The 105,592-nt window shown below is 38.7% G+C and overlaps 7 protein-coding genes and 2 long non-coding RNA genes across 13 annotated transcripts; 5 read left to right on the plus strand and 4 right to left on the minus strand.

Annotated features, from left to right (window-relative positions):
- Positions 1-582: 582 nt before the first annotated feature.
- LOC141905814 (putative ATP-dependent RNA helicase DDX10) lies at positions 583-13,219 on the plus strand. 5 transcript variants are annotated; one of them, XM_074794858.1, is made up of 21 exons: positions 586-638; positions 1,286-1,397; positions 2,665-2,853; positions 3,635-3,698; positions 3,775-3,905; positions 4,700-4,858; positions 4,964-5,084; positions 6,182-6,296; positions 7,864-7,960; positions 8,261-8,365; positions 8,522-8,684; positions 8,882-8,966; positions 9,100-9,201; positions 9,550-9,637; positions 10,546-10,634; positions 10,701-10,874; positions 11,312-11,444; positions 11,724-11,831; positions 11,917-12,147; positions 12,241-12,344; positions 12,952-13,219. In XM_074794858.1, exons 3-21 carry the CDS (start codon positions 2,698-2,700, stop codon positions 13,166-13,168), a joined length of 2,442 nt encoding a protein of 813 aa, XP_074650959.1. In that variant the 5' UTR covers positions 586-638; positions 1,286-1,397; positions 2,665-2,697; the 3' UTR covers positions 13,169-13,219. The 5 variants fall into 5 exon arrangements, with proteins under 5 accessions (XP_074650961.1, XP_074650959.1, XP_074650958.1 ...); XM_074794860.1 differs by lacking the exon at positions 1,286-1,397 and having other exon boundaries at positions 583-638; XM_074794857.1 differs by lacking the exon at positions 586-638 and having other exon boundaries at positions 651-1,397.
- Positions 13,220-14,873: 1,654 nt separating this feature from the next.
- LOC141906213 (chondroitin sulfate proteoglycan 4-like) lies at positions 14,874-27,199 on the minus strand. The gene is made up of 3 exons (XM_074795454.1): positions 27,154-27,199; positions 22,388-27,100; positions 14,874-21,910 (listed from the first exon to the last, which is right to left on the minus strand). The coding sequence occupies exons 1-3, from the start codon at positions 27,197-27,199 to the stop codon at positions 19,401-19,403; spliced, it is 7,269 nt and encodes a 2,422-aa protein (XP_074651555.1). The 3' UTR covers positions 14,874-19,400.
- Positions 27,200-42,229: 15,030 nt separating this feature from the next.
- On the plus strand, positions 42,230-49,073 carry LOC141905268 (ribosome biogenesis protein NSA2 homolog). Its single transcript, XM_074794093.1, has 5 exons — positions 42,230-42,371; positions 46,764-46,951; positions 47,620-47,950; positions 48,418-48,558; positions 48,916-49,073. The coding sequence occupies exons 1-5, from the start codon at positions 42,369-42,371 to the stop codon at positions 49,033-49,035; spliced, it is 783 nt and encodes a 260-aa protein (XP_074650194.1). The 5' UTR covers positions 42,230-42,368; the 3' UTR covers positions 49,036-49,073.
- A 2,261-nt stretch (positions 49,074-51,334) lies between these two features.
- On the minus strand, positions 51,335-54,769 carry LOC141905276 (uncharacterized). Its single transcript, XM_074794103.1, has 3 exons — positions 54,588-54,769; positions 53,548-53,649; positions 51,335-53,062 (listed from the first exon to the last, which is right to left on the minus strand). The coding sequence occupies exons 2-3, from the start codon at positions 53,603-53,605 to the stop codon at positions 51,711-51,713; spliced, it is 1,410 nt and encodes a 469-aa protein (XP_074650204.1). The 5' UTR covers positions 53,606-53,649; positions 54,588-54,769; the 3' UTR covers positions 51,335-51,710.
- Positions 54,770-62,111: 7,342 nt separating this feature from the next.
- On the minus strand, positions 62,112-64,816 carry LOC141905446 (uncharacterized). The gene is made up of 4 exons (XR_012619262.1): positions 64,525-64,816; positions 63,919-64,084; positions 63,632-63,834; positions 62,112-62,189 (listed from the first exon to the last, which is right to left on the minus strand). It is a non-coding gene; the product is annotated as an uncharacterized LOC141905446 (long non-coding RNA).
- A 363-nt stretch (positions 64,817-65,179) lies between these two features.
- LOC141905445 (uncharacterized) lies at positions 65,180-66,637 on the plus strand. Its single transcript, XR_012619261.1, has 3 exons — positions 65,180-65,384; positions 65,907-66,031; positions 66,143-66,637. It is a non-coding gene; the product is annotated as an uncharacterized LOC141905445 (long non-coding RNA).
- Positions 66,638-69,040: 2,403 nt separating this feature from the next.
- On the minus strand, positions 69,041-89,569 carry LOC141905335 (COP9 signalosome complex subunit 2). The gene is made up of 12 exons (XM_074794175.1): positions 89,366-89,569; positions 88,035-88,148; positions 87,831-87,911; positions 85,805-85,930; positions 85,391-85,558; positions 83,595-83,699; positions 82,870-82,939; positions 82,661-82,760; positions 81,161-81,390; positions 80,122-80,204; positions 78,863-78,921; positions 69,041-71,498 (listed from the first exon to the last, which is right to left on the minus strand). Exons 1-12 carry the CDS (start codon positions 89,417-89,419, stop codon positions 71,357-71,359), a joined length of 1,332 nt encoding a protein of 443 aa, XP_074650276.1. The 5' UTR covers positions 89,420-89,569; the 3' UTR covers positions 69,041-71,356.
- Positions 89,570-90,113: 544 nt separating this feature from the next.
- Positions 90,114-96,743, plus strand: LOC141905702 (DET1- and DDB1-associated protein 1-like). Its single transcript, XM_074794676.1, has 5 exons — positions 90,114-90,184; positions 91,632-91,712; positions 92,964-93,015; positions 94,961-95,022; positions 96,607-96,743. The coding sequence occupies exons 1-5, from the start codon at positions 90,182-90,184 to the stop codon at positions 96,712-96,714; spliced, it is 306 nt and encodes a 101-aa protein (XP_074650777.1). The 5' UTR covers positions 90,114-90,181; the 3' UTR covers positions 96,715-96,743.
- A 68-nt stretch (positions 96,744-96,811) lies between these two features.
- Positions 96,812-100,118, plus strand: LOC141905701 (vesicle transport protein USE1-like). The gene has a single exon (XM_074794675.1). It carries the CDS (start codon positions 96,812-96,814, stop codon positions 97,580-97,582), a length of 771 nt encoding a protein of 256 aa, XP_074650776.1. The 3' UTR covers positions 97,583-100,118.
- The last annotated feature ends 5,474 nt before the right edge of the window (positions 100,119-105,592 follow it).

The following is a 105,592-nucleotide window of genomic DNA, read 5'->3' on the forward strand; positions in this document are numbered from 1 at the left end:
TTGATTTAAAATCAGTCTCAATAAAATCAGTCTCTATATTGCATTCGGCTCTTTTACATGTACATCATAAAGACAATGAATATATATAGTGAGACTTCAGGACTTCAGGACAGTGAGGAGTGTTGCCGAACTGTGATAGTGAGCAGATAATTTTCAGTGTCTTATTGCGGAAACGAAATATCAAGACCTCGATTCATCTAGCGAAAATATTCTCTTATAATGTGCTCTTATTTCTACATTAATTAATTCATCTTTGCCTGAAACTTATTTTTTACCTTTAATACAGAAATAAGTCATAGTTTACACATAAATATTTTCTTCTTATAAATCAACCTTTCAAATGAATTATTTGTCAGAACATTTTCCTTATCGTTATTGTTGAATCATTTTCGATATTAACGACGGGTCAGAATATTCATTCAACTCAAAATGTTCTTCCATTCGTCTAACACATGCCTAGATATTTCGCCGTTCCGTCAAATATTGTCATGAGTTTGGGTTTTTTCGGGACCTGACATGACAGGTTCTGGAAACTCTGCAGACAGACATCAATCAAGTGTTTCACGTGTTAGAACTATTAAATCCAATTCAATTAAATCATACACATTTTTTTCACTGAACGTTTTTAATATATTGAGGTTTGAATATCATGGTTTGAACTGGGTTGACTTTAGGCCTGAGCAGCAAATTTATCGTTGTTAATGTTAGGCCTAAAATAAATGACAATCTGTAATTTGTACAAGCGATTTCAAATTGTCTCAATTAAATTTTATTTAGCATTATTTGCACGAATTCCACAGACCTTCCTGATTGATAATGGAAGTGGATATTTTGCCAATCAATACGGCGTTATTCGTGTAAACGCTATTTTGCCAATGCTTGCCATCTGCCTTAGTCAGTAACCTGTCTGTGGTTTAGTTTCACGATCGGATATTTTCACAAACCACATATATATATATAAGCCTACCGATTATAAAAAGCTTACCACCAACGATTAGGTAACTAACTACATCTGCCTATGAACGCAGGGGCCAGGGCAGGGACCTGCGAAAGTGCAATAAAGTGGTTTAAGTGCGCCCATTATTACATAATTAGACCAACATTACAGCCGATGCTGACAGCTTGCAATTGCTTGTTTTTAACGCTATTTTGTTAACGCTATTTTGCCAATGGTGTGTTCTGATTGGCTAATTGACGCTGCGCATGCGCACTGAGGTGCGCGACTTAGAAGCGCTATATAAGAAAATGAATTATTATTATTATAATTATTACGAGTAAATTCAAGGAAAGTGTGGAGAATAGTGCTAGAGAAAATAGGAGCGGGATTCGAACTCGGACCAGCAGATTGCTAGTCTAACGTCTTTCCACTAGACCATCGGGCTCACTGGAATCCAGCTGTAAGTTTTTACTACATAAAGCCTCACCTTACCCTAACCCTCTAGACCCTAACCCTAACAAAACCCTAACCCTAAACCCAATTGACGCTGCGCATGCGCACTGAGGTGCGCGACTTAGAAAATTCAAGGAAAGTGACTGATTTAAACAAAAAATTCTGTAAACTCAACCGCCGATCACATAACTATATCTCAAACCCATAATCAAACCCCCTGTATCGCTCCCGGCAGGTGTGGTGGGTCTGTAAGGGACATTCAATCAAAAAATCAAACGAAATTTACCAACCAAATAAATAACAGGGACAATCCCTACTTTAAGATAAAAAAAACCCAATATAATGATTTTATTGTTATATCTTATTAGTATATCTTATTATACATAGCCATTGGCAAAATAGCGTTTACTAAAATAATGCCGCATTGGCAAAATGTCCAATAATATAAACTAATAAAAGTAACCATTAAATCATTATATTGGGATTAGGGTTAGGGTTTCCAGGGGGTTAGGGTCAAGAGGGTCCATTTTACCCCTAGGGATAGGGTTAGGGTAAGGTGGAGTGCTAATATGTAGTTAAAACTTACAACTGATTTGCAAGGAGTTTGGTGTTCTAGTGGAAAGATGTTACGCTAGCAATACGCTAGCCCAGGTTCGAATCCCTCTGGATCCGCACAATTTCATCAAATTCAAATTTACCGAACTCTGTTCTCCACACTTGCCTTAATTTTTTCTAAGTCATGCACCTCTGAGCGCATGCGCGGCATAAATGAGCGGGTCAGCGACGATGTTCGGTCATGTAGCAGATGTAGCTGATGGGAACTTAGTCTGGAAATATTTATAAAGATCACCCAAAATTTGTACTGAAATATATACAGGGCAGGGCCAGTTTCTTCTATTTGGTATGATGATATTTGCTAAAGCGTACAGATTCCACCAACCTGTTACGAAGGTTCGGCATCACTCTTTACTTGTATCTCATGAAATATGAGTCCCACAATCACAAGTTCCAAAGAGATTTTAAAACATCGAAACTATAAAGAATTTATTAAAACCACAAATTTTCGGTTTTATCCTTAAAACCATTCTCGAGGGTGGTGCCCTTGTATCTCACATCATTGCACCTGCCTCTCAGTATAGATATTTGGTGCCCTTTGTGATGTAGGTACTTTAAGGACCCCTCAGCTTAAATTATTCTTGATGAGGATGTATATATATTAGTAAAGATATCGTCAATTTTTTTATTAGGGTGCCTACATGATTTTTTGCTTTTAGAAATATAAAACGTGGTAGGCGTAGGAGAACATAATGTCTAAACAGCCATCTAGGATGGTAAAACGTCCTGGTAATAAGCAGGGTGGCAGACCCAATCGTCGCGGTAAACATCGTTTTGTCGACAAGCCGAAAAAGAGAAATCTGATGGATGATGAAATTAACAGTTTGAAGGAGAAAATCATATCATTGGTATGTATGCAAGCTGTGTTTTGTCTCCACTACTTATATATTCATCAAGGTAGCACCAATATCAAAAAGTGACCGATTTGAACGAACTATGTGTATATGTACTAGCCCATGAAAATATTTGCTAATGGGATACCAGCAACACCAGATGGCGCAACAAAATAGTTTGTAGTGAAAATCAGTCCATTTACAATAAAACTTTGAACTTTGTTTTTACGCTTTTAAATCCAGAAATTGTCCAATGAGTCATTGGAAAGAAGATATAAGATTCCCTTTCTCACTCAGTGTGTGGTATTGATTTTCAGAAAATTGAATTTGAAATGCGGTAACCCAGTGTCACTAGCTATCCTGGTGGATTATCGCTGAATCCTTGCTTACCATCAGTAGCCTTGCCGGTATCCCATTAAAGAGAAGGCCAGAAAAGTGCAGACAATTTCGAGTCACTTCTTTTTTATTCTAAACCATTCTATGTTCAAACCCTAGTATGAACTGGATCCTGACTCTATAGGGGTTAAAACATCGGAAATAAACTTAACATGGGCAGAACTAGATGAGTCTGGCACATATTTCCATTTGTATTAATTTTGACCCCCTCCCTCTTGAAAAAATCCTAGTGGTGCCCCTGCTAATTCTAACTCAAACTTAACATGTGCGTAACATAGAGCCGTTATCATTTCCCCAGTACTACAATAGACTGATGGAATTAAAGATGTTGTTGCGACTGAGAGAAAGAAGAGAAAGATGCCTATTGAAGAAATGTAAAAATGTATATTTCTTATTATAGAATGGGTCGAATACTGATTTGAAGCATTTCGATGATTTTCCACTTTCGAAAAAGACCAAGGAAGGTAAGTTTGCATGTTTATAGTATGTAATGGTTTCGGCTTTCATTTGATTATTCACAGTTATTTAAAATGATTTCAGGACTAACAGCTGCTGGCTACGTCGAGCCTACTGATATTCAGAGAGAGTCTCTCGGTCTCATTCTTCAAAGCCATGATGTTTTAGGAGCAGCGAAAACTGGATCGGGGAAAACATTAGCATTTTTAATCCCAGTAAGATTCCACTCTGCAATTTTTGAAAACTGATTCACAGTATATCAGGATAATTCGAACTGTCAGTCTTTCCAATGAATTCTTTCTTGAGCACATGTGCTTATTTATTCGTTAGGATGTCGTTAGGGGAACTCATGATCGGTATTTAGCTCCACTGTGACCGAAGGTCAGTGGAGCTAATTGGTTAGGGTATGAGCCGTCTTCGTTTGTTCGTTCGTACGTCTGTCAACTTTTTCTTCAAATCGCTACTAGTCCTACAGTTTTAATCAGATCAATTCCAAATTTGGTATGAATGTTTTATGGACCACTGCCTATGAAGTTACTTAAAGGATTCGTCCTTCAGGGGGTGTCCCTGGAGGTGGAGTTTCTATTTCTTCAAATTCCTACTAGTCCTACAGTTTTCATGAGATCAAATCCAAATTTGGTATAAATGTTCTATGGACCAATACCTACAAAGTACAGAGCCCTTTTTGGATTTGGCCAAAAGGTGGCACCCCTAGGTATGCTGCTTCGATATCTTCAAATCACACAGCAGAGCTATATAAGCTGATAGGCTCCTTGTCTTCAATCCATTCCCCTACCAAAGGGTTACCTGTATTCATGACTACTACTTACCCTTATAATCATTACCTTGGATAAGTCTTCATACCCCCAGGTTGGCAAAGGATCCTTTTGCTTATGCCTCAGAAAGACCATATTATTACCGGTTCACAGGCCATACGAGTAGACAATGTCCAAAATATTTAAGACCTCGGGAACTTAATCGCCGTTTATTATAACTACTGTTAATTTAGGCCTTAGAGATATTATACCGTGAAAAATGGTCAGCACTAGATGGACTGGGTATTTTGATTATTTCACCGACTAGAGAATTGGCATATCAGACATATGACGTCTTGAGAAAAATTGGCAAATTACATGATTTTTCTGCTGGACTAGTCATTGGTGGAAAGGTATGTACATTTGATACACTAAAAGAATCAAGATTAAACCAATGTGGATTGATTATTATTTCTGAATACGTAAGTTTGATATTTCTTCGCAAAATATTATTTCAGCATTTGAGAGAAGAAGTCGCTTCTATAAACAAGACGAATATCGTGATTTGTACCCCCGGTCGACTGCTACAACATATGGACGAAACTGTTAATTTCATAGCTGATAACTTGCAATTGTTAGGTAAGTGCTTCAACTTCATATTCGCTCCTAGGTATTGCATTTCGTTCTATTCCAAGAATACATGTACACTTAATACGGAAACTGTCCACATTGACTAGACTGGAAATCAGCCTTCTTAAGCCTTGCTTACACTAGAGATTGAAAGCGTATTTGGAGTGTAAGTTTGTAAAAACGGGGATACCATGAATCAGCTGTCATTGAATCCACAATTAACGAGAGTTTGAAGACAGCCAGGGGCCAGATGCTCTGCTCTAAGTGTTGGTTAAAGTTGAAATAAAGTAAATTGTTGGATAGATACCATCTTCACCCGTCAAGGGATTCGAACCCACTCTGCTAAAGCCGTTCTCCGAACCCCTTGACCTCACGAGTCGTTGGAGTGGTTACTAGCCGACCAGAATCAGGTCGGGCCAATCACAGCGCTTGTTACAAACGACATTAGGCATCTATGGAATTTCCCGGTAAATGGACCAATCAGCGAACACGTAGCGAATGCGGAAGTATTGTCGCGTGTTGATATATGACGTCATGCGCAACAGCGCCAGTAATGAAATCACGCTTCGTGAGGCCAGGGGGCTTTCTGGAAGCGAGTTCGGGAGTGATACCGGACCCCTGGCAAGCGAGGATGGATAGATACTGTAGTAACAATGGAATTTGAATTTTCACTACATCAACCAGCTGCTGGTTACTTAAGCTATGAGGTAATGTTTGAGCAACTGGCTCCAGGTCTCAATCAATCCACATTGGTTTAATCTTGATTCTTTTAGTGTAGGTGCACAATAATAAGTACAGGTCAAATCAAAACCTTCAAATGACAACAGAAATGGTCATTGTGATTGGAAAAGTTTGCCTGCCAGTGTATGCCAGTCTTGTTAGCAATTGAGTCTAGTGTAGAAACAAATTCATCTGAATCCCAAATTAATTAATGTGGCTCTAGCATAGACTTCACTATAGTGTAACTGAAAATATCAGAAAAGAAAAGATGCTACATTGATCGAAAGCAAATGTGTTAGAAGAGAACGTGAGGAACCATATCAATTTCTACCGGTAATTCCATTTTGTATGGTTTAAAAAAACAACTTTGTTGGTGTAATTTTTAGTGTTGGATGAGGCTGATAGAATACTCGATCTTGGTTTTGCGGACACGATGAATGCCATTATTGCTAATCTACCTCAAAGTAGACAGACTGTCCTATTTTCTGCGACACAAACCAAGTAAGTTGCATGTACATGAAATCATGTTCATTTGGGCGGTAGATGTAGTTACACCCTCCTGTTCATTTTGCTAATGCAGGAAACGTATACGGTTCATACATTTCCAGGAACTTCTTGAAAACTTTCTAGTATTTTAATATAAAAACCCATTATGTACAACAGGGATGAGAATTCCCCGCAATTTCCCACGGATTTCGGTATTGAAAAGTATCAATTTTCCAAATAGTCCAAAAATGATGTAAAAGTATAGGGGGGGGGGTGATCTCACTCAATTGGTCCGGCGCGATTGGTAATCAGGTGAACCGTAAAAGCGTTCAGTGCCTGTTTTACTTATCGTTGCATATCGCATTTCAATGCATATTCATTGCAACACTGATTTTGTATCTACTACGATGAATGTGTATGTATTTTATTGATCGGTTGCAGACACGTGCGCGCGGCCACAGTAGTAATGTATTCATCGGCGCATTTTAACCGCAATAATTCAGGGCTCGACCTGTAATGCGTGAGACGCTGAATGTCATCGAATGAGGATGTGCCACATCGGAACTAGCCATTACCTTCCAAAATATAATAGTCGTTCATGGGTTCAAGATTGCTCTAAGTGCTCAGAAAACGCTTTCAATTTCTAAAATTTTCTTGGGGGAGGACCCCCCCCGAATAGCTACGCGCCTTTGGTGCTCGCGGGTACTGACAGCTACGCCATCAGCTGGTTCGTGATGTAACTCGAGAAAAAAAACCGCGGATTTTATAGGTCGGCGTTCTCATCTCTGGTACAAATTAAAAGAATTCTAAAATCGAAAATTTATTTATTGAAACACTCTAAAATATAAGAACATGGCGCTTCGATCTCACCCTAGATATCATCGTCAGGTGATCATTGTTTCAATAAATAGATTCTCGATTTTAGAATTCTTTTAATTTGTACATAGTGGGTTTTTATCTTATCATCTGTTCACCACGTTTGAGTGCGGTTATCGTACTTTCTAGGATTTGTTACTATTTTGGCCTGTAAAAAAGTTTCAGTTTGTTTGAAAATTGAAAGGTGTTTCTGGGGGTCTTGTCATTGACAATTGATGCTTGAAGCTTGAAAGGTGTCACCAAGGGTCAATAATGATGAATTTGAACATTGAAATCTTTCTGAATGAATTTGACTTAATTACTGAGAACACTTTCGATCGGTAGACCTGCTGCAATTTTTGCACTGACATCGTATCTCCTCCCTCTAATGGGATGATATCAAGAATTCACGATGAAATTTATCTTGTTGCATTCAAAATAGATTTCCTCCTAATTGTACATGATTGCTGGTACATGTATAAATTGTTGTTTTGAAGATATCACTCGCAACATTGGGGTTCCAGTGAACATTTTATCAGACTATACAAATACCACATGCATCATCGAGGGATTTTGATTTTAAATGAAATCTTGTATTCTCTGATAATATTTTGATAAATGAAGTATTTCGGGTTTCTTGTGTAGATACATTTAGTTACTTGATAATTGGATAATCGTGGTCTGTTAATTTGTTGAACTAACACTTATGGGTTTTTTTCTTTTGAAGATCCGTAAAGGACCTGGCTCGCCTGAGTTTGAATGACCCGATGTATATATCAGTGCACGAACATTCACAACACAGTACTCCCACTCAGTTACAACAGGTAAAATGAATTTTGGAAGTCATTGATGCTTTCGCTGCTGACAGTTTCCCATACTATATGCTGCTGGAGAAAGTTCAATCATGCAGTGTGGTATATAATGGTCATACCACTCTATTGCGTCTACACTAGAGTGTTGTGTGGTTTATCTTCAGTCACTAAGATTTTACTATGTTTGACAGGTGCTGCCTGCTGAGATTTTAGTGAGGTGGATGTAGTGAAACGATTGAACCTAGAATAAGGCAACCGTGAGGCAAACGCAAGTTGAGATATATGATGACAGGCGTTCTTTCTTATTTTCAGAGCTATATTGTATGTGAGTTGCATGAAAAAATAAATCTTCTCTGGTCTTTCATCAAAAACCACTTGAAAACGAAGATGCTTGTGTTTTTACAGAGTTGTAAACAGGTACGTGTTACTGCATTCTTGTCAAAACTTATATATGTTTTGATCGATGTCATAAAAGACTAAGCCTACAAAATTGTATGACACTAACAAATTGTGGGAGTTCATGAAGTTTAAGATAAGGTACCGGGTAGTTGGCAAATTGTTTATTCATTTAAGGTGCGTTTCGTTTACGACTCCTTCAAAAAACTGCGCCCTGGTGTCCCTGTACTCGCACTGCACGGTGGAATGCATCAATTGAAACGTGTTGCAACGTACGATCAGTTCTGTCGGAAACAACACGCTGTACTATTCGCAACTGATATTGCTGCGCGGGGATTAGGTACGTACTGGCTAGTTAAGTTTATTGAGTGTATGTACAAATTTATGCTGATTTAGTGTGCTTTTGTAATACCTTCATTGTTCTTGGATCCAACTGTGTGATGACTATATAAATCCTTTTCATTCTGAAAGTGTAGAAAAGGTGTTTTCCTTTTGTATCATTGATAACTATGAACTTCCATGTTTTATTTACACCAGATTTTCCTGCAGTAAGTTGGGTGTTTCAGTACGATTGTCCGGAAGATGCTAATACATATATTCACAGAGCTGGACGAACGGCACGGTAGGAACAATATTCATTTTCCAATAGATTCACAATTGAGCTTGATACCATTTATTGATTACATTTATCTTTAATATATTGTATAACATGTTAAGCTGTTACTTATCAGAGAAGATGTGCATTTATTTAACAGGTATGAAAAAAATGGAGAGGCGCTTTTACTATTGACTCCAAGCGAAGAATCAGCAATGATAGAACAACTGAATAATAAAAAGATTCCCATCGAGAAAATTAGGTTAGTGAGTGTGGTATGTTTGTATTTGAAAATACAGAAGACTGCTTTAAGCCTGCATTATTCTGTAGCATTAGAACTAAATATTTCAAATTGACCGATTTTCAGTTGAGAATCAAGGAAATGGACATTTTTCTGAATAAATTTTGATAAGAGTCCCTGAGTTGATTGCTAGGCTCCCAAATAAGGAGGCGTCTACTGTAGAACCATTCATGGTGGTAGTTTTCATTAATAATTCCAAAAGACCATGTCAGTTACTGTTGAAAACTATGGAACTATTTAATGGTGAAATGACAGGCTTCATCGATGGTCTGTTGTTGTTCTAACCACTGCTTTTTGAAATCTTTTCAGAATAAATCCAAAGAAATTGTGGAGTATACGTCCTAAGTTGGAGAGTTTGTTAGCAGCTGATCGTACGCTGAAAGAATCAGGTCAGCGGGTCAGTATTCAAACTAACATTTAATAAATAACCCTTTCTACATGTACAGGCTAATGGCACGTAGTGTTGCCATCTATCATAAAGACTATAAAGTTTCATACAGTAGTTGATATAGTTTATATGTATAGTTTTCTATAAGCTTTTGAACTTGCCCAATGTGTGTAGCTTAAAGGTCATTGCCGCTTTAAGAAAATTAAATTTAGAATTCAATGCTCAATAGGGTGTTAACGCCGTAAACAAAGCTTGCTAGTTGTGATCAACTGTATCCTCTCTTAATATTTAGCAATCATTTTGACAGCAATATGTAATGGGAGAACCTTCCTTTGATAATGAGGATCAATTTGTACTGCTGTATTTTTATGAACTTATTAAACACATCAGTTACACATTGAACTGAATAGAACATGCTGAGAGTGTAGATCCGTTAATGTATCTACACGCAACTACTCGCTGAACTACTTGCAGTGAAACACAGCGTGCTCCTCATTTCATGAAATCTTTATGTAGATACATTACTGAAATATTGATGGCAAATGCGTCAGTAGATTAACAGGATTGTTTTAAACCGTAAGATACAAATTCGAAAAATTAGTCTTCCATAATTTACCATTGAGGCAACTGCAGCATTGTGTATAAAATGGGCTTAAGTATGTACGGAAGTGTACTAGCTGCTGAAATATCTGGTCTATGGCGAGCTAGGCTTATGCAAAGCAGAAGGATTACTCTGAAATTTGCCTATGTATGATTTATGGGTAATGGATAGGTGTCATCTACTATACAGTCATCTATTTAACCTCAGAACTGGAAAAATATCTGTGCTGTGATAGCGTGTTTTGAATGATAATCATTTGATGATTAATGGAATAATAGCATTATACCAGGCAGTCATGAGTGATTTCTGTTTTTAGGCATTTGTCTCATACCTAAGATCTGTGTTTTTGATGAAAGACAAAGATGTGTTTGATGTCAACAAAATTGACACGGCAAAGTTTTCAAGGTAAATGATGATTAGTCAATTATGAAGGAAAGCAAGAATTTCAACCATGTAATTATTTTCGGTTAGTTCCCTAGGCCTTGCGATACCGCCCAGGATACGATTTCTCCAAAAACACCAAAATCAAATAGAAATGCAGAAAAAACTAATGGTTGATGCTGAGAAAAAGAATGATCAAGAAATTGAAGAAGAGAGTAGTGATGATGACGTTGATGATGAAGATGACGAAGATGATAATGAAAAGTGAGTCCTTTCCTCCTGTAAAAACACAATAACGGTTGCATCATCCTTCCTCACAGCATCACGATACTGCCTCAGTACAAAACCCTGCCCTAGTGAAAATGGATATGTAGCTATTATAAGCATTCAATAAATGTAATTTCTCATTGGCTAATCTTATGCATAAATAGCTGCGCACCTGATCCCATTTCCTCAGTTTTAAGTTTAATTTTCCTCAGTTTTAAGTTTAATTTGACTCTTAAGTTGAAAATGAACTGGTTTTAATGCAAGAGTTAACTCCTGTGTAGAGCAGAAGCAATTGTAAAAGTCATTGAATGCACAAATGAGCTTTGAAATTATTCTGCTGAATGTGATAGTCTTATGGAGTAAAATTGGTTGAAACTTTATGTGACATTTGATGTTCCCCAAGAGCTGCAAATTTGAACTTAATTATTTTGTAGTGACAAAGATGAAGTTCTGAATGGTTTGAATTTCAATGTGGACGGAGAAGATGATGATTTGTTTACAGTCCAAAAAATTGATAACTCGACCGTTGAGGACAGATCAGAAGAAGACGAAGGCTTTGATATTGAGGTACATACAATTACTCCATCAGTTGCTTGGGGATTTAAAATGATTTTCTTGAGTTGACCAGAAACAGCTGAGAATTGGGGAAATACTAGGAGGTTTCCAAATAAATTACCGGTAAGGCCCAGTTAGGAGTAAGGCTCGTCTACTGTGTGACATTCAGTTCACATATTGTTATTACATGACTGAGACAGATATGATATCTCACCAAAAAAATCTGAGAAGTACTTTTTCTGCCATTTTCTTATATAATATAGCCTCTGAAATTTTTTTTACTGAACATAGAATGAGAAAAAGCAAAAGAAGTTACCTTCAAAATACCAGATTGCCAAAAAAATACAGAAAAAGAAGCTGGTGGTGAATACGAAAGTAACTTTCGACGAAGAAGGCCAGGTATGTACATCAAGTGATCAGTTACATATAAATTCTGTTTGTTGGAATATATTTATATATGGGAATTGAATTTTTCATTCTTCAGCGCGTGAAAGATCTATTGAAAGAAAAGGAAGACGATGACAATGAACTGGATGATTACAGCGGCGGTCTCGATATATTCCGAGCGAAAGCACGCATGCAAGAAGAGGATAAACTCGACAAACAAATATTCCGTGACAAAGTCAAGCAAAAGCACAGAGAGGAACGAATTAAAAAGAAGGAGAAGATGAGAGCAAAAAATAAGAAGACGGATGGTGATGATGATGAAGATGAGGTAAATAATGATTGAAATCTATTTCCAATTCATATTGGTGCTCGTTTTCATGTTTAGCCATATTGGTTTAACTTCACTCGTTACTTCCTTCAGGATGAACCAGTAGTAGTTTTAGGATCTAATGAAAATGATAACAATGATGACGTTGATAAAATCGATAGTAATGATGAGGAAAGTGATGCCAGTGATGGTGAAAGGTGGGTGAAATACATGAAATATTTTTGTCAAGTTTTAGGAAGCCTTTTATTTGATTTTCTAGTAATCAATAAATTTGAAATAAGTGATTTAAGCAATTTGTTTTTGCAAAGACAGACCATCCATATAGCCTAGTACATACACATAAATTGGGCATTTTCAACCCCCTCCCCATTTTAGATAGCTGTTCACATGGTTTACCCCCTCTCCATGTATGCATACCGATATGCAATTAAAACTAAACTCCTCCCTAATGTGCGTTCTGTACTAAATGGATGGTCCCCTAGTGGAAATCAATCTTCTGATCACTAATACGGTAATTTGCCAGTAGTTAATGATATAAATAGAAATGCAATACTTTGATAAATATGAATCAACCTTGATTTAAATGGTGTGGCTGAATGTCCAGGGTATAGAGCAAGCCAGGGCCTTTCACTAGTTTTAACCACATGTTAGTTGGCAAACATGTGAAATAAACCACCAATTTAGAGTTGGAAGGAGCTTTATTCGTGAAAATAGAAAATTTGTCGAGGGTGTGAAAAGAACATAGTAAATGAGCATAGACATCTTTATTGCATTTGTGTTTCAATATTTTGGTATCTGTTGTAGGCCAAGTAAACGAGCTAGACATGATAAAAGTGAGGATGAACTTGATAGTCGAAGTGATGAAGACTTGAATGACCAGGAAAGTGAGAATGACCAATCGAGTGATGAGGAAGTGTATTCAGGTAATAAAAGTTCAAGCGATGATAATGAAATTATGGACACTGGGTTATCAATAGACGGTGATGAAGAAATGGCGTTAAGTTTACTAAAACAAATCTAATAAAATGATATACAAACTGTTTACTGGTATTTGTAGAAAATAAATATTGTAAATACGTAAGGCTATGTTCTTGTGTTCCTTTTTGTTTCACAGTCCATGATAATATATTAATCTTCTCCACTTGGAACTTCCCAGCGGGCTATTGCATTCCCTTTTTGTCTGGCGTCTGTCTGTAGATGGACTTCAGTTATTTTGGGAAGTTTTGAAGACGCTTCACACATCTTCAGCAAAAAAACTGGCCCAATCAGACTCACAGCGATTTTTTATCTGTTGCTTGGTGAAACTTAGCTTTCCTGGACCTGGTTTCAGACAAGAACTATGGAAATTACTACAGTAGTACTAAGATTACTAAGACATGTTTGCACCAGTCCATATTTGTAGAGTGATTTAAGAATCGAAGAAAAAGGAAGGTTTTCAAAAGAAATTTTCTGTTGAATAGGTTTCCTAATTTGAGAAGTTTTTTGAGTTAACTGAATTGGAGTATGAAAATTTGGTTCAATAGAACTTTGAAGTCGCGTCTTGGGCCAGGTATCTATTTATGTCTGGTGAAGAGAGCAAATAAAGGATACGTTTTTTTCCAGGGCAAACTGGTTATATGATTCCGAGTTAGTCAACTATTCACAGGGAGGACAATAGGTTTTTCATGAACTGTTAATTTGATGAATCTGGTTGCCACCCACTGCACATCCTCCCCCGGCAGGGATTCGAACCTGATGGCATCGAGATTGCCACGGTACAAAACACACTAGACCACACTGCCACACTAGACCGAGTGCGCAGCTACATGCGCAGCTTAGATGATGTCATTATTAGCCAATCAGATATTCCGTTTTATTAGCCTGGGTTTTCCCATTTATAGTTCCTCTGTGAAATTTACCTCAGTGATTATGCAACGAGCAATCTGCTGATTGGTGCTGCAAGTTTTCATGCAGCAAAGCTGCGCATGTACCTACGCACCCGATCGATTGTGGCAGGGGTTCGTGCTGTGGCTGAGTGTAGTGATGTCATCAGGTTCGAATCCCTGCCGAGGGAGCATGCCTACTGTATGGCAGTTGTAACTTCGGGTCAAAATTTGCCTAGGTATACCCAGTGTAGAGTTCATACATACTCTGGTGGTATCCCCGAGTGTAACACTAACCACTTGGTTCACAATATTTTGCTCTACTTTAGCTAGTAAATATATACTGAAATGGATTAATGGATGGCTAAGTTGGGCCCAGTTCCATGGGCAAGTTGAGATCAAGAAGAACACAATTTGTCCAAATGCTTATGATGGTCTCATTCAATGATAAACTACTAACTTATATAGAGGTACAAATAGTTATTTACTGGCAGTAGTACATTTTCAATATTAATTCTTATTCATCATATTTTAATATATCTCATGGGTTTTTGTATCATAGCTGAATCTTGTTATGTTCATTCAGCTTCAGTCCCTTGAAGGATGTACAATAGACTCCTCATATCTTAGGTGTACCTCAGAATATCCCATTGCTCACACAAGGCCAGAAAAAATCTTAAACTCTATCAATACAAAAATTACCTTGCCGGCTTCAGGAATAGCAAATGGTCCCAAGACATCGGAGATATGCATTGCCTACTGTATGTTTTTGTAAAAACCAACAGCTGTCCATGTGTATAAGGATACCGTAATCAATTCAAACAACAAGAATAACGCAAATAATTCAGAAATTTGTTTCTAAGTTATATTTCAACAGTTTTGATCTCAAACGATGGTACCCAACATGACATGAAAAATTTGCTTTCATTAAAAAAGTCACTATATACTTACAGATAGAGGCACATGTACACTCTACATAGTGGAAAAATAAATGAAGTATGGATAGAAGGAAACGCTTAACAATCCAGTGCTGTATATACACATGGATATACAGCCTAATTCACTCACAATGCCTAGTGTAACATAAAATCTATCGCAGTATCTGTGGTTAAAAATTTGAAAAAATATCTTTTGCCGATCTCTGGACACAGAATTTTATTCAATTTATGTATACTGTTATAAATATACAAACGCGACTAAGAACTTCACTTCACAAATTTTGGAATTTTCGAAAGTACACGGGATGGTTTACGGGGTAAAACCTTACTCAGGTTAGGCCTAATCTTTCATAACGATCAAAACGCAAACATCGGGGAGGGTTTAGCAAAATAAGCAAAATATCGCATACTTAAGGGATACTTTATAAAGGGAGCGTTAAATGTAGCATTGTTCAATAAACCTTTCTCAATTACGAGTACACAATATGAACACATACATATCATTAAAGGCCTAAACATATTGGTACATATTTATATATACATAATGGCAGCCACAGACAAAAATACTTGATATGTAGCTCGCTTTTAAGCAAAGAGTTATACTAAGCAACTAAATCTTCAATACTGAGGAATTGAGTGATCGATTTATGCAGTCAAACCTTCTATAGCGTATGAGTTGAAATGACCCGTAGCTAGCTCTCACCCAAATTGAGGATTTACCCCTAGGGATAACTTTGATACCCAGTCTATGAAACCGGGCCCAGGTTAATATATACTTGCCGACATGAATTAAACTTGACAGTACAGCTCATACACAAATCATCAATCTATGAATACGGGTATCAATCTGCAGCCCTGGACCTACCCCCATCAAATATTCACCAGTAGTGTCAATTGGCCATTGTGAACACTTTGAAAATATGGTCATAAACCACGTACAGGTTAATGGTCCAGTTGGAAATTCATTTTCAATCAAATGTCCAAGGATGGATGATCAACAAGCAGCCAGTTGGCGGATATACCAGTAGCTCTGCTGTTTCATTTACTTCATTATACTTTTTATGCAACTTTGTAGCTGCTGGACCACGCACACAAAATTTGGTAATGATCGGTCCCTAGGTCACAGTGGAGCCAGATTCGGAGAAAGGTCAATGCAGCAGATTGATACCTATAAAAGTACAAATGCGGAAGGGGTCTAGTTAGTATATGCAGAACAATAATAGCAATATGTTTACACAATATTTTTGCCAGTAGGAGTATTATTTTTACCAGAAACTAGTGCGATGTTTAAGTATTTGATGTCTTACGAGTAGCTTCATTCATAACATATGAAATAACATTAGAAATATATATGATTGTTTTTGAAAATTTTGAGATTTCTCTCAAATTTTAGTCGATAGGTCCACATCGGATTGTTGAATACAATAATGCATACAAAAAGTGCATGCAGTATTTAATGGCTGACCAAACCGAAAATCGAATTCAACAATAATTTCAGTAAATATATCAAGGTTAAATATCTAAATTGACTTAAATTCTGGGGCTGGTTTTATAGACTAGTATAAATTTCAACCCGGGGACTAGCTCTAACTATAATTTCTAACCCCCAGATTAATGTTGATACCAGTCTATAAAACTGGCCCCTGGATTCAGTTACACAGTTATGAGTCAAGATTTGATTTTGAGTTAATTCATTGAAAATGAACAAATTGTAACGTACGGTAGATATAACTCTTAACTCACAACTATGGAGCTGGCTCCTGTAAATTTACATGACTAAAATAACTACCTCACAGCACTTAAAATATGTATAAAAATAAGGAAATAATAACAACCAGAATCGCACGGAGCCAGCCTTTTTATTGTCATGAAATACCACGTAATACTTTGTTTACAAATCTCATACGGTTTGACACCGTTAAAAAAAACTATAACAACAAAATACAAATAAATAAATGACTAGACAAAATACTGACAACTGTAAATAAAATACCTTGGATGGATGCAAAACAAACAAAAAACATGGGAGCAAAATATGTAAAATAATACCGGACAGTCTATGCATCATGCAAAGGCAGACAGGTTCTTCCTTCATTCCGAGTTGAGACTTAAAAAAAACTAGCACTGATTCTGTCTTTATACATACCATACATACCTCCAGGCACCTACTGGGATTAAATTGTTCAACAGTAGAGTACGCATAAGTTGGATCAGTTGGGACTGTCATTTTAGTCCGACTATGAGTATTCCATATTACACGTATTTGAAAAATTTGCTTTGTATTTAAGAAGATACCTGTATGCAATAAAATACATACTTAAATGTGATAAACATATACCATATGTTTTCATTTTTGTAGGAATGAAAAGAACATTTTTTGCTTAGACTTATTAATTTACATACAGTGTGACAAAAATCCTAATTCAAACGATCTGTGTGAGCGTTTGCGCGCGAAACTGCCGGCAAAACTGTCAAACCCACGGGTACTACAGCCAACTCATCTGTACCGGAAGGATGCTTGGCACCTGTTATTTTGTTCTCTGCTCTAAGCATATTGAATCAGTCGACAACATTGTCGGCCTACTATTGACTTTGCTTTATAGTCCATGGTACTACCGAGCTAATCGCTTGGCAAAATGAACATGAATCAAATCAGTATAAAGTGACTTGCCTGTTCTACCAACACTAATGATTAACAAAGATATGCTGCCTATGCGTTATTCAGTTAAGACAGATCTTGAAATTTTGGATCCGAGTTAGATATACAAAAATGTAATACAATTTCTCAATTGGACCGAGACATTCTATCCGAATTGGATTTATGAAATCCAACTTAATCGTGCATTTTGTACTATCTTATTCCCAAATGGACTGGGACTTCAGAAATTGACCGACATATGCGTATATCCGAGTAAAGCGTATCCGACTTATGCGTACTCTACTGTATCTTTGTAATTTTTTCAATTTTCCTTCAATAATTTTTCTGCAACTGACCCAGATAATCAAGACCTATCATTTTAGCCCATTTGTGGACTGAACTAAGTTCAAAGCATTTCGAGCTTATGTAAAAACAACAATATTTCCATAGAATATTAATTAATTATGAGTATTGGACAAACATGTGTATGATTACGTACATATTCAGATTTTACGGATACAACATTTGATTTTATGTGCAATACAAAAACATTTGTTCAGATTTGAGACAGTTACACCAACGTTAAAACATACGGCACAATCTACAGTGGAACATCATTATTGTAAACTCGAAAGTTGACACATGGGTCCAAGGACACCATGCCCACCTGAAAATGACAAGAAATGTTCAACAATCTCATAATTTTACACCCCATAGTGAATTTATGATGCAGAAACTTATCACGATAATAATGTCATAAGCAACTACTTTTGCAATTGAATGTGGTTACAAAATATGCATACCAACCAATATATAAATGGAATTCTGTTATTCCTATACACAGAAACCAATGACCTAACTCAGCACAATAATACAACAGAGGCTAAAACTATGCTTCCATGATAAGCAGCTGAAAAATTATGAAATTTGAAACATTGTCTTATTTTGAAGTGCATGTTTTTAAACCAGGACCTAAAAAAATATGGATACTGTAGCCTTCAAATTTGCGCTCAAATTTGAATGTTGCATTGGTAGCAGTCTATGTTTGTAACAATGACGTTCCACTATATAAAATTTATCTCTACACTAAGATTTGAATACGCCAAAACTGCTTGGTATCTACATACATAGTAATCATCAGAAAATCTCAGGTGAGGCATCATTTTTTGATCGATAATCATTTGCTGATTAAGATAAGAATTGTCCATCGATTATGAATTTTGAACGAATAATAATATCAAATATAGCACCATTATATTATTCTACTGTAAGAGACTTGATCACAAAAGATACTTTTGGTTGATTGTTATAAACTACATATTGCTTTTGTAATTTTGATCGATCACACTTCATAAATAACAGTGAAAAAATTACACAGAAAACCCAGTAGGTGAATTTGAATCAATTTTCAAGTACAAAAAACATGTTGGACAGTATTATTGTTACGTGACATTTGGTGGCCAAGTCGGTTAGGCAGATGTAATCCAACCTCCATATTGTTTTTCACTGTAACCATACAATATGGCACTGGATCGAGACTGTGGATATGTGTTTGTGGAGAGAACATTGATTCAAATACACCGATTTAATCCAGACTGTTTGGACTAATGCAATAAATATGGTTTATGTGAAATTCAGACTTAAATCCAAATCTAGAATACATCTATGTATAGGTAGACCATAAATAATGTCTGCAATATATCAAAATTCAGATTAAGCCGATTGTTATAATAATATCGATTATAACAATTTTACTGTTATCATTATCATATTTCCTTTTCGTATAAATTCTGAACGGAGTGTTGATTGATTGATTCATACCCAGTATTTGCTGTCCTTCAAAACGGGATTCGTTGTCCGCACGTGTTGAAGTAAATCGGGGTCGCACGCTTCCCACTCGAACGTAACGTGATCAGTTGGCGACCGATTTGATCGGATGCTGCCGTGACCTATCGGCGTTTTCACCTGCGTCTCCTCCATATCGTAGAGCGGGGTAACGCGTACCGGCGCTTTGCGTATCGTGTCGCCGTACCCAGTGACTTCGGACGGTGTACGCGATCGTTGCGGTGTCACTGAATACGGCGACGGATCGGATGACAAAGAGGGCGGATCATGAGTAACTCTGATTCGCGGAACATCCCGATTGTTATAAGCAGGCGGTGGAAGCGTCAGTGTTCCGGCGCGTGAACCGACCTGCGACGATTCTAATGAATTGGGCTGCTCGAACCCGGTTTGCGGTGCTACTTTCTTGTTATCTTGCACGCGTTTTTTGCGCGGCTTGTGAATACATTTTACTAAAATCAGAATGACCGCCGCGATCAACACCAAACCGACAACGAGAAATATAATAAGTAGTTGATCATGCCCTATTCCAAAGCCTTTCACTTCTTTGATATCTGTAGGTTCGACCGCTGATGGTGATGGCGGCGTGGTCGTACTTATTGAAACAGCTTTCGTCAAATTTGGTTCATCTGGCGGCGGACTGACATTTATGACTAACATCTCGATGGCCGGCTGGGCGAATTCCGCATCGATTTTGAAAGCAAATTTGTCCTGTTTTGCGGCCATATTACTCAATGGTTTTGTCTCATAGAAAATCACATTATTCACTACATCACGGTGCGTGAATGATTTAATCGCGTCGAAATCGTTTGAGTTCGCATCGCGAACCACTCGCTTTCTGCTTCGAACGATGCGTCCAAGACGCGGCAACTTTAATAACTCGTACGTCGGGTCGCTGCCCGTGAGTTTTGCGAGTTCGCTCGCGTCTAAAACGTCGGTCGTAATCGGTAAACTTCGTCCGTACGAAGCGTTCATTGCGTTCATTTTTAACAACGGACGCACGGTGATGTTCATGAACTTATTCTCCAACGAGAAGCGTTGGTTGTAAACGGTCAAGACGAGCGAATCGGACGAGGCTGTCAGATCCGTCTGCACATACAACAACGCGTGTTTATCAACATCAGGCTGCGAGAACTGGTGCACCGGATCATCATGAATGAACAGCTTACCGAATTTCGGCAACTTCGTCACGTTGAATTTGATATTTTCACGCTTATCATTGGTAACCGTGTGAATATTATCGGGCGTTATAAGAACGGCTGATTGGCCTTGCGTGATCACCAAGTTTGACGTTTTCACTTCCAATCGAAGCATCTCGATTTTAAAGTCGAACATTTTGAAAATCGGCATGACATCGTTGACGGACACTCGAAAATACATATTACCCTTCGGCTTATAACTCAATCCGTTGTGTACGAATACAACTCGATTGTTGTTGATATCTTTCTGCGTGAACTGACGAATATGCGTGTCTGGGTAGTCGACATAAACAAGATGACCGACGTTTGGCCTGTTCAGAATCGTGTACGATATTTCAGCCGGTGAAGAATCCTCGTCGCGAACTTCGAGAATCTCTTTCGTAATTATCGCCGATTGACCTTGGATGATTTTCAGCGTCGGAGTTTGGGTGACGAGAATCAACGGTTGATCGTCGACGGGAAGAATTTCGATCGCGAATGCCGTGCCGTCGTGCGTTTTCAATTTCTCTTTCGCGAGATGAGATTCTTCGCGAGCGCCGACGTGTACGATATACTCGAACGTATCGTTCAGCGTGTCGGAGTCGTCGTGTACGTACAACATACGCCCGAGATTGATGTCCTCTTGTAAGAAAACCGTGCCGACCGACACTTCGTGGCCATCGAACATCAAATCTCCGTGTTTCGGCGGATCTTTGATCACGTAACACACGTACGCATTACGACGGCCGCTTTCGTGCAGCTGATCCAACAATTTCGTAATATTCAAATTGTCCCGTGTCAGCGTCGCGTTTCCGCCCTCGGGTATGACTAGTTTCGACGTGCCGATCAAATGCGCCTGGTTTTCGCTGTTCAAACTCTCGTACGAGATATGAATATTAAACTGGATGTGATTCACGCTGTTCGCGTACTCCGTCGATATCTCGAACATGAAACTGTCGATGATCTCCCATGATGTCGACGGCTCGGTGTGCCAGTATTGTATGATTCCGGCGTCGATTTCGTCCTGTCGAAACGTTTCCGTCGGCTGTTGGTCGCGTAGAATTTGTCCGAATTCCGGTTTCGACTGCAACGTGAAAATGATCTCGTTCGTCTGGTTGGCATCGTTGGTCTTCGCGAGCAGATGGCCTTTCGTGATCGTTTGTTTCATCGTCGGGAAAACTTCCAACTGTTTGTTTTTCTTGAGGATCAATTGCAGTTGTCGAGAAACGATTGAGAATCGATGCCGATTACCGGAATTCACTCCGTCTGTAACGTGAAACTGAAAACCACCTCGTTTCTCAGATCCTGAAAATATTAATTAAATATCAAAAGTTAATGAGGAGCCACCAACTATCATCCCGCCAGATTCAACAATAGTACAACTCATTCAAAATGAAGTTCATTTTCATCACTACTATGGCAAGTAAAACACAGTTGACCTAAATACAGGCCTACTTTGATGAACTAACCATCAAAGGCCGAAGTTTCAGGGTGGCCATTTAAAATTCCCTCACTTTTTAAAGAAAAGATTATTCCCTGATTTTTCCTTGATTTCCAGGTAAGTGGCCACCCTGCTACTTAAAAAAGTAGTCAACTTTGGTAAAGCCGGTCATTTCAGAGGTTAATTTGATTGACTTCTAGTAAGTGCTTTCCAGTTGCTGCTTCGATGTTACCTGATCGAATAAGCCAACAGAAATTCAAAGGTAGACTAGAAACCCACTGTTTTACATTCATCAACCGTAAGCACCAAGTAAAACCCTAATCATGCCTAGAAAAACTTACCATCGTGTACGAACGCAACCTGTCCCTCATCGATTTGTGCTTGCGTGAATTTAAACACTCGTCTTTCCGGGCTGGTATTCAACGCAATATAACCGCCACGTATGGTTGATTTGTGCACTTCGTACGTCAGTTTGCTCGGGCCCGTGTCTTTATCGACGGTTAGCAGATGATGTCGTGTTAGAATCATCGTCGAACCGGTCCAGATTTTCAGCTGATCATTAACGACGATTTCGGGATATTCGTCGTTTACCGGCAACACGTCGACGTAAACGGTGTACGGGTAGCTTTGTTTATGCAACGATCGCGATATCGCGACGATCGTGAAGTGATCCGAAAGCGTTTCGTTGTTGTCGTGCGTGTATTGTATCTGCTTTTTCTCGAGTTGCGACGACGTGAAACGCGTGATCATTTCGTTTGGCGTTTTCGCATCTTCGATCCACCCGTGCAGTGGCGCGCGAATCACGACGTACGTGATCAGCTCGTCGGCGACCAACGCGTCCTCGACTCTGATTGCTCTTGAAGACAATCGCAGCGTACCGCCTTCCGTGACTGACGTGTTGCCAACAGTGACAAGAATCGTTTTCGGGATGATCTCAAACACGAAATCGATGCCCTGCAGAACTTTGATTCCGTTCGTAACGTCGAATGTGAACTGGTCGGTCGTTTCATCAGGAACTCTCTGCGCGTAAACGAGAAGTCCGCTGTCGATATCCTCTTGCGTGAACGCCATTATACGCTTGATTACTTTCGAGTCGATATTGCCCGCTCGAGGCTGTAAATACAGATTGCCGTAGGACGGTTGCACTGTTATTTTATATACGATATTTTCCGGTGGCGTATCTTTGTGCGTAACCGTCAGAATATCCGGGCGCAATTTCGTCACGTCGCCTTCGCGGACGACGAGTACTTTATTGTGAACGATCGTCGGCGGATGCACGAAATTCTCCGTGTAGACCTTCACCTTCATCGTTTTCGTCACGGCGACACTACCGATGCGCACGTCGAAGTCGAAACTGTCGTTCATCAGACCGCGCGGATTGTGCTCGTAGAGAATATCGCCGCGCCGCACGTCGGCCATCGTGAATTGGCGCACGAATTCGTTGACTTTGATTAGCTGGCCATATCGCGGCAGTTTCGACACGACGAAAAAAACGCGATGATCAATCGCATCGAGGTTCGTTTCGATGCTCAAGTTCAGCGCCGATATCACTGCGTATTTGCCCTTTTCGACCATGATTCCCGTGTTGTTGGCAAGGTGTATGAACGGCGGCGACGCACGCACCTCGAATATCGCTTGCGTGTAAAACTCTGTGTCCGTCACCGAGATTTCCGTACGCGAATACGAAACGCCGCTGTGACTGAAATACAATTTACCCGTCTCGAGATCTTGCTGCGTAAAGTGATTTATTCGCGCTGAATGATTTTTCGCCAGCACAATTCGTCCGTTCGCTATTCGGTGTATGTTGTATTGCAATTTCGCGGCGTCGAAATTAATATCCGGGTCTTTGAAATTGATATCTTTATTCGTTATCACTCTACCTTGGTTCGTTACGACTTGAAAAACGCGATCGACCACTCGAATTGGAGCGTTATCGTTACGTAACGTGATCTTGATGCGAAACGTATCCATGAATTCAGTGACCTCTTGCTGCGACTCGCCGCGCACCAACATTGCCGTAGCGATGAAATCGAACGAGTCATCCTCGCTTTCCGAATTGTCGTGGTGATAAAAGATGGCGCCGTCACGGATGTCTCGGTTCGTAAACGACGATGCGTTCGGGTTAAGGATGCGATTCGTTCGCGGGTCGATGTGCTCGATGACGCCGTGCTGCGGCGACGTTTCCAGCGAGAACTGATAGTTGCGACCGTCCGACGATTCGACGTACAGCTCCTCGTGCGTGATGCGACCGCGGCGTCCTTCGAGCACGTTTCGCAATCCGTTATTGACGAAAGTCGTATTTTTGTGGTCAGGTTCGTACGCGAAATAGAACGTGATCACGTCCGACTCGACATCATTCGGGCCGACGATCTTAATTCGCATGTCGTCGTCAAACGCGTAGTACGAAACCTGCGACAAACGGTAGATTACGATGTCGCGGTCGATGTCACGTTGGGTGAATTGCGAATTCGCGCGAAGGAAGTCCTCCTGGTTTTCTATCGAAGCAGACGGATTTTTCGCCAAGTACAAACGTCCGTATCGCGGCGGAGTAATGATTTGATATAAAATCAGATCGGCGTCCGCGTTATCGACTGTCTGAGCGGTCAGGTGATCATTAGTTAGTTTCACCTCAATAACGCCGTGTATTTGCAGCTTGTTATTATGCAATATACGAATGCCACCATGTAGATACTCGATGCGAAATACGTATTCCTCGCTGCTTGTGCTCATGCCACGGACGTAAAATCGAAATTCATCCATTTTAGGATGCGTGTACAAGTCGGTTTGTAAGTACCTAATTTTTCCATTTTTCAAATGTCGTTGAGCGAACGAATCGGCTCGTTCCCACGTATTTTCTTCGGCATATTTTCGAATCTGAATCTCGCCGAATCGTGGTGCCTTGGTTATGTGATATTTTAAATCAATTTTACGATTCGGAATGTTCGTTGTGAATGCCAGATTCGCCGCGTCAATAGCCGTCGCTGATCCCGGTTCGTAACTACTCAAGCCGGTATTCTTGACGGGCGTGATTTCCAAATTCGTGCCAATGATCGTCAACGTCTTCTCCTCGCTCGTGATCTCGCCGTCAGAAACTCGCAGACGCACGCGCTGCTGCCTGCTTCCGAGATTCGTGTAAACGATCTGTTGTCGTATGATCTCCTCTTGTGTAAACGACGAAACGGCACTTCCCGAACGCGATAGCTTTTCGAAATACCCACCATTCGTCGAGCCTTCGTATTCGATCAGCAATTTCAAATTCCGCGGATTGTCGTCGCCGTCGAAAACGTTGATGATCTCGGGCGTTATCGGTTGCTTCGTGAACAATATTACGGTCAACGTCGAATCTTTGACCAGCTCGATGACGGGCCGGTCGTTCTTAGGCATGATCGCGATCGCCAGCGTGAAAAATGGCTTTTCGGCGAACAGTTTCTGTCCGAGAATCTCAACGGTGAACTGAAAACTGTCGCTGAGAGTTTCCGAACCGTCGTGTGAGTAGTGCACTTTGTTCGCGTTCAGATCGCTCAACGTGAACACGTTCGGATCGGGTCGCCTCGGCACGTCGACCTCCACGACGCCATGCACCGGCGTCAACACGATTCGGAAAACGATGGCTGACTCGTCGATGTTGTACAGCCAATATTGAAACACGAAGTTCACATGCGTCGTCGTGATGGAAGTGCGCCCGCTTTCGTTTACGTATAATGGCGTTACGTGCACGATTTCGGTTGCTGGCTTCTTCGGCGTTTCCGGACGGAAACACATATCCTGGTCGCAGCGACAGTCGTACGAGTTGTATCCCTTCTCGACGCATTCGGCGCCGCTGACGCACGGGTTACTGATGCACGGATACTTCCACGCGCAGTTTGGTCGCACGTCCTGCGTGATCAGCGCCTCTTTCAGTCCGACGAGCGCGAAATCGTTGTACCGTAAATTACGCACGCAGCCGGTAATCGAACCGGTCGCTCGGCCACGAACCGACGAGAGCCGATTTCGAATTCCGTGCAAACGCGCTTTACTACTCAGTCCTCCCATGAACATATGGCCGCCAAGATCGAGAAACTCTGCACCGTTGAAGTCGGCCCGTAACACCTTATTTATACCATCTATGTTCACCTCCAAGGCATAATTACGAACCATGACCGTAATTCGATGCCAAATACCGTCATTCACGTGTAAATCAGACATCAATTCCTGCGCACCCCGGCCTTTATCAATCGATAACTTCAGCATTCCGTCGTATAGCTCCAATGCCAAGAAGTCGCGTTCGTCCTTTTTACCGTGGTTGTAAACGATCACTCCTCGGTCGCTTCGCGTTTTCAACTCGAAGAAAAACTGACCGCCTTCGGGCATGTCCATAGTTGGAAACGCGACGAACGATTTATCCGACAGAAAACTGAACGGCTGGTCGGACGTGGCGCTGAATTCACCGCTACACTCCCACGAGATGTGGTGCACGTTCAGCGGATTCTGTTGCTGCCGCGCCGCGTAGAACAAGTTCACCGAATTGAAAAGCGCGTAACGCAGACAGCCGCGAAAATATTGGAATGTACGACCGAGTTGCAGCTCGCGTTCGAACGTGCCGAGGCCGCCGAGAAAAATGCCGTGCAAGACGTTCAACTCGAAGAATTGTCCGGGCGCTTTACGCGTTGTCGTGTACTCACCATCGATCGTTAACAACACGTCGGCGTCCAAACGTTGTATCCACAAAAAATGCCAGTTGTTGTCGTCGAAACGAACGCCGGGTGGCTGCCTCGATACAAGCACCGTCCTACCGGAGCCAAGTTCCAGTTCAACATTGATATCGCCGTCGACAAGCTGGATAATCAAATAATCCGTACGCCCCGCCGCCAGTAAAATCAGCCCGTGTGGATGTTGCGTTTTGAACTGGATTTTGATGTTGCTGTTGCTGCTGGCATCTTTAAACGGCTGACGTATGAAACTATTGCCGTAAAACGAGACTGCAATGAAAGAAATGAAAACAACTATCATATCAATTTCTTCTAAAATATTGATTAACCCCTTCAAACAAATACTGATTTGTATACGCAGAACCTCTATCAAATCATACTTGTAAACAATAACAGATCCAAATTAACTCTTTTGTTACGTGGTACACGGTCACCGGTGACTTTCGTACCACGGTTTCGATACATGGTACAGGGCCACCGGTGAACCACATTTTCATTGAGAATATTCATAATACCCATATGCTATCTATCGCAAAACGTTCGAAGTACTTCAGCTACTTCAGCTACGTACAAACAGTCATTTTGAAATATATTTAGTTGATCAATATAAGTTAATACATTTCTCTAATTGTGCATGCCACCTTGCTATACTCTAAAACAGCCATAATTTTTTTATCAAAGGAATTTCACCATCAAATTCTCAGATAATGATCAGAACATACTGCAGAATAGTAAGTATTTGTTTATCAATTGGTAGGATATCCGAATCTTATTGATATTTTTCTGAAAAACTATATTAATTATGCTAATTAGGTCACGTGACGCACAAAATAAGTATATAAATTAATTTTCTATCACCAAAATGTTTGGCCACTACATTGCCCTCTGTGGGTAAAGTACCCCTTTCATAACACTTCATACCCCTTTATACCAGGGGTTTTAGTAAAATCACCAAAAAAAAATTAGATTTCTAGCTCAATACAGTGGGTGGCTCCCACCGGTAACAGGTAAAAATCGCCCCGGTAAATATCCCCCCTAGGTAAAAATCCCCCATATTTGATTTCACTCAAATTTTTCAACAAATTTTTCAACACTTTCAACAGCTCTTATGTTTAAAAAAATATAGATTAAAATTGTATTGCACTTTATTGCTTTATTTAACTTGATTCCTTCCATTAAATGCACAATACATACGGGTTACCAAATGTTTAATAAATAATAATAACTGTAGAAACAAAATACTTACTCTAGGGGTACGAGTCAGTTGATTGAATTCGGTCATTTAAACTAAATTGGCTAATTAGGAGTGGTCACTGTTGAAAATGAATAATTATTCCTTAAGAATTATCTAGTCACAGAGCCAACTTGTTTGATTTACAGTTATTAACCTCTTTGATTTTATGGGCACTGGAGTGATTACCCCTAAGATAATTTAAGGCACTTGAAATAGTTAAACAATAGAAATGACAGAGATGGTGATGTTGAAATTGAGGCATTTCTCCGTGGTGTTGGTCACAATATTCACCTCGGTTAATCTGTGACATTTAACAAGCTACGAGCATAAAAATGACATTATTATGTGAGTTAGCATATACGACATGCAAGCTACATGCATCAAAAATGACACTATCATAATTTTGAAATTTTCTATAAAAACTATGGTTTACAAGTAAAAATGAAATATCTTATGTACTTATGTATTCCTTAATAATGTTGTAAAAAGTTAATTTTTTCTGCTCTAGTTTTCTAGAAAAGTGGATATAGGGGGATTTTTACCAGGGGGGATTTTTACCTATGGGGGATTTTTACCTGGGGGATTTATGCTACGTGCATAAAAATGACATTATTGTGAGTTAGCATATACGACATGCAAGCTACATGCATCAAAAATGACACTATCATAATTTTGAAATTTTCTATAAAAACTATGGTTTAAAAGTAAAAATAAAATATCTTATGTACTTATGTATGTGGATATAGGGGGATTTTTACCTGGGGGGGATTTTTACCTTGAGGGATTTTTACCAGGGGGGATATTTACCGGGGGGGGGTTTTACCTACATTCGCTCCCACCCACTGTACTGAGTACTGTATATGGCCAATACTGAAAGGGTTAATCCTCCCTCGAACAGATTAGGCCCTGATGCCATTGGGATAGATTGCAGCTGGGGCTTAAGTCTCAAGTGTCCTAAAATTGTTTTTACCCTTGATAGGGGCTAAGGGAATAAGGAACTATAAAATATTTGGAATAATCCATCCATCCAGTTGCAAAGGCCATGCTCAAACATAATGCATGGGCACCTTTTAACAGATAAGCATAATGACTTAAAGAAAGTTTTAGCCATACCAGGTCAAGACCAATCTACAGCTTAATTCTCTTAACTTAGGAGTAACGTTGATACGATATCAAGTCTATATATATAATCATGTTCACTGATTCATCGTTCCATTTACCAGCTTGTACATTCTGGGATCACCTTCCTCGTGTAGATCAGGGAAGTGTGATGAGATGGAATACGGACGCTATTGTGCAGCTCTTGCTGAATGTGCGTTGTAATTGCCCTAAAGCCGATAACGGTTCGTAGGCGAGCGCTTTGTTACGTAACGCGCCGATAAGCGATAACCAGCGAGATCGGGAATCTCCGTAATAATTCAGATGTTTCCGAATATCGGTTTTTCATCCCATAATAAACTTATATAAAAATTCCTCTGTAAACTGGTTAAACTCAACACCTGATTTCCCCTCATCAATTTTAGTCGATCAACTTGTATTCACAATTGTCTTAAATTTAAGTGCCCCCTAGTTTGTCTCTTAACTGCTTCTCTTTAATCTGTTTTAGCGTGTAACTGTTTCTACGTTAATTTTCCTTTAGTTAGTATCATCTCTGATTACTTGAATTAGTCTCTTTGTCTCTGGATTGTATATATCTCTCATAATTTCTGTAGTATTCATTATTTCTGAAGATGACTATTAGGACATAGACGAAACGTTGAATAAACTACTAACATTTTTGGACTTTTTCGTTATCATTGTGGGATTCTCTCTACATCGCTTCAGACGGATATAGTGTTTTATCAATCGTGATATCGGTTCTTTCCGCTGTATTAAAATGGCAACGGTTGTCAACGAAATTATAAATGATGACGATTTTGACGATCTATTCTTTGATAGTGACAAATTGGTTCAGATCGATACGGAAATATTACGGGAATCCTCTGGATCAGGATCAACTAATTCGGCCGATTCTAGTGAGTGTTATTCCTTTTGAATCAATGAAATATCGGAATAGTTTCCACCTAATTGCAGGCACTTTATTCTTTCCTTTTCTTTTTCATATAGCTACTTCTCAGGCTCAGCTGACCAGAGACTGCGATCTGAACACGAGAAAACACACATACAGGTATTTTTTACATTTATTTTTATAATCAATACAATCCTTTTAGGTTATAAAATAATAAACGAATACAGAAAATAATATATAAACATAATATAAAAAATCCAGATAAGTACATGTTAGAATAATAATCATTATTATTATTTTCGCAGGAACACTATATATTTGGAAAAGGCTATGACTGAAGTGATTAACCATCGAGTATTTAAATTCAGTTCAAATGGAATGGCAGCAGTACATTATGGAAAATCGATCGATAAAATTTTGACTACAAATACGTCGCCGTCCAGACTTGGAATTAACCAGTGGTTTACAAAAATTCAAGATACATTATGTTCCGCCATTCACATAAGCACTGCGAAAGATTTGGATAAAATGTGGGCAAAGTTTCATGTTGTGATAGTCACAGGGACAGTTTTTTTAACGTTTTTGTTCTTACGCCATTTTTGTAATTTGACACGACACATATTACAGATATATATCGGGTACTGTTCAGTATCATCATCAAAATCAATGTTGAACAACTCCTTCACATGGCTTTTGAAATTATTTTTATCGATAGGACGACGATCCGGAGGTTTCGCATTTTTTCCACACAATTGACAAAGATCCATGACTAAAAACAAGAAAAGGTTAATTAAATGAGATTGCTGATGCTATTTAGGCAACTTGGTTTATATGGGGGACAATAATTTGTAGGCCTAATGTAAGCGTTATTAAGTAACATTATTATGTAGTAAATACACATTTTAAAGATCATACTTCGTGTATATGTTTGTGTCGTAACATAGCAACATGACGTCAGAAACGAAAGCTGCGCGAGTCTGGGCCGAAATATTTGACATCTTCAAGGCCCAAATAACGCTAAACCCGGAATCGGAACGAACTGGCAAAAACATATGTTTAACACATAAAAACAGACTTTAATCACAATATAAATACTTAATGTTCCGATTCCGGGTTTCGGAGATATAGAAGAATAAAAATACATACCTTTTTGGACAAATTTTACGAGAAATTGTTGAATTTCAACCGATTTTCTAAAGAAAAATATGTGTATACACAGCCACTTCCACGTGGTTCAATGAACTGCAGTGCGCATGCGTAGTATCGATCGCAGAACATTTATGGGGCTAAAACTATTGCGGGTTGTTCTGCGACCGAATCAAAGTTGATGTTGACTGGTGTTCAGCTGGTAACACACACTCGATAAGCGTAGCTTACTGCTGTTGCGGTAACCTTTGATGTACGGGCTGAATTGAATAGCCTACATCCGGCAATTAAAAGCGTCGGTATTCCATCTCATCACACTTCCCTGTGTAGATTAAGTAATATCAGCCTGTTGTTCAGACAGAGCTGATAACAGCTAATAACAATCAATTATCTATTAGCTGAATCAAGTCAGGGCATGAAGTGATTAATACATGATCATTGTGGCTGTTAAGGCTGGCTAATGTCGACAAGCAACGCGACGCCTACCGACTCCTACCGATGCAACTGAGAGCAACCGCGATCGCAGCCCAGCTTATGTCGACTGCGCTCCGATTAGCAGCAACTGAGGCCGACTATCGGGATACGAGATCCTCCCAGTTGCTTCCCTGCTTATGTTGGTTACGATTACTGGCAACTGCAACGGCTCAGATGGTCACGTGATAAGCATTTTGAGAATAAATTTGATTTATTTTGAATTATTGGGAAATACATTTCTATTAGAAAATCTATTTCTTTAAGATCTTTATCTTTCTGATTCTGTTTTGAATACAATGAGCTAGCGACATCATATAAAGATGGCCGCTCACACCATAATTCTACCAATTTCGCTTCTAGATCTTCGGTCCAGTCATCTGCCGAGCTGAAACTTTGGTTAACGTTTCGAAATATTTGAATTTGAAAGTTTATGACTAATTATGAATGACGCTAACTAGCGGTCATAATTTGTACTATGTATATGCGGTCTCTTATTGGCTGGAACCCTTGCGCTCAGTTCCGTCGCGTCGCAGATGAGCTTATGTCGGTTGCGATCGAAAGCAACTGTCTGCCTACCGTAGGCCGCAGTAGAACATGGGCAACAAGCCGGATACGGCTTGCGACGAGTCGGTAGGCGTCGGGTTGCCGTCGCAAGCCGGCTTATGTCGAACCGATAGAGCAGCACTTGGCGGCCTCTCATAGGCCGCTAATCGGCGATAAACCCAGTTGCGTCGGTAGGCGTCGTGTTGCTTGTCAACATAAGCCAGCCTTTATAACCTGAGTTTCGTGGTTTACAAAGTACCGTACTAAGAGCCGAATTTGCCAGTGTTTACAGAGCGAGTTGGATTCACACGAGGGGAGTGTTTTCAAGATGGCATATCCATGCTATCTTCATTTTCTTATATTTTGCAAAATGCGAATTATGATCGCATTGTAAAGTGCGCGTCAATACGACTACAACTGCCTATATCATTCTTTTTAATGGCTTCTTATATGAAGGAGAATAAAAAGATGAAATTTGACGTGAAATAGACTTCAGTCATTCCCTGGCTTATTGTAGCATACAGCAATACCAGTCTGTGTTCAAATGCTGCCAGCTCAGTATCATACTGAGATGAGGTTTCTGGTGCGGAATCATGTACCAATTTCACACTTAAATGTTAAATGCTATAAAGATTAAATTCTACAAATGTTAGAAATTCATGTTCAGGTACAATTCTTTTTCCTCGGGGTTTTTTCAAATTTAACACATAAAAACATTGACCGCTTATCTGCATCGATTATCCATAATCATTTTCTCCAGTTTAGACGAATTTTTTTATGATAAGTTCATTTGTTGAACCCATTCTATGACAGTAGAGCCAAAATGTGTTCAAAAGCGCAAAATCAATGTTCATGAGAAATTAAGCCATGGCTTGATATATATTTATTATGTTGATTGCTTTGCTGGAATGATCGCTATTCTTTACATTTTGCTTGTTCATCTATTAGGCCTACCTGAATTAGGCCTATCGCGCAAGACCCTAACGGGTTATTCGCGTTCAATGCTGCTGTTAGATTTAACTTATGCAAAAATTTGTTAATTAAGTAAACCGAATTACTAACGAACCATAGAATATAGGCTCATATTCAAAATACGATTGAAAATTGGAATATCGTATTTGTGGACTTATAATATTGTCAATGAAGTTGGAAATGTACCCGTGTGATAAATCTGACGTCGCTATGGGTATAGATGTATGCTGACATTTTTCTGCACAATTTATATCACTGGCAACTGGCTTTGCATCCTACGTCTACATGTAAATATCATCATATGGCCCGGTGTCATTTCTAATGAACACTTTTTGCATATGTTTCAGTATGAAAAAATGCAAGACTTGCATGAATACACAGTATACGAAAACATCATCAACTAGGTATGAAGATAGGCTATATACTCTCCAAAGTTTTAGGACAAAACGGATGATTAAAAACTATTTCTATTCATTTTCAGTTCAACTTCATCATCAGCTAATAAAACTATATCTCAATCCTAATACCTTCATACTTATCATTGATGATTAATAGAATGAGCTTCAGCTGTATTACTGCCACTCGGACGGTATTTATTGTAATATTCATATGAAAACTAGGGGTCCAGGGACACCATGCCCACTTGGGAAGTGGTTTCAAATGCTCAACAATCTAACAATTTCAACATTCAACGCCCCCTGGTGACCATTTACAAAAACCAATGACATTGAAACTCACCACAATCATAGAACATGTCAGCAGCTACGATTTTGTAATTGATTGTGATAACAAAATATGCCTCGTTACCAATTTAATATGGAAATACTAAGTCATTCTACTATTCAACGCCCCCTGGAGACCATATTCAAAACCCAATGACCTCGAAACTCACCGCAAGCATAGAACATGTCATGAACTACAACTTTGCAATTGATCATGGTAACAAAATATGTTTAGGTACCAATATAATAAGGAAATACTAAGTTATTCTACTATTCAACGCCCCCTGGTGACCATATAGAAAAACTTATGTCCTTAAAACTCGCAACAATCATAGATGATGTCATGAGCTACAACTTTCCAATTGATTGTAGTTACAAAATATGTATAGGTACGAATATAATAAAGAAATGCTAAGATATTGTATTATTCAACACCCCCTGGTGGCCATATACGAAATCCAATTACCTTGAAACTCACCACAATCATAGAACACGTTATGAGCTACAACTTTCTAATTGATTGTGGTAGCAAAATATGCTTAGGTATCAATATAATGTGGAAAAACTTTTTCCCACTTACGAATGAGTACTTGTGACACCAAGATGGCCGCCAATTGCGTCATAATTGGCTAATGAAAAATACATGTCTCAGGTATAAAACATCCCTTTCCAAAGAATACCCATCACAAATTGTAATGAGAAATGGCAAACCAGTAGGAAGCTACAGGACTCAGAATTTGGGCCAAAATTAACATTTTTGGGCACTAAAAAGGTCATAGGACGGCCATCCTGAGTCCGGGTGACCCAATTTTTGTTATGTTGATGGGCCCTGGGGGATTCACATATATCCGAAAGATCAAGGTAATTGATCAAAGCGTCTTCAAAATTTCCCTCAAAAAGTTCAAAAATGTGTAAAAAGTGCTGATTTTGGCGAACAACAATGGCTGCCAGTCGGCCATTTTGATTCTGACAGGGCCAGTTTTTGGGCTGAAGATGTGTCTAGGGTAGATACATGTGTAACCCAAATATCAAGACATTACCTTGAAGCGTCTTCAAAACTTCCCAAAATAACTGGATTCCGTCGACGGACGGACGGACGGACGAAAAGTGAACGCAATAGCCCGCTGGGACTAAAGTCCCAAGTGGGCTAATAAAAATTCTGTGAGTTTTTAAGCCTAGCGTACATCGGAATAGCAACTGATCATTTCCAGTTGCTGGTGAGCGAGTACACCGCGCACATCGAAAATCTAGTAACAACCAGCGACTGCGTTAACCCTTTCAGTGCGTCTACACCGCAATGCGGTGTATAAATCAGTGATAGATTTTGCTAGTACACCGCACTGCAGTGTATTGATGTAATTAGTAATTATCTCTCTTGAAAATGGCAGCACCTGTCAAACATAGTGAAATATTAGTAACTAACGATATACCGCGCCACGGTGTAGATGCACTATAGTGGTATTCCTGTTATTCGACACACTAGGGTGGAATTTCTTTAAATTTTCAAATTATCTCCAGCACTATAGGGTATTAATTAGTCAGCACTGAAAGGGTTAAGCGATTCTTTAGCAATTGATCACTTGGCGTCTCCCGTGTGCTATCAATGGAGACGGAGAGGCGATAATCTTTCCCGGCAAACATCTAGCGACTGGTCAAGATGGCCAGGCTACTGCCTAGACCGTCGCCATATTTGGAGGTATAACATGATGGTCTTCTAGCTGTATATTCTAGCTAGATATTTCTAACTGGAAATTTGGTCCCGTAAAAATTATTTACGGCAACTTACCCACTGTCAGAAGAATACCAGAAATATCTTTTTTCTATAAAAACAAAAAAATTCCCAGCCTACCTGCCCATTTTAGTGATTACCCAGTCTGAGCGCCAAAGTTTTTTTGGTGTGGCCTTAGCAATAAGCATCAAACTAAATCATTTTGACCGTTATTTTCAAGTCTCATGGGTTTTAAGAGTCTATAACCAGTGCCACCGATAATTTGCGCTGAGTAGATTATGAAGACCATGCATGTATTAACACATGAACTAAACGCACATTACAAACTGTGGAAACCTGTAGCTCTGATGCTATAATAGTGATCATCAAAGATGGCTTTTTCATTTCACGTCTCTTGATTTGAGAGTCCATTATCAATATTGCTAATCAGCTATTAATCTATGACGTTGATGGACTTCAGGACCCCGGTTTCATGAAAATTAAATTATTGATAACTAAAATCAATGTTTTAAACTCTTATCCACAACAAACCAAATTTATCTTTTTGCTATCTCCCAGGTTGAATTGAGACGCTTTACAGCAACTACCATAAGCTCTTTTTTGATGCCTTATAAAACGTTACCATTATGAAACCTAAACAATGTTAACCATTCAGCGTCATTTTACAAACAACAACCGTAAATCGATTTGCAAAACGTCACAGGTCTATGTGTACACATACAAGCTATTTGGCAAAATATTATTGACAAAGATGTAGAATGTCTTCCTGTGATTATATAATGAGCTCTATTTGAACGTCGAAACGTTATATTGCATTGAATATCATTAGAAGACGTGCTGTAATAGTAATGGTTGTATGATTATATCAGAAGCGGCAGGCATAAATAGAAATGATAAGTAAATCGGATCATTCGGTCAAAATGGCGGATGTATACACGATGCGGAAGTCTAATATAAAAGAACGGAGTGGCTACTCGTACGGACCTGTATGAATAATTCCATAGGCTATTCGTACACACCCGTATGGATTACTCTGGTTCGTACGGGAAGGGATAGGGTTAGGGTAAGGTGAGGCTATATGTAGTTAAAACATTCGGCTGACTGTCAGCGAGCTCGGTGGTCTAGTGGTATGATGCGCTAGTCATTTACTGGCCCGGGTTTGAGTATCGCTCAGTCCGCTCTATTTTTCTCTAACTCTATTCTCCACACTTTCCTTGAATTTTCTAAGTCGCGCACCTCTGTACGCATGCGTGGCATTAATCAGCCAATCAGCAACAGTTATTAGCGTACAGATCCTAGTTCCGTAGGAATAGCCTCCAGAGTAATCCGTACGGGTCCGTGCGAGTAGCCACAGCGATAAAAGAAAGACCCTGACATGGGGATGCTGGTGGAATGACAAAGCTATCTACGATCTGTGTAGGGCCGGTGTGAATTTTATCGGCGGCTACAAGCGGTCAATATGGATATGTGTAAACATATGATTTCAATATTCAAATGCTTTAGAAAATATGTTCGATATTAGGGTATGCAGGTTTCATGAGAACAATCTTCAATTTGATTAGCAATTTACAATAGCATAGCTGTTGTATACGGCTCCGCGTCCTCTGATGCCATGTGTATCAGGGGACAATTTAATTCAATTCTTTATTGATCCGATTCCCAAATTCAATAAAGTTACAATTCTAAAATAAGAAAATACAATATACAAAACACAAGTTACAAATTTAAGAATAAGAAAATACAACATACAAAACACGTGCGTAATTCGTACAGAATAACATGAACAAGTTATTTCAAATGACAATGTCTCCAGTACAACCCAGGCTCAAGTATTGAGTGATGGCAGCCAAACCGACTGGGCTAGGCCACACGATATGCTCCGAAGTCATGATAAAGCAGACATCAGAAGAACTCTTTCCTCAGCCACGGAAGCAATGAAGTTGCAGACCAGCTTAGAGGCATAAGTGAGAAGTCGGTTGCAAGTTATCGTTATTGACAATTTTTAATAAAAAGATTAAACCACTATTTACAGTCAAAGGCCAGTATCACCTACCCAATCGCCAACTCTCATAATTCCCAAACTTCGATTTCAAATTTGCAATCCCACATTAGCTTATCCCAAAAATTCTACATTTTTTTCGCAGCGTCAAATAATTTATTAAAATTAATTTTCTTGTTCTTGTTTTTATGTCTGTGACTAGTTTAAAAAAAAGAAAAATATGTCTAATGGCTATTACTATTTCAGAAAAATAACCAAATAATATACTTATTCCTAGCTTAAAAAGATAAAAGAATGCCTATGTCTATTCCTAGTTATAACTAAGATTTATAATTAATTATCAATTTTACTTTGAACGTAGGCCTGTAGGCCTATAGAATCTGGGTGGAAATGTCTGAAAATAAACGACAGCATTTTCTAATCATCGTTTGTTCATTCTAAATTGTTGAAAAATCAATGGTGGCATTTTTTCTTGCCATTTTCACAGGTGGCATTTTTAGCATTTTAGCAAGGAACTACACCCAATTGGCAATTCAAACTACCATTCAGAAAGCAGGATAGCAGGTTAAGGATGAATAAGAAAATACAAGAAAACAGAATAGCATGGAAATGCCATCTTGAAAATACTCAGCATAACTCAAGCGGGCTTATCAAGCTCTGATTGACGTGTGAATGCAATATTGGTCTTTATTATCAACCGCAGTATCCTGGCAAATTCAAGACCACATAAATACGGTATAAGAATAACTTCTTTAAACTCAGAATCTTGTGTGAATGTCGCTATTGTTTGTAACCTGCAACTCTGGAATTCTGGCTATTCCCCTGAGGTATAAGCCTAGAGACCTATCTTTCAGGGCATCCTTAAATGTCATATAGATGTGGATTCCACATCATTCGAAAGAAGAAGATTAGGGATATTTCAGTCACTGTAAAAATAAATAGCATTTTATTTGATACTACCCAAGAACGGCTAATATCGTGAAAAATATCTTATAGGTCTGACTTTGAATAACATATTTCTAATAAAAGAAATGATTGACAGCTCTGAAATTAATTGTTATAATGAACATATTTTTGATACCGTAAGATTTCTCAGGTTTGTGATTTGCCATTTGCTTCCTGTGAACTGCTTCCAGCATTTTTACTTCTACCCTTCCAGGTTTTAGATTAGAAAGATTGAAATCAGACAATGTTACTTCATGATTTCCAAACATATTCGCCCATAAAGGCCAAAATCTCGTGATAGGACTTTCTTAATGACCCTTCTTAATGACTTAGAATGAGTAAAATTAAGTACCGGTCCACAAAATATTCAAAATTCATCCTATATAAAGTCTGATGAATGCTGTTGATGCACATTGTTTGTACACAGGTAACAGATTACTGATCAGTGAGGAATTTGAACTGAATCATACTACAGCGCGAGAGAGAGTGTAGGAAAGAGCACGGAGTATAGAAGCAAAACGCTGCTGTTCAGACTTTATGATTGCATATGTTAAGATAACATGTCTTCGCTTACTAGTTGAGCATCCTGTTTCCCACATGAAGAGCGATTTATATTGTGTTACTCACTACAACTCTGAATTCATGGTCTGCACTGCACCAACTACCTGTAGGCCTACCAGAGTGTATTGATCATCATTAGTGGGTGAAAAATCTGTTTTGCAGTCGGTATACCTACTACAGTTGAAACGTTTTACAATCTTAACAAACGCGCATTTGAATCAGGGGTGGAACCGAGAATTTGTGAAAGGGGGGTACCAAAGAAGCAATTTAGAATTATGGCAATGCGGTATAAGGCAGTGCACGACCATGCACCTCAAGGGCGTCTGGAAAATTAGATGCTTTCTGGTGCATTCTGAGCACATTTTGCAAAAAATAAAAATATTACAATGACGAATTTTGTGTCAAATTGTTGAGCAGTGTATCTTTACTTTGACATGCTATTGACTGTTTTTGAAACGTTTGGTAGGCCTAGGCCAAAAAAGGAGACGCAGGCCAGGTGCACATCCCCCCCTGGATCCGCCAATGTGAACTATTGTTAAAAAAAAGTATAAATTGCAAGAATCGATAATTTTCAATCATATCACTTTTTCCTTAAAATGTTAAACTCATTAGATTAGGCCCTATAATGATTGGCGTTGGAAAGATCTAGGATTTTTGAAGGGGCAGGATTCATCTGATGAGAAGTGAGCAGCAATGGCCATCGAACACTGGTAATTGCCTAATCAAATACTATAGGCCCTAGTATAATTTTTTGCACAACTAAAATTTTTACAAAAATACTTTTGCCGACTCTTTTTAGGGATCTTGATTCTCAAGGGTTGGGTCTAACCGTGCCCCAGAGAAAGCCTACCTCTTAGATCCACCCCTTTTAACCTATTTTAGCTATGATTGGATCATTTTTAAAGACTAAGGGAGTTTAAAACCACAAATTTATCAATCAGTTTAATTTCCTTCTTACTTATAGCCAATTCAATCTCAATCTGAATTCACTAGAATCTATATAGAACTGCATACCTTGTAAGTTTAGGAACTTACTAGGAGTGCTATGCAGCCTTGAACCTCAGACATTCACAATTTGTTTTGCATATGGGCATTCAGTTTTAAATGTATAGTGATGGGACTATAGGGTTTAATAGGCCATGTTGTTTGTGAGTTCATTTTCAAGTAACGTCTTGGACGATGTTCCATATAAAACCTGAACAGTGCATGGGCCTAATTTGGAGAACTGTGGTTCTTCAAGGGCCAGTTGCCCAACAGTCGGTTTAATTTAACCTTGCAATAAATGTAACAATAACATAACAATGCAGTTTTTAATTGTCACTACTGTGATGTTTTTGAAACTAGAAGTGTTTTCTGAGCACATGGAGTGTTCTTGAACCAATGAACGAACCATATTTTGGAAGGTTATGGCTATTTTCAATGCGGCACATCAACGTTCGACGACAATCAGGATCTCAAGCTGTACAGGTTTGAGCCCCTAAATCATTGCAGTTAAAAGGCACTGATGAATGCAGTACTACATTACTACTGCTACCACACGCCATGTCTACAGCCGATCGATCAAATACAGTAAACTCTAAGTTTACGTTTTTAAGCCTAAGTCGGATCCGGCAGAGTTGTATAACCGCTCAACTCGGTACAATATTTAAAAAATTTACAGTTTCCTATAGGCTATAAAGTAATGCTTTCGTATTCACCTAAGCCATAGCCGGACAAGTCGGATAATCGCCTATCTGTTAGCAATGTCTCAGTCATATTCGTTACTTACTGCGCCTAAGTCGTATATTCTGAACGACCATTCAATGGGTGTTAAATACATGATACTGGTTAGACCAATCATTGGTCTAACCAGTATCATGTATTTAACACCCAGTGAATTCTGACAATTTATGACCAAACCATTAATGTTCGTAAGGGCCGGCGCTGACAGTTCCAAACAGTAAATGAATTCTGAGGCTGGATTCGAATCCCGGATAAATGACGCTGACAGCAGAACGACTGCTGGCATGCGAGGCCGTACCCGGTATGTGAATGCTGATGAGGGGATTCCCAGGCTACAGATTTAGATAGGGCCAATCAATCGTAAATCACGACAGAAGATACAAGCCGCAAACAACCAAAAACTGAGGTTACTTATTCAAATAGTACACATTTGATTATTTGTTTACGTTTTTTTCTGCATACAACAGTTTTTACAGTGAATAAACCTTTTATTAGCAACCATAGTCCTAATAAATGAGTTCCAAAATATTGGTACAGAAATCCACATTCTCATTCCTGTCCTCTAAAAATCTCTTCCTAACAATTTGTTCCCAATCTCCTATTGATTTTGTGGAGACATTTTTTGAGAGTTTCATTCACAAATTCGTTAACCGGCATGATTGCTTAGCGCCATTGGGCTTTTTTAATCCTTGATAAATAATTCTTCAAACTACAAAAAGAGTTTGCCCTATCATTCCTGCATAAAAGATGTTTGCCTGCCTATTAACAGGATAATTAACAAGAGATATATGCAAACCGTAAAATTTGTCATGATGATAGGTTGTGTTTAATGAGAATACTAGTAGACTATAGTACAATCGTTAAGTCAATTCCAGGGGCCTGACAGGAGGCTAGAAAATGCCGTTTCTATTTTTTACCTGTGCTCCAATTCCCACTTCTACCACTCGCAGAGACTTCATCGACAACCGAACACACAATGACTATCAGCAGTGCTATCCAATATGTTTGACTAACGTCCTCGACGGCCATTCTCCTTGTCTTTATTGGTTCATTAAATGCATTTCTAGAGATATTCCCATCAGTATCGATAGAGCGAACTGTCAAATCGCCATTTCCGGGTTTAAGTACCTTCTAGAGACGGCGGGGATTTAGCGCGATAGATTCAGAGTAGTGTGTCTTCTCGAGATGGCGTGGAACTTGCGTTGCCCTCTCTCCTTTAAATACCAAACCATGCTAAACTTTCCTCTGCTGTGAGTCCTGTAAATATGTTATATTGTCTATTTTAAATCTTATCATGTAATTCTTGTGGATTTTATTTTGCGAATTTCCATGTTTATTTTTTGTCCTGTACCTTTATTGCTTTTTATGCTTATATGTTTTATTGTAACACCGTCCCTAAGTTGCAATAAAGAAAGAATTGAATTGAGTCAAGAATAATGATGGCGCTATTTCCCGTCGCGGCCAATTGCGCGTTCTTTATAATTTCAGCCAGCGCTCCTCATCGTATGGAAAATACGTTTTACTTCCAGTATTCTTCGTAATTCGGCTTGTTCAGTAAACTTCGCACTCGAAAACAAACATGGTAAGTACATTTTGTTACTTTACTATTCGTGGAAACCCAAATAAGTCATGAAAATAGACCAGATCGGCTTCTTTTTTAGGGTTTTAATATGTAATAGATGATATCTAAAGACTAAGCACAGGCACTTGAATATGGGCTTTGATAATGGATAAATATTTGATAATTCACCAGCGATATGTTAATCCTACTTTGATAGATCCGCCATGTTTTATAATAAATTTACCCATGATGCAACGCGCGGCCGTCGTTTAGCTATACTATACAGAAAGGCTGGAAACGATCCTATCTCCGTAATGCTTTAATCTACCCGCAGTTATCGGGACAGCCGAACACTGCCGATGATTGCCGAAGTACGTCCTTAGTGTCAATTTTAATCCTGATATATAAGGAGCGCCCATTATTTCAATTGTAGATGATTTTTTTGGAAGCATTGACACTGTTTTAGCTCCATCAAAGATTTTAAATGGCAACAAAATTGATTTTTGAAAATTTGCGATGCCTCTTCGGGATTGCTGTGACGTCATCTGTCCCGATAACTGCGGGTAGATTTAAGCATTACGGAGATAGGATCGTTTCCAGCCTTTCTGTATAGTATAGCTAAATGACGGCTGCGCGTTGCATCATGGGTAAATTTATTATAAAACATGGCGGATCTATCAAAGTAGGATTAACGTATCGCTGGTGAATATCAAATATTTATCCATTATCAAAGCCCATATTCAAGTGCCTGTGGACTAAGTAAGACTTGTAAGTGACGGACGCTTCGTCACTGCAGCTTGATTTAATCTTTACGACTAAGATTAAGAAATCATAATGATTCGAAAACAACCTCGTTCACGTATGGAGTGTAACAAAAACACTCAAAATAGTGTCAGTGACTAAACTGAGAAAATTAATTGTTGTCAATGAAACTGGAAATAAACTCTTACTAACTCTTAAAGTCTAGGGCCTATCAATTTTATTTCGATGTTGAAATTGTTCTGTAGATTTGGGCCCCGAGCATTAAATTATTGAAGAAATTAAATCAAATCTTATTGTTAAGCTTGGAAAATGAAAACTGATGCCATATAGTTAAGTGGTGGGGGACAGAACATGAAACTTCAACTTTAAGGTTCGATTAATTTCCGGTTTACTAAAAATTTTGGCTTAGGCCTATATTTTGATTAGGAAAATTATGACGAACCTGTTCATTTCATCTGTAGATCAAATGAAATTCAATTTTCTATGAAAATAACTTGACCCATTTCTTAACTAAATATAAACTGGTCTTTGGCTACCCGGGGTAGGTCGGTTTACCACTGCTAAAAAGATTACTATTTCGATTTGTATCAGGAATTTTTCAATGGTTTATAAACCACTTTGTAAAACCCGAAATGTAAAAACCGACATTATGGTGAAACTGAGACGGTTTGCAAGATTGAAGAATTTGACCTGGTGTTAATTTAGAAATTAGCTCCATTTGAAAAGTAAAGAAAGACAAGAAAAAATGTAAGACACGTTGAAACGCTTCAATCGGATAATTTTTTTCTGCCAGAAAAAAAAATCGAATAAATTATCAGCAGTAAAATTTAAATGTCAATACAAAAATTGATTTCTCTCCCGAGAAATATTTATTTGTTTCTAATTCTCGGGGGAATGTCGAGTACCGGGAATCTACGGCTCAAAATTAATAGTGCACGTGGCCAGCGGTACCGAATTCCTTATTTGGTGAAAGAAGGGGCGGAGACTAATGTTTTTGCCGACCGCGATGTCGCTGCTCCGCGGAGCGAGACCGTGCCGCCGATCCGCCGCGCTGCCTTGAAATTTTAAGCAAATCGTACGACAACGCGACTCATCGCAGTTCTAGGGTCAGTAAACTTGATAAATGATCACATATTTAAGCGCTGCGGCTGGGGTTGACTGTCGCACGCGCGCGAGAGCGTAATTCTCCGGGATTCGAACCTGCGATGGCTGAACCGGGTGCGCCGGCGCATGGTTTGTTTATTATGAATTCGCTCCCCATTGCTAAGGGAATTTCAGCTATTTTCGAACCTGTTCAATCAACGCGGTTCATTGTTAAACTATTCATCGACCCAATCTTGTTCGAAATTTCATGAAATAAATAAATTCTGAAATAACCCGATCCATAAATCACCTTATTTTAGTTATTTCGCTGCCGGATTTTAGCGTGACGTAATTCTACTTCAGATTTCCCCATGAACTTCAAACCGGACGTCAAGTGACGTCATTTTTTTGACGCCTTATAAAACGTTACCATTATGAAACCTAAACAATGCTAACCATTCAGCGTCATTTTACAAACGACAGCCGTAAATCGATGTGCAAAACGTCACAGGTTTATGTGTACACAAACAAGCTATCTGGCAAAATATTATTGACATAGATGTAGAATGGCTTCCTGTGATTATATAATGACCTATATTTGAACGTCGAAATGTTATATTGCATTGAATATCATTAGAAGACGTATTGTAATAGTAAAGGATGTATGATTATATCAGAAGCGGCAGGCATAAATAGAAATGATAAGTAAATCGGATTATTCGGTTAAATGGCGGATGTATACACGATGCGGAAGTCTGATATAAAAGTCAGACCCTGACGTGGGCATGCCGGTGGAATGACGAAGCTATCTACGATGTGTGTAGGGCCGGCGTGAATTTCATCAGCGGCTACAAGCGGTCAATATGAAAATGTGTAAACATATAATTTCAATATTCAATCGTTTGTGAAAATATGTTTGATATTAGGAGTATGCAAGTTTCGTGAGATTAGCAATTTATAATAGCATAGCTGTCATATACGGCTCCGTGTCCTCTGATGGCATGTGTATTAGGTGACAATTCAATTTAATTCTTTATTGATCCTTATTACATTGAAATTCCGGGATAAAATTCCCAAATTCAATAAATGCAAATTTTAAAATAAATTAATACAACATACATGACACACGGGTAATTCATACAGAACAACATAAGCATGTTATTTTAAATGACAATGTCTACTTCAACCCACCCAGACTCAAGACTCTAGGAAATCGAGTGGCCAAACGCGTGGCCCGGGGACCGGGCCGGCTGGCTAGGCCACACGATATGCTCGAAGTCATAATGAAGCAGACATCAGAAGAGCTCTTTCTTCATCCATGGAGGCAATGAAGTTGCAGACCAGCTTAGAGGCATAAGTAAATGAAGTCGGTCGCAAGTTCGCGATCAATTATTGAGAATTTTCAATAAAAAAAAATTAAACCACTACTAGAGTCGAAGACCTGTATCATCTACCCAATCGCCAAATCTCATCATTCCCCAAATTTCTTAAAACTTCGATTTCAAATTTGCAATTCCACATTAGCTTAGCCCAGAAATTCTACATTTTTTTCCCAGGCGTCAAATAATTTTCTAAAATTAATTTTCTTGTTTCTGACTTTGTCAGCTAGTCAGAATCGGTTAAGAAGACACTTCGTAGTATCCACATATACGCGTTTACCAAAGGGACGTCCTCCGGGTGCCTTCGGCGCCCGGCGTCCGTCTATAAATAATTAATTGACGTATATTAACTGACTCCTCACTCCTCAGTGACTGACTGGTCTGACTCGCGGTATGACTGCAGTTAAGGTGTCCCTAATGGTTATGTACCTAACCTTACCATAACACTATTCTTTAATGACACTAGCGCCACCCAGTGGATATGTGACCCAAACTGCAGTTAGACCGATAGGTCTTTTGTAGGGACACACGAGCATATTTTTTCGCCAGATCGCGTAGATAAGATTCGCCAGCGAATTCGCTGACGAATTTACGAGTGGGCACAGGTAGAAATCAAAGTGAAATTCTGACAGCAACTGGCACTTAGTGGGAGAGCGTTAACAAATCACATGATATCAACAATAATGCATCCTATTGGTTGATAAAAATGGATCGTGATAATCTCGCAAGAATGGCGCTAAATATTAACTGCAAATAAATTCAAAATATCACAGAAATATGTCGTGTTTTTATTGTTTATTAATCCGCTATAATGTTGCAATAAACAATTGGCTGTTAAGGATCAGTATCAGGCGGACGTGACGCTTTTCTATATAAAACTTCAAGGGACCATACTACAGCCTTTCAATATTTGCCCTCAACAATCCAACCCCAACCATGATCATAACACTTAAACTTGACTAGGACACTAATTCAAACGCAATTCAAATGCAAAAATGATTTTGGTTGGCAAAATAACTTTTACTAGAATAATGTCCAAAATATCCAAAAATTATCCTTTGGACAACAAACACCAAAATTTAACCATTGAGGAAATGGATTTTGATATTGCCACCCAAAAGCTGATTATCTCATTATCATTTTAATTTTATCGTCTAGTTCTGTTTTGATAATTTATCTTTTTTTGTAGCCTCAGAACGAGCACATAGAGTTACACAGAAAGCGTCATGGCTATCGATTTGATTACCATGAACGCAAACGAAAGAAGGAAAGTCGTCTGCCCCACGAGTTATCAAAGAAAGCCAAGAAACTGCGTGGATTGAAGGCTAAACTCTACAACAAACAGAGGCACTCGGAGAAAGTACAAATGAAGAAAACGTAAGTTAATGTTATTGAAGTTTTAATAGACCAGGGGCAGTATTTATTTTGACCCCCAAGGATTAGCTCAATTTGGAACTCATGGTTATAAGGTGAAACTGCTCTGCAAAACGTGCAACCTGGGTAAAAACTCCATAAGTTTTATGCGCAAATCGGTTATTTTACTTTGGCTGGTTGAAAACTCATTGGAAACTGGAAGTAACCAATAGTAACTTCAAAAACTCAACTTCACCTTTTTTAATAAAACAGGGCTCTAGGTTTATGTTTACATTCAATAAAACCAGGCTCAACAGGCCAGATGATCTGTTGGTGTATCTTAACTGACCGATGATATTCATTTATTGATATTTATAAGCTGGGTAGCTCCAATGTGATTCATGGGTTAGCAATACATGTACTGAGTAGACATCGGATATTTTCGTTTGATTAAGTGATTAGCCCTCAGTTCCATACATCTTGATCTAAGTTTGGCCCTCGGGCTAAACACTTCGACTATTAACTCAGATCTCTGGAAGGGCCAACTGGGCTCAGGAGTTAGTTTCATAGTTTGAAAATTTAAATCTATCGGGGTTTAGTTCTATTATTTGAAAATGAACTGCTTTTAACCGTTGAGAGTTGAATTTAGAGATGTTTATGCCTAGTAAGAGATTTTCATTTTCAATTTGAAGGTTGAAGATGCACGAGGAGCGAAAAACTAAACAGAAAACTGATGACAAAGTGGCCGAAGGCGCTGTACCGGCCTATTTGTTGGACAGAGAAGGACAAACTAGGGCTAAAGTACTGTCAAATATGATAAAACAGAAACGAAAAGAAAAAGCCGGTAAATGGGAGGTTCCGCTGCCCAAAGTGAAAGGCATGAGTGAGGCCGAGGTGTTTAAAGTTGTAAAAACAGGGAAAACGCGTCGGAAAGCATGGAAAAGAATGGTGAAGAAAGTGTGCTACGTCGGAGAAGGATTCACGCGTAAACCGCCAAAATATGAACGATTTATTCGTCCCATGGTAAGTTCATTGATAATGTGATATACAGCGGACTTCGCACAAGTCAGATCTTTTGGAACCATAAAAATGACTTGAGTGATATCTGAGTTGGATGTTATGTATTTTATATATAGTGTCACAAAAAAGTATTTCAAAAAGCATCCGTGTTGAACTGTGATCCGAGCTGATCGGATCCGAATTGGGTGGAGTCTCGTAAAATGATGCAGTAGTACCCCTTTACCTCAAATCATTTTGAACCAATGAAAGTGATGAATGGGGTTTATGCGGATGAAAGCCCATACAGCAGAGAGCACTGAAGTCGCATACACCTAACTTGGCCAAATGTGCTCTTATATCAAGACTGGAAGTTGTGAAATTTGCTATAGAACTATATGGTCTTAGACTGGTCCCAAATCTAAGTCATTACTGAGCAACTGTTCCCAGATTCGGACACTTGAACATTGGGCTTTCTTCTGTTCTTCCACTAGGCTCTACGTTTCAATAAAGCTCACGTGACTCATCCTGAATTGAAAGCAACGTTCTGCTTGCCTATAATCGGAGTGAAAAAGAATCCCAGCTCACCAATGTACACATCGCTGGGAGTCATCACAAAGGGAACTGTTATCGAAGTAAGGCAATCATTATATTGAAGTTTCCAGACATAAATTATTCACAGATGAACTACAGTAATAACTGCTCAATTGGTTAACCATATAGTTCTCTAGAATGTATAACTGTATTATAAATCTTAATTGTTGGTGTAGTGGAAAATTGGGTAATTAATGTAGTACAGAATTATCTTTCTTCATTTGAAAAAAGGCACTATAGCCTAAAAGGAGGTCGTTAGGACCCCCAAACACACCCTTCGGGGACCCATGTTGTCTCTTAGTCATTTGTAAATTCATGGATAGAAATAAATTGGGCATGCTGAAATTAGTTGGAAAATGCAGTCCTGGTATATATTATTCTTTCTCTTCAATTTTTAGGTCAATATTAGTGAATTAGGTCTCGTGACGCAGAGTGGTAAAGTTGTATGGGGTAAATACGCTCAGGTTACAAATAATCCTGAAAATGATGGCTGTATCAATGCTGTATTATTGGTGTAAACAGGACAACATTTTCAATAAAAAGAAATTGCATAACAGTTTTCTCTTTGCATTCATTGCATTGTATTGTTTTGAAGAAATATCAGATGAGTCTGTAAAGGTCTCGGGTGTGGGAAGTTTATTGACCCTGTAAGTTAATTAGGTATTTGCTGGGCTTTTTGAACTTCTCAACCAACTTCTCATCCTCAAGATTAATGTTCGCTCACACAACTTTAAGTTACACAACTTCGTCGGAGCACTGCATGCTCGAAAAGGATCAAGAAGAAATCTTATGCACAATCATACTAGCAGCAGTAATCGAAAAAGTGAAAATCGTGAAGAGAATACAGCGGGGTTTCTGCACGTTACAACATGACTTTTCGTAAAGGGAATTATTGGAAATCGAAATATAGTCAACTTGCGTCCTTGATAGACTGTATATAATTTGTATAACTGGTAAGTGCTAATTAATATTCCGTACATAGATGTATTATAAATCAGATGCTAGAATGTGTTGATGTACGCGATCAGTTCTTGTGTTTGTTTTACAGACAAAGCCGCTTTTATCAGGACTAATCCAGACAATGTTTGCAGTCCATTTGTTATCACAGGAAAATTACTTTTTATCCAGATTTCCCAAAAATCATTTTTGGTCCCAAATGATCCGAATTTAAAGTGGATTCTACGGTAAAAACATGTATACTCAGATGTGGTGATGTACACGCGCCATCAGCGCCGGCCGGCGGAAGCAAGTTCACATTGGCATGGATCATATCATCCTCCCATGGTAGGGACTCGAATCATATCCGACCCCACGAGGCGTTAACCGAGGGAAAAATTCGTGCCTATTTTTTTCTTCATGGGGTTCCTTCGGTGGTCTTCCCCGGAGAAATCTCTTTAAACAGTTGCATTTCGTTGGCTCTTGACTATTTGAGACCATAGTTTTCCATCAGCGGCGGAACCAGGGGGTTGCACAGGGGGCACGTGCGCCCCCCCTAAAGTCCTCGCTAATTTTTTTTTTCGTGAGAACGAAGACAAGCATGTGAAAATCCCTGAAAATGCGTAAGCTTATGTCGTTGTTTACAATTACCAGCAATTTTTTTTTACGGCAGTCCTACATCATGTTGTTTCATACTCTGATCGTGCCAAGAACGCGTCTCCGCGCATCTAATTTAAAATTTTTTTCCCCCAGACCCCTACTTGGATTTGTGCGCCCCCCTCCATGGAATCCTGGATCCGCCGCTGCCCGGTATCATAATTCATGTCGATTGGGTTACAGATTGTAATGTTTTAGAGGCAGTTGTTAAATATGCGTCGACCACACATTTGTTTTCAAAAAAATAATCATCGGTAGCCCAGCCGAAGCTGTTCCGGTTCCGCTCTGTGTATACGTTATAATCGACAACACGTGCAGGGGCAACTGAAACGGCTAAATTAAGTTAAATATGCCGATTTGTAAAGCATTTAACAAAAATATAACATTAGCCTTACTGTAATTACCGGAACCGTACAGGGACCGTCGTGCCAAATACAAATGATACCGATATTTGTAATATAAGCGTTCTGTTCCGGTTATTACAGTAAGTTCTGTGCGTACTGCCATCGCTCTTAAAAACGCGCTTAAATTCTGACACCGAAACACCGATTGATGGCGCATTGATTCGTCGGGTAATCTATCAGTCGCTGAAACATTGGATGGAGCTGAGAAAAAGTCATTGGAGTCAGGAATCATTTGATATAATAATCAAATGTTTTATTAGTACATGTAAATTCAATTTGAACCATCCGAATGAGTATTTTCCGTAACACCTCACAACATAGACTGGTTGCCTACCGAATCGACTTGCAACCAGTCTCCCTTTTATGTGTACTCGATTCCAGGTACAGTGTGCACGTATTTCGATTACATGTTGAGTGCGACCGAATACATACCTGCCCGTGCATCGCCCTCGGCAGGGATTCCATGCTTATGGCATCGATACACTCAGCTACAGCACGAACCCCTGCCACACTATAGACCGGTTGCGCAGGCTTATTCGCGGGTGACTTGAATAAGAGACTGAGGTAATGAGAAGTCATCTATGGATTTTTTAGACGTTTTCGATACTTCAGAATGCGTTTTTACCAAAGTTTTAGCGCCGAATCGATTTAGGGTGATAAAAAACAAAAACTCGAATTGGTAATTGAAACGGGAACAAGTAATGGTCACTTATTCCGTATTCGAAAAAAATATTAACCAAACCGGAAACAAGTAACGGTTGTTACTGTCTTATTGATCAATCCGAAATTCCGAACACAACAAAACAAGACTGAATTTTTGAGATGGTTTTTATAGTTGTCATCTGATCATTTTGAGTTTCGTTAAGAAATTGAAGTTTCGAAGTTAAGTAGAAACTAAACATATTTAAACATAGTGAATAAAACAACCATTAACCGATGAACGAAGGACCCCTAATTCTAAAATCATTGAGATTTGAAACTTCAACTTCATTATTATAGTTTTCACAAGCGGTTTCCAGCTAGCATTGGGAACTGGTTTTGAAAAATTAGATTTAATTCAATCGACTAATTGAAAATGCATCTAATGAACTAATTTATGCTGCGAGTTTTAGTCCTAAACTCACACCTGTGGAACTGGGCCTTGGTCGGTGAAACCATGGACAGAGTCCACATGGTGAAACTGGTGACTTCATGATCTACCTGTTAATCTTTGAGAGGACCTCTTTCGCAGTCTGGTTTCCGGAATGCATAGCTCCGTGTACATAACCAAACGCAGTAGCTGAATACCCCTCGCCGGCGAAATACAACTTATCATTCAAAGGGGCGCTCATCAGAGCGTGATTCTCAGCAGACATCCACGGAGGCCAGTTAGTATAGGTGCCGAAATACAGCGGGTTAGTATGCCAGTCGGGTACAATGATTTCAACGGGTTCGGGAACCTGTGCTCCGTACATGCTTCTCAATACAGCGGTTAATTCAGCTTTAACAGTGTCTACGGACAGACGTGATACTCTATCAGCCTCGTCACCGAACACAGTAGCCAACAGCATATTGGTACCAGCAGGATGAAGACCTTCGGCTTCCAGACTTTGCCATAGAGTGTAATAACCTTTCGTCGGATGGGCGAAAACGATGTATTCTTTGTTATCCCAGAATCGCTGGACCTTCTTGTCAAATCTCATGAATATTTTCGTGTAGGTTCCCATGCCGAAACTGTCGAAGGCCACTTGTTTTTGCGGACTTAATCTAGGTATGAAGTTGACCGCGTCACTTTGCATCACTCCAATGCTGAATGTACATATAGCGTAGTCACCTGTGAAAATCTTACCCGTCTTTGTCTCGACCTTGACACCGCTACGTGATGAGCCGTAGGCCACCTTGCTGATCGTTTCGTTAAGGATGAGTTGTCGGTCACGGTTCGTTAGAAATTCGTCTGCCAATTTCTCCAGTATAAACCCAAACCCTCTCTGATCGGTTACGAAGAAATCTTTGTGCGCGAAATTATCCTGCATCGTCTGATAGTGAAGCACCGACGTCATTTCCGGTGTGGCAGCGTTCCCGTACCCCAGATGAGCAGTCTCGAGTGCCGTCTCAAGGGTTGTTCTTCTCATAGGCCAACCTCCGTAATGTAAAGCCGCGCTTTCAGGTATATCAGCCATTTTGTTTTGCGTCATAAACGCCGCAAGCACTTGAGCACCATCTATAGCCTTCATCAACTTCGCAGATATCTTAAATGCCTCGCGCGTGACGTCATTTCCGGTCGCATCGCGAACCATCAGATTTTCTTGGTTCGAAATGATGCCGGATAGATTGTATTTCTTGGTTAAATCCCACAGCGGGTTCCCGTCAGTACCATGGACCCAATTGGCTCCGAGTTCGATTTTCTTATCGCCGAACTCGGTAGCTTTCACTCTTCCGCCGATGTGGTTTTCGGCGTCAATGATAATGAAATCATTGACTCCGTGATCGTGTAGATATTTAGCGGCCGAAATACCCGCAGCTCCAGCTCCTAGGATTAATACTTTAGCGTGACGTGGGGGCTTTGCACCTGAAATTGACAGAAGTAAGGTGTGAAACGATTGTACACCCTACATTCAAATACATCCTGTATTTCCGGTATTAGTATTTTCGTGACTGTTTTGAAATTTTTGACAATAACTTATTGGATGGGCGTTATAGAGAGCTATGAAACAAACTACAATGTAAATACATTAATATATATGTCAAGAAATAGGGGACACCCGTCCAGTCTGAGAAAGTGTTCCTACCAATAAGAAGTTGAGAACCGTCGAGAAAGCCTAATTGAAGTGTCTCCAGCGTTGAGACACCGTCCACTGGAAGAGTGTTCTTCTACCCATAGGGAAGCACCGGGAAAATGGTCCTATACGCATATTAAAGGAGACACTGTCCACACAGCACACAAAGTGGTCTTCTACGCATTAGGAGACACCGTCAAGACTGGGCGAGTGATCTCTCCGCATAAAGAGTCACCGCCAAGATCACGTGGGAACACGTCATTGAAGTAAAACTTACAATGTATGGCTAGCGCCGCTGCTAACAACATAACAGCAATTACAATCGACTTCTTCATCGTGTATGTATAAGTACCAGCTTCAAATAGGTCTTATACTGTTTCTGTAAAAATCGAAAATATTAGAAATTAGAATCAGCATGATATAATCTGACTGTAATCCTTAGATTCTTTTAGAAAACCATTTCTTATAGTTATCCCATGAATGAATATTTGAAGACGGGATACCAGACGAGACCTCCGTCGTCGATAGTTCCAACCGAAAGGGCTTTAGCTCAGCAAAAAAAGAAGGTAAAAATGCCCAAATATATGCAGAGAATTAATAGACATGATACCGTATATAGTACAACAAAAACGATTTGCTTTGATCTGATTAATGATACCAGCAAGCTGGTAGTGTCCTGTGTGAAATTTAGTTATTCGATATTTGTCATCACGATAAAAAAGAATTTTCGTTTAATGCTTTCGACGAAACTTTTTATAAAATTAATTTCGACATTGGCTACTAATATCTAAAAGCCGGGTTAATAGTGTTATGACGAGTGGCAAAATGTGGGAATGGATTTGTCCTAATTCTGGAAAATTTTTCACCAGTGCTGGACGCTCCCGTTAATCCAAATTATCGTACACGGGCACGGCTCCCGTAACGATAACCTCATCTTGCATTCTGATATAAATGGATATTTTTATCGGACGGAAAAATCGCGTGCGAAAACATCAAACGCGTTCGATTTGTTGCGATGATGCGATGAAATCGGCTCCGAAAGCCACTGCACACTTTGACGATGATGCGATATACCATGCGATGAAGCGATCATACGATCAACCGCAAAGGTGTGTGCGCCTTGCTTTAGAGAAGAAAATATAAGACTACATTACTTTTACGTATCGCGCATCTATTCATCCCTCATGAATTTGCACTTTTCCAATTGCGGTATTAAAACTTTCAAAAAACTTACATTCCAAAATATTCGCGCAAAATGGAGTCTTTGCTTTTCCTTTCCAAATCTAAAAAAACAACGTATTTTATATTCACACTTACCTTTCTCACCTATGAAGCTCTGTAACAGAACGAGAGGAGGTAAAGCTGACTGTTCACACGATCTCAGACACGGAATCTGCAGACGAAATACTTATACAGAATAAACTGAATGGGCGTTTCCAATTTAACAATTTAACACATCAATATTAATGACAACGTGTCCGCATAATTCGCATCTGCTTCAGGTTCGGAGACCATGAAAACATTGTTACGGTTTATTTTCTCGATTTTAATGAGAATCGCAGCTGCAATAAACCCGAAAAGCAGGTCAAATAATTGCCTGATATATTGTATGTATTCCATCCCATTGATAGCAATTACGGTTAATGTGGTTCGTTTCAGATTGTTTGTAGGCAAATAAACAACATGTGCCACCAATTTTGTTTGCCTTTTGTTTGTTGCCTTTTTTTACGAGCATGGTATCGATAATTTTGATGTTCAAATTATGATCGACTCTTTTTCAAGCGGCGTCACCCATCGATAAATAGCGATTTTGTTTTGGATATATAGGTTGAAAACCCTTAAACAAAAAGTAACTAAATTCAAATAATTTATTTTGGAGCGCACAAAGAAAAAACCACGCAAGCACTAAATTTGAATTTCATAGATATCAATTTTATCTAGAATAATGTATCTCTTTGGTATTGACATGAATAATGTTTTTATTTATTACCCATTCTTGATTTATAGGTTCAAGTCCAGTATAGCGTGGAATAGTTCCCCGCTCAAAGATACATTTTTAGAAAAGGAGTAAATCGGCTGCGTACTTTTCAAGACAAACCGACAAACCGACATACCGACAAACCGACGAACCGACGAACCGACGAACCGACGAACCGACGAACCGACAAACCGACATACTCGTATTCCCTCGATCCAGCCACGGGTAATCCACGGAAAAACCCTGTCCCTCGATCCTAGCCACATTAAATAAGGGTAATCCACAGAACCACGCAGCCCCTCGATCGCCACATTATATAAGGGTAATCAATAAGGGTAATAATAATATAATAATATAATATAATAATAATAATAATAATAATAATAATAATATAATAATAATAATATAAGGGTAATCCACGCAACCACGCAGCCTCTCGATCCCAGCCACTTTATATAAGGGTAATCCACGCAACCACGCAGCCCCTCGATCCTAGCCACTTTATATGAGGGAAATCGGCGGGTAATCCACGCATAAACCCAGCCCCTCGATCCTAGCCGCTTTATATGAGGGTAATCGGCGGGTAATCCACGCATATACCCAGCCCCTCGATCCCAGCCACTTTATATAAGGGTAATTCATGCACCACACAGCCCCTCGATCCCAGCCAATTTATACAAGGGTAATCCAGGTACATACCCAGCCCCTCGATCCCAGCCACTTAACATAAGGGTAATCCACGCATACACGCAGCCCCTCGATCCCAGCCAATTTATACAAGGGTAATCCAGGTACATACCCAGCCCCTCGATCCCAGCCACTTAACATAAGGGTAATCCACGCATACACGCAGCCCCTCGATCCCAGCCACTTTATATAAGGGTAATCCACGCAAGGATTTGTCGGTTCGTTGGTTTGCCGGTATGTCGGTTTGTCGGTTCGTCGGTATGTCGGTTTGTCGGTATGTCGGTTTGTCGGTATGTCGGTTCGTCGGTTTGTCGGTATGTCGGTTTGTCGGTATGTTGGTTCGTCGGTTCGTCGGTTGTCGGTTCGTCGGTTTGTCGGTTCGTCGGTTTGTCGGTATGTCGGTTCGTCGGTTTGTCTGTATGTCGGTATGTTCGCACGTCCCTATGGCGTAATGTCGTAAGATTCAATCAGTCCAATATTGGCGGATTAATTCCAAATACCAGTCCAATGTGATAAGTCCCTGCTGGAACTATTTAATGCTATAATGGACTTGAGCCGATTTATATACTGTAAGCTGAAATTGTCTCCATTGAGTTTCAACCCGGTGGTTTAGTTGGCAAAATACTGTACGTATATATGTTTTCCCTTGGCTCCCATTATATCTTTTCCAGGTTACCATATTTGATAATTAGATGATTTATCGATCAGGTCAGTGAGTTACTAAAATTGGTGGTGCATGTATCCGGGTGAGGCACATATATTATACTAGCAAAATACCCGTCCGCAGGACGGGTTAGATACGCGCTACAGCTACCAGAGTACTTCACAGAAGATTTGCCAAAATATCGTCAGCGGCGGATTCAGGATTTCAGATGCAGGGGTGCACACAGCGAAGCGTTGGGTCGAGGAGTTCCCCCTAAAGTTCTTTTGAATAAGATGCGCCTGAGACGCATCTTGGGCACGGTTTGAGTGCATTACTTTTTCAACTCGTAAATTGAATAGCGATTTCATACTTCTACCCAGGAAAACCAAAAATCAAGAGATTGAGAGGCTGTGCACATACTCAAAGTGCACCCCTGGATCCCTTGCTCTGGAAATAATAATCGTTTCATTAATTCTGAAATGAGCACCATCTCCCGCTGAATACTGGGTATAGCCCTGACATGAAATAATTCGTAATACCTTTTGTAAAACCTTACAAAATATCGATGCTTGATTGTACACTATATAAATATCAGACTTTCACTTAAATACAGTCCCGTGATTGATTTGAATATTTGAATTATGTAGGCCTATATAATAGTGCCTATATTCTCCAGGCCAATCTCCTTTATGGAAAATCATATATTTTCAGAAAGCCTCTTCTAATTTTTTCCAAATTCCATATATTCTAGTCTCATTATCTTCCATATCCCTGTATACACTGTCAGGTCTGCAGCCAGGGTTGAGATGCGTCGGGTGCGAACGCCGTGGTTTAGGTCCACAATTGTAGTTTATATCGCACCCCGCCCCCTTGGGGGGCCCTGACTATGGGACTGGCCGTACATGACAAAAAAAATCTTAATTTGCCGTACAAAATACGGGGAAAGCATACGGGTTGACAGGTATGCGGAATTACATTTTTCCTGCCTCTCCGGGCCTGCGATACTTCGTGGAATAATTTATCTGGTTGAACCATCAAGTTGAATTTGTATTATATTGTTATCAAGGTTTTCCGCTGAGGGGTTTGATTCCAAAAAGTATAGTTCTTTTTGGAACCAATTACATTGAATTATATTGCTCAAATATTCCAGGTCATTTAGCTAACCAAAAGGCAATATAGTTAAAGTTGTTTCTAATTTTTGCCAAAGGGAAATAATGGTTTTTTGACGCCTTATAAAACGTTACCATTATGAAACCTAAACAATGTTAACCATTCAGCGTCATTTTACAAACGACAACCGTAAATCGATGTGCAAAACGTCACAGGTTTATGTGTACACATACAAGCTATTTGGCAAAATATTATTGATAAAGATGTAGAATGGCTCCCTGTGATTATATAATGACGTCTATTTGAACGTCGAAATGTTATATTGCATTGAATATCATGAGAAGACGTATTGTAATAGTAAAGGATGTATGATTATATCAGGAGCGGCAGGCATAAAAAGAAATGATAAGTAAATCGGACTATTCGGTTAAATGGCGGATGTATACACGATTTGGAAGTCTGATATAAAAGTCAGACCCTGACATGGGGATGCTAGTGGAATGACGAAGCTATCTACGATCTGAGTAGGGCCGGCGTGAATTTCATCGGTGGCTACAAGCGGTCTATATAAAAACGTGTTAACATATAATTTCAATATTCAAATGTTTTAGAAAATATGTTCGATATAAGGGGTATGCAAGTTTCATGAGATTAGCAATTTATAATAGCATAGCTGTCATATACGGCTCCGCGTCCATTGATGGCATGTGTATAAGGTGACAATTCAATTCAATACTTTATTGATCCTTATTACACTGAAATTCCGGGATAAAATTTAAAAAACTTACAAATCTTAAAATAAGAAAATACAAAATACAAGACACACGGTTAATTCATACAGAATAACATGAATAAGTTCTTTAAATGACAATGTCTACTTCAACCCAGACTCAAGTCTAGGATATCGAGTGACAGCCAAACCGGGCCCCAGGACCGGGCCGGCTGGCTACACGATATGCTCAACGTCATGATGAAGCAAACATCCAAAGAACTCTTTCTTCAACCATGGAGGCAATGAAGTTGCAGACCAGCTTAGAGGCAAAAGTGAATCGAAGTCGGTCACAAGTTGACAATTTTTTTGAAATTAGACCAGTTGAAGACTGTATCATCTACCCAATCGCCAAATCTCATAATTCCCCTAATTTCTTAAAACTTCGATTTCAAATTTGCAATTCCACATTAGCTTCTCCCAGAAATTCTACATTTTTTCGCAGGCGTCAAATAATTTATTGAAGTTAATTTTCTTGTTTATGTATGTATGATATTCCCGGGGGCTACCAGTCGGTAGAGGCATTGGATGCGCACTGACGTATCGAAAAATAAGAATAGTGCTGGATATGATGGTATAAGCCAGAAAGTTTTAAAGGAGGTTATTGATGTTATTTCTATCCCGCTTTGTCACATCTTCAACAGAAGTATGTCTACAGGTATTGTACCGGAGTTGTTAATAGGCTTCTAAATTACTTGGATAAATGTAAAATTATCTCTCCTCAACAGTTTGGCTTTACCATTGACAAAATTATTAGTAGTTTAGACAATGGGATGTCAACCATTGGTGTATATTTAGATCTTTCGCGGGCCTTTGATACTGTAAACCATGATATTTTATTGTATAAACTTTTTCATTATGGAATCAGAGGAGTAGCTTTAACTTATATATATATATATATATATATATATATATATATATATATATATATATATATATATATATATATATATATATATATATATATATATATATATATATATATATATATATATATATATATATATATATATATATATATATATATATATATATATATATATATATATATATATATATATATATATATATATATATATATATATATATATATAATGATATTGATAAAGCCTCAAATATGTTGAATTTTACTATGTTTGCGGATGATACTAATGTTTTCACAAGTCATAAAAACATCAAAACTCTTACCAACTCTGTTAATTCTGAATAACATAAATTAAATTTATGGTTTCGTGCGAACAGACTTTCTTTAAATTCTAAAAAGACTCATTTTATGTTTTTCAGTAGAGCAAAACTTAAACAAACTTTGCTTATAAATATTGATAACATTCCCATAACCCAGGTTAAAGAAACAACATTTTTAGGTCTACAAATTGATGATAAACTATCTTGGAAATCGCATATTAATCTTATATCTATAAAGTTAGCCCGATTCATTGGTATCATCAGCTAATGCAGTTATTTTTTGTCCAAAGAAACGTTATTACAGATATATCATTCATTTATATGTTGTCACTTATCATATTGTAACATCATTTGGGGTAATACATATCAAGCTTCCCTTGATTGTCTGGTTAAATTACAAAAGAGAGCAATTCGTATAATTTGTAAAGTAAATTCCTTGCCCATACCTCCCCCTTATTCAAAGCGAACAACATCTTAAAATTAAATGATATCAATTTTTGGCAAAGTGGACAGTTTATGTATCTTTATACGAATAACAAACTACCTGATGTTTTCAAAAATGTTTTCCCTCCATTTGTGACTATGCAACGTACTCGATTTGATAGCAACAGAAATATTAGATATAAACAGTTTAAATCGAACTTAAAAAAATCTTCTATAAAAGTAAATGGACCCAAAATTTGGAATAGTTTATCACTTCATTTAAAAACCCTGCCATCCATCAAAATCTTTAAAACACATTTAAAGGACAAATTGCTTTCTTCCTATTGATTAGATACATACAGATTTTTTGATGACCCGCATTAAATTTTCTATGAATTTTGCAGTAAGTTACTTTTCAGATAGTACATTTTTGTATGTGTGAGAGAGTGCATGGAAGTATGAATGAATCTTTTTTCTTTTTCTAATGTAACACTTTTTGGGGGTGGTATATCCTATAAGCTATGCTTTTTTATATCTTCCCCTCTCATAAATCATGTCAATTTATACTTAATTTGTGCAAAAACATGATAATTTATAAATTGTACATTATTTGTTATAAATTGCTATAATTTTCAGAATTAAATAAATAAATAATAATAAATCATATCTCCAATTTAAATATCTAACCATATAACCCCATGATGACCCACGGTTCCAAAATCCAAGAATTCACTTCAGGCGAATAGATCTTACGAATACACGCACTTAACAATGATAACAATATTGAAAATTAAGCCCGAAGGCAAGAGCTAACTGCTACATCGATTTGTTACGAGTATGATCACTATTTCGCGCGGCACCACTCTGATAAACCAATCAATCGCTTTTTTAACTTAGATTATAGAAATCATTCATCGATTATCAAGTCATTCTCAATCCCACGAGCTATTCATAAAAACGTGATTGGAAGAGATCTTCGCTAAGAATGTTATCGTGACATTCTTGAATTTTACACCCGCGCATTTACAAAAGTAATTGTTCGATGACGATCCAGTTATCACTGTGCTTCTAACCATACGTCGAAGGCATCTCGCCCTTAGTAGATAATCTTTTCTTGCTATGAATACATCAACCTATTCAACGACAACCCCGACTCTCAGCCCCCTTAAAGGATGTAAGGCAAACGGTTCAACGGAGTATCGAATGTTCATTGAGACAATAATCGGTCTACCCATTCAGTTTTTCGGGTTAGTCCTGAACGTTATTTGCTATTGCGTTTTACGGAAGCTGCCTTTCAATTCTGGTTACTATGTTTTACAATTGCTCGCTATCACGGACGCTTTATTTCTACTAATCTCAATACCTGTGCACAGCGTTGGACTTTTGTGGGCTTACTTACGTTTCGGGAATTTTTACAAGTACGAAGGTTGGAATCGATACCTTCCAGAAATCGACACAATTCTATTTCCGTCGATGTTTATTGTGATGACCATCAGGAATTGGTTGGTCGTACTACTGACCCTTATGAAAATGGTACACGTGTAATTGTAAATGAAAATACACGTGTATTTCAAGTACACGTGTAAAATTGGCCCACTTTTACACGTGTACTTTATCCCAATTACACGTGTACTTCATCCTAATTACACGTGTACTTCAAGTACACGTGTAAAATTGGCCCAATTTTACACGTGTACTTTATCCCAATTACACGTGTACTTCATCCTAATTACACGTGTACTTCATCCTTATTACACGTGTACTTCATCCAAATTACACGTGTATTACACGTGTACTTCATCCTTATTACACGTGTTTTTCATCTTGTATTACACGTGTACCTTATCCTAATTACATGTGTATTTCATCCAATATTACACGTGTCTTACACGTGTACTTCATGCTAAATACAGGTGTCTTCAATTGCTATTTTTTGTTGAATTCAAATCAAACCACCATGTGAGGAAATCTCCTTAATCCATGTGCTGTTTAGAATGAACGTACTCAAGAGATTCACATTTTCCATACTAACTGATTTATTCATCTTCATAAATTTTATAAATCTTTGAGTAATGGCATGTCTTATGTTGGCCTCTTTCGCACCGTTCTCCTTTTGACATTGTTCTGAAATGATAACCATTTGAAAAAAATTAAGCAAAAGTATAAAATGATTTCTTTACCCGGATAAATAATTCAACTTCAGCTGCTTGGGATGATGATTGAATTCTGTAGCTTTTTCTAAGAGTCTTCTGCATATAACAGTTAACAGTTTTTGCACTCTTCAATGACTTGATTTTAAGCCATATGGTGAAATGCTTGACAATCTGGAAATTTCAATGTTCAACGCCACCTGATGAAAAACAAGGGGTCTAGGGACACCATGCCCATATGGTTTCGAATGCTAACCAATCAACATAATAAAATAGAAACAGGACATTGAAACTCACCACTATCATAGAACATGTCACAAGCTACAATTTCATAATTGATCGATGTTATAAAGTATTCATAGGTACAAAAATAAATTAGACAAATTGTATATAATTCAATATTCAACTCCCCCTGGTGGTGAGAACAAAAACCTGGGTAACCCCAATTCCACATGAGATGAATACTACAACAGTGGTAACAATTATCAAATATCAAGACTATAAGTCAAAACCTGTTGATATTTTCCTTCAAAAACCTTTTTCTATCTATGAATAAGAACTGATGACACTAAGATGGCTGCCAAATGTGTCACGCATGACTGATCGAAAAATCTGTCTCGTATGTTTTAGATTGTTAAGAATGTACACCCATTACAAATTTCAAAGAAAAATTGCAAACCATTAGGCAGCTACAAGGCAAAAATGACCTTTTTGGGTACAAAAAAGGTCACATGATGGCCATCTTGTGTCAAGATTGAAGCATCTTCAAAATTTCCCTTGAAAACTTCAAAAAATTGCATAAGTGATGATTTTGGGGAACGAAAATGGCCAATGCAGTTGGCCATCTCGATTCGGACCAGTTTTGGGCTGGAGACATGGCTAGGATAGATATATGTATAACTTAAATATCAAGAGTATTAAAACCTCCCAAAATACTGGATTCCAACAACAGACGAACAAAGGGTGAATGCAATAGCCCGCTTGGGCTAAAGTCTCAAATGGACTAAAGCTGGGGACACATTAGGCAATTTCGTCGAGCACTTATGTTGTGCAACGAAATCGTCAGTAAAATCACCTAATTTGTCAGGGTCTGCGCCGACTGAATCGCCCGAATCCAACACGTCCTTCGACTGAATCACCCAACGCATCAGGACACGGTGATTGTTCGCCTCGAGCGCCATATTAAACGTTAAACCCTCCCCTTTTCTGACCAAGTGCCCTTTTGAATCACAGGTGAAAAATTCCACCCTATGATCGAAGTGCACAAACCCCATACTACCGTTTCACACCGTGAGACCTGTATTGACTAGTGCCCTTTTCATAAGAGCTGAACCCTCGTTCTTCCAGCTTGGATCCGCCCCTGTAAATCAACAACAAATGAACGCTAGCCATTATATATTGAATTCATGTACTTACGTATTATTTAGCTGACCCGGTTTGGGTCCAACTTTTTTCCTCATGGAAGACTTTCATTGCTTCGCATCCAGTCCAATGCCTTGACAATTAGTTCTTCTTTTAAATGAGTGGACGACAGCATGCATGCACCCAACAGTATTAGGTTTTCCGAATAATCAGCGTATGGCAGCAGCTGTTGTATCATTCAATAGTGAGTAGGCATCCTAAAATGAGAAGAATTTACAATGCTCACGCTGTAATCTATACTAAAACCATTTCGACGCTCATATAATCTATTATGTAAATACCTGATTTTCATCACACTGTCATTGTTGAGAAATCAGTGGAAAATTGAAGGCTCTCTCGCGCTAACATCATTTTCCAACAATCCCCTGGTGGGCACATTTTTAAGCCAAAAAATGGGAATTCCAATTTAATAGTGTCGGCTTGGATCAATTCTTATTGGTGTAGACCCTATAAAGTTTGAAAAAAAATGGTCAAGAATTGATTGCACTAACGTCGTTTTTGCCGACAATCGAAACTCCGACAGCGACCTAATTTCATGTCCAGCATACAAATTTAATGGCGATGATGGGCGCACAACAAAATCAAAATGATCCTGCGGTTTTTAGATTGGATGAATAAACACCAAAGAAACTCCATTTTTATCCCTCACGATTGGAATGATCACTCACAATTTTTTCACTGGACATTCAATCATTTAAGGCCTACTAATAACCATAACTAATTCAAATTCAATTCAATACTAAAAATAAAGATTCTAGGCCTACAATATTTACTTAGTCATGTTAGTTTTCATTCCAATAAGCATATTCTTTTAGTGACCTTGTGGTGGCCTGAAGCCCAACACAATAAACGTTTACTTTACTACATGTACATAACAATAATAATACCTGAACAATCCACAACGCGTCCTTTAAACGCGGGATAATAAATCAAATGGCCTTCGACTTTTTCTGTTCCACTTCCATTCGAATCCACTCTAATGAATCTAATCATTCAATGATCCACTATGTGTTTCACCTCAAACAAAGAAGCAGTGTCACTTTTGGTCCAGTTGTCAATGATCCCCTATTATACATTGTCATCCAATGCGTTTTGCAATCATTATGAGAATATAATACTGAATAGATCGTGAAAGCCTGTGAAAACGGCGTGAAAACGTGTTGCTTAACAATGGCAATATGGCTGCCACCGCGCAGGGGTGCTTGGGAGTTTAATTGAAATAGATTATTTAATTATTAATAAGTTTTACATCAGCATTTTAGTTCTTTTAGAATTTAAGAATAATCGTGATAAGTGATATTTAATTAGTAAAAAAATTACTTATACTAAGTTATTATGAAGCTAAGGCAAAATCAATTAAGTAAGTTGAAAATAACGATTCAGTGAAGAAATGACGATCATTTAAATATACGCTGTATTATAAAAATAGACAAAAAGGTGCATGAATAAGGCCTGTTAGTATTTAATTCAACATTTAGATGAGATTATTTTGTCTAGGTTGTTTTTCTGTTCATTGAAAACCATTTAATCGGAGCTAGTCAGTTCGTCAGTGAGGTTTTCATTTTAGTAGTGTTCCAAAATGGAAGACAAATAACATAAAGATGCACTTTTTAGTGGAAAAATTACCGGTAAATATCGATGTATACCAACCGAATTCGTCTTTTGCAAGCATGGAGTTTGAAAAAGAAATTGCAAGTAGAAGGCCAGTTAAAATACGCGAGTAGGCCTACATGTTAAACATTTGGAGGTAAGATCATTTTAAATCTAAGCAAATCAAATTGACTTTATTGGTCCTTATCAATAATAATGTTAAACAAGTAAATTATTGGTTTGACAGTTCAATAAAGTTGACAGGACAAACAAGAGACATGGAGAATTATGCTATTGCATAGGCCAATTGTTTAGTTTAATGTTAATGTTGTTAGTTTTCACAAGCGGGCTCAGTGCTAATTGAGGGGATGGCCTCTGTCTGTCTCAGTGTCTGTATATTGGACGATCGCATTGTACCACATACTTTTTATGTGTATAACATACAAAATATGGTGTATACATATATAATGGATAATGTATGATAGACAATGCTAGGTATTTCGTATATAAGCCCTTACAGACAAAAAATCCAGGTCCGATCTGGTACGTTATGCATGTTCATCGCAACAATAGGCTACGAAATCGCTAGCTGGAAACCAACCTACGTATAGGCCTACTGTAGCCTTAAGTTCTATATGCTTGGGAATAATTTATTCTCAAATTACTTCTTGTTTTGTAGTTTGTAATATGTTGCTAAATGATGGACATTTTGATTTTTCAAGAAGTCGATTTTGAGAATCTGGAAGATTTAAGAATTGAAAATGGCCACAATCCACCAATAATGCAGACAATGGTTGTGACGACGTAAGTTAGTAATACAGTGCCTTATGACTAAAGTGAATGCAATCATAATTGCCAATCTACTCATCCGATATGAACTTGACCAATCACCAAAATGTTTAATCTGTTTTGCAGCCACAGCTCATTGATGGAAATAGATGATCCTCTCCACACAAATGCTGAGGTGACCCTTCGTGGGGCTGTTACTACTATTATGATGTTCTCCCTCAAAGCTGGATCCACATCAACTGTTTTGACTGGATTGTTGGATCGGTTGAATTTACTGTTACTGAGAAGCGGTTCTACGCAGTTCTAAATGCCTATTTTGAAAAGATTTTCTCTATGTGCGGAGGTGAACAAATATTACTGCGCTGTATGTAAGACATTATTAAAAAAACTGCAGGTATGATACAAATGTTCATTATGTGATATACAGTACGATAAGGCAACATTAGAGGAAAAAGGACATTTTTTGTGTATGGGCCTACAAGGAAAGCAGAACACTTGGAGCTGGTGACAGCAATATATTCAACATTTTTCATAAATAACATTGTAATTCGGGGCTTGGGCAGTCCCCTAAGCCTCTAGTTATCTTGATAATAAATGAAATATCCAAAATTTTTTGTTCAGATCATGATTTTTGTGAAACAGTTTTTGGATTTATTCAGAGGGCAACAAAGACATGTGCTTCATTCATACAGGATCCAATCTAGTCAATACAGGACAAACAACATGATTTTTTGACATGGCATCCTGGAAAAAGCTACTAAATGAGGATCAAACAATTAAAAAGACAGGAGATTCCTTCAATTCTCCGAACATTACATGCAAAATCTTACTTTTTATGAAATCATGTGAAGCTAAATGATGTAATTACAAATTTTATTGCAGTTTACAAAAGTGACCAATTATGAGAAACAAGGTACATGTATAATTTTTTAGCCAAGGTACATGCATCCAGATTGCACATGTATTTCAGAAGCCACACATGAATTTACACGTGTTTTTAAAATACACGTCCTAAGTTACACGTGTATTTCAAAATACACATCTTCAGTACACGTGTAATTCAAAATACATGTCCAAACTACACGTGCATTTTAGAAATACACGTGTTTTACACATGTACTTCAATATACATGTCAAAAGTACACGTGTAATTTCATATTACACGTGTATTACACGTGTATTTAGCTAAATACACGTGTACCATTTTCATAAGGGGAGCGCCGAGCGCCTGGTTGCCATATATTTTCCGCTTAAATCTGGACTCTGGCTCACCAGGAAATATCTGCGATGCATCACGATAGCGCTCTACGTCATTATCTTTTGTGGAAACTTCTTTCAGTTCGTTTATTCGAAATACTTTTTCAGGCCGTCGTGCCGTTACATTTATTTGCAGTGGCGCCGAAATTATGTGTATTCACACTCCGTTCAGATGGGGATTGTTAAGCGATTTTCGGTGATCATATTTGGCTTCATATTCCCGTTTTTCGTACTGATTACCATAAATTGGATCATCCTGTTCTATCTTATGAAATATTTTAGCAGGCAGCCAAGTGATTCGAATTCGTTGCACACGAAAGATAGCCCTCAGTCGTTGGTTAAAGCCACAAAAATGATCGCATTGGTCATCGTAGCTTTTGTATTATTCGAGACGCCAAATGCGGCACTGACTCTACGTTATGACGTTCATTTGTTGGGAAAACTCGGCAATATGGCCGCTGTATCCGGTCAAACTACATACGGTATGTTACTCAGTCAGTGCGACTCAGTCGTCAACTTTTTCATCTATTTTATCGTAAATAAGAAATTTCGAAAGGTTTTAACAACTTGCAATTAGTGTGGAACTACATTTCTGCCAATGACTCCGTCGTACTTGTTTAAAAAAAATCCCTATTCGATGGATTTTAAAGAACATTTAAAAGCAAGAAATTTCTCCGATTATGTTCATTTTGTGTGTACCGTTTCTGGCTTTTAGGCTATCATGGAAAACGAAGAATACATTAAATTCAAATGAACCTTTCTTCTGTAATATCTATAAAATTCAAACTGTAATACAATATAGTCAACCCCCGATATACCACCATAGAGAGTATGGTGGGGTTGATTTATTTTATATATCGAAATACATTGAGAAAACCTGGTGGTAGACGGGGGTGGCGGTATGGGAGAGCGGTATGTCGAGGGTTGACTATATTTGAACCGTGTCTACTCTTTATGACTTTATGCGACCATTTTTAGAATAATGAACTTTCAATTAATATCCTAACATTTTTGTAGAATAGTGCGGTGAACTCTTTTTAATTTGTGATGTATTCTAGCTGAGCAAGAAAGTTTACTATACAGTCAATATCAATTATAATTAATGTGTCTACATGTTTATGATTGTATTTTTGAACTCCATTCATAAATTGGGGGATTTTTAAGTACTTTGAAGAATTGTGGATTTTTACGGGGATTTTATCTAAGTGATATTTACTGTCGACCAATTCAGATCTATACAGTCCGACCCTTTAAAAAAGTTTTTCTCCCAATTTTTCCCGGTTAATAACCTGTATAAATGGGTATTTAGTCATCCTCGGTATCGATTCTCTGATGAGAAAATCAATTTCCAAAGATACGATTAAATAATTTTCTGCAATTTGTCTCTGAAATAGTGAAGAAAATTGCTGAATCGAATGTAATACAAAAAACAAAATTGATTTTTTTTCAATAAGTATACATGATATAGCGGTGGCCGGATGTGCGATCGCCGCAGGCGCGAAGCAAAGGGGCGAGAAAATTTTGATATTTTACCTGTTTTTAGTTCAATTTCCTGCAATCTAGACCATACACACGGGCAGATCCAGGGGCTACTGTAGCACAACTTATAAAAAAGGGCATCATTATCCACGAAAAAAGGGCGGTGGGTCCTCCAAGAAAATCTTGAAAATTTGTCACATTTACATTATAGGACCATGTTGCAGCCATCTAAATCCTCCATTGCAATCTCGAGCCCTAAGAAAAATCTAAAGTTTGTAAATCTGTCTCATCATTTTTATTTGCAATATGGCTAATTCTATTACATTGTTTGATTTATACAGCAGGATGCGGAATCAAGAAGTAACACCAAGCCTGTATAATGTTCATGTTTACATTTCTGTGTTGAAAAATGACGAGTAAAAAATTACTGGTAAACAAAAACCCGAGAACAAGTATTTTTTTCATACCCCATCAGAACAAAAATCACTCCATTTTTTCCTGTTATACAAATACAATAACATCATCACATCCAAATGCTACTAGGAGGCAAATGAAATATTTCAGAAACCGAAATAATTTGAAGAATTATCTGAATGACAAAAATCTCTCAATCAAAAACAGTGATAATCATATCACCATAAAAAGCATTCAGTCAGCTGTATCTACAGCGCTGAGAGCTTACCCAGGAACCGGTTGGGTAAGAATTCCGATAAAAGTGTTGCTAAGAATTTTTTTCCTTGGTTCGTGGTGAACTAAGAACATACTTTTATGCAGCACAGTGAGAACCATACTAAAACGAAACATCTTCATATTGGATTCAATAATGAACTAAGCTTATACACATATTGTTAATGTTATGATACAATATTCTGGTCCTCTAAGTCGGAAAGTTTGGATGTCCCCAATTTGCCTCATACACTTAGGTCTATAGAGTTCCCTTGATTATCAGCAAAAAGTCCGACATTGGTGGATAACCAAGAGTTGATTGTACCTACCAGTAAGAAAATAGGCGGAGATCTTATGAGCTCACATTTTTTCCACATAATATTATAAGATCACAGAAATTCCATCACAAGCCATACTGTAGATATTTACAACAGATAACTGTTAGGTCTAATATTTTGTAGATCAATTCAGATTGTTACTTTTTTGAGAAAAAAGAGTGAAAAACGTTTCATAATGAAGTTGGATGAACTAATTTATCAATTTTATTTGCACCCAGCTATGTTCAGTTACCTTTTGTTGCGGCTAGTTTCCAGCCCTCAAACAATTTAGTTCTAATGAAGTTGTTGAACTTGTTGGCAATGTATGTTCAAGAGTAATTTTGAACTATGAGCTTTTCTACTCCTAGGTAAGAAATACAGGAGACCTCGCATAATTCGATCAGTTGGGATGGACAAAGCCCAGCCAGTCGATGATTGATCTGAATTAAACATCATATCTTAATGTACATTTCTGGTGGCCTGTGAATGATATCCAGATGAGATCAAAATATCTGGATAAAGCGGGCTTGACCGTATGTAGCATCTACACAACTACCACCCAATAATCAGCTACCTCTGGCATGTGTCAATTTTCCATACTACATGTATATAGCGATTACTAACCATCAAACCAATTTAGGTTTTAGTTTGAAAGAATACAGTCCAAAGTCGGGTTGAAATATCCTAGTATAGACAACTTTGATAATAACAACTAAAATTTACCTTAACAATTTTACGTGAAACTGCAATTGAATTATGCTTATGTTTAGCAGCCCATTGAGCTGATGTACCGGTAATAAGGAGCAAGGAGGAGCCTTCAGCAGAAGTGGTTTAGAAAATATTTGCCACAGAAATTCTAATGCGCATAGCTGCACCGCAGGGGAATATTTATTATAAGAGTCAAAGCTAGACCAAAGTCCTTACGAAAAGGTACGAGTACACAGTACACTAATCACACAGTGATTCTACGTATGTTCTTTATTCACACCTTTCCAGACTCATCTTCATCTGCCCATGAATGGAGCTGAATGAAATAAAAAATTATAACTTTTGTGGCCCAAATGGGAGAAAAACAATGAAGCAAAATATCTTTACGGAGCATCACTCTGCACCATGGGAACACATCCTTTGAGGCGAAATCTCACTTTAGGGAAGTGTGGTGATAAAATGTTTAACATCATGTTTAACTGCAAATCAACTTCAACACATGGGGAAGAAGGTAAATGAATTGAGTAATGAGCTTAAAAAGTACACAGAATGCACACGCTGAAATGTGGTGAAGTTAACGCGAATGATTTCCTTGTAAATCTACTGCAGTATGGAAAACCTTTGCTACAGAGACAAACAATGCAGCTGTTTAATCGCTTGCTCGCTCGCTCTCATCAAGACAGTATTTTCAGTACAAAATGAGAATAATGAAGAGTAGTACGAATGATAAAGCACATTTTCGTAGTAATTTAGTAGTTATTAGTTGTAGTCATAGAAGTCCACGTAGTAGTAAATCCACTTATGCAAAAATATCACACATTCAAGCGGAAATTTCATTCCTTCGCGATTATCTGATTGTGATCGTAGTGTTTTCAAATCCTAGTCGTCGTCTCAGATGCTATTACGTATACTGTCACGCCATCTTATTGACGACCGATTGATGCAACGACTGAAGTTGTGTTGTCCACTTGTCGATAGCGCTGTACCGCGCCACTTGCATTTCTCTGTTCAGTTCTAACACTTGGTTCACCTGGTCAATTCGACCTTGAATGGTGCTGAAAAATGTAGATGAAAAGCGTTTAAGGGAATGCAATCAATATGCTATATCAAAGTATGATTGCCAGTTAATTCTTCCATGCAGGGATGACGATACTGCCACATGTCATGAACCAGCAATACTGAAGCTTCATTCAGATTTGATTTATTTCAAGATTCTTTTTTTAGAAAAATCCATAAACTTTTTTAAATTAACCAAATTCTATTCATGTAAATTGTCTTTTGCAGAGATGAGAACGTCGACCTATAAAATCCGCTATTTTTTTTCTCGAGTTACACACGGGAACCAGCGTAGGCTGAAGGCGCAAAGCTATTCGGGGGGTTTGGGGGTCCTCCCCCATGAAAATTTTAGAAATTGAAAGCGTTTTCCGAGCACTTAGAGCGATCTAGAACCCATGAACGACTATTATAGTTTGGAAGGTAATGGCTAGTTCCATTGTGGCCTCATTCGATGACATTCAGCATCTCATGCATTACGGGTCGAGCCCCGAATTATTGCGGTTAAAATGCGCCGATGAATGCTCACTAAAAATCATCACCCAGTAGTGTAAAATATCTGAAGGCGTTTGCCACACCCACGCACGCACGCACACGGCAACAGTAAGTAGGCCTATATACGTTACTACTGTTGCCGCACGCACGTGTCTGCAACCGATCGATAAAATACATACACATCATAGTAGATACAAAATCAGTGTTGCAATGAATATGCATTGAAATGCGATACGCGACGATAAGAAAAATTACAATTTTTGGAACTAAAATTTGTATTTCCGAGTAGTACTTACCCTTTCCTATGGTTTTTGCCAATATTTTCTAAATTTGGATTTATCGCCAATGGTTTTTCTATACGACCCGGCCCTGCGGTATTGCATTTAGCCACCGGCGAAATCCGCCATCTTTTTTCGTCATAGCAGACAAAAAAAAAAAACAGCTATGCGGGGCAGGTGGGCGGGATTCCCACCATAGGAAAGGGTAAGTACTACTCGGAAATACAAATTTTAGTTCCAAAAATTGTAATATTTCCGTCGAGTACTGTACCCTTTCCTATGGTTTTTGCTAGACTAGCCTAGCACAAGGATGATGGGAAAGGTAGATAGAAAAACCACCGCTCAAACGCAAGGTAAGAGGGAAAAAGAGAGCACTTACCCAAGCACGGAATGGAGCACTGTAGCACAGGGAAGACCGGTTGGCCACAGTGAGTCCGTCCAGCTCAGGGGCCCCCCCCAGAATTTTGCGAAATTAATACTTGCAGATATGAGCCCAAACTATGTACAAGGATACACCCCCTGTGATCCTGATAATGCTACATAGATATTCTACACTAAAGGGTCCGATCGGAAAGAACGGACACCTTGAGCCATGACAACAGGACCAAGTGAAGCTAATGAGCCTAACTGGCCTGAAACATCCCGTAAATAAAATGACGTGAATGTCGACGGTGAATTCCAAAAGGCGGCCCGACAGACTTCCTCCAACGGAGCACCCGAAAAGGCTGCGCAGGAAGTAGCCATAGACCTCACTTGATGAGAAACGACTCCCTCCGAGGAAAGATTCTCCTTCAATAAAATGTCCTTGATCATTGAAGAGACCCATCGGGCTACTGTGTCCCGCGAAATATCACCCTTTAGGTGATCCAGCAGCGGAATAAATAACCGCTCCCGTGAACCTCTCCGTGAAGCAGAGCGATCTAAATAGAAACACAACGCCCGCACAGGACATAAAGTCCTGTCCGGGATGCCCGGTTCCACTCGATGTTTTAGGGCTTCAATTCGCCATTGACGCCCAACCGAGCCTGGTCGTTGGTTCTTTGCCAAAAATTCCAAAGCAGGCCGCAGCGAAACAAATTCATTCGCTGGCCCAAAGACAATGTGACCTTTTTGGACTGAAAGCGCATGAATCTCAGAGCGACGGGCCGAGCAAGCCAAGAACAGCAAAAATACAGTCTTTTTTGACAAATTTGCAAAAGACGCTGCCGAAAGAGGTTCAAATGGAGCCTCCATTAACTTCTTCAAAATTACAGACAGATCCCATGGTGGAACTGTCCTTGTTACCCGAGGCCGGGAAATAGAAAACCCAGCAACCAGCTGGGATATCCGATGATCCCCTGCTACATTTGGCCATCCAGAAGCACGCAATGTATGAGAAATCGCGGAGCGGTAACCTTTAATAGTTATGACCTGTAAACCTCTTGCTACAAATAGGTGCAGTAAAAAATCTGCCAATTGAGCTACAGAGGGTGAGCATGGATCAATTTCCCCTGCAGCACACCAATCCGCAAAATGACTCCATTTGGCATCGTAAATGGTACTTGTTGATGGCCGCTTAGATCCTGCGATAAAGGAGGCAGCCTGTTCTGAAAAGCCTGAAGCTGACAAGGATCGCTGGACAATGGCCAGGCGAGCAGATTTAACCACTGGCTGTTTGGATGATGCCGAAAGATCCCCTGAGACAGAAGCGATGGGAAATTCGGAAGACTCCTGGGGTTGTCGCACAGTAGGTTGAGAAGTGGTAGGAACCATCTCTGAGCCGGCCAACATAGTGCTACCAGAACTATGTTGCAATTGACTGATCTCTCTATTTGATCCAGTAAGCGCGGCAGGACTGGTGTGGGCGGGAACGCATACGCATGCATCCCCGACCAGTCCAGAGAGAAGGCATCGACCCCCCACGCTTCCGCGTCTGGAAACGGGGACACAAACAGAGGACACCTCCGATTGAACCGGGTGGCAAACAGATCCAGCAGCGGATTGCCAAAAATGCCCCGAACCCGATCGGCTACTTCTTGGTGGAGAACCCATTCTGTCGCAATAGCCTGACCTCGACGAGACAGAGCATCGGCCATCACGTTCCTTTTCCCTGCTAAATGTGCCACAGTCAGGGACACGCCCTTTGTCTGGCACCAAAGAAGAATTTTGGCCGACAGACCTGTGAGGGTTTCTGAGTGAGTGCCCCCTTGGTTCTGAAGGTAAGCCCTCACTGTTGAATTGTCTGTGGCTAACCAAACGTGGTGGCCCTCCACTCTCCTGTGAAAGAACTTCAGGGCCTTCCACACGGCCAGCATTTCTAGGAAATTTATGTGGTTGGTGGCCTCGTAGCAAGACCATTTCCCGGCTTTGACTCGGTTCTCCAGATGTGCCCCCCAACCTTGGTGACTGGCATCCGTGAATACGCGAACTGGAGCCTCTAACGGGGCTAGTGACACCCTGAGCCGAAGATTCGTAGTGGCCGCCCACCACTGAAGATCCGGACTTAGATCGGTTGGAGGTACGGGAATCAAGGCCTCCCAGTTGCCCTTCGACTGAGACCAGAAGACCTTCCAATATTGTTGCAAGCGCCTGCTTCTGAGGCGGCCTAAGGGCACCACCAGACCCATGGAGCTGATGGAGCCTAGAAGCCGTGACCAGTAACGAGCTGTTCTCGGGGTTGTGGACACTCCCGCTACAGCTTCTTGAAGTTTGGCCACTCGAACCATAGACGGAAAGACTTTGCCGATTCGGAGATCGAAGTCCATGCCGAGATAAGTGAACTGTTGGGCCGGCGTCAACTGAGATTTTTCCCTGTTTACGCGGAACCCTAGCTGATGGACTAAGTCCAAGACTGAGGTCATTGCCTCCCGACATTCCTGAGCCGAATTCGCGACTATTAACCAGTCGTCGAGGTAAACGAACAGTCGAACACCCCTTGACTGAAGTACCTTCTGAACTGACTTGACCAACTTGGTGAAAACCCACGGGACCGTACTGAGGCCAAATGGAAGAGACCTGAATTGGAACTGGCGGCCTTTCCACTTTATCCTGAGAAATCGCCGAGATTTTGGGTGAATTGGAACCTGAAAGTAAGCATCTTTCAGGTCCAATGTAGCCGCCCATTGACCCGGACGGAGCCCTTGAATCACGTCCTTGGGCTTGGTCATCCGGAACCTTGGAATGTCTAGGTGCCGATTGAGGGATGACAGATCTATCACTGTCCGTTGACCCCCTGTGGCCTTTGGTACCATGAATATTCGAGAAAACCAGCCGGGAGAAGTTTCGTTGCAAACTGGTTCTATCGCTCCCTTCTCTGCCAGTTCCTTGAGAGCCGGAGAGATTAAGGCCTCCTGACCTGGTTTTGGCCGCATGTCGGGAGGTGACCTCATCAGGCGCGGTCGCCTTAGGAAACGGAGACGGTAGCCCCGAGAGACGACCCGGGAGGGCCAACCGTCTCCAAAGAGGTCGGACCAATGGGTTGCTGCCTGTTGCAGACAACCTCCCACTGGTCCCAAGAATTCATTTCGAGTTTTTCCGAAAGGAAGAGCCCCTTTTTGGAGCCTTCCCCTTGCCTCGATACGAACCGGAACTGTTACGACCGGACGAGGCTTGACACGATTGTTGAAGTTGCGCGCTAGTTCTCCAACCGGCATCCGAAGCCGCCTGAGAAAGCGCTGAAGTTTGAGATGGTCCTGTTTGCGTCCGTGCTGAACCTTGCGCCGCCGGCGTCGGACCAGAACGCTTTTTCCATGGAGTTCGGGGGTTGGACTTGGCCTGAACCTCCCGAATCTTCCTCAGCTCTGCGGAAACCGGAGCGCACCAACCGGAGAAGAGACGTGAAGACGTCCCCAATGGGGCTCTCAGCAAAGCATTGGACACCATATCCGGTAGACGAGTTTTGGCACTGGAGTCCATCACTGACTGACGGGAGGCTAACACCAGATTAGCCTGACCCCGAACCGACAACGGAATTACATGCGAAACAGACCGAGCCAAAGATTGGATAATCCGGTCCATTCCCTCCAGTTTTAGGGCAACTGACTCTGGGTCGGAGCCCGCATGAATGGCGGCGTGAGTCTCGCGAAGCTCACCCGTCAACACCTTAAGTGCCATATCTTGAAACGAACCAACCCTGGTAAGATTGTCCAGGATTGACGTCATGGCCACCAAACCGGACTTAGGCAAACGAATACCCGACTGTGCTGTAACAGTATCCGGGCTGATCAAAATATAATCAGCATCCAGGCAGTTATGACTGTGATCCACAGCACCTGGAGTTGCGTAATACGCCGAGCGAAATGCGCCTATAGGTGGATCGGTTGAACTAAAATATTTCCCAGATTTCATACCCCGTTCTGGAGGGGGAAATGAAAAAGTTCCAGGCCGACATTCACCCCATAATTGCGTATCCAATCGAGCCCATTCTCTCGAAACCGCTGACGATTCCCGTAAAACGTTAAGATCGGAGTCCGGAGGGCGATAAGCTTCCATTGACTCACCGACCAGAGGAGCTGCTGTGGGCTTAGCGCGAGTTGCCCCGTGCTTGACAAAGAACTCACTTATCATCGCTCTAAATGGCATGTCCCCCGCTGGTTCGGATAAAACTGAACGGGACGGAGATACATTGCGAGCCAGGGAAGCCCCCATCGTCTGGGGCAACCCACAATTGCTTGCGACAGGAACGACCCCAGAAGGAATTGCCGCCTCTGGGACCGGATCCTCATTGAAATCAGACCCTACCGCAGCATCCAGGAATTCAGAGTCAGAATTCCGAAAAACTGAGTGGGCTGGCGAACTTCTAACCGGACAATCAGGAATAGGCTTACCTGTTGTAGAAGTTGCAGCGACTTGTTGCGACGAAGATAACAAGTTTAAAATTTTCTCCTCAAATACATGGAAATCCTTCTGAGTCAGGTATTTTCCAGTATCCCGACGATCATGCCGACTTCGGTGACGGTCCCTCGAACGGGATCGCGACCTACTAGAAGAATTGCTTTCATCGCTAACCGACGTCGACGAACGATGAGAAGACCGACGGCGAAACTTCCGACAATAACGATCGTAGTCCCTCTCGCGATCAAACCTTGATCTGCGAGGAGATCTTGCTCGTTTATTACGCTCACGGCGTCTAAATCTAGTGGGAGAGCGAGCTCTATCCCCGGAGCGACGATCAGAATCAGACGATGAACGTACCGGATGTTTTGACCTGGACGACGTCTGGACCGGACCGGTGGCCGAACCGGACCGAACCGGACCGATGCCCGACCCGGACCGGACCGGTACCGACCGAACCGGTGCGGGCCGTTCGCGACTACCGCGGCGCGCGCTCGGTTCCGAACATGTAGTCTGAACCGGCCGAACCGGCCGAACCGGTGAACGACCAGAGACCGGTGAATGACCGGAGACCGGTGCCGGTGAACCAGCGTTCCTCCCCAGTGAATGGAGTTGGGAAGCCGATTGTACCTGAACGACCGGCGACCGCTCCGCTTTACGATAAGAAACAGGATTAGAAACGTCGGTTGGCACATCGGCCGAAACCGACGAATCCCTGCTAACTCGACGACGATCTCTTAGTTTAAGAGCCTTATCGGCCCGAAGCCAAAGGTCCTCGGACCACACGACGCAAATATTGCAAGGATTGCTCCTTGCACATATTTGACCGGATTTGCGCCTGCACGACGCACATGAATCGTGGTTGTCCCAGGCGCCAAACAAATGCCCGCATCCCTCCCCGCCACGATGCTGACCCTTAGGAGGGGGTGGCATAATTATCCTGTTACAAATCAAAACAATTCAATTCAATTCAATCAAATTATATTTGTAAATAAAATTCTTACGGAAAAAAAAGAAATCAGGGATAACCCCCAAACCGAACGGACTCACCGTTACGAGAGTGAAAACTCCCTAATATCCTAATTCCCAGATTTTTACGGCAAAAAAATCCAACGCGTTCTACTGCGAGAACGCCAAGAAAAAAGATGGCGGATTTCGCCGGTGGCTAAATGCAATACCGCAGGGCCGGGTGGTATAGAAAAACCATTGGCGATAAATCCAAATTTAGAAAATATTGGCAAAAACCATAGGAAAGGGTACAGTACTCGACGGAAATACAGGCACTGAACGCTTTTACGGTTCACCTGATTACCGATCGCGCCAGACCAATTGAGTGAGATCATCCCCCTATGCTTTTACATCATTTTTGAACTATTTGGAAAATTGATATTTTTCAATACCGAAATCCGCGGGAAAACCGCGGATCCGCGGGGAATTCTCATCCCTGCTTTTGTCATCCGGATCAAATAGCTTATTGTTAGTTCGGCAAAATGAATAAGATAGTTTTGGCTCACTAGAAAGTTTCTAGAAAGAAGATTGAATCTATTTCATGTCATATGATTCCTAATTCTAAAACAGACCTCTTCAGAATGTGCCAAGTGTGCCGGGTACCACAAATCGAAGAAGTCAAGCATTTTCATTTCTAATGCAGATTTTCAATAAAAACCTGGATCATTATAATGTGTCACAAAAATTATGATCCAGATTAAGTATGGATTTCTTATGCAAATGAATACACCTTGTAATAAGCGGATATAGTTGCTACATTTATGTGTACTTACCTATCTAATATACATGAAACAAGTAGATTTTCTACCTCTGTTACATCTATATTCAATTCCTGTAAAATGACAGAATTTCTTGGGTTACTCATACATCATACATCCATCATGTGTCAGAATGTTCATCTATATTATCAATAGTAGTAACAAGACAATCTTATTCAGCAGTTATTGTATGCATCTTCATGATATTTTGTACGCTGATAGCTATCTATGTGAACTGGTGCAACGGCTATCCCGTTAGATCAAAACAAATACCCTACATAAAATTATTTCCAAAAGCATATTTCAGGCTTCCGCTGCTGTAGTGACTTAAACTGAAAACGATTGGAGAATTTGCACGGCGAAATGATTTTGGCTGACTAATGTATAGTGTGCCCATGCCGAGGGGGGAGGGAGCTCGGTGTTGTAGTGAACGAATCCCCTAAAATTTTCAAAGTGCTCTTCAAAAGGTCAGTGCCAATAAATTTGGGTCAACAGTTTTCAAAATTTGGATACAATTTTCATTTTTTTTTTTTTTGAAATTGAAAAGTAACCCATTCTCAAATCATTTACTCAGGCACCAAGGGATTTCGTATTTACGATCTGTCCTTTTTCACTAGGAAAGTGCCCCTTTTCAAGGTAAAAGTGCCCTTTTTCTTGATATAGAACTGCCCCTCAAAAAAGCTTGGCACGGGCCTGCCGAGGAACACGATGCAAATTTTTATTTTGCATGGATCATGATGGATATGATTGCCTATTTTTCAAATTGGTGATTACTTATTTGCTACCCAGTGCGCCACCTCTACTGAATGAATCTAAAAAATAAACATTCTGAATCACGTGATCATTTGATCGGTGATTTTACTCCACCAATCGGTCTTCGCAATGGGAATGAGGCATTTATTTTTTTTTATCAATTGGTACCAGAATGATGTATTGATTTTCACCGATCATCCACAAATACATTCGTACATGCAATGAAAGGGTTTTTAGGATTTTAAACCAGAAACAACCACATCTTAGATATGAGAGGTTCATCTCACTCAGGTTGAAATTGTTGAGTTTTTCTATGATTTGTTGAACCCTTCATGGTAAGGGTCGAGCATCACGCGAGAAGAAACTCGACTCAGGTTTATGGCAATTTAGAATTCCATACTTGAATAGGAAATATTCTACGATAGGCGTAATGCAAACAGTTCAGGTGCTACACTGTGAAATAAACCCAAATTGAAAATGAGCTAGCCTAGATAGAGCTATGAAACAAAAGGCTTACTTACCTTAGAAATAAAAGGTATATGGATTCTAGTATAGGGCATAATCAACTTAATTAATACTTGAGTTCTAATATTCCTTAATAAATCTGAAAGGAAATGTGTATATATGTGTAATATACATGTATAATACAAATGCATATAGGATGATTTAAAACCCAACAAATCATACCAAGACCATTAAGTATGCCATGGTCATCCAATTTAAAACATTTTTCATTCAATGTATTAATTGCTTACATATTATATAACTATGAGTTTTGATGTTAACAAATTCTAAAACTATAGCTATTTGTCCAGATGACACACATGGTTCCCACAATTACATGAATTAAAAATTCCCAGGTTTTTCCCAAATATTTCATTGGTGATTTTTCAATGTTCCCAAATGGAAATGAACAGATATCATCATATTACAGTCAACAATTTAGTGGTGACTGGTTGATAATGGTGATTCTTAAGGGAAATCGCTGAAGAAAGTTGTCCTTTGCAAATGCAATACTTGAAATATAAATGGACTCCCCAAATATTTCCCCGATTTGAGAATTTCTTAAATTCCCTAATATTACCAAACTGAATTATCATTTCAAACTGTGAATTTTCATTTCAAAGTTTTTCCCAATTTCCCTGTTATGTGGGAACCATGGACACAAGCGTTTTTGACCTAGGTCAAATTTGGCCTATGCCAGATTAGGCTTCGACCAATTGTTCACACTGGTGCCAAATGGGTCCATGCCTAGTTGACATGGGCTGAACTAATGGCCCACCAAAAAAACATTGAACTAATATTCTGCCAAATTACAGCATAGGTCAACTCATTGTGTGAATGTAAGCTGCTTCTGGAACCTCATTTGCCACAGCATCGTTTTGATAGCATTTCACATGTGAACATGCTCCCTAATTATGTACGGGCCAAATTAAACTCAGACTCGGTGCAAGTCATTTGAACTTGGCAAAATGATCTTGTAATCATGACTATTAAATGGGAGCGTAAGGGATAAGAATGAAAACTGGTGCCATGGCATAGTTAAGTATGAAATCGTACCTTCTATGTGTTCCCTTATAAATGGATCTTCCATTATATTCTTTCGGTTCATTTTCAGGATCTTTTCGAATTCATTGATGTCGTTATTCTGATAGGAACTAACTAGATTTGTCATTGCGAGGATTTCTGGGTCATTTTTGTATGGTTTCGCTTCTTGAGAATCAAATGGATTGATTCCCGATTTCATCAACATATTCGCTAAAACGAGATACTTTAGACACGTCGTCCGTCTGTAAACGAAAACACACACACAATAGATCTAATTAACCAGATGAATTGAATATCCAGAAGGCTGGTTTTATAGAACAGTTTCATTCAAACCAGAATGGTTAATTGGAAAGACTATAAATTAACTCCAGGACCAACAGGATACAATGACCTAAATGTCAACTTTGACCATCAGGTTACTAACACTAGTGTAGCAGAGGAAACAACTCTAGGTTTAAGACTGATTTTTAAAACTACTTAAGATGTCCCTGATTCAAGTTAAAATTTTTCTTTCTTCAGTAACTGGAAATCAATCAGTAGCATATGCACATGACCATCCAATAAAATTACCCAGTGATAAACCAGGAATCATGTACAATAATAAGAAAGTGGTTGATAATGAACACTATCGCAATGGTAAAAACATATCATTAAAGAGCATATGCCATCAAAATAGAATATTGTGTATAATTTATTTTCAAATATGATGTATTCCCAAATATCATAAAATGGAACAGGTTTGAATTTTTAGTTTAGCCATTACTGAGAAATATGACTTTTAAATCGGCAATTTCAGCACGTGCTCACTGTTATTGTTCATCTTAGCAGGTGCGTGTTTCTGACGTCATATCTGACAAACGCTCGCGGCTCCCAGTCATTTAACTAGACATTTCATGCGATATTTTATCGTTCTAGGAGTGATTTAAATTAATAAACTCTTTCACCATTGTATACAGTTGCTACTATTGTATATGACATGATAATCATATATAAGTGAGTAGCGCTGCAGGTCAGTGAATACGGCAAACAAATGATGTTTATTTTATCGATTATACATAGGCTACGCGTACTAGCGCGCACACGTGCTTGTGTTGATTGTCATAGTTAACATCATAAATAGCGCCACCCGCGGGTTAAATATGAACTATACGCATGGAGTGAAGGATAAATAGATGATTATCCGCTAACTATTACGGCTAATTCGTGCTCCTTTTTTCTATAAGTCACATCTCAGGTCGTTATATGTGTATAAGTTTCTTCTGGTTAAGAAATCGCAGAAAGTACAATTTAGATGGCATTTGCCCTTTAACAACTTATGACTTTCCAGACATACTAGCACATGGGCACTAGTTGTTGTGAAATGTTCACTTGGAACCAGAAAAATTGTTCACAGTAAAGAGGTTCTATTATCTGAAAATGAACTAGAAAACTTTGGTTCTAAGGAAAAAGCATTCGTTATGGGAGGTGTTCATTGCGGAGAGGTGTTCGTTAGGGGAGGCTTAGATGTATTACCTTGGACTTCCCGACTCGTCATAATTCTTGAATGCTTCGAAGAAATCAGTGTGAGCTTTTTCATATTCTCCCTCTCGTAGATGCATTTTACCGCCACATTCTGAAATTGAAATGTACTACATATATATCACGACCAAGCAATTTATGCTAACTGCATTAACTGCTGCGTTTTATGTGCATGTAACAACAAACGAATAACAATAACTTACCTCGAATGACTCCCATAATTAGCGGGTGTGGGATGGCAGACTTAATGTGGAGGGACTGTTCATAGAGAGCCTAAAGTAAAGAACAAAATGGCTTTGATTCAAACTGATTAAAGTCATTGGTGCATGAAAAAAATCTCTTGGATTAAAATTACTCAGATGCTTGAATTCATTAAAGAATCAACTAGGGGTTCAAGGGTACTATGGCCTGACATTCTGACAATTTCAATATACACCAGCCCTTGATGAACAGATGCAATAATCAATGCTTGTCACAATCATGAAAGTCTTGTCACAATTCAATTGCCCTTCCAATGACCTTGAAACTCTTATAAAATTCTACAAATGGTTGTGGTTGTAAAATATATATTTATTTACTATTAATGACGTAAATAGATCTACTCAAGAGTTTGACAAAAAGTACTTTCAATTTACTTCTTAAATGTCATCATTGAATAAATAGTGATAGACTGGGAAGATCCTTCTGTGTGAAATTGAGGATTGTTATGTACTGTGGTATTCATACAAGTCTTATGCGACAGCAGCAGAACTTTAATGAAATGAATAGAGCTTGTCTCAATGTTTATGCGCAGCAGATCCAATGACATCACTCTGAATCACTAATGAGCTACACAGTGAAACACGATATGTTGTTTTCATTAAGTTAAGTCTAGTACATGGCGTACGTGTATAACTGTCAGATCTTTAGTGCCAGTAGGCCTACTTACCTTTAACTTTTTATTATTTTTCTGAGCAGTGTACATCTGTATTTCCAATGCATATATTTCCAGCAGTTGAGTACCTTTTTTCAAATCATCTTCGCCATCCGCCGTCTACACATACAAAATTACAAGCATATTTGTCCATTAATTAGATCACAATACAAAGTCCAATCCATTATCATGACGCAGATGAAGAAGCGGAAATAGAACTACAAGTTTGCAATTGATCATGGTAACAAAATATGCCTAGGTACCAATCTTATAAGGAAATACTAAGTTATTCTACTATTCAACGCCCCCTGGTGACCATATAGAATAACTAATGTCCTTAAGACTCACCACAATCATAGACGATATCATGAGCAACAACTTTGCAATTGATTGTGGTAACAAAATATGCATAGGTGCATATTAATATAATATAGAAATACTAAGTTATTGTATTATTCAACGGCCCCTGGAGGCCACATACAACAACCAATGACCTTGAAACTCACCAAAATCATAGAACATGTTATGAGCTACAACTTTCCAATTGATTGTGGTAACACAATATGCTTAGGTATCAATATATTGTGGAAAAACTATTTCCAACCTACGAATGAGTACTGATAACACCAAGATGGCCGCCAATTGCGTCATAATTGGCTGATCAAAAATACCTGTCTCAGATATAAAACATCCCTTTCCAAAGAATACCCATCACAAATTGCAATGAGAAATGGCAAACCAGGAGGAAGCAACAGGACTCAGAATTTGGGCCAAAATTGACATTTTTGGGCACTAAAAAGGTCATAGGATGGCCATCTTGAGTCCGATCGACCCAATTTTTCTTATGCTGATGGACCCTTGGGAGATTCAAATATAGGCCTATGCGAAAGATCAAGGTCAAAGATCAAAGCATCTTCAAAATTTCCCTCTAAAAGTTCAAAAATGTGAAAAAAGTGTTGATTTTGACGAACAACAGTGGCTGCCAGTCGGCCATCTTGATTCTGACAGGGCCAGTTTTTTGGGCTGAAGATGTGTCTATGGTAGATACATGTGTAACCCAAATATCAAGACATTACATTGAAGCGTCTTCAAAACTTCCCAAAATAACTGGATTCCGTCTACGGACGGACGGACAAAAAGTGAATGCAATAGCGCGCTGGGACTAAAGTCCCAAGTGGGCTAACAAGCAATAAGACCATTTGTGAGAATACCAAAACATGGCTTCAAGCAGTTCATTTAAAGACTGAAAACAAAATGATACTGTTGTTACTTTCGCATAACCACTGGACATTGACCATCTACAAAACTCAGTCTGAAGTCTATAAAGGAGGCCAATGGGCCTTGAAGCATTGGTAGATTGAAATGTGGTATAGCGTTAAGGGGTTAAGGTTTTACATCTGCTGACAAATGTACAATCATGACAGTTGTTGACAGGACTACACACTTAAGGCCAATTTGTCTTAATGTACGCATTTTATTCATGCTTAATGTGAAATTTAAGCGAATTGCATTTTCTGCTGAATGATTTAACCTCAATCATATTGAATGTGCACACCTTCAAGAATAAAACCTCATGAACCATGAGTTACCTGGACAATGTGGCTCTCAGCTAAAAACCGCATCTTTTTAACCCCGAACAAATAGTCTATTGGCATGTTGGATTGATGCCAACTGACCTTTTTTCTATTCGATTGGCTATTTTCCGTTAGTCAGGTCGTAGCTGAGTCAACCGATGATATCAGGCTTAAATCCCTGCCAAGGGAGGATAACACTGCACTAAAAGCCTTAATCGATATGGTGATATTTTTTACCTGACATGATTGATGTAACTGTTTGAGAATCTTTTGTAACCTAGTGTACTCCTCGCGGTCAAAATACAATTTGCCAAGTTTTGTGTTCGTTTTGAACCAAAGCCGATCGTTCTTCGCTTCCTTCAGAGCTTCAAGAGTCGTTTCATAGAAATTCTGCAATAGCTTCATCTACAAAATAAAGTTTCTTGAGGTAAAATTCCGGCACTGGGATAAACAGCTCAATAACTACGAAGGTGGTCTATTTCTAGAAGTTGTCAACTGGTTGCAGATAGGAATGAATACACAATCAACAGGAACATGTGTTTTTTGATGAGTATTTTCATAAGGCCACGGAGAAGTAGGATTTTCATTCACACTCCCAAATTGGCAATTAAAAAAAAAACCCAAAATGGCAAGTGTTTTTAGAAGACTTACCTGTTTCGAAGTCGATATGTAATCAAGAATAGAATTAATAGATTTCTCTGAATAATTTCTCGTCACTGCACTCTTTATGTACGTGAGCAATTGTTTATATCTGTTCATCATTTCATCAAAGTTACCCTAAAAATATCAGAAAACATTTTGTCAGTAGTTTCAACCATGGTAGCCACGAAAAGACTTAAGGGTCAGCAATTTAAATAATTTCACTCTGCTGTAGAGTGGCACAGTTATTTATTTTGCACAATTTCCTTGCAAGATTTATTTTGAAATGTCCCGGAATCTACGAAAAAACAATTATTGAATTGAAATGGTCTAAATCATTGCAAACGGTGATGCCCTCTATAAGTATAGATATTTGTTACACAAATAATTACTTTGTAGCTGTGGTTAAAAATGGGAGGGCATACGAAAAAATAAAGAATAAAAAGAATTTTCTATTAAGCTAACAGGCGGTATGTGGTGTGAGATGCTAAAAAGTCTGAGAATTTTAATATTAAACGCCCCCTGGTAATCATATACAGAAACCGATGACCTTCAAACTCACCACGATCATAGAACATGTCATAATGTGGCAAGAAATATCCACAACTCCCAATACAAGCAGCCTATCGGCTGATACAGCTCCGCTGTTTTAAGATAAGCTTTTACAAGGACCACCTACACAGCACTCTCAAGAGTTCAAATCCAGAAAATGGCTCTATAACTTTTTAGCCCTTGGCCCATAGTATCTACATACCAAACTTTGTCAATATCAGATAATGATTGTAGGACTAGTAGCAATAGAAAGATTTTACAAGTGTGACCTGTACAGCGCCCCACTAGGTATCAGATTTGGAAAATGGCTCATCAACATTAAGGCCAAAAATATTGACATACCAAATTTCGTCAAGATTGGATAATAATTGAAGGACAAGTTGCGATTTAAAGATTTTACAAGCTCCACCCGTACAGCGCCCCCTAGAGATTAAATTTGGAAAACCGCTCTATAAGTTATTAGCCCTTGGCCCATAGTATCTACAAATCAAGTTACGTCAACATCGGACAATAATTGTAGGACGAATAGCAATTGAAAGATTTTACAAGTGTGACCCTTACAGCACCCCCTAAAGGTCAAATTGGGAAAATGGCTCTATAACATTTTGTTCCTTGGCCTGTAGTATCTATAAACCAAGTTTCGTCAAGATCAGATTATAATTGTAGGACAAGTAGCGATTTAAAGATTTTACAAGCGCCACCAGTACAGCGCCCCATAGAGATTAAACTGGGAAAACGGCTCTAAAACTTTTAACCCTTGGCCTGTAGTATCTACATACCAAGTTTCGTCAACATCGGACAACAATTGTAGGACAAGTAGCGATTTAAAGATTTTACAAGCGCCACCCGTACAGCGCCCCCTAGAGATCAAATTGGGAAAACAGCTCCATAACCCTTTAGCCCTCCCCCTAGAGATCAAATTGGGAAAACAGCTCCATAACCATTTAGCCCTTGGCCCATATCAGCTTCATACAAAGTTTAGTCAAGATTAGAAAAGAACTGTAGCACTAGTAGCAAATTGAAGCAAAAGTTGACGGACGAACAGACAACGACGGATAATCCACAACCCATCAGCTCCGCTGACCTTTCCTTTTTCCTTAACCTCTCAACTCTTCGGTCACAGCGGAGCTAATAAATGAAAATACGCATAGGAAGAAGCTAGAGGGCAAACAATTCAGACCTGAAGCCACTTTTTTGCATTGAACTAGGGGCCCTGGGACAACATGCCAAAACTTGCCAAAATGCGTTCATACATCTAGGATAAATACATACGTAAACGAAATATCAACAATACATCAAAGCATAGGCCTATGTCAAAACTCCACTACAAAACTAGATTCTGTCGAGCACCAGCACCGTTTTTCAAGTATGAAAAAATCAAATAACACTTTAGTGTCTGAAATGTTTACAGGAACCACACAGAAATCACTCAGCAAGGAGGGGGCATTGGCAATCCCATAAATCGGTAACCTTTACAAACACTTACCAACTTAAAATTGATTTTTATCATTTGTTTTAGAGCCTTGAAGCCCCATTCTCCCTTGTCTTTTCCTTCAAGTTCTAAAACCTGGAATGATATCAAAAAGGTAGATAACAATAACAACATTATACACGTAACCTAATAGGCCTTATGATTCTGAAAGATGGGCATCTTAATCCACATTCTGAACTTAACTAAAGCGTTACTGACCTTTTGAAAGCTTTCAAGAGCTAATCGAGGATCATCTTCTTTAAGCGCTTTGGAATTATAATACTGGTTTTCTAAGTCGACATCAGGTTCAGAATTACTGTCCTCTGAATATTCCTGAAAATAAGAAAAATAGTCTACAGGGCCGATATTGGAAGTCAGTAAATGCCATTATCTTATCACCCTTGACCTTGATGGTAACCACATTTTTCAAAAGTTCTAGACACGAGTCAAAAAACCCACCATGAAGCTTAACCTCTCAACTCGTGTGCCAATGCCTCAGATACCAATGGGTAATAGACAAACTTTTGCATTATGAAGTTATTTCATGCTTATTTTCAACAGTGTGTCGTGCAGTTAAGGTACCCTCTATGGGCACTACTGCAACTAGTACTGTGTATGGATTAGTCTAAGGTCCCATCCGAGTCTAACAAAGGCTTAAGAGTTAGGGAGTCAGTGTAGGCCTACAAGAACCAACAACAGATGACCAACTGGTCCTGTAGTCGAGAACAAGTCTATTTGTATGTTTTGAGGTGACGCCGCTAACAGTTCTGGGGTATTATAAATGGCACTCATGCTGAAGGAAGGTCATCGAGATGTTAAGTTGAATCGGTTACATAGGCGTCCCCAGGAATTTTCATGGGGTTCGAATAAGCATCAATCCAGTATCCATGTACAATGTCGGGTATTTGGTGGGCCTCCCCCAATAAACTTTTTGAAAATTGGAGGCTTTAGAGGTGTTTTCCAGGCTCTCCGGGATATTCCACTTACTTTTTGGGGTACATACCGCATTTAGGTCTTAAAAGAATGCAATCCAAAAAGTAAGTGAAATATCCCAGAAAAACAGGTCTCATCCATTAATAAACGGACATTAGTCGAATTGGCAAGAAAAATCTTGGAACATTGGTTACATAGCAACTCGAGACGTTAGCTATCTCGAAAAGGGGGTGCATCCGCTCCCCCCGCATCCACCTTGAAGATGCCTATGGGTAAAATAAAGTTGCCTGGAGGTATTTCTCAAGATCCCATGTTGTTGATTTTATGCAGTAGGAAGGACTCTCTTCTTGCCTCAACCGTAACAGTACACAGTCTGGTCTTTGTAGACTGTGGTCGAGAGGTTATGCTCAATTTATACAGTACTAGCATTACACTTCAGCCTTAATTTCTCATTTGATTCATTCTCATAAGACACCCTTCAATAGACTAACAGTAAATTCAATTCCAATTCGAATTAAATAGACAAACCGTCCTTTTAGGCCTACACTGAGTATTCCTACTCCTCAATTAATTAATTGGTTCAAAAATCAAACGATACGATACGCATTCAAACGCACCAAATTGTACTCCTCATCCGGATCATCACACATGAAGTCATCTTCATCCGACATGTTCTTCAGTCTGGTTATCTGGCAATCTGTGTGGTGTCTATCACTGTCAATAATTCAAGTAGATAAATCGAAATTTCAAATGGAATAGTAGCAGGAACTTATTGACATGTCCGACGACATTCTTGTTCTCGAGAAGACTTTACACGGCGCGCTGAATCGAACGATCCGCTTTCCAAAATGTAAATTAGCCATGTCTGAAACGTCGCTCACCGATATTTAAATGATTTCTGATCTGAATAAACTTCTTTTCGATAAACTTTTGATTGTTTTTACAAAGCAGGCCTAGCCACGGCCTGTGGACCTAAACTGATAGGTTCTACAAGGCATAATGATATCATACGTTGTTCCTGCTATTGTCTGTATATATCTATTTGCGTACACCTCTACACACGTTTTAATCAACCAGTTGAAGCTGACAGTTTCGGGAAGAAGGAGAACAAGTGTTAACCATAGAAATTTCTATGGTTTCACGTCCTCGTATTAAGAAAAGGAATAATGCAATAAGTTGGTATGTTGTGTCAACCCTATAAGAAGGGATGTTTTTTTAAATCTTATCCTCGGTCTATATACATTTACTCGATCGTGATTCAACGGATCTAAATACCAGGTTCGACGATTCGGCGAAAATTGTGTGCATTTTCTTCATGTTGTCTCGATCCGAAGTATTTGTCCTTCGCGCTTCTCAAGCGCGCATACTCGAGTTACGCCAACAATGATGGAAAAGGCTGGTGACTGCTGAATCGCATTTTTTCCTTCGATAAAATGGTAAATATTGACCGAAATTCGACTCTGGTACCAAATCGAAATAAGAAAAGAAGTTTTCACCGTAGTAGTAGAACGAAATCTTTCCGGGACGGGAAGAAAAATTGGAAAAATCTAGGCCTACTAATGTCTATTTATTAATGGATGAGACCTGTTTTTCTGGGATATTTTGCTTACTTTTTGGGATACATACCTCATTTATGTCTTAACAGAATGCCAAAAGTCGTGGACAACAACTGAATATCCGATATATTTCCAGTTCTGTACCAATTAGATGGATTGGCAAAAAGACTCCTTAAGTCCAGTTGAATGAGAGAGAAAATCCTCCATTTTGTGAAATTTCTTGGATTTGAACATTGTTACCATGCCTACGCCACCCTGATTTAGTTGTTGAGACCCCACAAGAAAAATAACTTCATTTCGTAGGCATGGTGACAATGTAAAAATTCAAGAAATTTCACAAAATGGAGGATTTTCTCTCTCATTCAACTGGACTTAAGGAGTCTTTTTGCCAATCCATCTAATTGGTACAGAACTGGAATAATATCAGATATTCAGTTGTTGTCCGCGATATTTGGCATTCTGTTAAGACATAAATGAGGTATGTTCCCCAAAAAGTAAGCAAAATATCCCAGAAAAACAGGTCTCATCCATTAATAAATAGACATTAGTACTAGAGCCAGAGTCGGGCCATCCTCCCTGGCACTGGCACTGGCACTGGCAGGGATTGAACCTGATGATGGCATTGAGATTGCCACGCTACGAAACCCTGCCACACTAGACCGAGTGCGCAGCTACACTTACACGCGCATCTCAGATGTCATTATCAGCCAATCAGATATCCCGTTTTATTCTATCCTGGGTTTTTCCTAGGCTAACTTTACTTATTTAGTTCTTCCTTGAAATTTACCTACTGTCTATCACACCTGCTCTCCGTGCGACGTTTTGGTCCGTAATTTCGTTAATAATCGGTTCATCTCTAAATATTATGCACATATTTTTATGCCTCCCGCCAAAGTTAACAAACCCTGGCCACAGACTCTTCGTTGGTCTATTACACAAAATAAGATAAGATTTCTTGAGAGAAGATTCACAGGTTTCTTGGGCAGATACTGGCATAGGTTGCCTTGTAAGCCTATCAGATGCATAGTTTTCCACCGGTAGGGTTGCTCTATATTAATACCATGCATCTGATTGGCTACACTGGTGGCCACAAGCAGTGACCTGTCTGCCCAAGAAATCTTGAGTGGTGTAATAGACCAATGAAGAGGTCTGCGGCCAGGGTGTGTGTTGGCAGTGAGTCGCAATGAATCAAACTCTGGCAAGCAAGGATGTGGGGTTACTTTGAAAAATAATCAATTTTAACCCCTTCAAGAAAGTGCATGTGTTGTCATAATAGGTCTAATAGCCCTCAATTAGACATAATAGATGCGCAATTATTTCATTTCAGGGTGACTTTCTGAAAGAACTGCCTTCTTACAATAAGACTAATTTTACAAGATATATCGCAGACAGTAGCTGTCGAAGCGGTGTAAGTACTTTGTCATTTCATTCTCAAATTTTATACGAGGTCAACTGGCTGACCCTTGACGTTTTCTTGTCAAATTTTCCCGTATCAGAATAATGAAAATCAATAAACCTATGCATTTGTTGTTCATGCATTCATTCCTTTCCGCTCATCAGCTTCTAAGGATAAACCACCTTCAGAGAAGTATGGCTTAGAATTAACTTCATTAAACAAATTGAATGATGTTTGGGAAAAAAATATATGCGGTCAAAAAAACAAATTGCACATTCACTTCTTAAATTGATTGTTTAGTTTGTATGAACATCTGGGCCAATTTTCGTGATTTTGTCCACCCAGCAATAATAAAAACGCTAAGCCACCCCACTAATTGTTGCATTGGCAATACATTGGCTTGGTGGGGTAGATGTGAACGCGACATATTTAACACACAAACCATGCACAACTTAGGCTAAGCTATAGGCCTACCGTAAAAACTGAACTGCTCGATCATCGCTGAGTCTAAAGGTCATGTGATGCATAATTCGTCACTGATTGGCTACAACGATCTGATTGGGTCGTAGAAATAGAACTTGTTCTATCCTTGGAATTTGGCTTATGACGGGTATACGATATCAATACATCGCGGTCGTAAACACACTCATGTCGAAAAGGTTTCCGATGAAAAAATTGCAGACCGTTCGGATGATCGGGTTGTAAGTCGACCTGAGCTTAACTTAAGACATCCCCGACAGTAAATTCGTGTAGTAAAATCAAACTGCGTCATTCATTGATGGTTACAGAATAAAGTTATTAGACACCACGTGTTTATAGATATGTATAGGCCTACGGCATGTACGTAGAAAATTACTATTGTTATTTCGTGAACATAGCTGCCCCGTCACACATTCCTAATAAATGACACATATTATCTTTCTGTTCGCCTGAATAACCCCCCATTTATTGCTATCAAGCGTCTTCTTCGGATGAAGATTATAACAACAGGATTTCCAAATTGATTTCACCCACGATATAATCAATGGAAAGCTTTCTGTACCCTTTACCCATAGCTTTATCAACGATATTTTGTTACTAAACATCAAGGTCTTCAACACTTTATATGACGCTCGTTGCCTAGATTTGATTTATATGGTGACATTTTTAAGGCATGAAAAAATTAAAAATGGCTTCGGTTTTATTTGTTGTACCGATATTTCTCGACCTCTTAATTTGTATTCAGAGGTCTTAAGTTAATCATTTTTTTTCTCATATTTACAGGCTAGAAAACCGTCAGTTTATATTTCAACTACAGATCATCCATCAGAACAAGGTTTGTTTTCACATGATTTATCATACAGGTCCTGTGATATCTAACTTCCGTTGACTATATAAACTAAAGTCTCAATCGACATGAAACTATGTCTATGCATACATGTATACATGTCTTCATCTGTTGAAGTTGTTTTTTGTCAATGTTTTTTCGGGGTTGTTAATGTTGAAGTTTTCTACGGATGGGTCCATCATTGAAGATAAAATTAAAAATTTGATTCATATCTTAACATGAAATGATTTACGATTGATGAATAACTTTGTCGATGTTGTCGAGTTATTATCTCAGCATAGAATCAACAATTCTCTTCTTGAATTCAGAATTAATTTAATATGGGAGAGACATCATATATGAATATGAAATATTTAATTTTATATGTCCAGTTATATCTCTAGTAGATTAATTTATTTAAGGTCTGTGAGAATCAGTTAGCAGGATTCTTGTAGCATGTCTGCTTTTAGGCTGCTTCACCAATGATGCAATTAATTAGTTTTAAAGGTTTGATAAGGGATCATTCATTTATTGCGTATGCATGAAATTTGACTTTTTCTAAGACGCATGGTGCAATATTATTCGGCCCAGGCTACAATAGCATGTATTGCCCATCATTTTCCTGTTACAATAGCCCCTGGTAAGAACATAAGCTACATGTATTTACTGTCGATGGCTTGATCAAAAAGTTTTTTCAAGAAAGTAATACTTAACGCAGGTCGGACTTGGAACATTCAATCATTGGCTGAAGCAAAGACTCTTTGTCGTTCGCATCTATAGCCATTGGGTAACAAATAGTAGGCATACACTCAGAATACAAAGACGGAGACAATATTTTTTAGGCGCTTATTTACGAGAAGCTTCAAACCTGTGTCAGGTCATATTACTTACTAGAAAGACATGAATTGTAGCACTGATATCATTGCAAAAAAAATGTCGTAGAACATTGGATATAGATCATTAGCGTGCGATGTCAGAGTCGATGAATAAGGATGGCTCTGAGAATTTTCAAATTGTGACGACGGTCCTTCGCGGTAGTTGTCAAATGCATTGCCGACCAGCAGATAACAAACCGTAAGGGTTCATTACATTTCCTGTATATATGACCCTTCCTATCAAGAGAGAGTTTAACACACAACAGCCAGAAAATAGTTTTTTTAGAATGGCTAGTCGATATACACCGTGAGCAATGGTGATGCAACCGTCTGCTTGCCAAAAACCAAATTTCAAGTAGGAGGCCTATATATTTAATAGCTGTACATGGGGCAAAGTGATTTGACCCGTTGGCTCTGTACTGAGACTAAGAGCATTTGACTCGTAGTCGGCATTGTCTTTATCGCTCCATGGCAGCAGTTTGAGTGTCGGGTAATTTATGAGTCGATGAAAAAAGGATAGAATCCAAGACAGTCATTGAGGTCTGAAATCACTTGATATAAATGATAATGAAACATTTTATAACCTGAATCAAATACAACAGTAAGCATTGAAAATTGTAATCCTAAATTTAGCTGCTTAAATCGTTGAGAATCAGCGGCTGAGAATCAAGGTGTGTTCTTTCCATTATGCATAGATGGCAGCGCCGATTGAATTTGGTGATTATAGAATATAGATTCAGGCTCGATATGAATTTATTGCTTTAAAGTAACTGATCAACTAATGTAGAAAACCCGTTATCGCTGCTTTGCGGCTATGTTGTTTAAAGGTCACTGGTATGTTGTCATTGAGGTCACAAGTCATAGCACATCGTGCATAGCCTACACGTTTGGTATTTAATGTTTTCATTTATCACAATCAATGAAAAGAGGATGGACAACCTATTATATCAAGTTATAAGAGAATAACTAGTAATATTGTAATGTTTTGATGTTGCATGTTTTTTCTGTAGCGGTGCAGAAAACTCATTATCGCTACTTTGCAGCTATTGTTGATACTATTTCTATTGTTTTTTTTTCAGTGATAACAACCGATAAAACGAATATACTGTTGAGATACCTTCATCAGCAGTGGGATAAAAAGGTAAACATCGATTGGCCTACAATTCAAGTAAAAGCAATGCTATTGTGTTCACTTCTCGCAATAATAAATGGAATCTAGTTATTTTGGGAAGTTTTCAACAACTTCGATATCTTGATATTTGGTTTATGGTAACAGGTAAAAATCCCCCATCAAAATATGGTAAAAATCCCCCATTTCAGTTTTTTTAATCGAATTAGTGTTATTGGTAGTACAAATCAAACTTGAATGAACTGATAATTATAACCTTTACCATGAAGGTTATGTTTGTTTCGCAAGCAAAACTTTGTCAGTTAGCAAAATAACTTCTTGTATGGCTTGCTGTGAAATTTTTAGAATTTCTCAACGCATCAGCAAGTGCCCTTAAAATCAAGATAAATTCCTCTTGATTGAAAATAATTCCAATGACCACTTAATTAGCCAGAGGTTTATATCTACAATTTAAATGGATGAAATCATTAAACTTGAATCAAAATATTTTCGCTAGAGCTGCTTATTCCTATTATTGCAGTGATCTCATTTTATAGGTAATTGAAGGAATAACTGTCATCTAGAGTGTATAAGTGCCATGATTAAAATCATACAATCTTGTTCATAATCGATGAGAGAATATTGATACATTTTTTTGCGAAATTCAACTTTGGAGGACTTTTACCTATGGGGGATATTTAAAAGAGGGATTTTACCTTCATTCTTGGTTGATGTATATTTTCATAGACTGAGTACCAAACTTATCCCTAGGGATAAATCTTCAATCTGCGTGACAACCACCATAGTTAAGTAACAATAAGAAACCATGGTTATAACTGACAAATGTCAAAATATTCCTAGGGGATTGTTTTGCTTCCATATCTATGAAACCCAGCCCTGGGTTGTTACAGGTCAGGGATTTGTTTTTCTCTGCAATGAAAACCAGAGAATTCTGAGGTAATTTTTATTCTGAACATTTTTATACAGAAACCAATGATCAGGTAACTCCGCACACATTATTAGAAAATGTTATGAGCACAACTTTGCGCTCGCTTGTGGTGACAAATGAAGCCTCACCAATATATGCAGTAGACTTGGTTACCGGTTTGTAGAAGCATGTACTAACAATAACTTCCCTGATTTTCAAGTAGTTGGTCACTAATATCTTCAGCAAACCTGCAATCGCAGAATGAACATTGCCCTACACACTTGCATATCCTTATGATAAGGCCCTGCCACACTTGCATGTCCTTATAAATAGGATATGCACGTGTGCAGGCCAATGTTCATTCTGCGATTGCAGGTTTGCTGAAGATATTGGTGACCAACCACTTGAAAATCAGGGAATTTGAATAGAGCTCTGTCATTTTTCTGAAGCTTTGTATTTTAGAAAGTTCTCGTGTGAGAGAATTGTATAGTTTGTCACCAATATCTTCTGCAAAAACTGCAATCGCAGAATGAACATTGCACTGCAACCGGCCCCTGATTATCTAGAATTTAAAGTCTGCGTGTCCCCGGACCCCTATTTTTTAAAATGGGTCTTCTTCAAAATAAGGTTTTTTTTAAGTCTGAAAAAATTCGAATTACATTTCAATTCAATTTTTCTTTTCTCCCTAGAATTTACACAAAAAGCGTGACTGTAACCGTGCTGAATTGGACCCATCAACTGAACAGACACCATCGAGTAAAGTTCGACGCTTGACTAGCACTGATGATCAGAACTGACGTATGAAATAGCAATATATACAGGCTACAAACTATCTCGTACATTTTAGCGCGTTTAAACTGTGATTATTTTCGTTGTGAAAAAGTAGCGCCAAAGATGGCTCCGGCAGCAATGCAGCCTCGTTCTCGTTTAGAAATAAGTTTCGTTCGACTGTTGAACTCGTGCATTAATATGGCGTCGGAGAAGAAAACGGCCGATTGGCGTTTGCAGAAATATATTGGCACGTTGCAGGAGAAGTTGGCGGAGTTGCGTCAGTCGCCATCATCTCCAACACAAGAGGAGCTGAATGAATACAACCGTAAAGTCGAATTTCTGAAGGGCTTGCTAGAAATCGAGAAAAAGGCAACCTCAGTCGAAAGAGCGAAGGCTGCCGAGGAATTGCCATCATCGATCAGCATGGTAACAAGTAACATTACGAAACAGAGTAAAGATTTACATAACGAAGCCCGAACACGTTATCAAAAAGAAATGAGAGACGAACTGTTCAGCAGAATTGACGACCAGCAGACGAACGCGGGAGGAGGCGTTCGTCAACGTAAAACGCAGCTGCCGAATGATGATCTTGATTCGGTGTTGCAACATCACTCGCACATGCAGGAAAAGATCGCCGAAGAGATGCTGCATTTGGCGAGCAACATGAAAGCGACGGCGTCGGCTGCGGGGAAAATAATTCAGGATGATAATCGGCGACTGCTTGAGTCGAATCAGCTCGCAGACACTAATTATGCAAAGTTGAAGGTGGAAAGCGATCGGTTGGAGGTGCACACGAAGAAATCATGTAATTGGTGGCTGTGGATAATGTTGTTCATGGTTTGTTTGACTTTTATTTGGATGGTTATATTCATTCGACTATTCCCTAAATCGTAGTAGCAGCACTGTCATGCAAGATAGGTTTACTATATTGATGTGTTACAGATCTTTTTAAAGCGGTGAATGATTCTATAGCTTTTCAATTTTGGGTGGTGAATTGATGATATATTCTTTTTGGGTGCTTAGATTTTGAAGGACTAGAATGATGGTGGTTGTGTGGTATATTTTTGCCATGTGGAAATTACTTAAACTGATGAACTCAAGCCCATTTGTACAGTCAAATCCAATTAATCCGGATTTTCATTAATGTCGCGTAGACTCCAAATAAAGCGTGACAATTTGAACTGTGAAATTTTTATTTTTTATGTTATGCATGATATATTACAGTAAACCAACCCCCCACTTAAGTGAATATACGCGTCATATCCGATCAACTTGGATAACCGTTCAACTCAGATGTTTTTTGAAATATTATTATGACACTTTATATGAAATACATTACTTCTGACTCTGATATCACTCAAGTTGGACACATGTGTACGGTCCCAGTGATCCGATTTAAGCAAAGTCTACTGTATATGAATGATGTAAATCAGTGTAAATGCAGAACCTTGTCGAACTCAGACATGGCCAATTCGTTTCGACAAAATTAAAATCATTTTCTGACTAAGGCGCGTTGGAAGCAATTTTTGATTGCTGCGGCCAAATACTGATTTTCGACTGGTTCTAAATATTGCTGCAGCGAATTTAGTTAAAAACTCTTCAAAAACGTGGTATTCAAAGAAAACAATGTCATTTAGTAAATTATGTTGCCACAGCTTTCGCCGCTGCAGTAGCTGCACTTCCAACGCCACAGTGACTGTCTTACGTATTATTCGATCCTAAGCTTTGCAATATTTCCTGTCCCATTGTTTGAGTTAAGGTGGGCATAGGTCGACTTGTGACACAATCGCTTGCAATTGGTAATAAATGGATGCATTGGTCGACGTTTGCTGTGCAAAACACACTGCAAAGCCTGTTAGTCTGATCTTTTTGGAAGAGGGATTTGTGTCGGACTAAGTGAATATCTGACGTAGGAAACATATTTCATACTGCAAGTATAGAAATGGTCCAAAACGTTCAATACTGGTTTGCCTCTTCGTGCAGAAATTCAGCTTAAAAGATCCAACTTAAGCAGGCTTGACTTTGATTGGTTCGCAGTGCCGTGTGCATTGAGCTTTACGAATAACCTCTTGATTGACATGTTCACTGCCATACCGGAAGTTGTATACAGCTAACTATACCGGTGCGTGTTTGTAATTCATTTTGATGCTAAAAGTATCTCTACGTATTTCTGACATCATTCTTATCGATTTAGGGAAAACCCACATCATGGAAATACATGTATGTGTGTTTGGCACTTGAGATGTACTCATCATTTCTATTAATTGCCGCAGTATCACCTAAAACCTACATACATGGCATTACCAGGTGTGCCAAGTGCTTTAAAAATGCATTGATAACCGACTACCGGTACTGGTAGCATTTGGTACACTTTGTATATATACATAGCTAATATATGAAAAGAACAGGTTATTATTCCATGAGTCATGGATCACAGCTTGAAAATGTTACCTCCAAAGCTCAGAGGTACATGAACATTAATTCCTAGCCTTTCCTCAAAATACCAGAATTATTGTTGCCAGGGTATAATATTGGGTATAGATTGATAATGAGAGTTTATTGATTTCGGTACAGTGTTGTTCATTTTAATGCTGCGCCATAAAGTCATATCCTGACCAGGATACTTGAAATTATCCTATTTGAAATGAAGGTCATATTTAACTCATAAAAATAGTTAGCGTTAGACCTCTCTGGTTATACAAACTTTGAACCAGTGACCCATTAATATTAAACATTTGATAACAATGATTTACGCCAAGCTTAGTTTTGAATTATGTGATTTGTTGGTAAATGTAGATTACATTGAATTTTTTGGCATTTACATTGAATTTCTTGGAATCATTGGGATGAGTTAAACATAACTTAAGAGTAAAATGATACATTCATCTGACATCTTCATGAACTGACGCATTGTTCCCAAATAGCCTTGGACACACTACAATTTTGTCTCGGCCAAATGTTGGTCATGGTAAGATAAGCAAAATATTTTTAGCGCGTTTGAATCAGAAAAATGAAAATTCGGCATCACAACTGGATGGACTAGCCAAATTGATTAGTGCAAATGATTCGTTTAGTGTGTCTGAGGCTTTATTGAGATATGACATTGATGGCATTGCAAAACTGCCATTGGGTGTAAACCCATAGTTGTAGACTGGGTGTGCAGGTATTCACCGGAGTAACTGCTTAACTAATCATCTGAGGATGGGTTTGAATCCTTGCATGGGATTTATAAGAACATATAACATGTCATTTTTCGTTCTACGTATCATACTGAAATAGTGGATATTTTTCGCTTGGCTATATTTTTATATTTAGGCCAGAGTGTGTGTGTACACTACGCCTAAGTATTAAGAAAAAATTACATGTACATGTAATAATCATTAATGAAATGAAATTCATGTATTAAGTTAAAGATATTACACTTAATAAACGCATTCATTGAATTATGATCTTCTTCATCTATGTTTTATATTCAATATGTTCAACAGATTGTGACAGAGCTAAGTGTGTTGACATCGATTAAGATTTTACATAGGCCTATCCGCTAACTTCAGATTAGATGGAAATAAGTTTAAACTAGGAATAGGACCTTTCTTTTATGATAAAACTCGACTCTACTCAGAGGATTTGAAAACTAATTCAGTGTACCGAAAATACTAACTGATCAGATCAAAATCTAGATTGAGTCGATTTTAATGTACATTGTGTATGAATATGCAACAGAGCAGCAATAATAGGTTTTCTGTACATCTGTGGCATATACATGGGGGACATTTGCACGCAAGAAAACAAAGAAATTCATGATTTCACAGCCATATTATGGATGATTCGCACTTCATGCATTCATGAAAATTGTTGGTAGAAAAAAAGATGCATTAAAGTAGTAACACTCCAAACCATTACAATTGACGCAAATGAATGGCAACTACGTAGCCGTATATTCGGACTGACCAAATGAAGCTCGAATCCCCGTCCTGATCAATTTGTTGCTTGCCAAGAAATTCATCATTCAGGGAAAATACATTGTATACCAATAGATTCATGAATCGTGCAGATTTTTGTCCTTTCCTTCCAAAAATAGCTAGTTGATCTTTGAATGGAGATGTGGGAACTACCCTCATCATACAACCTTCTTTTTAATTGTTTGTAGAATGAATAATGTGAATTGATTCAGCACTTTGGTCTTGAAAATCGATTTAGGGGCCTTGAATTTTAAAAATGTTGCCAATCTACGAAGTTAAGATTGTTTTTTGGAATGATAATTTTTGCAGTGACTAAAGACTCAAATTTTAGTCGTATAGTCGCCAGTCATTACATCACAAAATGGTAAAGGGCCCTCATTACTCAATCACCAAAATAAGTGTTTAAAGTTGTTTTGAAGATAAAGATGGAACAGCCAGTAGTGTACTAGTGACGTTTTGTTGTTTGAAATTTCATCCACTAGCTTAAAGTTGTCGGTTTTGATGCTTCTCAAATGGCCTTAAATTTGGGTTGTCCTCGAGGCTATGAGTTCACCCCGTTTGTCATTGAAATATTTCTACCTTTAGGCTGATCTTAATCAACAGTGGAAGTAGTTTCAGAGAGGATTAATTCAAATCCTTTTTATTTCTTCATTAATTCAGTATATCTTTCTTGAAAAAATTTTGGAGTTGATCCTTAAGTGAAACCGGGTCCTGGCTTATGATTAAGCATCATCTAGAAAAATTAGTGCGAAATGTTCCTAGACAGAGAAAAATGTTGAAATTTTTGGTACTTTTTCACCCAGAATGTATTGCGACTGTGGTCTATGTTCCCATTACACAGCCATGTATTGACCGAAGGGAATTCTCATCAATTCAAGTACCACCTAGAGGATGTATGATCACTCCTGAACTTGTGAACATACACAAAAACTGCCCAGACTGGGCAAACAAAGTAAATAAACAAATTGATTAAAATAAACATAAATATTTTATTATCTGTCACATTAAAACATGTCAAAAATAATGAGTTAGACAAGTCTTTTCTTGGGGAAATATGTAAGGAGGAGATCAAAACTACTATTGAAGATTTATTATTATTATTAACTTGTTGGTAAAAACTCTTTAAAATGCAATATTAATGAAATAATGAGGGTTTACAGTAGTAATATAGCAATATATAATATATATCGCACAAGGTACATGATACATTTACGTTATAGTTTTATGTATATATATATATATATTTTTCATTGATGTAACATATATGTACATATACATATAGCTAATGAAAAGACACAATATCCTCCTCAAAACATGATGACTGCCATATTAATACTTAGTCATATTATTAGGAATTTCCCAATCAGATTAAGGGTGCAGAAGAATATGTCCACAATGCTAACCAATCAGCACTTATGTTCATTTTGATAGCCCATGTGAATGTATTGAACTGCAAACAAGAAGGGTCATCAATGAGTTCACTCATAGGTGGCAATAATGTAAAATCCGGAACGTATAAGATAACTTGTCATAGCTGGCAGTCAACGCACGTAAAGTGATTAATAATGAATTCAAAGAATAATTTATTTAAAAATACATTCGTATCATACATGTATAGGAAAATATATATAGATATTAGCATGTATATATACATATACATATCCATAGCTAGGTCAAGGTCACTTGTAGATAGTAATTAAATTACAATACGGAAAACAATGATAATAACAATAATTTAATTAGTAATAATATTAAAAAGGATGATAATAATCGTAAGGCCTTGACAAAAATAATGATTACATACATTAGGCACAGCTAGCTCTATCTGCTTTTTATACGTTCCCAAGGAATTTTGTATTCTTACACCTTTAACTTATCATTCGTATTGATCTATCGTGATGGACTAGTAGATAACACACCCCTATCACAGGTATACTTCAAAATATAGTGACGATGCTTTTTCTTTTGATTAATCACTCTCTATTCCTATATGATATTTTTCAACCGTCTTCAGTATACCGAAAATGAGCTGCCTGCAATTTTTGAAAAAAATCTGACCATCCAAATTTTTTTGAAACGACCCAATTTGACCAAGCTTATGTTCCTTTTCATTTAGAGAGGTCTTAGCTATTTACTCAATAGACTTACATTCATATAGTTGATGTAGAAATATGATAAAGAGAATATTAAAGCTACGAACTCGCTAAATTCAACGATTGGCACATTACACTTGATTATAACCAAGCAACATGTTTCTGAGTTTGCGATCAAGACATATAGAATGTGAGTTAAATAACATGACGTCGCCATTTTGATAGGGCAAACACAATATGTGACTTGCATGACAGATCCCCAATGTTTCCAAATCCCCACTTTATGTTTTGCTGCTATAATGTTTAGCAAGTTACCAGCTCTGACAGACTACGTCACATGCTTGGCCTCTATACGTAGTACAAGTTGTTGAAATGATTGCAATGGATAAACACATTTAATAAGGAATGACGTGGAAGTTTTTTTTTAAAGGTAAATGCAAATATTGTTGACTTTCCTTTAAGAGATATGCACCAATTCTAATGCATTCATACATGAATATTCATACATGAACATACGTCTATATGACGTACATATAATTAGCATGATAAATCCTTTTTAGTGTATTCATAAGGAAAAATTAATATTATTTACAACCTACTTAACTTTTATATGGGATACTCTAAACAACTTACCTTAATATGTATATATATATTGAAAATAAATTCTGAAGAATTAGCATTATAATAGATAAATAATTCATGATCAGTACCAATAGAGTAATTATATTAACATTGAATTTATAAGGTTTTTTTCATATACATCAAAAACATACCTTGGCAGTTTTAACGCTGGTTTCTCAATAAAAAACATTTTACAATAAAAATGATGATTTATGATATAACATCACTATATCATGAAATAGTCATGAGAGCATTATTAGAATACTTTGCACAATAACCTTCAAAATAACGTAACAACAGCAGACAAAGATTTGGCTACAAATATCAACCGATAATGGATTTTTCATATGAATTTATACAGCACACGAGGTCAGCTATTGTCATAATCTTTTAAAAGTACATCTGTATGAGAATAATGCGTAATCCCCTCAACAAATATTCTATAATAATTGTGAAGAGTGACAATGGTTTTCTGTATCAAATATTCTCTAATACTGTTATCATCTGACTAGGTACAGTAATCAAAATTTACTTGAGCAAATAAAGAGATGGAGCCTGCATATAACGATAACAGGATTTTATAATTTTTGATATTGTTAGCAGGGGATACACTTACAATAAATAATCATTTACTTGATTGAACCATGTACGCACTAATGCTTGAACTACTTTATGCAGTCAATGCAAAGCAACAATAAAACCAGGAGAACAAGGCTGTTTTCAAAAGGCTGTTCCACAGATGTAGAAAAATGGGCTTTAAATGACTCTGAATGACATCTTTTTTCATTGTCAACTCGAATTCAATGGATCAGTTATGGTGATACAGGGGCTGATTTAGACTGTGTCAGCCAACACAGTCAATTTTAATAGCCCTTTCGAAAAATTGTCTTCTTTTGCAAAAATGTTTTAGCTAATTGATCTTTACAAAGAGATGTGGGTACTTCTCTAATCATACCTTCTTTTTAATCGTTTGAAAAATAAATAATTGTCAACAGATTTTGCAACTTGAAATCAATCTAAAAATGTTCCCATTTTCTGGAAATTGCCTGTTCTACTTCTTGTCTTGACACAGTCACCACACGCTCCAGGATCCAGCCCCGTTATAAGAGTATAGTATGGTCTCATGAACAGGGGAAAGCTATTGTTGTTCTCTAAATTTTGACTAGAGTTAAAAGCCAATTTATTTCCAATTGTTTTACCATAGTCAAATAAGAACAGATGCCAGATCACCAATAAAATGCCGCAAATACAAACCTCAAGGTTGTCATATAATTCCAAGTAGAGACAACGGTCTATACGGACATAGAATGCTGTTCAGAAATTTTCAGCTCAATTAAAACGACGAATACACACATGAAAAATCCATTATCTGCTGAATTTTGTATTCAAATATATTGTGCCACAATATATGTACATATTGAGGCACTTTGTTTCTCTCACTACATTTGGATTTCACTGACAATTACGCATTATAAACAATTATAAAGTATCTGAAATCCTGTTTCCAAGAAACAAACAACATTATGGTCAGTTACCGGTAGTTTTGATGAATGCTATTAGATTATAACAGCAGAGTTCAGACGAGATTATTGGCTTAGAGCACACTTATGTGGTGCCAAATTTGAGACAGAATACAAAACCAGTTGCATTCACACGCGATTTGGTGCTTAATAAGCATGTTTTAGTTTGTCATTCAGTATGCCAATACAGAAAGTGTTTTCAAGATGGTGTTTCCATGCTTTCTTAGGATCTTTTATTTTCATAATAGGAGTCTCGGATTCGTATAGGTAATTTTTGACTTCTCTGGGTCTCCTGTATTTTCATTATTACTCTATATTGAAAAAAAATTCACACGAAACCCCGTCAATTTTTCTATTTTATAATGTAATTTTGAAATGCAAAATAAATTCAATATTCAATAATCCTATAGCCCGGTTTCTTACAACCAAGCATCATAAAAATGATTGAAAATGGCTCTTACTGTGAATTTGGGTCGATTCTTATTATGTGCCTTTTTTCTGTGTGATGCAGTAGTCTAAGTTGAACCCTGGATGATCCACCCTTACATTAATGGTTTTAGTGACCATCAAATCATGCAACTAAAATTGCTAAGGCCTATATACTTTGATAATTTTGGTGATAATTGACAATCATTAAAAATGTTATCATTAAGCACCGAATCTGGTCTAGTTAACATGCAACCCGAACCGAGATCAGCATTTAGGGTG

Source organism: Tubulanus polymorphus, chromosome 5 (assembly GCF_964204645.1).
Source record: "Tubulanus polymorphus chromosome 5, tnTubPoly1.2, whole genome shotgun sequence".
Taxonomy (NCBI): domain Eukaryota; kingdom Metazoa; phylum Nemertea; class Palaeonemertea; order Tubulaniformes; family Tubulanidae; genus Tubulanus; species Tubulanus polymorphus.

Coding starts and splice junctions, on each gene's coding strand:
- LOC141905335 (XM_074794175.1), bottom strand. CDS start 89,419: ATGTCGGATGAAGATGACTTCATGTGTGATGATCCGGATGAGGAGTAC. Junction 85,931..87,830: donor TAAAAATCAATTTTAAGTTG/GTAAGTGTTTGT, acceptor TGATATTTTTAG/GGTAACTTTGATGAAATGAT. Junction 71,499..78,862: donor GTTTCATGTATATTAGATAG/GTAAGTACACAT, acceptor TACATTTTTCAG/CACCATTCAAGGTCGAATTG.
- LOC141905701 (XM_074794675.1), top strand. CDS start 96,812: ATGGCTCCGGCAGCAATGCAGCCTCGTTCTCGTTTAGAAATAAGTTTC.
- LOC141905276 (XM_074794103.1), bottom strand. CDS start 53,605: ATGAAGAAGTCGATTGTAATTGCTGTTATGTTGTTAGCAGCGGCGCTA. Junction 53,063..53,547: donor AGCGGCGCTAGCCATACATT/GTAAGTTTTACT, acceptor TGTCAATTTCAG/GTGCAAAGCCCCCACGTCAC.
- LOC141905268 (XM_074794093.1), top strand. Junction 46,952..47,619: donor AAAGTACAAATGAAGAAAAC/GTAAGTTAATGT, acceptor TTCAATTTGAAG/GTTGAAGATGCACGAGGAGC. Junction 48,559..48,915: donor CAAAGGGAACTGTTATCGAA/GTAAGGCAATCA, acceptor TTCAATTTTTAG/GTCAATATTAGTGAATTAGG.
- LOC141906213 (XM_074795454.1), bottom strand. CDS start 27,199: ATGTATCGAAACCGTGGTACGAAAGTCACCGGTGACCGTGTACCAC. Junction 27,101..27,153: donor CACCGGTGACCGTGTACCAC/GTAACAAAAGAG, acceptor ATGATTTGATAG/AGGTTCTGCGTATACAAATC. Junction 21,911..22,387: donor GGTTGCGTTCGTACACGATG/GTAAGTTTTTCT, acceptor TAATATTTTCAG/GATCTGAGAAACGAGGTGGT.
- LOC141905702 (XM_074794676.1), top strand. Junction 91,713..92,963: donor ACAGTAGCTGTCGAAGCGGT/GTAAGTACTTTG, acceptor TCATATTTACAG/GCTAGAAAACCGTCAGTTTA. Junction 95,023..96,606: donor ATCAGCAGTGGGATAAAAAG/GTAAACATCGAT, acceptor TTTTCTCCCTAG/AATTTACACAAAAAGCGTGA.
- LOC141905814 (XM_074794860.1), top strand. CDS start 2,698: ATGTCTAAACAGCCATCTAGGATGGTAAAACGTCCTGGTAATAAGCAG. Junction 8,366..8,521: donor TTTTACAGAGTTGTAAACAG/GTACGTGTTACT, acceptor TATTCATTTAAG/GTGCGTTTCGTTTACGACTC. Junction 10,635..10,700: donor GACACGGCAAAGTTTTCAAG/GTAAATGATGAT, acceptor ATTTTCGGTTAG/TTCCCTAGGCCTTGCGATAC.